The 141,888-nt window shown below is 45.1% G+C and overlaps 4 protein-coding genes across 7 annotated transcripts; 1 reads left to right on the top strand and 3 right to left on the bottom strand.

Annotated features, from left to right (window-relative positions):
* Positions 1-24,731: 24,731 nt before the first annotated feature.
* Positions 24,732-70,121, bottom strand: CLASRP (CLK4 associating serine/arginine rich protein). Of its 3 annotated transcripts, none has more exons than XM_066581109.1 (21): positions 70,063-70,121; positions 64,266-64,393; positions 63,737-63,834; positions 63,551-63,652; positions 62,765-62,844; positions 62,169-62,253; positions 61,452-61,588; positions 61,018-61,114; positions 60,570-60,648; positions 60,282-60,355; positions 58,825-58,866; positions 56,731-56,937; positions 53,400-53,660; positions 37,140-37,298; positions 35,985-36,024; positions 35,476-35,536; positions 34,096-34,154; positions 33,359-33,405; positions 32,400-32,479; positions 32,260-32,284; positions 24,732-27,609 (listed from the first exon to the last, which is right to left on the bottom strand). In XM_066581109.1, exons 2-21 carry the CDS (start codon positions 64,380-64,382, stop codon positions 27,567-27,569), a joined length of 1,893 nt encoding a protein of 630 aa, XP_066437206.1. In that variant the 5' UTR covers positions 64,383-64,393; positions 70,063-70,121; the 3' UTR covers positions 24,732-27,566. The 3 variants fall into 3 exon arrangements, 2 of the variants coding, with proteins under 2 accessions (XP_066437206.1, XP_066437207.1); XM_066581110.1 differs by having other exon boundaries at positions 70,036-70,070; XR_010786961.1 differs by lacking the exons at positions 24,732-27,609; positions 32,260-32,284; positions 70,063-70,121 and having other exon boundaries at positions 35,981-36,024.
* A 3,511-nt stretch (positions 70,122-73,632) lies between these two features.
* Positions 73,633-85,185, bottom strand: LOC136580504 (trafficking protein particle complex subunit 6b-like). The gene is made up of 6 exons (XM_066581108.1): positions 84,817-85,185; positions 81,615-81,682; positions 79,755-79,872; positions 75,535-75,618; positions 75,351-75,444; positions 73,633-74,330 (listed from the first exon to the last, which is right to left on the bottom strand). The coding sequence occupies exons 1-6, from the start codon at positions 84,907-84,909 to the stop codon at positions 74,299-74,301; spliced, it is 489 nt and encodes a 162-aa protein (XP_066437205.1). The 5' UTR covers positions 84,910-85,185; the 3' UTR covers positions 73,633-74,298.
* Positions 85,186-85,271: 86 nt separating this feature from the next.
* Positions 85,272-91,095, top strand: BLOC1S3 (biogenesis of lysosomal organelles complex 1 subunit 3). 2 transcript variants are annotated; one of them, XM_066581106.1, is made up of 2 exons: positions 85,272-85,332; positions 89,515-91,095. In XM_066581106.1, exon 2 carries the CDS (start codon positions 89,534-89,536, stop codon positions 90,086-90,088), a length of 555 nt encoding a protein of 184 aa, XP_066437203.1. In that variant the 5' UTR covers positions 85,272-85,332; positions 89,515-89,533; the 3' UTR covers positions 90,089-91,095. The 2 variants fall into 2 exon arrangements, with proteins under 2 accessions (XP_066437203.1, XP_066437202.1); XM_066581105.1 differs by lacking the exon at positions 85,272-85,332 and adding an exon at positions 85,508-85,545.
* Positions 91,096-102,708: 11,613 nt separating this feature from the next.
* On the bottom strand, positions 102,709-119,576 carry LOC136579761 (NTPase KAP family P-loop domain-containing protein 1-like). The gene is made up of 4 exons (XM_066579825.1): positions 119,564-119,576; positions 112,977-113,108; positions 106,180-107,948; positions 102,709-103,198 (listed from the first exon to the last, which is right to left on the bottom strand). Exons 1-4 carry the CDS (start codon positions 119,574-119,576, stop codon positions 102,887-102,889), a joined length of 2,226 nt encoding a protein of 741 aa, XP_066435922.1. The 3' UTR covers positions 102,709-102,886.
* Between the last annotated feature and the right edge of the window lie 22,312 nt (positions 119,577-141,888).

The raw sequence follows: 141,888 nt of genomic DNA, 5'->3' as shown, positions 1-141,888 counted from the left end.
AAGCATTGAGGAGGCTGACTCCCACTACGCCGCCCATGTTGGAGTTGGTATTCCACTATAGCTCTACGCTGCCCATAGAGCCTGGCCAACATGTGGAGCGTAGAGTTCCACCGTGTGGGCACGTCGCACAGCAGTCGGTGCACTGGCAGATTAAACCGATGTTGCAGGGTGCGCAGGGTGGCAGCGTCCGTGTTGGACTTGCGGAAATGTGCGCTGAGCCGGCGCACCTTTCCGAGCAGGTCTGACAAGCATGGGTAGCTTTTCAGAAAGCGCTGAACCACCAAATTAAAGACGTGGGCCTGGCATGGCATGTGCATTAGGCTGCCGAGCTGCAGAGCCGCCACTAGGTTACGGCCGTTGTCACACACGACCATGCCCGGTTGGAGGCTCAGCGGCGAAAGCCAGCGGTCGGTCTGCTCTGTCAGACCCTGCAGCAGTTCGTGGGCCGTGTGCCTCTTCTCTCCTAAGCTGAGTAGTTTCAGCACGGCCTGCTGACGCTTGGCCACCGCTGTGCTGCCATGCCGCGCGACACTGACTGCTGGCGACGTGCTGCTGCTGACATCTTGATTGCGAGACAGAGGTTGCGTAGGAGGAGGGTGGTTTAGTGGAGGACGCATACACCACCGCAGATACCAGCACCGAGCTGGGGCCCCCAATTCTGGGGGTGGGTAGGACGTTAACGGTCCCAGGCTCTGACTCAGTCCCAGCCTCCACTAAATTCACCCAATGTGCCGTCAGGGAGATTTAGTGGCCCTGCCTGCCTGTGCTTGTCCACGTGTACGTTGTTAAGTGGACCTTGCCAGTACCCGCGTTGGTGAGGGCGCGTACAATGTTGCGGGAGACGTGGTTGTACAGGGCTGGGATGGCACATCGGGAAAAGTAGTGGCGACTGGGAACCGAATAGCGCGGGACGCCGCCATCATGTTTTTGAAAGCCTCCGTTTCCACAAGCCTATACGGCAGCATCTCCAGGCTGATCAATTTGGCTATGTGCACGTTTAACGCTTGAGCGTGCGGGTGCGTGGCAGCGTACTTGCGCTCAAACACTTGCGCTAGCGACGGCTGGACGGTGCGCTGAGAGACATTGATGGATGGGGCCGAGGACAGGGGAGGTGAGGGTGTGGGTGCAGGCCGGGAGACGGTTGTGCCTGTGTCCTGAGAGGGGAGTTGGATCTCAGTGGCAGGTTGGGGCACAGGGGGAGAGGCAGTGGTGCAAACCGGAGGCGGTGAACAGCCTTCGTCCCACCTTGTGGCGTGCTTGGCCATCATATGCCTGCGCATGCTGGTGGTGGTGAGGCTGGTGGTGGTGGCTCCCCGGCTGATTTGGCGCGACAAAGGTTGCACACCACTGTTCGTCGGTCGTCTGCACTCTCAGTGAAAAACTGCCAGACCTTTGAGCACCTCGGCCTCTGCAGGGTGGCATGGCGCGTAGGGGTCGCTTTGGGAAACAGTTGGTGGATTATTCGGTCTGGCCCTGCCTCTACCCCTGGCCACCGCACTGCCTCTTCCAACCTGCCCTGCTGCTGCACTTGCCTCCCCCTCTGAAGACCTGTCCTCAGTAGGCTTAGCAAACCAGGTGGGGTCAATCACCTCATCGTCCTGCTGCTCTTCCTTCGAATCCTCTGTGCGCTTCTCCCTCAGACTTACTGCAATTACTACTACCTGAGTGATAGACAACTGTGTCTCATCGTCTTCGTCGTCCTCCTCCCCCACTGAAAGCTCTTGAGACAGTTGCCGGAAGTCCCCAGCCTCATCCCCCACACTCCGGGAACTTTCCAAAGGTTGGGCATCGGTCACGACAAACTCCTCCGGTGGGAGAGGAACCATTGCTGCCCATTCTGGGCAGGGGCCCGAGAACAGTTCCTGGGAGTCTGCCTGCTCCTCAGAATGTGTCATTGTAATGGAGTGAGGAGGCTGGGAGGAAGGAGGAGCAGCAGCCAGAGGATTCAGAGTTGCAGCAGTGGACGGCGTAGAAGTCTGGGTGGTCGATAGATTGCTGGATGCACTTTCTGCCATCCACGACAGGACCTGCTCACACTGCTCATTTTCTAATAAAGGTCTACCGCGTGGACCCATTAATTGTGAGATGAATCTGGGGACTCCAGAAACGTGCCTCTCTCCTAATCCCGCAGCAGTTGGCTACGATACACCTGGATCAGGAGCTCGGCCTGTGCCCACACCCTGACTTGGGCCTCCGCGTCCTCGCCCGCGTCCACGTCCTCTAGGCCTACCCCTACCCCTCAGCATGGTGTATTACCAGTAGTGCAGAAACAGAACGCTGTAATTAAATGTGCCGCTTATTGGCCTGTGGTTGGAGGCTGACTTCGCTTAAAGAACGCACAGCATTTTGCGCAAGCCTGTAGTGAGACGTAGGTGCGTATGACTGAGTTATTGGAATTCACAGCGCTGAAGCAGTCAAGTGTCCAAAGGCCACTAGTAGGCCTTAAGTATTTTGCTTCTATTTTTTGAAAGGCTGAGCTGAGACAGCAGACAGATACTGTAGGCAGCGTTTATATGTATACTGTTTCCCTCTGGACGGGATGACGGCGGTGATGTAACGGGCAACGCAGAGCCAGGAAACAATTTAGCGCATGCCTGTAGTGAGATGTAGGTGCGTATGACTCAGCTAGTGGAATTCACAGCGCTGAAGCAGTCAAGTGGCCGAACGCCACTAGTAGGCCTTAATGGGTTTGTCTAGCGGCAAATTTCAAAATTTTACATTAGCCCATTCCCCCTGTCACCCCCCTGGCATAAAATAGCATTTTAAAGCAGTTTTTAAACCGCTTGCTACTCACCTATGTGATGAAAGATGAACTTATAAAATTCTTCTCCCAAGATGGCCGCCGGTCCTTTCCCAGGGATGCACTGCGGTTTTCTCCCTTGGTGCACCACGGGTCTTCTCCCATGGTGCACCATGGGCTCTGTGTGTTCCATTGCCGATTACAGCCTCCTGTTTGGCTGGAATCGGCACACGTGACAGGGCGGAGCTACGCGATGACACGTAGAAGGGGGCGGGGCCAGAACGCCGCTCGTGCCCAGACCGACCAGAAGGAGAAGACCCCTCTGTGCAAGCGTGTCTAAAAAAGCAAGAAGACACCGAAATTAGATGGAGCCATGGAGACGGGGACCGGGGACGCCAGCAACGGAGCAGGTAAGTGAATAACTTCTGTATGGCTCATATTTAATGCACGATATATATTACAAAGTGCATTAATATGGCCATACAGAAGTGTATAACCCCACTTGCTTTCGTGAGACAACCCCTTTAAGTATTTTGCTTCTATTTTTTGAAAGGCTGAGCTGAGACAGCAGACAGAAACTGTAGGCAGCGTATATATGTATACTGTTTCCCTCTGGACGGGATGACAGCGGTGATGTAACGGGCAACGCAGAGCCAGGAAACAATTTTGCACAAGCCTGCTGTAACACTTAGCTGCGTATTAATTAGGACTACTACCCCCAGCAGACACGCAGTACACTCAAGACTGTCACAGGCAGCCCAAAGATAGTATTTTTCCCAAATTTGTTTGAAAAAGCCCACTGCCTATATAGACAGTATCTCTCTTTCACCTTTCCCACTGTCCCTGCCTCACCAGTACTGGCCCTATACGATGTACAATGACTGCAGACTGAAGACGCAATGCTCTGCACGCCCGATATACAAAAAAAAAAAAATTATGCAACACTGCAAGAAGCAGCCTCAACAGTACTGCACACGGTCAGATGTGGCCCTAAGAAGGACCGTTGGGATTCTTCAAGCCTAAAATAACTCCTAACGCTCTCCCTATAGCAGCAGCAGCACTGTCCCTGATCTCTGTCAGAATGCATCTGTGGCGAGCCACGGGCGGGGCAGATTTAAATACTCGGATGACACCTGATCTCCCCAGCCACTCACTGCAGGGGGTGGTATAGGGCTGGAACATCACATAAGGAAGTTGTAAAGTCTTCCATGTCTTTCTATTGGCCAGAAAAGCGCGCAAATGTTTCAGAGATTAAAGTAACTCGAACATTGCGTGGTGCTCGTCTCGAGTAACGAGCATCTCGAACACCCTAATACTCGAACGAGCATCAAGCTCGGACGAGTACGTTCGCTCATCTCTAGTCCTAACTCGATTATTTAATTTTAAGTGCAAAAGAATTAGCGTCCATTATTTATGTACGCTATCTAATTTTCTCACTTGAAATTTGGCACAAGCATTAATTATATTATTAATAGGAAAAGTTAATGGGTCCCAACTCGATTATTCAATTCTAATCGCAAAAGAATTAGCGTCCGAATTTTACGTACAGAATCTAATTCTCTCACATCCCACTGTCATAGAAACTCGAAATTTGACACGGGCATTGATTGTGTCATAAATAGGAAAAGTTATTGGGTCCTATCTCGATTATTCAATTCTATGCGCAAAAGAATTAACGTCCAAATTTTACGTACGCAATCTAATTCTCTCACTTGAAATTTGGCACGAGCATTGATTATTATGTCATACATAGGAAAAGTTAATGGGTTTCAACTCGATTATTCAATTCTAAGCGCAAGAGAATTAGCGTCAAAATTTTACATACGGGATCTAATTCTCTTACTTCCCGGGGTTATAGAAACGTGAAATTTTGCACGGGCATTGATTATATCATAAATAGGAAAAGCTAATGGGTCCCAACTCGATTAAAATCAAAGCACAAAAGAATTTGCGTCCAAATGTTACGTACGGAATGTAATTCTCTCACTTTCCCGTGTCATAGAAACGTGAAATTTGGAACGGGCATTCAATATGTCATAAATAGGATAAGCTAATGGGTTCCAACTCGATAGTTGAATTTTAAGTGCAAAAGAATTAGCGTCAAAATTTTACGTATGGAATCTAATTCTCTCACTTCTTGGTGTAATAGAAACTTGAGATTTCGCACGGGCATTGATTAAGTCATAAATTGGAAAAGGTTATGGGTCCCAAATCGATTATTCAATTCTAAGTGCAAAAGAATTAGCGTCCACATTTTAGGTACGAAATCTAATTCTCTCACTTCTTGGTGTAATAGAAACTTGAGATTTGGCACGGGCATTGATCGTGTCATTAATATTAAAAGCTAATGGGTCCCAACTCGATTATTCAATTCTAAGTGCAAAAGAATTAACGTCCAAATTTTACGTACGGAATCTAATTCTTTCACTTCCCGGTGTTATAGAAACTTGAAATTTTGCACGGGCATTGATTATATCATAAATAGGACAAGTTAATGGGTCCCAACTCAATTGTTCAATTCTAAGCGCAAAAGAATTAGCGTCCACATTTTATATGCGAGTATATATCTCACAATCAATGCCCGTGAGATTTGGCACGGGCATTGATTGTGTCATAAATATGAAAAGTTAATGGGTCCCAAGTTGATTATTCAATTCTTAGTGCAAGAGAATTAGCGTCAAAATTTTACGTATGGGATCTAATTCTCTTACTTCCTGGTGTCATAGAAAGTTGAAATTTTGCACGGGCATTGATTATGTCATAAATTGGAAAAGTTAATGGGTCCCAACTCGATTATTCAATTTTAAGCGCAAAATTTTATGTACGGAATCTAATTCTCTCACTTCCTGATGTCATTTTTAATAAAGGAAACGTTGCATGGTTGCCTCCACATCGTGTTTCCTGAGTAACGCAAACAACCATGCAAAATGGTGAACATATTTTTTGCCCGGTATCTCTAAAGTAACCACAACTTCATAAGATTTTCTGTGTGAACACCAGATAAACACCAGTACCCAATTAACTCGGGCGAAGCCGGGTACATCAGCTAGTCTATATATATAGAGAGACGAAAGCCCTCACTGACTGAATGACTCACCACTAATTATCCGACATCCCGATGCCGTGGAAACATGAAATTTGTCACACGCATAGATTACGTCCAACATAAAAAAATTAAATTGGTCCAAACTCGATTATTCAATTCTAGCGAAAAAGAAATAGTGTTCCAAATTTTATATACGGAATCTAATTCTCTCAATTCCCGATGTCGTAGAAACATGAAATTTTACACGATCATTGATTATGTCATACATAGAAAAAGTTAGTGGGTCCTAACTCGATTATTTAATTCTAAGTGCAAAAGAATTAGCGTCCATTTTTTATGTACGCTATCTAATTTTCTCACTTGAACTTTGGCAAAAGCATTAATTATATGATTAATAGGAAAAGTTAATGGGTCCCAACTCAATTATTCAATTCTAATCGCAAAAGAATTAACGTCCGAATTTTACGTACGGAATCTAATTCTCTCACTTTTTGATGTCATAGAAATGTGAAATTTTGCGCGGGCATTGATTATGTCATAAATTGGAAAAAAGTTAATGGGTCCCAACTCAATTATTCAATTCTAAGCGCAAAAAAATTAGCGTCCAAATTTTATGTACAGAATTAGAGATGAGCGAGCACCAAAATGTTCGGGTGCTCGTTACTCGAAACGAACTTTTCGCGATGCTCGAGGGTTCGTTTCGAATAACGAACCCCATTGAAGTCAATGGGCGACCCAAGCATTTTTGTATATCGCCGATGCTCGCTAAGGTTTTCGTTTGTGAAAATCTGGGCAATTCAAGAAAGTGATGGGAACGACACAGCAACGGATAGGGCAGGCGAGGGGCTACATGTTGGGCTGCATCTCAAGTTCACAGGTCCCACTATTAAGCCACAATAGCGGCAAGAGTCCCCCCCCCCCCCCTCCCAACAACTTTTACTTCTGAAAAGCCCTCATTAGCAATGCATAACTTTGCTAAGCACCACACTACCTCCAACAAAGCACAATCACTGCCTGCATGACACTCCGCTGCCACTTCTCCTGGGTAACATGCTGCCCAAGCCCCCCCCCCCCCGCCCCCCCACGACCCAGTGTCCACAGCGCACACCAAACTGTCCCTGCCCAGCTTTCAGTTGCCCTCATGCCACGCCACCCTCATGTCTATTTATAAATGCGTCTGCCAGAGGAACCGCAGGCACACACTGCAGAGGGTTGGCACGGCTAGGCAGCGACCCTCTTTAAAAGGGGCGGGGCGATAGTCCACAATGCTGTACAGAAGCAATGAGAAATCCAATCCTGTGCCACCTCCATCTGGAGCTGCACACGTGGGGATAGCAATGGGGAACCTATGTGCCACACACTATTCATTCTGTCAAGGTGTCTGCATGCCCCAGTCAGACCGCGTTTTTTTATAAATAGTCACAGGCAGATACAACTCGGCAATGGGAATTCCGTGTGCACCCACAGCATGGGTGGCTCCCTGGAACCCACCGGCGGTACATAAATGTATCCCATTGCATTGCCCATCACAGCTGAGGTAATGTCGTGCTTAATGCAGGTGGGCTTCGGCCCACACTGCATGCCCCAGTCAGACTGGGGTTCTTTAGAAGTGGACACATGCAGTTACAACTCCGTGTGGACCGACAGCATGGGTGGGTGCCAGGAAGCCACCGGCGGTACATTAATATATCCCATTGCATTGCCCATCACAGCTGAGGTAATGTCATGTTTAATGCAGGTGGGCTTCGGCCCACACTGCATGCCCCAGTCAGACCGGTCTTTAGAAGTGGACACATGCAGTTACAACTCCCTGTGGACCCACGGCATGGGTGGCTCCCTGGAACCCACCGGCGGTACATAAATATATCCCATTGCATTGCCCATCACAGCTGATGTAATGTCGTGCTTAATGCAGGTGGGCTTCGGCCCACACTGCATGCCCCAGTCAGACCGGGGTTCTTTAGAAGTGGACACATGCAGTTACAACTCCCTGTGGACCCACAGCATGGGTGGGTGCCAGGAAGCCACCGGCGGTACATTAATATATCCCATTGCAGTGCCCAACACAGCTGATGTTACGTCAGCTGTAATGCAGGTGGGCTAAAAATTAATTTGATTACACTGTAGGCGAGGGCCCCCAAAAATTGGTGTACCAACAGTACTAATGTACCTGAGAAAAATTGCCCATGCCCAACCAAGAGGGCAGGTGAAACCCATTAATCGCTTTGGTTAATGTGGCTTAATTGGTAACTAGGCCTGGAGGCAGCCCAGTAAAAATAAAAATTGGTTGAGGTGAAAGTTTCAACGCTTTAATGAGCATTGAAACGTATAAAAATTGTTTAGAAAAATTATATGACTGAGCCTTGTGGGCCTAAGAAAAATTGCCCGTTCGGCGTGATTATGTGAGGTTTCAGGAGGAGGAGCAGGCGAAGGAGGAGGAATATTATACACAGATAGATGAAGCAAAAAGGTCCCCGTTTTGCATGGTGATAGAGAACGATGCTTCCATCCGCTGGTGCAGCCTACGTATTGTTTAGGTATCACTGCTGTCCGCTGGTGGAGAAGAGAAGTCTGGGGAAATCCAGGCTTTGTTCATCTTGATGAGTGTAAGCCTGTCGGCACTGTCGGTTGACAGGTGGGTACGCTTATCCGTGATGATTCCCCCAGCCACACTAAACACACTCTCTGACAAGACGCTAGCCGCAGGACAAGCAAGCACCTCCAGGGCATACAGTGCGAGTTCAGGCCACGTGTCCAGCTTCGACACCCAGTAGTTGTAGGGGGCAGAGGCGTCACCGAGGACGGTCGTGCGATCGGCTTCGTACTCCCTCACCATCCTTTCACAGTGCTCCCGCCAACTCAGCCTTGACTGGGGACCGGTGACACAGTCTTGCTGGGGAGCCATAAAGCTGGCAAAGGCCTTGGATAATGTTCCCCTGTCTGCGCTGTACATGCTGCCTGATCTCTGCACCTCCCCTGCTACCTGGGCCGCGGAAATGCGCCTCCGGCCACTAGCGCTGTCGGATGGGAAGTTTACCATCAGTTTGTCCACCAGCGCCCTATGGTATAGCATCATTCTCGAACCCCTTTCCTCTTCGGGAATGAGAGTGGAAAGGCTCTCCTTATACCGTGGGTCGAGCAGTGTGTACACCCAGTAATCCGTAGTGGCCAGAATGCGTGTAACGCGAGGGTCACGAGAAAGGCATCCTAACATGAAGTCAGCCATGTGTGCCAGGGTACCTGTACGCAACACATGGCTGTCCTCACTCGGAAGATCACTTTCAGGATCCTCCTCATCCTCCTCCTCCTCCGGCCATACACGCTGAAAGGATGACAGGCAAGCTGCATCTGTACCCTCAGCAGTGGGCCAAGCTGTCTCTTCCCCCTCCTCCTCATGCTCCTCATGCTCCTCATGCTCCTCCTCCTCCTCCTCTGGCCATACACGCTGAAAGGATAACAGGCAAGCAGCATCTGTCCCCTCAGCAGTGGGCCAAGCTGTCTCTTCCCCCTCCTCCTCATGCTCCTCCCCCTCCTCCTCAACGCGCTGAGATATAGACATGAGGGTGCTCTGACTATCCAGCGACATACTGTCTTCCCCCACCTCCGTTTCCGATTCCAAAGCATCTGCCTTTATGCTTTGCAGGGAACTTCTCAAGAGGCATAGCAGAGGACTGGTGATGCTAATGATTGCAGCATCCCTGCTCAGCATCTGGGTAGACTCCTCAAAGTTTCCAAGGACCTGGCAGATGGCTGCCAACCAGGCCCACTCTTCTGTAAATAATTGAGGAGGCTGACTCCCACTACGCCGCCCATGTTGGAGTTGGTATTCCGCAATAGCTCTACGCTGCTCATAGAGCCTGGCCCACATGTGGAGCGTAGAGTTCCACTGTGTGGGCACGTCACACAGCAGTCGGTGCACTGGCAGATTAAACCGATGTTGCAGTGTCCGCAGGGTGGCAGCGTGCGTGTGGGACTTGCGGAAATGTGCGCAGAGCTGGCGCACCTTTCCGAGCAGGTATGACAAGTGTGGGTAGCTTTTCAGAAAGCGCTGAACCACCAAATTAAACACATGGGCCAGGCATGGCACGTGCGTGAGGCTGCCGAGCTGCAGAGCCGCCACCAGGTTACGGCCCTTGTCACACACGACCATGCCCGGTTGGAGGCTTGCCAGCGGTCGGTCTGCTCTGTCAGACCCTGCAGCAGTTCGTGGGCCGTGTGCCTCTTATCTCCTAAGCTGAGTAGTTTCAGCACGGCCTGCTGACGCTTGCCCACCGCTGAGCTGCCATGCCGCGCGACAACGACTGGTGGCGACGTGCTGCTGCTGACACATCTTGATTGCGAGACAGAGGTTGCGTAGGAGGAGGAGGAGGAGGAGGAGGAGGAGGAGGAGGAGGGTGGTTTAGTGGAGGAAGCATACACCGCCGCAGATACCACCACCGAGCTGGGGTACGCAATTCGGGGGGTGGGTAGGACGTGAGCGGTCCCAGGCTCTGACTCTGTCCCAGCCTCCACTAAATTCACCCAATGTGCCGTCAGGGAGATATAGTGGCCCTGCCCGCCTGTGCTTGTCCACGTGTCTGTAGTTAAGTGGACCTTGGCAGTAACCGCGTTGGTGAGGGCGCGTACAATGTTGCGGGAGACGTGGTCGTGCAGGCCTGGGACGGCACATTGGGAAAAGTAGTGGCGACTAGGAACTGAGTAGCGCGGGGCCGCCGCCGCCGCCATCATGCTTTTGAAAGCCTCCGTTTCCACAAGCCTATAAGGCAGCATCTCCAGGCTGATCAATTTGGCAATGTGCACGTTTAATGCTTGAGCGTGCGGGTGCGTGGCGGCGTACTTGCGCTCGCGCTCAAACAGTGGCGCTAGCGACGTCTGGACGCTGCGCTGAGAGACATTGCTGGATGAGGCCGAGGACAGCGGAGGTGAGGGTGTGGGAGCAGGCCAGGAGACGGTAGTGCCTGTGCCCTGAGAGGGGTGTTGGATCTCATTGGCAGGTTGGGGCACAGGGGGAAAGGCAGTGGTGCAAAGCGGAGGCGGTGAACGTCCTTCGTCCCACTTTGTGGGGTGCTTGGCCATCATATGCCTGCGCATGCTGGTGGTGGTGCCTCCCCAGCTGATCTTGGCGCGACAAAGGTTGCACACCACTGTTCGTCGGTCGCCAGGCGTCTCTGTGAAAAACTGCCACACTGTAGAGCACCTTGACCTCTGCAGGGTGGCATGGCGCGAGGGGGCGCTTTGGGAAACAGTTGGTGGATTATTCGGTCTGGCCCTGCCTCTACCCCTGGCCACCGCACTGGCTCGGCCTGTGCCCACACCCTGACATGGGCCTCCGCGTCCTCGGCCGCGTCCACGTCTTCTAGGCCTACCCCTACCCCTCAGCATGCTGTATTACCAGTAATGCAGAAACAGAATGCTGTAATTAAATGTGCCGCTTATTGGCCTGTGGTTAGAGGCTGACTTTGCTTACGGAACACCAGGAAATAATTTGGCGCAAGCCTGCTGTAACACTTAGCTGGCTGCGTATGATTTTGTAGAACTACTACACCCAGCACAGACAGACCCAGAACACTGAGCACAGTCACAGGCAGGCCAAATAGATTTTTTGCCCCAAATTTTTTAGCAAAGGCCCACTGCCTATATTCAATCAATAATATGTATTCTGTCCCTGTCTAAGCACTTCTGGCCCTGGAGTATTACTGCAGGGCGCAATGCTCTGCACGGCCGATATACCAAAAAAAAAATGTGCAACACTGCAAAAAGCAGCCTCCACAGTACTGCACACAGTTAGATGTGGCCCTAAGAAGGACCGTTGGGGTTCTTGAAGCCTAAAATACTCCTAACGCTCTCCCTATAGCAGCTCCAACAAGATAGCACTGTCCCTGATCTCTGTCAGAATGCATCTGTGGCGAGCCGCGGGAGGGGCCGATTTTTATACTCGGGTGACACCTGATCTCGCCAGCCACTCACTGCAGGGGGGTGGTATAGGGCTTGAACGTCGCAGGGGGAAGTTGTAATGCCTTCCCTGTCTTTCAATTGGCCAGAAAAGCGCGCTAACGTCTCAGAGATGAAAGTGAAAGTAACCCGAACATCGCGTGGTACTCGTTACGAGTAACGAACATCTCGAACACGCTAATACTCGAACGAGTATCAAGCTCGGACGAGTACGTTCGCTCATCTCTATACAGAATCTAATTCTCTCCCTTCCTGATGTCATAGAAACGTGAAATTTTGCACGGGCATTGATTATATCATAAATAGGAAAAGCGAATGGGTCCCAACTCGATTATTCAATTCTAAGCACAAAACAATTAGCGTCCAAATTTTATGTACGAAATCTAATTCTCTCACTTCCTGATGTCATTTTATATAAAGGAAACGTCACATGGTTGCCTCCACATCGTGTTTCCTGGGTAACGCAAAGAACCATGCAACATGGTGAACATATTTTTTGCCCAGTATCTCTAAAGTAAACACGACTTCATAAGATTTTCCATGTGAACACCAGATAAACACTAGTACCCAATTAACTCGGGCGAAGCCGGGGATATCAGCTAGTCTATATATCGAGAGAGACGAAAGCGCTCACTGACTGAATGACTCACCACTAATTCTCCGACTTCCCGATGTCGTGGAAACATGAAATTTGGCACAAGCATAGATTACGTCCAACATAGAAAAATTAAATTGGTCCAAACTCGATTATTCAATTCTAGCAAAAAAGAAATAGTGTTCCAAATTTTATATACGGAATCTAATTCTCTCACTTCCCGATGTCGTAGAAACATGAAATTTGGCATGATCATTGATTATATCATTAATAGGAAAAGTTAGTGGGTCCCAACTCGATTATTCAATTCTAAATCGCAAAAGAATTAGCGTCCGAATTTTACGTACGGAATCTAATTCTCTCACTTCTCGGTGTCATAGAAACTCGAAATTTGACACGGGCATTGATTGTGTCATAAATAGAAAAAGTTATTGGGTCCTAACTCGATTATTTAATTCTATGCGCAAAAGAATTAGCGTCCAAATTTTACGCACGTAATCTAATTCTCTCACTTTCCGATGTCATAGAAACTCGAAATTTGGCAAGGGCATTGATTGTGTCATAAATAGGAAAAGTTATTGGGTCCTAACTTGATTATTCAATTATATGCGCAAAAAAATAAAACATCCAAATTCTGCGTACGAAATCTAATTCTCTCACTTGCAATTTGGCACGAGCATTGATTATTATGTCACACATAGGAAAAGTTAATGGGTCCCAACTCGATTATTGAATTCTATGTGCAAAAGAATTAGCTGTAACTTTCCTGTAGTAAAGGTATAGGCAGACCCCAGTAACATTTCTGTAGCAGAAGTATAGGCAGACCTCTGTAACATTCCTGTAGCAAAGGTATAGGCAGACTCCTGTAATATTTCTGTAGCAGAAGTATAGGCAGACCCCAGTAACATTTCTGTCGTAAAAGTATAGGCAGACCCCAGTAACATTTCTGTCGTAAAAGTATAGGCAGACCCCAGTAACATTTCTGTCGTAAAAGTATAGGCAGACTCCTGTAGCAGAAGTATAGGCAGACCCCAGTAACATTTCTGTAGTAAAAGCATAGGCAGACCCCTGTAACATTCCTGTAGCAAAGGTATAGGCAGACCCCTGTATCATCTCTGTAGCAGAAGTATAGGCAGACCCCAGTAACAATCCTGCAGCAAAGTTATAGGCAGATCCCTGTAACATTTCTGTAGCAGAAGTATAGGCAGACCCCAGTAACATTTCTGTAGTAAAAGTATAGGCGGACCCCAGTAACATTTCTGTAGTAAAAGTATTTGTAGACCCCTGTAACATTCCTTTAGCAAAGGTATAGACAGACCCCTGTAACATTTCTGTAGCAGAAGTATAGGCAGACACCAGTAACATTTCTGTAGCAAAGGTATAGGCAGACCCCTGTAACATTCCTGTAGCAAAGGTATAGGCAGACCCCAGTAACATTTCTGTAGCATAAGTATAGGCAGACCCCAGTAACATTTCTGTCGTAAAAGTATAGGCAGACCCCAGTAACAATCCTGTAGCAAAGGTATAGGCAGACCCCTGTAACATTTTTGTAGCAGAAGTATAGGCAGACCCCAGTAACATTTCTGTCGTAAAAGTATAGGCAGACCCCAGTAACATTCCTGTAGCAAAGGTATAGGCAGACCCCTGTAACATTTTTGTAGCAGAAGTATAGGCAGACCCCAGTAACATTTCTGTTGTAAAAGTATAGGCAGACCCCTGTAAAATTCCTGTAGCAAAGGTATAGGCAGACCCCTGTAACATTTCTGTAGCAGAAGTATAGGCAGACCCCAGTAACATTTCTGTAGTAAAATTACAGACGGACCCTAGTAACATTTCTGTAGCAGAAGTATAGGCAGACCACGGTAACATTTCTGTAGCAGAAGTATAAACAGACCCCAGTAACATTTCTGTAGTAAAATTATAGACGGACCCCAGTATCATTTCTGTAGCAAAAGTATAGGCGGACCCCAGTAACATTTCTGTAATAAAAGTATAGGCAGACCCCAGTAACATTTCTGTAGTAAAAGTATCGGCAGACCCCTGTAACATTCCTTTAGCAAAGGTATAGACAGACCCCTGTAACATTTCTGTAGCAGAAGTATAGGCAGACTCCAGTAACATTTCTGTAGCAGAAATATAGGCAGACCTTTATAACATTCCTGCAGCAAAGGTATAGGCAGACCCCTGTAACATTTCTGTAGCAGAAGTATAGGCAGACCCCTGTAACATTTCTGTAGTAAACGTATAGGCAGACCCCAGTAACATTTCTGTAGCAGCAGTATAGGCATAGCCCAGTAACATTTCTGTAGTAAACGTATTGGTAGATCCCTGTAACATTCCTTTAGCAAAGGTATAGACAGACCCCTGTAACATTTCTGTAGAAAAGCTATAGGCAGACCCCTGTAATATTTCTGTAGCAGAAGTATAGGCAGACCCCAGTAACATTTCTGTAGCAAAAGTATAGGCGGACCCCAGTAACATTTCTGTAATAAAAGTATAGGCAGACCCCAGTAACATTTCTGTAGTAAAAGTATCGGCAGACCCCTGTAACATTCCTTTAGCAAAGGTATAGACAGACCCCTGTAACATTCCTTTAGCAAAGGTATAGATAGACCCCTGTAACATTTCTGTAGCAAAGGTATAGGCAGACCCCTGTAATATTTCTGTAGCAGAAGTATAGGCAGACCCCAGTAACATTTCTGTAGCAAAAGTATAGGCGGACCCCAGTAACATTTCTGTAGTAAAAGTATAGGCAGACCCCTGTAACATTTCTGTAGTAAAAGTATAGGCAGACCCCTGTAACATTCCTGTAGCAAAGGTATAGGCAGACCCCTGTAACATTTCTGTAGCAGAAGTATAGGCAGACCCCAGTAACATTTCTGTCGTAAAAGTATAGGCTGACCCCTGTAACATTTCTGTAGCAGAAGTATAGGCAGACCCCAGTAACATTTCTGTAGTAAAATTATAGACGGACCCCAGTGTCATTTCTGTAGCAAAAGTATAGGCAGACCCCTGTAACATTTCTGTAGCAGAAGTATAGGCAGACCCCAGTAACATTTCTGTAGTAAAATTATAGACGGACCCTAGTAAAATTCCTGTAGCAAAGGTATAGGCAGACCCCTGTAACATTTCTGTAGCAGAAGTATAGGCAGACCCCAGTAACATTTCTGTAGTAAAATTACAGACGGACCCTAGTAACATTTCTGTAGCAGAAGTATGGGCAGACCACGGTAACATTTCTGTAGCAGAAGTATAGGCAGACCCCAGTAACATTTCTGTAGTAAAATTATAGACGGACCCCAGTATCATTTCTGTAGCAAAAGTATAGGCAGACCCCTGTAACATTTCTGTAGCAGAAGTATAGGCAGACTCCAGTAACATTTCTGTAGCAGAAATATAGGCAGACCTTTATAACATTCCTGCAGCAAAGGTATAGGCAGACCCCTGTAACATTTCTGTAGCAGAAGTATAGGCAGACCCCAGTAACATTTCTGTAGTAAAAGTATAGGCAGACCCCAGTAACATTTCTGTAGCAGCAGTATAGGCAGAGCCCAGTAACATTTCTGTAGTAAACGTATTGGTAGATCCCTGTAACATTCCTTTAGCAAAGGTATAGACAGACCCCTGTAACATTTCTGTAGAAAAGCTATAGGCAGACCCCTGTAATATTTCTGTAGCAGAAGTATAGGCAGACCCCAGTAACATTTCTGTAGCAAAAGTATAGGCGGACCCCAGTAACATTTCTGTAGTAAAAGTATCGGCAGACCCCTGTAACATTCCTTTAGCAAAGGTATAGACAGACCCCTGTAACATTTCTGTAGCAAAGGTATAGGCAGACCCCTGTAATATTTCTGTAGCAGAAGTATAGGCAGACCCCAGTAACATTTCTGTAGCAAAAGTATAGGCAGACCCCAGTAACATTTCTGTAGTAAAAGTATCGGCAGACCCCTGTAACATTCCTTTAGCAAAGGTATAGACAGACCCCTGTAACATTTCTGTAGCAAAGGTATAGGCAGACCCCTGTAATATTTCTGTAGCAGAAGTATAGGCAGACCCCAGTAACATTTCTGTAGCAAAAGTATAGGCGGACCCCAGTAACATTTCTGTAGTAAAAGTATAGGCAGACCCCTGTAACATTTCTGTAGTAAAAGTATAGGCAGACCCCTGTAACATTCCTGTAGCAAAGGTATAGGCAGACCCCTGTAACATTTCTGTAGCTTAAGTATAGGCAGACCCCAGTAACATTTCTGTCGTAAAAGTATAGGCTGACCCCTGTAACATTTCTGTAGCAGAAGTATAGGCAGACCCCAGTAACATTTCTGTAGTAAAATTATAGACGGACCCCAGTGTCATTTCTGTAGCAAAAGTATAGGCAGACCCCTGTAACATTTCTGTAGCAGAAGTATAGGCAGACCCCAGTAACATTTCTGTAGTAAAATTATAGACGGACCCTAGTAACATTTCTGTAGCAGAAGTATAGGCAGACCCCAGTAACATTTCTGTAGCAGAAGTATAGGCAGACCCCAGTAACATTTCTGTAGTAAAATTATAGACGGACCCTAGTAACATTTCTGTAGCAGAAGTATAGGCAGACCAGTGTAACATTTCTGTAGCAGAAGTATAGGCAGACCCCAGTAACATTTCTGTAGTAAAATTATAGACGGACCCCAGTGTCATTTCTGTAGCAAAAGTATAGACGGACCCTAGTAACATTTCTGTAGCAGAAGTATAGGCAGACCCCAGTAACATTTCTGTAGCAAAAGTATAGGCAGATCCCTGTAACATTTCTGTAGCAGAAGTACAGGCAGACCTCTGTAACATTTCTGTAGCACGAGTATAGGCGAACCCCTGAAACAGTGGTGTACCATGAGTGTAGGCGAAGGCCGGAAAAATTTGTTAGATAACAGTATAGACGAGGGCCAGAAAAATTGGTGTAGCAAGAGTACAAGTGTACCCCTGAAAAATTGCTCAACCGCAAGGGCAGGTGAAACCCAGAAACATTTTTTAAAGATACAGCTCGCTGTTACTTAATTTGTAACAGAGCCTGGAGGCAGCCCTGTGAAGAAAATTGGTTTCTGTTAAAATATCAATACTTTTGAAAGTTCAGCGTGATGACATGCTGTTTCAGGAGGAAGAGTAGTAGTAGGAGGAGTAATAATATCCGAGAGTGATTGACAAAGCTAATTCCCCCTCCTTTTCTGGTGATAGAGAAAGCTTTTTTCTCTGGTTGCAGCGAAACAAATCTTTAGGTTCCGCTGCTCTCCGCCGGTGGAGAAAAGAAGTCTGGGGAAATCCAGCCTTTGTTCATCTTTATGAGTGTAAGCATGTCGGCGCTAGCAGTTGACAGGCGGGTAGGCTTATCCGTGATGATTCCCCCAGCTGCACTAAACACCCTCTCTGACAAGACGCTAGCGGCAGGGCAGACCAGCACCTCCAGGGCGTACAGCGCAAGTTCGTGCCACGTGTCCAGCTTTGACACCCAGTAGTTGTACAGAGCAGAGGTGTCACGGAGAACGGTGGTACGATCGGCTATGTACTCCCTCACCATCTTTTTACAGTGCTCCATCCAACTCAGCCTTGACTGGGGAGTGGTAACGCAGTCTTGCTGGGGAGCCATAAAGCTGGCAAAGGCCTTGGAGAGTGCTCCCCTGCCTGCGCTGGAAATGCTGCCTGATCCCCAGGCCTCCCCTGCTAGTTGGCCCTCGGAACTGCGTTTTCTGCCACTAGCGCTGTCAGATGGGAACTTTAGCATCACTTTTTCCACCAGGGCCCTGTGGTATAGCATCACTCTCATACCCCTTTCCTCTTCGGGAAAGAGAGTGGAAAGGTTCTCCTTATACCATGGGTCGAGAAGGGTGTACACCCAGTAATCCGTGTTGGCCAGAATGCGTAAAATGCGAGGGTCACGAGAAAGGCAGCCTAACATAAAGTCAGCCATGTGTGCCAGGGTCCAAGTACGCAACACATCGCTGTCCCCACTAGGAATATGACGCTGCGCTGAGAGACATTGCTGAATGGGGTTGAGGACAGTGGAGGTGAGGGTGTGGGTGCAGGCCAGAAGGCGCTCATGCCTGTGTCCTGAGAGGGGGGTTGGATCTGAGTGGCAGGTTGGAGCACAGGGGAAGAGGCAGTGGTGCAACCCGGAGGCGGTGAATGGCCTTCTTCCCTCCTTGTGGGGTGCTTGGCCATCATATGCCTGCACATGCTGGTGGTGATGAGGCTGGTAGTGGTGGCTCCCCAGCTGATCTTGGTGCGACACAGGTTGCACACCACTGTTCGTCGGTTGTCCGCGCTCTAACTGAAAAACATCCACACCTTTGAACACCTAGGCCTCTGCACAGAGGCTTGGTGCGAGGGTGTGCTTTGGGAAACAGTTGGGGGATTCTTTGCTCTGGTCCTGCCTCTCCCCCTGGCCCTGCCTCTACCCCTGGCCACCCACTGCCTCTTCCAACCTGTCCTGCTGCTGCTCTTGCCTCCCCCTCTGAAGACCGGTCCTCCGTAGGCTTAGCAAACCAGGTGGGGTCAGTCACCTCATCGTCCCGCTGCTCTTCCTCCGAATTCTCTGTCCGCTTTAAATACTCTGTGGTCACTTGATCTCGCCAGCCACTCACTGCAGGGGGGTGGGATAGGGGTGGCACGTCACAGCTGGAAGTGGTAATGCCTTCCCTGCATGTCTATTGGCTAGAAAATGGCGCTAAACATGCAGGGAAGGAAATGGAATTGACTCGAGTACCGCGTGGTGCTCGTCTCGAGTAACGAGCATCTCAAGCACCCTAATGCTCGAACGAGCATCAAGCTCGGACGAGTGTGCTCGCTCTTCTCTAGTAAACATTCTATAGCATCTTTGACTTTTCTTTTGACATATCCCCAAAATCCTTTTTATTGCTTATAGCCTCTGTTGCAAGCCTCAATTTATTATTAGCTTTGAGAGATTCCCAACAAATGTCTGGATAGTTAAAATCTCCCATGAACGCTGTGTCATGTTTTTTAGAGAGCTTGGCCATCTGATGTAAAAAAAGAGTTCATCCATAACTTCTGCTTGTTCTGGATGCCTATAGTAAATACTTACAATGGTGTCCTTTCTGTTGTTCTCTCTTTGTATTCTTACCCAAACAGTTTCTGCAGAACTACCATGCTCTGAAGCTTGAATCTCTGTGGAGATGTATCTGTTACGTCCGCTTGACTCACTAAAGCGCCACTCGTCAGAACGGATGCAAGATAGTGTCCTATTTAAAACCACAAACACCATATAGTATTTGCACTACAAACTACACCTCTCCAAGTGAGCTGGTTAGACCCCTTTCCCTTACAAACCAGGGAAAGTGGGTAACCCATGCCAAAAAGCGGGGTGCTTGTCCCAATAAGGTCGCCCCCTCTCCTAGGACCTATCCCTGTTTAGGGACCTGGAGAGATGCACCTAAAGCACACAGGGCACAACTCTGTTCACACACACTAAGCCCAGAACAGGACAGTTCACACCTCATGTCTAGCCCCCAGCACAGACATACAGAACATGTCGCTGTTGACACCAACATACAACAGGTAAAGCACACCTCATAGAACAGGACTGTTCACACCTTATGTCTAGCCACCAGCACAGACATACAACACAAGTCACTCTTCACACCAACAAACAACAGGTAGTGCATATGACATACAAAAGGAACCCCACCCAGAGCTCACATGCATAAAGATGGTAAATCATAGCTAGTCCAAGTGTCCTCACTACATGGGGAATAGAGAGTCAGCTACTGTGCTTACAAAACCAGGAATAGTGTCAAGCATCACCCACCTAAACACACACATAGCACATAAGACGTCTGGAGGCCGCACCTGCTAAGGGAAAGGGAGAATCCTGTGGGCGCATGCACCTACTCAGTCACTGTAACACACACTACTCAATGCACACACCCCAGAATGCAAGGAGGGGAGGGACAGCAGGTGTCAAAAGCAGTCTTTAGGTAAGGAGACAGACACTTTGGACAAATTATGCACACACCAGCTCTGAGTGGGCTCAACATAGAGTAAAGCACTAAAATGACCAGCAATCTCTCACAAGAGTTTGCTGTTATTTATCTGCAGCAGACAAGGGGGATTGCCTGGTGGAGAATACCACACAGAGCCAGCTCAATTAACCCCTACCTGTGAAGGTGTGCTCCTTGAACCCATGCCATGCTTGCATATTTGACTCACACCTGTAGGTGTTTAATTGGGAGTGCTGCTGTGTTTTTTTTATTGGTGGATCCACCTCACCTTGTGTCACACGGTTGTGCATGGTATGCGTAATACGCGCCGAGGTCACAGATGTGTGAATGAGCTTTTAGCTGATAAGTTACATAAAACTAAACTATAAAAGTAAACAAACAAAAAAATCAAAAGAGAACAAAGAATGCAAGGCATAGGGGACATGTTAGAGACAGGGGAGGAGGCTATACAACGTTTCTTCCATCCATCAATAACCCCAGCTATTCTATGTCAATGGCAGGACCAGGCGGAGGTTACTTTTAGGCCTGACCCTGATTGATGGGAGCCATAACCCTTAGGCACCTAGAGGCATAGAAGTGCTTTTATGCTGAAGTGCTTGCAGAAGGACTGTTGCATAGCCCACATCAAAATGTCAGATCATTATTGGGTGGCCACCCTCCTTGAGAGATCTCAAAATGTGGCACAGTCATAACAGATTCCTAAGTAGTTTAAACAGAGCATTTCCCTTGGCTTGTGGGATGCATCTGCAATGGATCACAGCTCTGCGTTTCAAGCGGACAAGCGGGAAGCCATCGCAGTACCACCATGAGTGGCAGGGGGAAGTCTGAAACAGGTGTGGCAAAGTATTTTCAGCCCCTCACAGAACTGAAACAAAAGCACACAGTAGTCACAGCCAGCACTTATCTATGATGGTCCAAGAGTATGTCAGTTCGCACGATGATGTACTTAGATATCACGTTGGCCCTTTTGACTTCTGGGTGGCCCAACTGGATGAGTGGCCAGAGCTTACACAACATGCTTTAAAGATGCTTGCCTGCCCCGCTGCCAGTGTGCTTCTAGAAAGGGTGTTCAGCACAGCTCGGAGTGTGATAACAGTCATCCGTCTGGCCACAGACAATGTGGATCACCTGATGTTTATAAAACTGAACCAGGCATGAATTTCACCTGACTTCTGCTTCTGTTTCTGATTAGTTTGCACGCTGGTTATTTTTACTCAAATATGACTGCATAGATTTATATCAAAGACTACGCTGTGCCTTCAAGGTGATGTTGCTGCTGGTACTGCTCTCCTTTGCTTCTGCTATGTTTCCTCCTACTTCCCTTTAAATGAAAAATATGTCAATATTGAAATACTGAGCTACAGCCTTTAGGTTTCCTAGAAGAGGAGATAAAAAGTTATGGTGGTCAGAGGATGGAGACAGAAAATAATTTTTTTATTTTAATTTTTAAAAGCACAGGAAAAAAAAATCCCTAAGGGCTCATGCCCATTGGCGTGACGGACTCCTCTTGCGGAATATCGCAGCAATGTCAGTCACAGCGCCCCCACAAGGACCCCATACTCACATCCCGGATCTGCTGTGCGCATCCTGCTTGACGCGCATGCGCAGTACAGCGCATGACGTGGGCAGCGATGTCGCGTATACTGACAGCAGAAGTATAACATGACGGCCGGCTTCCATTGCCTACAATGGAAGCCAGCCGCACGTATTCCCACGGCAAATAGAACATGTCGCGGTTTATTCCACAGCGTGAACATTGAGCTATTAAGTTCAGTAAAACTTAATAGCTGCAGTGTAACGCTGCAGATTTCTGCCATATTACACGCAGCGGAAATCCAGCCATGGGCATTAGCCCTAAAATTTGGTATTGTCGTAATCATCCTGACCCATGAAATAGTTATTATGCAATTTTTGCCACAATATATATGCTTTAACCCCCTAACCCTTTCAAGATGGCAGAATTGCAAGTTTTTTTTTCACTTCCCTTCGAGGATTTGTAAATGTGCTACAAAATCGCTACAAAACGCATGTATGTGAAGCTAAGCCTTAGCCCAATTACTCCCATTTTTCTTGCCCAGATGTAGCACTTCACATTTCTCCTTGTTAAATACCAGTTAGTTGCCGCCTACTGTTCAAGCTTTTCTAGATCTTTTTGAATCCTCTCCCTCTCCTCTTCTATAGTGTTAGCTATCCCCCCTAGCTTTGTGTTGTCAGCAAATGTGATCAGTTTCCACTGAATTCCCTCCTCCAGATCATTTATAAAAATGTTGAACACCACTGGGCAGAGCCTTGTGATACCCCACTTGATACATTCTTCCAATTTGATGTGCAGCCATTTATGACCACTCTTTGAGTACAATCACTCAGCCAGTTGTGAATCCACCTAACAGTTGCTTTGTCAATACCATATTTGGTCATTTTTTCAATGTATGGCATGAGATACTTTTTAATAAGTATGTTATGAGATATTTTCCTGATCAACCCAATCGGTGATTCTGTCATAGAAGGAAATTAGATTTGTCTGGCATAACTTGTTTATTACAAATCCATGCTGGTTTTGGTTGATTACTCCCTTCTCTTCCAAGTACTTGCACACGTGAGGTTTAATAATTTGTTCAAAGATTTTTCCTGGTATAGAAGTCAAGCTCACAGGCCTGTACTTTCCTGGATCCACCTTCTGCACTTCTTTGAAGATAGGGACATTTGCCCTTTTCCAGTCTTCAGGGACTTCTCCGGTTTTCCAAGAATTTTCAAAGATTACAACGATTGGTTCAGCAAGTACCTCTGCTGCTTCCTTCAGTACCCTTGGATGTAATTCATCTGGACCTGGAGACTTGAATTCATTTAAGTGTTCCCTCACCATCTCTCTGCTTATAGATAGCCTACATTCTTTTATTACCGCAATATCACAGGGAAGATCAGTTGAGGTTACATCTACTTTCTGAGAGAAAACAGATATGAAATGGGAATTCAAAAGTCTGGCCTTCTCAACATCATTTCCTTCCCCAACTATCAATATAATTAGGTTTGTGTGATCTGTGGAGGTTGAGAAATCCAGACGTTCGATAGTATTTTTGTTATTCCAGTTTACATAATACACTTTCTAGAATAGATCTTAAAATAGGTATTCCATCTATGCTTTATGTTCGTAGAGTGAAATAGCTACCATGAACTATGTCTGATCACTCTCCACTCTATCAATTATAAATTGTGAATTTGGTTTGGATTGAGTTTGGAGGCCAAATCCCTTTTTGGTTGAACCTGCTTGATAGTAATGCTAGAACAGAGGAGGCTCTGTTGGAATGTTTTCAGATTAATATTGGCTCTTCCTCAGTGTCTGTGGTATAGGATACTATGAAGGCATTTAAATGTGGTCATTATATACAGAAGATTAACTTAGAGAAGTCTAAATCTCTGTATGTCATTAGGCCCTTTCAAGGACAAACTTTAGATGCAGAGCAAGCATATGTATATTCTCCCACTAAATCAGGCGTAAATTAATTGGGAAGAGGCACAGTCTCAACTTGCGTATTATCTAAGAGGTTTTGCGAAAAATTAGCATCTTTTTATAAAGTTTGAGGAATGGGAAGCAGGGGGTCTTTTTTGGCTGCTAAAATTAGAGGTACAGGAATCATCATCATCTTATATGGCAGCTTTGAGAAAACCTGATAATTCTTTGGTTATAAAAAGGATGAGAAAATTTGAGACATTTTTGCTCTATTTTAAAAATCTGTATGTTTATAAGTTAAATATGGACTGTGAAGATCTTCATGAATATTTGGCTCAGGTACAGTTGCCAACTTTGTTTGATGATCAGAGTGATGTTGGAGGATTCTTTGACACCTAGTTAAGGGATGCAGTAGCAGCCCTATTCTGATGAGAAGTCGCCTGGGTTGGATGGTCTTCCAAATTAATTTTTTAATATACTTCTGCCACATTTATTGACAGTGTTTAGTGAAACATTGCATGAAGGCATACTGCCACCATCAATGAGAAATGCTATGATTGTCTTAATTCCTAAACCAGGAAAGGAATTCTCTCTTCCCGACTCCTATCGTACAAGATCTCTGTTGACCACTAAATAGCTTGGCGAAGTTACTTGCAAATAGATTATTCTTAATAATTGCTTATTTAATACATTAGGATCAGTCCGGCTTCATGCCACACAAAATTAACAGCTATAAATTTAAAGGAGGTTATTTCTGTATCTTCAGACAGATCATCAAGTTTGTGGGAGTGAGGGCAAGTGGTCGCATTTCTGGACTAATTGTGTTTGAATGGGGAACAAGCCAGGGGTGCTCCCTGTCCCCTCTTCTCTTTGCCTTGGCAAGCGAGATCCTGGCTGGTTGACAACCACTGCTTTAAGGTATACAGTCTATAAAAAGGTCAATGAAACACATAGGACATAGCACATTGGAAAGCAAAAATTCATTTATTTACACAAACAGTAAAATAAAGGGAATTCATGTAATATTGTACAATATGCAAATGTGGAAAACGTGTTGATAAATAACACATCACTCACATTACTCACAACACCACAGCATTCTAGTGATTAAATTGGTATTTCTGAAAAGTAACTGCAGATAGACTACATGAATTAATAGTGGGATCAGTTCATAAAATGATCAATTAAGCTGAAAAAAAAAAAAAATCAACCTATAACAGACCAGAGGACCAGAAAAATAAAAATAATACAGTGGCAGCTATCTTACAATTATTTCATACCAGTTCATTTAAGAGACGCTGCTAAGAACAAAAAATACCTGCAAACGAGAAAAAAACAACTAAAAATGACCCTCTGGTACTGTACAAAGATGGCAACACCCCTTCACTGACTACCAGAAAGACTATGTATGCATATCAAGTCATTATATCATGCATCCTTAGGCTACCTAGACACGGGCAAGCGTGATATCGCTGCGAGAAACTCTGCCAGATACCGTGCACGACAGCATACGTTTTCACGCTGATTTGAAGCGATTTTCTGGCAAAACCACCTCCCATCATTTTTGTGAAGTATCGGGACTACATCGCTCATGCATGTGTTCATATTCGCACGAGATGCAAGTCACGCAATGCATAAATTTTGTGTGAGTTTTTCACCCATGTGAAACCGTCCTTATTCTAAGGGCCATTTTACATGGAATCCAGCAGGAATATTAACAATTATCGTTTAGTCGGTGCATGCATTTACACTGAACGCCGAACAAAATTTTTTCCTTCTCGCTAGTCGTTCAGTTTCTGAATGCAGAAAATTTAACAACAGATTGGCCCGTGAAAACAGGCAATCATTCATCTATCAATGACTGCCTGTTTACTGTGAATAAAGGCAGGGGAGCCGGAACTATCCCCTCCATTCACGTTCGTTCCTGCGTAAAATCACAGGGACTTATTACTATGATGACCGGCCAGGTGTCTCTCCCAACAGGTCGTCTTGTGTAAAAGGGCCATACGCATTGCTTTGATTGGCCAGTGCTGCGCACATGTGCCGCACTGTATAGTCAGAGCAGCATATAGTATCTTAGACTACCAATGCATACTAATGCACATCAAGTAGTCAGAGAAGAGGTTTAGCCATCTTTGTCTGTCCAGGACCGAAGAGTCGCTTTAAAGCACTGGAAGACTCTACTGGCCCAAGGCCAATAATGTGGGAGCTTGTCATTTTTAAAAAACACACTTACCATCTGCATACAGAGAAGAGAAGCTGTTTAAGAACCTATTTATAACCTTGGATTTCTAGCGCAGAATCAATTCATCTTGCTCACATGTATGACTTTGCGGTGTCCAGCTAGTTCTTTTTTCCTGACACAGATATAAAAATTGTTCACGATGTCCGTTGTCCATTGTGCACATCTGGCGTGTATAGCCAGACAGGAGAATCGCTGTATGAAATGACTCTCTGGCTGGCTCAAGGAAGCATCGAATGCTGCTAGGAACAAAACTGTCACCATTGAAATCTTTAGGATCGGTTTTGTAATCAGTAGTACAAAAAGCCCAGGAAGGGAGAGGTTAAAAAAAAGAAAAAAAAAATTTTTTATTCTGTAGAGCCAGATAGATGTAAGCAGCTTTAAGGTCCCCAATCACATCTGTGCCCAGCCTTTGGTATCATTTCAGTCGTTTGGCTCCATTCTCAGAACCAAGCACCAAAAGTAGAACTGCCGGGTCTAGTGCATTCCCAACATGGATGGTGCCAGATGAACTATTGACTATAATGGGATCTGTCCAGCTTCTGGCATAGCAGCTGAAATCTTTTCAAACAAAGTAGCACAACATGATCTGCTATTTTGTCTGGGTTTTTGTGATGTAGGCTTCAAAATGACGATGTGAAAAAGGGTCCAAGAGGATACTTGCTGCAGTAAAAGAAAAAGAAGGGAGGAAAAAAAAAAGTCGTATGCAGCACCGGATTATCTTAGCTTGGGGTCTTGGCAACACTAGACTATTGTCCGTGTTCTGTTCGATGCACGTTACACCGGGGCCTCTTGGGCACAACTCACTGCTAGTGTAGCAGAGACCTTACCACAATCTTTACTCTTCTGGATCCTAGCGAAATGTTAAAGGGAACCTGTTCTGATACAAGACTTACAGCATCTTGTAGGTGCTCTTGTGACTATATTGTCCCAAATTGTTCCCTTATTAGGACTGAAAATTGCACTTCCTGCAAAATATTTGGTGCATTATTAAGACTCTGAGGCTGGAAACACCCATGCAGTTTTTGAAGCAGTTTGAGGTACAGTTTTTTAACCAAAGTCAGAAGTGTATAAGTAGAAGTCCTTCCTTCCCATTTTCTGTAAATCCACTCCTGGCTTTGGCTGGAGAAAACACCTCAAAATCTGCATGACTGATCCCAACCTGAATCAGTAGCGCCAAGTCAGTCAAATAAGTGTTACTGATTCATCAAAACTTCACATGGCACCAATTTACCTACAAGTCAGATTATAATTCATCATAGTAAAAAAATAAAATAAATCCCATATACTACATTCTGACGGTTATTTGGAAGCAATTAATGGCCCCGTGAAGAATAAAAGACATCTACAAGATGTAGTTTACCATCAATGGCAGGTCCTCTATAAACTACATGGCAATATTCAGCCAGAGGAGTCTTTAGTATGTGGAGGTGACAAGTGTCCCTTATAAAACGTCCATATAGTCCAATATATGGAATGTACACAGTGACTTGAGTGAAAGTTATTTAAAATGTATGACATATAATACAAGGACAAAGTCACCAAGAACCCTGCAGGGTCAGTGCCGATGATGGGGGCTCCTGGATCTTGAGCGTGATCTCCTATTAACAAAAAGGCAAAAAGAAACACTTCCAGTTAACAGAAGTTAGCAAACAAGCAAATGCTCTTATAATAATGTGAACCAACAAGAGATGCAGTAAAGCGGGGAATGTGGCTATATTCTTACTATTGACAACCACATCATAATCCAAAAGCCACAGTCATGAGGAGTGGATTTTTACAGGTTGATGGTAGATGAATGGGCTGGCTGCTCATTTTGGCTGCTTCAGTGGAAATGTAGTGTTACATGGTGGTCCACGCAACACATGGACAAGCTCGTGTCTGTCAGTGTGAGCCATTGCTGGTTAGCGGATCTCCACAAAATCATAGAGAGGTAAGCCAATCGTTTGCTCTACAGTAAGACGACTATACGGCCAGGAGTTGTTCTTTAAAGGACAATCCTTTTTGAAGCACAGATACATTAATATTAAGACATATAAAATCTCAATATAGATAAAATGGGACCCATAAATGAGAAAGTGATCAAAAAAATTAAAAGGGGTTAACCCACCAAAATCATTTACCATGAACACACAGGATAGTTGATGTCTCATCACTGATGGTCAGACTACTGGAACCCCCAGGGATCACGAGTATGGTGCACCCAGAGTTCCCCTCACTAAAAAAAAAGCAATATTGCACATATGGGTCTACTGCCCCACTTACTTCTATGGAACTGGCAGAAATACGAGTTATAGTGGATAAAGAAGTGGTCACGTACATGCTTCACATCTTTATTCACCAAGGGGCAGTCTGGGTGCACCATTCTCATGATCTCTAGAGTCCTCATGGTGAGACCCGCCCCCCAATAAAACATTTATCACCCATCCTGTAGATAGGCAATAACCCCTTTAACATAGCACCCTAACACAGTACAGATTGCACTTCTTACCCTTGTTTATCTAAAGTAACAAACATCTTATTTTTTTCGGCCATAACATTGGGGGACACAGCAAAGACCTTGGATGTATGTCCTAAAGCAGTCTCTAGGGAAGGTTTAGCAATGCGTTCAGAGAACAGTCGTCTGCAGGATTCTGCCGCCGAGAGCAGTGTTAGAGGATGCAAAGGTCTGCACGCTTTAGAACCGTGAGAATATGAAGGGAAGACCACATAGCGGCCAGTCACCCAGACCAGTGATTCAGGGACAAGCTGATTACTTAAGAGTTCTAACATGTTGATGGGCTAGGCTGAATCCCAGACAAGCCAGAGGCCCTCAATTGTTAGGCAGCGGAACACCCCCCTTCCCGATTGAAAGACTGGCATTTATTGTCACCACCTTCCAACTCACGGGAAGAAAGGAAGAGCCCTGTAGAAGGTTCAGGGAAGAATGTCATAATTGCAGGGCAACGGGGAAGGGAAGAAGGATTTGATAATCCAGAAAGTCCTGTGACTTGTTCCACTCCAAGAGAATGGTGTATTGTAGTGAGTGGCTGAGGAACCAACTGTACAGAACTGCCTCAAAAGAGGAAGCCATGCGGTCCAGGACTCGCATGCAGTGACAAATTGATACCAGCTGGTACATCTGGAAAGAGTGGATGTGTTGTTGAGGGGTCCAAAGCTTGTCTGCTGGAAGTCTCAATGTTGCCCGAGAAGTGTTAAAAGGACAGGCCCAGAAAGCTCAGCTGCTGGGAGAGGACCAGCATGGATTTAGGATGGCTGATGACTCAAACAAAGTGGGTGAGCGTGTCCAGAGTGACGCCAAGGCTCTCCAACTTGGCCTTCAAAGACGACACCTTGATCAGGGTAACGTTCAGATATGGGATGGCCACCATGCCCCTGGCATGAAGGAGTTCCATTAAGGCTGCCAAGACCTTTGTAAAGACATGGGGAGCCGTGGCCAACCTGAAGAGGAGGGCCACAAATTGGAAATGACCTGAGTGCATCGTGAACCACAGGAAACTTTAATGGCCTAGTGAATTGGAATGTGGAGGAGCGAAGCCTGGACGTCTATGGACAAGAGGAAATAGCCCGATCCCACTGAATGAGGATAGCATGGAAAGACTCCATCCAGAAGTGGCACACCCTGACAAAGCAATTCAGGCCATGGAGATCCAGGACCGGACAGAATGATCTATCCTTTTTCGGAACAAAGATTGGAGGAGGGGGGACAATGATGCCTCAGTGGAGGAGTTATTAAAGTCCCAAGAAAAACAAGGAAGCCCTAGAAAGGTCGGATGGGGGATGGGAAGGAAAGTGGAGGTTAGGGAAAAGAGAAACAAAATCAATGACATAGCCTGAAGAGACTGGACAAGTGAGCCAAAAGTCCTGAAAAAGCAACACATGTCCCCTCACCCTGGAGCCATAGATGGGGTGGGGAGAGTGTGTCCACCCCTTCATGCCAAAGATAATTTCGAGGAGCGCTTGAAGGGCGGAGGACAGGGGCATCAAGACGGACTGAGACTGAGCTTAAATGAGGGCTTCTTCCTCTGGTCCTGTAACGACTGGCGCTTTTCTGGAGAGCGCAGGTTGGAGCGACAAGCTGCCATCTTTTTCTTGGAGAACGACTGACAAGACGCCCTGTTCTGAAAGAGTTGAGAACTTTTTCTGCTTATCAGAGGATACTATCTCATTGAGGCGACTACAGAAGAGGTGGGAGCCCAGAAAAGGAAGACTCGTCAGACTTGTTTGAAGTGGCATTAGCCGAGCTAGACAGCCGAAGCACAAGCCAAGTCTGGCAGAATCGAGTGAAGCGTCACAAACATTTTACGGCTTGGGAAAGTTGGTGAGCAATATTAGTCAGCTGTTCCTAAAGGGACTTCGAGACAATACTGCGGCGCAGCTGTCTGACCCATTTTAAGAAAGCCGTACTGAACCAAGGAGGTATGGAGGGGAAGAATTCTCACCTTGAGATGTGACGCAGCAGACTCCAGGAGTTAGTCCTTTTCAACATCTCCCTCCGCTTGGTAAAGGAGGAAGGCTCTGTGCCCATAGATATCACCAGCACTGGTGTGTCATCAGGAGTTTAAAAACCTTCAGGGACCCCTTGACTTCGGGAGGCAGGGAGACCAGCAGAGAGGTTAGGGCCTCTCTCCGATGCCCTTCCTCAGTGGTGTAACAGGGGGTCAGGCCACCCGGTATTCCTTGTTTAATGGGGAAAAGCCAGACCATAGGAAGACCTTAGAGCAGGAAGGTCTTTCTCCTATGGATACTAAGCTAAAACTGCTTAAGCTTATTGGCTGCAGGAGGGGTATACCTGATAGGTGGAGCTAAGACTTTCTGCTTAGTGTCCACCTCCTAGTGGCAGCAGCTATACCAAACATCTTTTGCTGTGTCCCTCAATGACACAGACGAGATACTAGCTATCAAAGTTGCAAATACGTATTTGCCATATACTGGCCACCTTTTATGCCAAAGACAGAAAACATGTCAAAAATTCCCCTTAAAGTGTGGAAATGTGACAACAACACAAAAGTCAATTTTGGAATAATGTTTTTTATTACCTATCCTATGGATAGATGATAAAAGTCTAATTAGTGGGAGTCTCACTGCAGAGACTCCTGTCGATCCAAAGAACAGGGGTCCCGAGTCCCCTTCTTGTCACAGAGTTTGCTGCACTCCCCACAATGAGGAGGAAACTGAATAGAGAGGCGGTCACAAGTGTGACGCCACTCCATATATTTCAGCGGGGCTGACGGAAATACTCAAGTATGAGTGCACAGCTATCTCTGGTAGTCCCATTAAAAATGAGTGGAGCAGCGCCACATGTGCAACTGCTGCTTCATTCAATCTCTTCCCGATTGTGAGGGGTGCAGTAAGCATGCAGTGAGGAGGAGGGGACACAGAACTCCTATTCTCAGCAGTGAGACCCTCACTGATCAGACGTATCTATCCTATGGATAGTCAATGATTAAATTTGGGGAATACCCCTTTTTAACTCTGCACAAGATCTGTGGAAACATGATGGGAATTTTCCTTGAAGAGGCAACATCCTTATAACATTAACAATTAATACAAGAGAATTTACACTTTAAAGCCATGTTCACAAGTAGCCAATTGAATGTGGATTTTGGTGCATATCTACAGCATATTTCCCCCCTTCAATTTGAATTAAATTGAAAGGGTGAAATCTACTGCAGATCTGCACCAAAATTTGCTATGCATGAGCGCACTCTTATTGTTGTTTCGCAGATTTTGTTGGCAGTTTTTGAGCCAAAGCCAGAAGAGGATCCAGCAGGAGGGAGAAACAGAAGTCCTTCCTTTATATTTCCTATTCTTTTGAATCTACTTCTGACTTTGGCTCAAAAAACTGCATCAGAAACCAGCGTGAAAAATCAATATAAGCCTTCAAATTATTTTTGCTCCCTCAATTATAATAGTTTATTGTCTGTTCACTGTGGAAGACAAAGGAAAAGAGTTGCCTTTATAGTGCTCTACAGGCATTGTACTGGCAATGCAGCGACGTGTCAAAAACCAAAGTATTACTGTATAATCACATTGTTAACAACCCAAGAGGAACCACAATTGGTTAATTTTCCTAAATTCTAGTGAGGTGGGTTTCCTTCCCTGCTGAAATAAAGGGAAGGACTGGAACATTTGGGCTCCTATAATAGTCTTTATACATTGACTAGTTAATTAGTAGACTTTCTGAATGTGCTGGAAGGCGCACACACATGATTTATATTAGGAGTCTAAAACACTCAGCATAGTATTACCTTTTCGAAGAACTGTAATCCCGACCTGCAATAAGAAAAAAAATCAGGCTAATGTGAAATGGTTTATGGTAAGTAGAGAAGATTTTGATCCTTCCCATCAGTGTGTGACAGAATATTGCAGAACCCAGTAGGACGCTTACTGTGCCTCGGTGAAGGAGATCGGCTTCTCGTGTAATGCCTCTCCCATTCATCACGCTCTCTCTCACGTCGCTCTCGTTCTCTGAAAAGGAGCAGCAACTTATCAGACATTTTTGAGGAACACTAAACATGAAGTGTAAAAGTTAAATGGAGATTAACTTTTCACACAACTTATGATCATCTAACAGCCTGTATGTATAATTATATATAGCTCATCGATCTTGTAATATACTTGCATTAGCTTTTTTTTTGGTACGCTCAAAAGATCATGTTTGAAGTGGCTGCCATTATGGGTCTTTCTTCCAGCACCTTTGCAATTCACAGCCTGTTACGCATTTGTCTCCTCTAGTAACAGGGACATGGGGACACTGTTAGTTGCTATAGGCAAAATAGCTGCTTAAGATACCCCACACCTGTAAGTGGATTGCAAACAGCAAGGCAGCAGAAAAGTCTACATGTAAACTAAACTGATAAAGCTGAAACTGGGTGCATGCAGCAGCAAAGCAGTGGCTAATGAGGACCAAAGCTGCTTTTTAAACTTTTTTGAAAACTCAGGTATGCTTTAAAGGGAGCCTGTCACTTCCGATCAGTACCATAAAAGTAAGTTACAGTGCTGCTTGGGGACGGACGGACACATTCACACACATACTTCCTTGCTCTCCCATTCCTGACTCTCTTCATACTGCCCCTACAGAAGTCTATGGGAGTGTGCACACACACATATAACGATCTGAAAATTTAGATTTTTCTGCCGTGTACAACTTCACCAGTGGACAACGTAGGACCGTGGGAGAGTCTAAAAAAAAATTATATATATACTCCCCAGCTCCCCATCACCTCCCGGAACAACAGCATAATTTAGTTTATGGTGCCGTTTGGAGTGATAGGTTGCCTTTAAACTAGAATTATGGTGTTAAGGCTGCAAGATGAATGATAAAGTTACATTATATGTTTCACCCACTTCATACGAATCTTCCGTGCCATAGCCCTGAGCTCATCTTCACGTTCCTAAGGAAGAGATTAGATTAAATCAAAAATAAGTAACATATTTAGAGGGTGTTGACAAAAATGCCTATTGAGGGGTAAAAGATCTTTCCAGCATTGCACAAGGGTATTTGTGTGGAGCTGCTTGTTCCTGCACTAAAATAACTGAAAGGAATCATCAAGGAATCAGAGCATCGCTCTTCTCAAGTAACTGCGTACTGGTCCGAGCGTGCTCCAGGGGGTGGCGTGGGTGAGCGGCAGGGGTTAGCGGGGGGGAGAGTGGGAGAGATCGAGTAACTGCTTTATCCGAGAGTACTCGCTCATCTCTAAATAGAGCGCCATTGTGCCGGCACCAAACCCACGGATGCTGTGCCAATAGAAAGCCATTCGTTCACCATGCTATTGACAAAGAACCCCTACAGTTTATCCATTTTCACTGATTGCATTAATTTATGGCATTTTTTTTAACTGCCACCAATAGATAAATGCAGTGTTATGCTAATTTGTACTAAAACAATTCCCTTTGGTTATTTTAGTGCTGGAACAAGCAGCTTCACATATCCCCTGGTGCAATGCTGGAAAGATCTTTTACCACTGCATAGGCATATTTCTGCGGACACCCAATATATAAACCTATAACCAGACTAATATAGTACCACAGACAAAACATATCCCTTCAAGATCAGACTAATCCGGACAGTATGCAGCTCTTACCTGCCGCTCATGCTCCTGCTGTATAATCTTCTCTTGTGCTGCCTTTTTATCCGCCTTGTCTAAAACATAAAGCAGAACATATTATAGCTCTTACCTAGTAGTAAAATGTCAGCATGTCAGACACCTGTGCATTCAATCTAACAAACCTAGAAACCTAGGGGGGGGGGGAAGCACTCGGCGTCCCACATACAAACCTGCTCGAGTCTCCCATTGTAGTCAATGGGGTTCGTTACTCGAGTAGAGCTCTCAAATTTTACGAAAAGCTCGACTCAAATAAGGCGGACTCGAGCATTTGGGTGCTCGCTCATCTCTAGCCATAACTCAACAAGATGGGAATATCCCATATGAAATGGAAAACCGTGGTAAAAAGAAAATGAGCGCTACACGTCAGTGGTTGACACGGGAGAAGAAAAAATTCTAGCAAAATTAATAGGTTGCTTGTGCAGCGAAAGATGAGCAGCACCTGTGTAGCATCACTCACACCTGTTTTTAATATTAGAATGTCATAAAAATATACATCGAATGGCCACTTTACTAGAGCCCCCATCTAGTAGTGCATCAGACCGCCTTTCTTTGGCCTTCAGAACAGCAGCAATTGTGACATAGATTCTACTAGTTGCTGAAATCGTTCGTCAGGAATATTGTCCCATGTGGACAGGAAGCTTCTTGTAGTTGCCTCAGATCAGAGCTACTGACAGGTTCTGATCAGCTGACAGGAAGGGTTCATCTATTCATGCTGCTTGCATCAAATTCTGCCTCTGCCATCAGCATGGTGCAACAGAAATCTGGATTCATCTGACCAGGTGAGGTTTTCTGCCGCTCAGTGATCCAACTTCGCATTCTTTTGCCTTCTGGAGTCTCACCTTTTAGTTTCTTTTAGACACAATTGCGCTGGATCTGGTCATCTGCTGTTATAGCACATCAGTGCTAAGGAACTGTAAGCTGTCCCTTCAGACACGGTGGTTAGCTGGAAGTCTGGCGTTGTATGCAGGTGCAATCTCCTTGACTGTGCACCTTCTGTTTGTCAAGACTGACATCCTCCTCTGACCGCTTTTGATGAGTAGTTTCTGTCCACAAGATCCTCTTCCACTGGATGTCTTTCCTTGATCACACAATTCGCATTAAACCCCACACGGTTGGCAGCGAAATCCTGGCCCACCTACTCAAGCACAGATGGAAGTCGCTCAGATTGCTGAATTTGCATTGAAGCCATTCCGCAGAAAACTTGTGTGATTTTATGCCGCGCTCTGTGGTCACGGCTCTAATTTCCATAGAGGGAAGCCATGATCATTAGGGGGCTAAGGGCCCTAATAACGTGGCCTGTGTACATTTTCTATACGTGCTGTATTATAACCTTACTGCCACTATTCTACTACTTACACTGCTTGTTTAAGGCCTTCTGCATACGAAGTTTGAGCTTCTCCTGGGGAGTTAACTTGGCCTAAAAATATCGAGAAGCAATTTGAAGCATTAGTAAAAGGAAACCAGGCAGTTATTCCAGGGAGAGGATAGACATCACACACAGGTTAATTTCTGCTTTTAAAAAGAGAAAAAGGTTAACAAGAACGTCAGAGAATAAACACATTACGAAAAATTAATTTAGACCACCTTCACAGAAGATTACTTATGCTCCAATAGGATCTTTCATAGTTCTAGTCCATTAGAACCACTTATGACTCATTTTATTCAGTATGGACGTTTTTTTTTTAGGTAAAACGATCTACTTTATAAACAATATTAAATTCTATCAGCCGCGATGCAAGTCTTATTACAACACGCTGTACAATATAATGATGTATATACACGCCATGCTCTGTGCAATACACATGCTTGCTAACCACAACACCGCATCCCGCGTCAATCAACAAAGCGGTAGAATTCTTACTGACTTTGGCTGCTCCACTCTCTCTGGAAACGGAAAGCTCAGGCCTGTAAAGACAGAGATAAAACATTCAGCACAGAGATATTTTGCACATCTATACACACAAACACACTTACTTTTACAGATTTTCTTAAAAATTAATGCCCAATCAGGACAGTCCTGATCACATGGCCTATTAGATGCTGTTCTCTCTGCCTCAGGACCTAACATGCTTGCTGTGGAGCACTTTGGCCATGTATTAAAGGAGTTTGCCAGGACTTGTATTATGAACGGTTGATCAGCGTGGGTCCGCCACCTGGAACCCCCAGTGATCAGCAGACCGTGTGGATGGAGCCGAAAGCTGACTGCATTGCAGCTGCCCGGGTAGGTATTGCATCGAATTCAATATGAGCTGTGCTTGCAATAAGCAAAACGGAATGCTGTCATCTTTTGTCTCTGTCTGCACCAACAGCGAGCCTAACATCAGCAGACTGCCATAGTCCTGGCCATGGACCTCTGCCAATCAATTATTGATAAACTACTCTTAGGATAAGTCATTAATAGTGAAGCCCAGGAAACCCCTTTAAAGCAACCTTCCATCCCCAGGATCAAATTTGTCCCAGGACTGCAGGTCAGGAATATTACCTGGTGTCCTTCTCTATGCATACTGCCATGAATCCACAAGTTCCTGGGACAACCCTGTCGCCTTCCATGATGGCCGCAGCGTTCCTCTAACAAGCCAATGCACACTGTACACCGTTAGTCAAACACATCATGCTGCACTCGGACTGTGCTGCACTGCTCACATGAGCACCTTGGGCCTATCAGAGCAGTCTGTAGTTCCTTAGACTACCATCACACAATGCAGTGTGCATCAGGTAATCAAAGACGCAACACAGCGATCACGGAAGACCACAGCAAAACTACACAAACCAATTATTCTGTGGCTGTGACAGAGGAGGGCACCAAGCATTATTACTCCCTCTTCCAGTCACCAGACAAATTTTGTTCCTAGGACGAAGGGCTGCTTTCCAAGTATATTGCGACTTATTTAGATGGCCGTCATGTAATACATTTCCCCATCAGCGGCAATGAGGGTAGATATACACACAGTTCTCATTATCTAAGACAAGCCCTTTTAATCTATTTTCTGAATTAGTACATGTGACAGATGATTTCTTACCTTTTCAATCGCTCTCCCACTGCTGGAGATACCGTCCTTCTAGCCCCTCTTTCTCGATTTGGAGAAGGACTCCTAGAAATACTACTTATACTACTGCCTTGAGGACGCCCACTAGTCTTTCCACCACGCCCATATCGGTCAAGTGACCGTGAATGACTTCTATGAAGAAGGAAAAAAAGAAAGCAAAAACACATTCAGATGTCAGAAAATTCACATCAGGGGGTGCCCAGCAGCCAAAAGTCCTACAAAGTCTAAGTTGTCCTCGTCCTGATCCTCAACGAAGACGCAGTCACCACTGAAGTGAATGGAGAATACAAAATCCTCAGCATTTCGGTAACCTCAATGAACGTAAGACACACTCTGTCACCTTCTTTTAGCGCTAGAATCTAAGCTTATGGGCTAAAATGAGGTAACCCAATTAGTCTGGGAATGCAAGTGTTATACTTACCTCCCCTGTCGTTCCCCTGGTATGAGCGCTGAAAGCCACCGCTCAATCCTAGTAAGACTAAGTAGTCCCATTATAAAATTGAAACGTTAAGTAAGGCCACCTTCGTACTCCACTCGCACGAGGCTTGCTTTTAAAATCAGTGGAGTATGTAGCTGCTTGAACCCATCAACTTATAAAATCTCAAACATGGTATGGAAGCCTTTTATAGGACATCCTCTATTTTACCAAAAACAGCTCGAACAGGTTTCATATTAAAGAGGTTGTCCAAGACTTTGGACGTTTTTTTTTCTATTAGTGACTAAAGATGAGCGAGCACCAAAATGCTCGGGTGCTCGTTGCGCGAGTCGAACTTTCCGTGATGCTCGAGAGTTCGTTTCGAGTAACGAACCCCATTGAAGTCAAGACTCGAGCATTTTTGTATATCACCCATGCTCCGCTAAGGTTTTCATTTGTGAAAATCTGGAAAACCACAGAAAGTGATGGAAACGACACAGATACGGATAGGGCAGGCGAGGGGCTACATGTTGGGCTGCATCTCAGGTTCCCAGGTCTCACTATTAAGCCACAATAGCGGCAAGAGTGCCCCCCCCTAACAATTTTTACTTCTGACAAACCCTCATTAGCAATGCATACCTTAGCTTAGCACCACACTACCTCCAACTAAGCACAATCACTGCCTGCGGGACACACCGCTGCCTCTTCTCCTGAGTTACATGCTGCCCAACCCCCCCACACGACCCTGCGTCCGCAGCGCACACAAAAGTGTCCCTGCGCAGCCTTCAGCTGCCCCCATGCCACACGCTGGCTGCATAGCCACACCACCCTCATGTCTATTTATAAGTGCGTCTGCCATGAGGAGGAGCCGGAGGCACACATCGCAGAGGGTTGGCAGGGCCAGGAAGCGACCCTCTTTAAAAGGGGCGGGGCGATAGCCCACAATGCTGTACAGAAGCAATGAGAAATCCAATCCTGTGCCATCTCCGTCAGGAGCTGCAAACGTGGGCATAGCAATGGGGAATCCATGTGCCATACAGTATTCATTCTGTCAAGGTGTCGCATAGCTCAATCGACACCGCAAGGGGAAAGCCATCTGCACTCTGCCCCCTACCCAAGTCAGTCAGTGTCTTTGTGCCAGACAGGTCAAACACCGCGTTGGAAACTAAGTGGGCACCAACAGCATAGGTGGGTCCTAGGCAACCCAAGACATGAACAATTAATAAATCTGAGCGGCCAAACATGGCAAACTTGCACCACGCCCACAACATTTTATCTCGGCCCACAGCTTCAGCAATCGTAGGCAGGAAGCGGACTTTCACTGCACCCAGGACATCGGCCTCTGCACAAACCCTCAGCAATCATGGGCCTACAGCAGACTCCAATGCTAGCGTAGCTGTGAACGTCTCATTAGCGCTGTATTGCTCCTGTAGTTTGTCCCAATGCAGTGCCCCGGATAGTAGAGCTACCCTGTTTCCCCGAAAATAAGACGCGTCTTATATAAATTTTTGCTCCCAAATATGCGCTACGTCTTATTCTCAGGGGGTGTCTTATTTCGCCGTGGCAAATTCGCTAATCCCTGAATTGGCCAGCTTTGTGGACGAAATTTCTCAGAAATCTCGTCCACATGGGACAACAAATCTGTCACAGCAAAGCTGGGAGAAGCCGGTGTTGTGGTGCGGATTCACCGGCCACAGAAACGGAAAAGCGTGCAGCCAGGTCGCTTCAAAACAAGCGGCGGAGTGCCGTGGGTTTTGAAGCAGCGCTTTCCCGGCGGAAATCTCGCTGTTTATCGCTGTGGCCAAACTGCGAGATTTCCGCTGGAAATACGCTCTGTAAGAACCCAGCCTTAAGAATCACACACAGGTTGCCTGACACACACAGAGCCATAAAAAATATAAGGGCTGTAAAGTAACGTACCTGTCTGCAGACAGAAGCTCCTGTACCACTTGTAAGCAGGGATGGTATTGCAGCTTCCGGCCACCAGGGGGAGCTCATCACAGCAGACATGTACAGCACAGCAGGGACAGGATAACAGCAGACTGTCTGCAGATCTACCTATACATCTGGAGGTAGGAGACAACGGGGATGGCAGCAGGGGACAGGCCTCTTGTCTTGCCTGCACACTTTACTATGCCTTACAATCGGGGGGGGGGGGGGGGGTGCCTTATATTTGGGACTTCTGCTAATTTCAGGGGGTGCCTTATTTTCGGGGAAACACGGTAGCGTCAGATTAAATACAGGTGGGCTTCGGCCCAAACTGCATGCCCCAGTCAGACTGGGTTTTTTTTTATAAATAGTCACAGGCAGGTACAACTCCGCAATGGGAATTCCATGTGCACCCACAGCACGGGTGGCTCCCTGGAACCCACCAGCGGTACATGAATAAATCCCATTTCAGTGCCCTGGACAGCAGAGCTAACGTCAGATTAAATACAGGTGGGCTTCGGCCCACACTGCATGCCCCAGTCAGACTGGGTTTTTTTATAAAAAGACACAGGCCAGTACAACTCTCCTATGGGAAGTCTGTGTGGAGTGGACGCACAGCATGGGTGGGTCCCAGGAAGCCACTGGCGGTACATAAATAAATCCCATTGCAGTGCCCTGGACAGCAGAGCTAACGTCAGATAAAATACAGGTGGGCTTCGGCCCACACTGCATGCCCAAGTCAGACTGGGGTTTTTTATAAAGAGACACAGGCCGGTACAACTCCCCTTTGTGAATTCCATGTGCACCCGCAGCATGGGTGGCTCCCTGGAACCCACTGGCGTTACATAAATAAATCCCATTGCAGTGCCCTGCACAGCTAAGCTAACATCAGATTAAATACAGGTGGGCTTCGGCCCACACTGCATGCCCCAGTCAGACAGGGTTTTTTTTTTTTATAAATACACACAGGCAGGTACAACTCCGCAATGGGAATTCTGTGTGCACCCGCAGCATAGGTGGCTCCCTGGAACCCACCGACGGAACATAAATTAATCCCATTGCAGTGTCTCCCTTAAAGCTGAGGTAACGCGTGAAGAAATTCAGGTTGGCTTCGGCCCACACTGTATGCTCCAGTCAGTCTGGGTAATTTACATAGTCACAGGTCAGTACAACTCCACTATGGGAAGTCTGTGTGCACCCACAGCAGGGAGCAGAGGTGGGTCCCAGGAAGCCACTGACGGTACATAAAAATATCCCATTGCAGTGCCGCCCTTAAAGCTGAGGTAACGTGAGAAAAAATGCAGGTTGGCTTTGGCCCGCACTGCATGCTCCAGTCAGTATGTGTAATTTACATTGTGACAGGTACGTAGAACTCCGCTATGGGAAGTCTGTGTGCACCCACAGTATGGGTGGCTCCCTGGAACCCACCGACGGGGTGGGTTGAGTGAGTGACAGCATATAAGCCTGCCATGGACAAGTTTGTCCTCCACAGCATTGTCTGGCTGCCGACATATTTGTAGTGCTTATAGCGGTTGCGCCTGTCCTACTACGATTTCGCCGATGGCAATTGTGCCTGCCTTGTGGCGATACTGACTATGGTGACCGTGTCTGCTTTGAAGAGTAAGGGGGGGTTGGATTTTAGTTTTTTTCTGTGAATTATTCATAACATTGCAGTGCGCCGAATAGCAAAGGTAACGTGAGATAAAATGAAGGTAGGCTTCAGCCCACACTGCATGCCCTAGTCAGTCTGGGTAATTTTTGGGGAGGCCATGTACGTTGAACACCATGATGGGAACACTTAGTGCACCCATAGTATTCACAGACCCCTGTAATACTCCTGTAGCAAAGGTATAAGCTGACCCCACTAACAGTTATGTTGCAGAAGTCGAGAGAGACCCCATTAACACTTCTGTAGTAACAGTATAGACGGACCCCAGTAACATTTCAGTAGCTGCAATATAGGCAGAGCCCAGTATCAGTTACATTTCAGTAGTAACAGTATCGACAAACCCCTGTAACATTTCCGTAACCGCAGTATAGGCAGAGCCTAGTATTCGTGGGATTTCAGTAGTAACGGTATAGACAGACAATACATATGTGGAAAAGCTAGTATTTTCTGAGACAAGAGAGGGGCATTTGATTGCAATGAAAAGGATATTCAAGGTACTGAAAGCCTGCACTCCTCATCTCATGCTGAAATATGGAAAGGCTTCATTCATATGGTTTCTGTTGTCCATTTCAAAGTTTTAGCAAATAGCAATCCAAGTTTCCGGCTACTACCACGCATCTTTCTTAGGAATTACCAAAGATGATCACAAGTAAAGGCCTCATCATCGGTTAGTCCAAAATCATTCAGGGAGTATGTGGTTCTCAGCTGGCTTGCTTCCATTAAGGATCGGTACCTGCTGCAACTCTGTCCCCTGCCCTGCAGGGATGCTGTGTTTTATAGTCACCTGTATTCCAACCTCAGCTGTATGCTTATCTTTGGACTTAGCAATACCAACAAGTTGGAAGCCACCATTGCTCTACCAGTCGGCTGAAAGCTTCAGCTAGGGATAAAGTACTACTACGGCGGTTTTATTTAGTTGGTTTTCGGAATGTGGCCAGGATTAAGTGGGCCGTGGCGGGGGGGGGGGGGGGGGCTTTCTTATTGTGTCGTTTAAGGTGAAATTCTTGGACTGCCGCCAGAGGGACCACTGCGAAAGCATTTGCCAAGCATATCTTTATTGTTTGAGGAGGAGGGGGATGTTTTTGAGGCAGTACGTGTCCTGTTCACGTGTCCGTGGCTATATGCACCTTCCCAGTAACCGCGTTGCTGAAAAAGTGTCGCGCCTGGGGACCTAGTAGCGCGGCCTCGCCACCATCATGTCTTTGGGAAGCCTCAGTTTCAACAACCCTGTAACATAGCAGTAGTATAGGCAGAGCCCAGAATTAGTAACATTTCAGTGGTAAGAGTATGGACAGACCCCAGTAACATTTCATTGGCAGCAGTAGGGACAGACCACAGGAACATTTCATTTGCAGCAGTATAGACAGACCCCAGTAACATTTCAGTAGTATAAGTATAAACAGAACCCACTAACAGTTCAGTAGTAACAGTAGGGAAAGACCCCAGTAACATTTCAGTAGTATCAGTTGCGACATGCCCCAGTAAGATTTCAGTTCCAGCAGTGCAGACAGACCCCAGTAACATTTCATTGGCAGCAGTAGGAACAGACCCCAGTAACATTTCAGTAGTATCAGTAAGGGCAGGCCCCAGTAACATTTCAGTAGTATCAGTTGCAACAGGCCCCAGTAACATTTCAGATCCAGCAGTGCAGACAGACCCCAGTAACATTTCATTTGCAGCAGTATAGACAGACCCCAGTAACAGTTCAGTAGTAACAGTAGGGACAGACCCCAGTAACATTTCAGTAGTATCAGTAGGGACAGACCCCAGTAACATTTCAGTAGTATCAGTAGGGACAGGTCCCAGTAACATTTCAGTTCCAGCAGTGCAGACAGACCCCAGTAACATTTCATTGGCAGCAGTAGGGACAGACCCCAGTAACATTTCAGTAGTATCAGTTTCCACTGACCCCAGTAACATTTCAGTTCCAGCAGAGCAGACAGACCCCAGTAACATTTCATTGGCAGCAGCAGGAACAGACCCCAGTAACATTTCATTGGCAGCAGTAGGCACAGACCCCAGTAACATTTCAGTAGTATCAGTAGGGACAGGCCCCAGTAACATTTCAGTTCCAGCAGTGCAGCCAGACCCCAGTAACATTTCATTGGCAGCAGTAGGACAGACCCCAGTAACATTTCAGTAGTATCAGTTTCTACTGACCCCAGTAACATTTCAGTTCCAGCAGAGCAGACAGACCCCAGTAACATTTCATTGGCAACAGTTGGCACAGACCCCAGTAACATTTCAGTAGTATCAGTTTCCACTGACCCCAGTAACATTTCAGTTCCAGCAGAGCAGACAGACCCCAGTAACATTTCATTGGCAACAGTAGGCACAGACCCCAGTAACATTTCAGTAGTATCAGTTTCCACTGACCCCAGTAACATTTCAGTTCCAGCAGAGCAGACAGACCCCAGTAACATTTCATTGGCAACAGTTGGCACAGACCCCAGTAACATTTCAGTAGTATCAGTTTCCACTGACCCCAGTAACATTTCAGTTCCAGCAGAGCAGACAGACCCCAGTAACATTTCATTGGCAACAGTAGGCACAGACCCCAGTAACATTTCAGTAGTATCAGTTTCCACTGACCCCAGTAACATTTCAGTTCCAGCAGAGCAGACAGACCCCAGTAACATTTCATTGGCAACAGTAGGCACAGACCCCAGTAACATTTCAGTAGTATCAGTTTCCACTGACCCCAGTAACATTTCAGTTCCAGCAGAGCAGACAGACCCCAGTAACATTTCATTGGCAACAGTAGGCACAGACCCCAGTAACATTTCAGTAATAGCAGTTTCCACTGACCCCAGTAAAATTTCAGTTCCAGCAGTGCAGACAGGCCCCAGTAACATTTCATTGGCAGCAGTAGGCACAGACCCCAGTAACATTTCAGTAGTATCAGTAGGGACAGGCCCCAGTAACATTTCAGTTCCAGCAGAGCAGACAGACCCCGGTAACATTTCATTGGCAACAGTAGGCACAGACCCCAGTAACATTTCAGTAGTAGCAGTTTCCACTGACCCCAGTAACATTTCAGTTCCAGCAGTGCAGACAGGCCCCAGTAATATTTCATTGGCAGCAGTAGGAACAGACCCCAGTAACATTTCATTGGCAGCAGTGCAGACAGACCCCAGTAACATTTCATTGGCAGCAGTGCAGACATACCCCAGTAACATTTCATTGGCAGCAGTGCAGACATACCCCAGTAACATTTCATTGGCAGCAGTGCAGACATACCCCAGTAACATTTCATTGGCAGCAGTGCAGACAGACCCCAGTAACATTTCATTGGCAGCAGTAGGAACAGACCCCAGTAACATTTCAGTGGTATCAGTAGGGACAGGCACCAGTAACATTTCAGTTCCAGCAGTGCAGACAGACCCCAGTAACATTTCATTGGCAGCAGTAGGAACAGACCCCAGTAACATTTCAGTAGGGACAGACACCAGTAACATTTCAGTTCCAGCAGTGCAGACAGACCCCAGTAACATTTCATTGGCAGCAGTAGGGACAGGCCCCAGTAACATTTCAGTAGTATCAGTAGGGACAGGCCCCAGTAACATTTCAGTTCCAGCAGTGCAGATAGACCCCAGTAACATTTCATTGGCCGCAGTAGGCACAGACCCCAGTAACATTTCATTGGCAGCAGTAGGGACAGACCCCAGTAACATTTCAGTAGTATCAGTTGCGACAGGCCCCAGTAACATTTCAGTTCCAGCAGTGCAGACAGACCCCAGTAACATTTCAGTTCCAGCAGTGCAGACAGACCCCAGTAACATTTCATTGGCAGCAGTGCAGACAGATCCCAGTAACATTTCATTGGCAGCAGTGCAGACAGATCCCAGTAACATTTCATTGGCAGCAGTGCAGACAGACCCCAGTAACATTTCATTGGCAGCAGTGCAGACAGACCCCAGTAACATTTCATTGGCAGCAGTGCAGACAGACCCCAGTAACATTTCATTGGCACCAGTGCAGACAGACCCCAGTAACATTTTATTGGCAGCAGTGCAGACATACCCCAGTAACATTTCATTGGCAGCAGTGCAGACAGACCCCAGTAACATTTTATTGGCAGCAGTGCAGACAGACCCCAGTAACATTTCATTGGCAGCAGTAGGAACAGACCCCAGTAACATTTCAGTGGTATCAGTAGGGACAGGCACCAGTAACATTTCAGTTCCAGCAGTGCAGACAGACCCCAGTAACATTTCATTCGCAGCAGTAGGGACAGACCCCAGTAACATTTCAGTAGTAGCAGTTTCCACTGACCCCAGTAAAATTTCAGTTCCAGCAGAGCAGACAGGCCCCAGTAACATTTCATTGGCAGCAGTAGGGACAGACCCCAGTAAATTTTTTTGATTCGGCATCTAAAAATCAGCGAGAACTTTGTAAATATTGGTTCTAAAGCTTCGAGCATTAAGAGTTTTCCTCAGAACTCTTGAGGTGCTACCCATAACTCTTATAAAATCGCAGGATTTCCCCAAAAATTATTTACACATAATAACTGAAATTTTTTTGATCCGGCATTTGAAAATCAGCGAGAACTTTGTAAATATTGGTTCTAGAGCTTCGAGCATTAAGAGTTTTCTTCAGAACTCGAGGTGCTACCCAGAACTCTTATAAAATCGTGGGATTTCAAAAAATTATTTACACATAACGTTGACATTTTTCGATCTGGCATTTGAATATCAGCGAGAACTTTGTAAATATTGGTTCTAAAGCTTCGAGCATTAAGAGTTTTCTTCAGAACTCTGGAGGTGCTACCCAGAACTCTTATAAAATCGTGGGATTTCAAAAAATTATTTACACATAACGTTGACATTTTTCGATCTGGCATTTGAATATCAGCGAGAACTTTGTAAATATTGGTTCTAAAGCTTCGAGCATTAAGAGTTTTCTTCAGAACTCTGGAGGTGCTACCCAGAACTCTTATAAAATCGTGGGATTTCCCAAAAAATGATTTACACATAAAACTGAAATTTTTGGATTCGGCATGTAAAAATCAGCGAGAACTTTGTAAATATTGGTTCTAGAGCTTCGAGCATTAAGAGTTTTCTTCAGAACTCTTGAGGTGCTACCGAGAACTCTTATAAATTCGCGGGATTTGAACAAATAATATCGACTTTATCAGATGTTGGTTGAGGAGGACACGCGCAATTGCGGTAAAGACATAGAAAGGAATTGGGAGCGAGAAGTAGGTGGCGCCCCCAGAAGAGTCTTGCAAAAAAAAAAAATCATACATCCTGTCACATAAAATGTCGGGTTTCCGAGGCAAATCCGCCCCGTGTGAACCCAGCCTTAGAAAACTGATTATATCAAGCAAATATGGAGTGGGAATAGAAGTGAAATAAGATGAGAGAGAAGGAGAAAAGGAAAGAAATGAAATGAAACCATGTGGTTAGGTCCAAAGAAAATCGAAACTGGTTCCAGATCATCCAGATAGAGGCACATTTCTCATGTCCTAGTTCGTCTCTGGCACGGAGTTCTTCCATAGCTGTCAGGTGATCTAAAGCTTCCAACCACATTATTCTAGAGTGAGGTGTCGTAGATTCCCATATTCTGGGGATTATCTGTCGCATGGCCAGTATAAAAAATCTGAGTAGGGAGCTTTTGAAATGTGCCACTGATCCTGGGAACATAGACAGTAACACTATTTCTGGCGTAAACTGGATCTGAGTTCTGCATACCGTGGAGTAAAGAGTGTTGATCTCCTGCCAGAGGGGGCGCATCAGAGGACATGACCACCAGAGTTGAACAAATGACCCTCTTTCCGATTGGCATCTCCAACAGGTATCCGGATACTGGGGGAATATCCTGGCTAGTTTCACTGGGGTCTGGTACCATCTTGTTAGTATTTTGTAGTTTAAAGGGGTTGTCCCGCGCCGAAACGGGTTTTTTTTTTTTTCAACCCCCCCCCCCCCCCCCCGTTCGGCGCGAGACAACCCCGATGCAGGGACGTACAGAAAGCTTACCGGAGCGCTTACCTTAATCCCCGCGCTCCGGTGACTTCTATACTTACCGGTGAAGATGGCCGCCGGAATCCTCTTCCTCCGTGGACCGCAGCTCTTCTGTGCGGTCCATTGCCGATTCCAGCCTCCTGATTGGCTGGAATCGGCACGTGACGGGGCGGAGCTACACGGAGCCTGCATTCTGCACGAGCGGCTCCATTGAAGAGAGCAGAAGACCAGGACTGCGCAAGCGCGGCTAATTTGGCCATCGGAGGGCGAAAATTAGTCGGCACCATGGAGACGAGGACGCCAGCAACGGAGCAGGTAAGTAAAAAACTTTTTATAACTTCTGTATGGCTCATAATTAATGCACAATGTATATTACAAAGTGCATTATTATGGCCATACAGAAGTGTATAGACCCACTTGCTGCCGCGGGACAACCCCTTTAACTCCTGCAACTTGCTAGAAACCGACATTTTATGTGACAGGATGTATGATTTTTTTCCCAAGACTCCTCTGGGGGCGCCACCTAGTTCTCGCTCCCAATTCCTTTCTATGTCTTTCCCACAATTGTGCGTGTCCTCCTCAACCAACATCTCATATAAAGTCGATATTGTTTGTTGTTTAAATCCCGCGATTTTATAAGAGTTCTGGGGAGCACCTCAAGAGTTCTGAAGAAAACTCTTAATGCTCGAAGCTCTAGAGCCAATATTTACAATGTTCTCGCTGATTTTTAGATGCCGGATCCAAAGATTTCAGTTATTATGTGTAAATTATTTTTGGGGAAATCCTGAGATTTTATACGAGTTCTGGGTAGCACCTCAAGAGTTCTGAAGAAAACTCTTATTGCTCAAAGCTCTAAAACCCATATTTACAAAGTTCTCGCTGATTTAGTAATATCATTTTTGGAATTTAGCACAGCAGAGATACATTTGTTGATTTTTTTGCCTAATTCACTAGAACTATTTTTAAAATTAATTGGGAACTCTAGAACTCTTTGGGGTGCATCCAGAACTTATAAAAAAATTAACTTTTTTGAAAAATGGGGTGCTGACTTCACAGAGGTGAGAATAATGCTTGCATCCGCGGTTGCAGCGCAAAAAAATATTTAGGTACCGCTGCTGTCCGCTGGTGGATAAGAGAAGTCTGGGGAAATCCAGGCTTTGTTCATCTTTATGAGTGTAAGCCAGTCGGCACTGTCAGTTGACGGGCTGGTATGCTTATCCGTGATGATTCCCCCAGCTGCACTAAACACCCTCTCTGACAAGACGCTAGCCGCACAGCAAGCCAACACCTCCAGGGCATACAGCGCAAGTTCGTGCCACGTGTCCAGCTTTGACACCCAGTAGTTGTACGGAGAACGGTGGTACGATCGGCTATGTACTCCCTCACCATCTTTTTACAGTGCTCCCTCCGACTCAGCCTTGACTGGGGAGTGGTGACACAGTCTTGCTGGGGAGCGGTGACACAGTCTTGCTGGGGAGCCATAAAGCTGGCAAAGGCGTTGGAGAGTGTTCCCCTGCCTGCGCTGAACATGCTACCTGATCTCCGCGCCTCCCCTTCTACTTGGCCCTCGGAACTGCGCCTTCTGCCACTTGCGCTGTCGGATGGGAAGTTTACCATCAGTTTGTCCACCAGGGCCCTGTGGTATTGCATCACTCTCGAACCCCTTACCTCTTCGGGAATGAGAGTGGAAAGGTTCTCCTTATACCGTGGGTCAAGCAGTGTGTACACCCAGTAATTCGTAGTAGCGAGAATGCGTCTAACGCAAGGGTCACGAGAAAGGCATCCTAACATGAAGTCAGCCATGTGTGCCACGGTACCTGTACGCAACACATCGCTGTCCTCACTAGGAAGATCACTTTCAGGATCCTCTCCTCCTCCTCCTCCACAGGCCATACACACTGAATGGATGAGAGGCAAGCAGCATGGGTACCCTTTGCAGTGGGCCCAGCTGTCTTTTCCCCCTCCTCCTCAGGCTCCTCCCCCTCCTCCTTCTCCTCCTCCTCCTCAACGCGCTGAGATATAGACATGAGGGTGCTCTGACTATCCAGCAACATACTGTCTTCCCCCGCCTCCGTTTCCGAGCGCAAAGCTACAGCCTTTATGCTTTGCAGGGAACTTCTCAACAGGCATAGCAGGGGAATTGAGATGCTAATGATTGCAGCATCGCCGCTCACCATCTGGGTAGACTCCTCAAAGTTTCCAAGGACCTGGCGGATATCTGCCATCCAGGCCCACACCTTTGTAAAGAATTGAGGCGGCTGACTCCCACTGCGCCGCCCATGTTGGAGTTGGTATTCCACTATAGCTCTACACTGCTCATACAGCCTGGCCAACATGTGGAGCGTAGAGTTCCACCGTGTGGGCACGTCGCACAATAGTCAGTGCACTGGCAGATGAAACCGATGTTGCAGGGTCCGCAGGGTGGCAGCGTCTGTGTTAGACTTGCGGAAACGTGCACTGACCCGGCGCACCTTGCCGAGGAGGTCTGACAAGTGTGGGTAGCCTTACAGAAACCGCTGAACCACCAAATTAAAGACGTGGGCCAGGCATGGCACATGCGTGAGACTGCCGAGCTGCAGAGTCGCCACTAGGTTACGGCCATTGTCGCAGCGGTTGGAGGCTCAGCGGCGAAAGCCAGCGGTCGGTCTGCTCTGTCAGACCATGCAACAGTTCGTGGGCCGTGTACCTCTTCTCTCCTAAGCTGAGTAGTTTCAACACGGCCTGCTGACGCTTGCCCACCGCTGTGCTGCCGCGCCACACCGACTGCTGGCGACGTGCTGCTGCTGACACGTCTTGATTGCGAGGTAGAGGTTGCGTTGGAGAAGGAGGAAGGTTTAGTGGAGGTGGCATACACCGCCGAAGATACCAGCACTGACCTGGGGCCCGCAATTCTGGTGGTGGGTAGGACGTGAGCGGTCCCAGGCTCTGACTCGGTCCCAGCCTCCACTAAATTCACCCAATGTGCCGTCAGGGAGATATAGTGGCCCTGCCCGCCTATGCTTGTTCACGTGTCCGTTGTTAAGTGGAGCTTGCCAGTAACCGAGTTGGTTAGGGCGCGTACAATGTTGCGGGAGACGTAGTCGTGCAGGGCTGGGACGGCACACCGGGTAAAATAGTGGCGACTAGGGACAGAGTAGCGCGGGGCCGCCGCCGCCATCATGCTTTGGAAAGCTTTACTTTCCACAAGCCTGTACGGGAGCAACTCCAGGCTGATCAATTTGGCTATATGGATATTTAAAGCTTGAGCGTGCGGGTGCGTGGCAGCTGATTTGCGCTTTCGCTCCAACAATTCTCTTAGCGACAACTGGACGCTGCGCTGAGAGACATTGCTTGATGGGGCAGAGGACAGTGGAGGTGAGGGTGTGGGTCCAGGCCGGGAGAGGCTGGTGCCTGTGTCGCGAGAGGTGGGTTGGATCTCAGTGGCAGGTTGGGGCACAGGGGGAGAGGCAGTGGCGCAACCCGGAGGCAATGAACGTCCTTCATCCCACCTAGTGGGGTGCTTGGCCATCATATGCCTGCGCATGCTGGTGGTGGTGAGGCTGGTGGTGGTGGCTCCCCGGCTGATCTTGGCGCAACCATGGTTGCACACCACTGTTCGTCGGTCGTCCGCGGTCTCAGTGAAAAACTGCCACACCTTTGAGCACCTTGGCCTCTGCACGGTGGCTTGGCGCGAGGGTGTGCTTTGGGAAACAGCTGGTGGATTATTCACTCTTGCCCTGCCTCTAACCCTGGCCACCCCACTGCCTCTTCCAACCTGTCCTGCGGCTGCAATTGCCTCCCCTTCTGAAGACCTGTCCTCAATTGGCTTATCACACCAGGTGGGGTCAGTCACCTCATCATCCAGCGGCTCTTCCTCCGAACCCTCTGTGCGCTCCTTACTCGGACTTGCTGCTCTTACTACTGCCTCAGTGATAGACAACTGTGTCTCATCGTCATCGTCCTCCTCACCCACTGAAAGCTCTTGAGACAGTTGCCGGAAGTCCCCAGCCTCTTCCCCCGGACCCCGGGAACTTTCCAAAGGTTGGGCATCGGTCACGACAAACTCCTCCGGTGGGAGAGGAACCATTGCTGCCCAATCTGGGCAGGGGCCTGAGAACAGTTCCTGGGAGTCTGCCTGCTCCTCAGAATGTGTCATTGTAATGGAGTGAGGAGGCTGGGAGGAAGGAGGAGCAGCAGCCAGAGGATTCAGAGTTGCAGCAGTGGACGGCGTAGACGACTGGGTGGTCGATAGATTGCTGGATGCACTTTCTGCCATCCACGACAGGACCTGCTCACACTGCTCGTTTTTTAATAAAGGTCTACCACGTGTACCCAAATATTGTGATATGAAGCTGGGGACCCCAGAAACATGCCTCTCTCCTAATCCCGCAGCAGCCGGCTGCGATTCTCCTGGACCAGGAACTGGGCCTATGCCCACACCCTCACGTGGAACTCCGCGTCCTTGCCCGCGACCGCGTCCACGTCCTCTGCCCCTACCCCTACCCCTCAGCATGGTGGATTAAGAATCGAGCAGAGACAGAGCGGTGTAAAAATTTTTGTGAATTATTGCCAAGCAGTTGGTGGCTGCCAGCGGTAATATAACGCAAAATGAAGCCAGAGATAAATTATAAGGAAGGATGCAAGTAGGACTAGCTGTGCAATATGCAATTGTGATGCACCTGAAGTTCCACAGGCCACGCAGTGATATGCACTGGGTTACAGGCAGCCGTAAAAAGGATTTCTTTTTTAAAACGTTTTTTTTTCAATGCAATGCTGGCTATGGAGTGTGTATTGGACTTTCCCTCTATGGGTGTCTGCCACCATACACTGTGCAGGCAGCTGACGGCTAACACAGAGCGGTGAAAAAAATTAGTGCTTTCTTGGCGTGCACTTGGAGGCAGATAGCGCTTACGTTACGCTAACTGCACCCAGCAAAACATTTTACTGAAGGCTGAACGTAGGCCTTGCTCTGCACTATGCAGTTTAGATGCACCTCAAGTCCCACAGGCCACGCAATGAAAGGCACTGGGTGACAGGCAGCCGTAAAAAGGACTTTTTTAAAAAAAAATTTCAATGCATTGCAGGCTATGGAGCGTGTATTGGACTTTCCCTCTATGGGTGTCTGCCACCATACACTGTGCAGGCAGCTGACAGCTAACACAAAGTGTTGAAAAAAAATTGTGGTTTCTTGGCGTGCACTTGGAGGCAGACAGCGCTTACATTACGCTAACTGCAACCAAAAAAATGTAACTGAAAGCTGAACGTAGGCCTTGCTGTGCAATGCTGACGTACTACAACTCCCAGCAACCATGAAGTTAAATGCACAGGTAGCCGTAAGAAGGACCGTTGGGATTGCTGTAGACAGGATTCCACACTACCACTGTCCCTGCTTCACCGATACTTCCGCTATACTACGTAGTACAGACTGCAGCCTGAGAACGCTATAGCTGTAATGGGGCTGCACGCCCGATATACAAAAAAAAAAAAAAAAAAGTGCAAAACTGCTCCAAGCAGCCACAACAGTAGCGCCCTAGGTGAGCTGTGGCCCTAAGGAGGACCATTGGGGTTCTTGCAGACGATAACACTCTCCCTATAGCAGCAGCAGCACTGTCCCTAATCTCTGCCAGCGTGTGTCTGTGGCGAGCAGCGGGTGGGGCTGCCTTATATACTTGGCAGTCACTTGATCTCACCAGCCACTCACTGCAGGGGGTTGGGATAGGGCTGGAACGTCACAGGAGGAAGTTGTAATGCCATCCCTGCATTTCTATTGGCCAGAAAATGGTGCAAATTTTTCAGGGAAGGAAATGGAATTGACTCGAACACCGTGTGGTGCTCGCCTCGGGTAACGAGCATCTCGAACACCCTAATACTCGAACGAGCATCAAGCTCGGACGAGTATGCTCGCTCATCTCTATTAGTGACCTATCCCATGGACGGTTTATCAAGAGATGATTGGTAGGTGTCCACCTCTCAGGATCCCTACTGATCAGCTGATTCCTAGTGCTGCTGTCAATGTGGTCACTGTAGGAAGACGACTTTGCTGTCCGTAGTGCAGTGGCCCGAGTTGGTATTGCATTGAACTCAATGGGATCTGTCACTGCAGTACCAAACCAGGCTCTTGCTGTGCTGACAGCGCTATCTGCTTCCAGCACTGACCACATTGACTGCAGCATGGGGAGCTGATCTACACGAATCTCATCTATTGAAAAAATATGCAAAGTCCCGTGCAACCCCTTTAAGGAGTAAATAAAACAAATCATCAAAATTTTGGAACTCACCGAGATCTTCGCCTTCCTCCATAATATCGATCGCGGTCAGGTGACCTTGACCTGGAATACTTTCTGCTGTCTCTCATCCCTCCTCCACCAGAATATCTTCTTACAGGGCTGCGAGAATATCTACGAGAGCGAGAACGGGATTCTGATCTACGCCTGCGGTTATCTCTCCTTGATCTGGAGCTAGATCTAGATCTGGAAGATGTTCTGGAGCTGGACGATGTAGAGGATGACGAAGAAGATGATGAAGAGGAAGACCTTCGCCTAAAGATAGAAGTTAGAAAAACAAGATGTCAAATTGGAAAGCAGTTATAAGACAGTCTGAGCATACTGCACTACTACTGTCAGGATACGTGTAATATTGGAAAATACTTCATTGTATAGTAATATTAAAGTAATCCTCCAGTTTTGGCACAAAATTCTATTCCAAGTCCAAAGGGGGTAATATTACCTGCACATATTCTTCTGTTGTCCCTTCGCTCCGCTGGTTTCAGGCTCCATTTTTGGCCACCCAAGAACTATCTAATGCACTGCTCTGATTGGCCAGTACTGATCACATGAGCAGTTCTAGCCAATCAAATCAAAGCAGGTATAGTGCATTGGTAATCTGAAAATTAAGTCGGCATGTTGGATGGCCAAATTACAGGACTCAGAATTGGCATTTCGGAGGGATAGCAGAGATGAACTGCAGGCAATATAACTCCCTCCGGTCCAAGGACAGAATTTTGTACGGAAATCACAAGGTCGCTTTGATATATTTTGGCTACTCTTTTCTTGCAAGCAGAAAACACAGTACTTATACACTCGTTGGCAAATTAGCAAATTAGTAACAATCCCACTTACCATATCACAGCAAACACAAGGAATGCGCTGTTGAAGTAAAATGCCAAAAATAAAAAGTACTGCTTTTCCTAAGATTCTCCTTTTTTTATTACTTGCCAGTGAACTTAAAAGCTGATGCAAACTCCTCTTAACACAAAGCACTGCAGAAATAAATTCCCTGGCGGCAACCAGTGTCAGACAGCAGGGGACTTCTATAACTAAGGAATTAAAAGGGGTTGTCTGGTTGCCAGACGCTTTTGTAACTATAGGTGCAAATGTGTTAAAACAACAAAAGCAGGGGTACTTACCCATCCTCTGCACCGGTGATCCAGTGCTGCAGTTCAGTGGTCTTTGTTGTGGAACGGATACCACCTGACTGTTGCAGCGGTTTGGTGCCATTTTCCTCAGATACTGGGAGCCATGATGCCAGAAGAACGGCACCTGAGCACTGTGGCCTCCGATTGGCTGCAGTAGTCAGGAGGTATTCCACAAAGACTGGGAGGACTGCGGTGCTGGAGCAGAGGACAGACAAGTACCCCTGCCTTTGTTATTTCAACACATTTAAACCTACAGCTAAATTAAATGAGCACTTTAGGCAAAACCAACACTGCTATACCTAGCGCAACCAGTCTCATGCACAGTGTGCTCTCCTTAGGCTCTAAGCAGGAGAGGACACGGTGCATGTAGTGTCACACATCACTTTTGCCTGTAGTGTTTAAAGGGTTTTCTGAGACAGGAAAAAAAAAAAAAAAAAAAAAACTGTTGATCTGTTAAACGGCCCCATGGTCCAGTGCAGCCCTCATGGCAGCTCCCGAGTTGGCATGTGACGTACATTGGGCCACATTACCACTGCAACCAATCATTGGCTTCATTGTCAAAACTACCACCAAAAGCACATGACCCTGAAGTGGTTATGGACCAATCAACAGCACATGCAGAAGCTTCCAGGACCAGAATGGCAGCTGTTGGGGTTTCTTCACCCAATCAAGGGGTTTGAAGTGTAATTTACCAAGTGATTACTGTTTCTTTGAGCTACTTCCTATTCGTACATTTTTTGGGACTTTGTCTCTTTTTTGTCTCAAATTCCCTTTTATGGAAAAATGTTTGCTTTACACTTAGAGACAGTTGGGCTCAGAAGTATTTAGACAGTGACAACATTTTCATCATTAGCCTCTACACCTCAACATGGATTGAAAACAAAACCATCAATATGTGATTGACATAAACTTTCAGCTTTAATTCAAGGGACAAAACTATTTGTTGAAGCTGCACAGTAGATGAAGCCGCAGTGAATTTACATGGAGGGGACTTATGGAGAGAACAGAATGGGATTTTGGAGAACATAGCGTTGATGTCAAACAGCAAGGGGGAGATCAATCATAGAAGATTCTGCAACACTTCGTTACCTTGATATAAAAGTTCTCCCACTACAACAACGCCAACCTGATGGTTTTAACAAGCGCATGTAAAAAATATCTGCAGTTCCTAAATGGTTAAAAGGTTTGTCCCAGGAAAACAAGTTATCCTCTATTCACAGGATAGGAGATAACTTGCTGATCGGCGGATTTCCATCTGCTGGGACCCCACCGATACAGAGAACGGGGGGGGGGGGGGGGGGTGACGCAGTGTTCCACAATGAACGCAGTGTTTGAACTCTGCTATTTCATTGAAATGAAGAGCGGCAGCGTGCATGTACAAGCAGCACCATTCTAAGTTGAACCCCAAATGATCAGTAAGTAATTCCCTAGCCATAAAACTGGTTTTCGTAAAACAACCTCATTAATGCAATATTTTAGTTAACCCTTTCCAATCCACTGTCGGACGTCTTCCACTGAAGCCCGTACAGCTCAGATCTTGGAAGAAGTCAGACTGTGTATATTTACACTATTCTGTCGGCTGTTTCATTGCTTCGACAAATCCCATGATGTATTTACTGACTTTAGCCAGCAGATGGCGCCGTTGTATAATGTCAGTAACAGCAAGCCCCCAAGGAAACCCTCAATCCAAAAATGGATTGAAAAGGTAAAACTCCTTGAATTAAAGTTGAAACGCTACACGTCAATCATTGACGACTTTGTTTCACGTCCTTTGTGGAGATGTATAGAGGCAAAATTTTGAAAAAATTGTGTTACTGTCTAAATGCATCTTAACCCAACCGCACATGATGATGTATATGCTCTAAATTAAAGACAAATACTCTGCTTGAATAGTAAAATGAATAATGAGACTTAATACAGTTTCTGCCGTCTACAGTTCTTGCATCTGTTTAGTACCGTTTATAACCATTGTGCCGGTCTAGTTACGGCTCTTTCATAACAAGTTACGTTAGAGCATTTAAATCCAAATGATGATTGAAATAACAGGGCCATGTAGAAAAAGCATTACTGCCCCATTCCAATTACCGGTTGGGGAGTTCCGGCCCTTCTAATGCAGAAGACTCTGGGCCTCCCGCCCTCCCCCGTAAAGTCCGACCCATACGACATACGGCTGGGGAGAATCGAAAGTTACCGACCGGGAGGCCTCTTTACGACCTGATGAAGTCCCAGAGGCCTGTGAATGTGGGGCCCTTTTGTTGCCACTGCTTGCAGGAATTTGAGCTGCAGGGCCAGAAGCTGATTCATCATCACTGCCCCCAAAGCTGGTTATAAAAGTAATAGCTTCCTCACGCCCTGGGCTTGGAGAGCGGGAACGTGAAGCAGATGAAGTCTCCGATTGCGATCTGCGGAAAAAACAGAAGACAGATTTTAGAGTTGACCAATATGATCTCTCGAATGGACACAAATAAAAAAGACAAGGTATCAGCAGAAAAGGACATTTAATTGGGAAGTTTAATAAACACTTTTTATATGCATTATTTTAAAGAAAGAAGAAAAAAAAACCTCAGACTTTTCTGCAGCCCACATTACAGCGGTGCACAATGGGACAAGGTTAACAGAATCATCTCATCCATAGAAGGCGGGGAATTTAATAACCGATTCAGGATGCACTCACACGTATAGGGGCTGCATATTCTTCACATGCGTAGTATGCGCTCCTAAAAGCTCATTGATTTACACTGGGCCATTCAGACATACATTTTTTTTCAACCTTGACAGGTCCTATTTGGGTCCATAATACGCCCATTATAGGGGGTTTAAAATACATCATGAATACAGGTAGTGTGTGTATAACTATGTACTGCATATATACAGCCCCATATGCCCATGTGACTGGGCCCTGAGGGTACATTCACACGCCAATGGTGCAGATTTTGACGCAGTATTTGCTGTGGATTTTGGTGCTGATATTCTGCACCATTGATGTGGACTTTGCCACCGATCTACAGCAGACTTCACCCCTCTAATTTGATGCAGATTTTAACACTGTTTTTGACGTAGATCACTACATGTGAACGTACCCTAAACCTCTATTACACTACTTGAAGGCTAGACAATAGGGGACATACTAGACATAAGGCTCTGCATGTAAGTCTCTATTCCCCCCTGGTCTCTGGAGAAAGGGACTGTGCTTCATTTCTTCCTAGTGACTATTTGTCTATTGACACTATTCTGACCATTAAATGGGTATTCCAAAAATGTACTGTCCGTAGGGTAGGTGATAAAAGTCTGATCAATAGGGCTCTCGGCACTGAGAGCCCAACTGATTCAGATAACGGAGGTCCCATGTTTCCCTCTCAGTGAGGAGATTAAATGGGGTGACGGTTGCTCATGCATGGTGGGAATGATGGAGATAGCTGATCACTTCTATTCCACCATTTCCATCAGTCCCATTGAAGATGAAAGGAGTGGCACCACTCATGCATGCCAGTCAATTCCATCTTCATATCACTGTGGGGGGTTGTAATGTGCCTAAAGTGAGGAGGAGAGGGGAACAAGAAATGCCATTTCTCAGGATCAGTGGGAGTCTCAATCATTATACTTTTCTATCCTATGGATAAATGATAAAAGAACACCCCTTTAACTCCTGTTTATTGCTGGTGCCATTAAAAGGCATAATCCAGGGTGGGGAAATGCTTATCTGATCCAGTCGAGATCCAGCTATGCCGACACCTCCCTTTCTAGCCCAGTTCTGACACTGGGTCCTGTGACGTAGAGTCTCTGTCCCTTTTCCGGTTGCCAATGACATTATCACTAGGTGCTGGCTGTAAGTCTCATTTTAAAAGCTAAGCCAGACCCCTTCTCTGTAATTGCAGAGGAGGCGGCTGGTTTAGCTATTGAAGTGATCCAAACAGCCAGCCCCCTGCGACGATGTTAATGACTACGAAAAGGGGGAAAGGACTAAGCTGGGAAGTAAGGTGCCAGCACAGCTGAACGGTGTATACAGACAACACAGGAAGAAAGCGAGTCTCCAATATGGCCGCCTCCCGGAATCTTTTTTTTTCATTAAATAGCTGAATTTAGTAGCTCAGTGCAGGTGAGTACTGCATGCATAGGAGGAGCTTTTCTTTGTTTCTCAGTGTCACGCCCCCTAGTGGCATCAACCTATACCCATGGTTCCCGTGTTCCCCCCCAAAAAAATGACAAGAAATATTACATTCTCTTCCACAGGGATATCTAATTAGGGAGGCTACAAGTATAGGGTTCATTCTGTAACTAATTCTTCTTACCTTCTGTAAGGATCATATGTTGGACTGTCTCGCCGGGCATAGCTGTGCAAAGAAAATAAATGGCAATAATTTACTTTGTTTTGCAAGTTTGCAGGAGTGATAATTAGTCCTCATTTAAATCAGCTGATTTACTGCCCACCAATAAATGCTCTTTAAGGGAGCCTAATAGACCTGTGCTGCCCTAACTATAGACAGCATGAAATATACTGACCATCTCCCACATTACAAAGATCTAGGTTTTACTATGAAACACTATGACATGACAGGGAAAGCAGCTTTAGAAAGAGCTAGGCAAGGGAAGAAGTGTCAACTGGGCAGCTCCTATTAAACCTTCTCCCTGCCCAGTCTGGTTTGACTTCCCATTTAACAAGCATGCAAGAAACTGCCCGGGAGACACTAAATCTAACAGGTTCCCTTTAAAGGGCTTTTCCCACTACCTAAAATTGCCTCACAATCACTCTGTCCTTCCTGGTTGCTGCTGGCCAGGACATGTGACTGCTGCAGCCAATCACTGGCTATAGAAGGTCACGGCTGTGGACAGTGATTGGCTGCAGCAGTCACATGTCCTGGTCTGCAGCAACCAGGAAGAACAAAGTGCTTGTGAAGCAATTTTAGGTAGTGGGAAACCTCTTTAAAGTGTAACTGCACTTTCTAAAAATATTTGACACGTCAGAGGGACATGTCAAAAGTTTTGATCCCTGGGGGTCGTTACTGAAACCCCCAACGATTGCCAGAATGAGCCAGCAAAGAACTCGTCTGAGGGCTGTCACTTCTCCGGAGCTGAAGATGAACCCATAGACTTATGGAGCCGATCTTCACAGCTAGCAAGCAGTGCCAACTCTTTGACGTGCGCTGCAGCTGGCTTTCTCTATTGATCAGTGGTGGTCTCGGCACCCGGACCTCAAGCGATCAAAACTTTTGACATCCACTTGTGACATGTCAAAAGTTTTTAGAAGGCGCAGTTAGACTTTAAGGCTGGGCTCACATGATCGTATGCGTAAATCCCTGCGTGAGTCATTAAGGGTTTTACCGCTTTGGAGTCAGCCTATTGCTAAATATGCAGGGATACTGTACTGAGCATGATAGCGTATCTCACGCACGATGTCATGCACAGTCTTCCTGTTTTGCTTTTTTTATTAAAATTTCCCATGCTGTCGTTTCGCAACTGTGCGTATATATATCGCCCATACGCAATTACTGTACATTGTGTATGGGCGGTGTTGATTATGCGCCTATAGAGAACAATGGGCTCTCTTAAGAGTAATACTCCACAAAACAGAACATGCTGCGTTCTTCTTTGCACTTGCGTATTACATAATGCATACGCACAAAATGTGAGCGAAACAGCGTAAGGCAATGTATTTGATTGCCCAATTACCGCGTAATACGCGGTAAACTTACGCTCGTGTGAGCTCGGCCTGATGCTCCTTTTTCTCACTTGAAGCAGTTTCTTTTACCTTGGTGGACTGATCTTTCTTCCTTTAAGTCTCTTTTCTCTAAACTCTCTTCTCTGCCGTCGGGAACGTCGTCCCTGGAATTACATGGAGACAAGTTGACCATATACTGATTTTATAGGGACCAAGTCTTTGAATAGAGTAATAGGATTTGAGGGCATAAACTGGCAAATGTACTAAAGGATAACGCCAATTTATAGAGGGTGTTGTGGGCAAGTTACTGTCTGAAGAGGTCAGGCCTGTTGCAATGAACCATGTCACGTCCAGCTGTCTTTTGGTACAGAGCCTTACAGAATACATGGCCTTCTCCTCTTCTAAAGCTTTAGCGTGTTTTATTGCTTCAGACTCTTCTTTATCTTTGCGTAGCATCCTACAAAGACACAAGGACACCCCCAGCGTCAATTATTTGGACCATTAAATTGTACATCCATTTAAAAGAAAGTTACGTAACAAACTTTGTGCTTCCTATTGCACTAACTATCGCTGCTCCGCTGTGGACACCTGAGCATGGTGGTCATCATAAGTTCATCCACTATGTCCCCAAGGTTGTAAAGAATACATTGTACTACAATCATGTCCACTGTCACAAATTAGACTAAGTGCTTAGGGTAATTACCAGTGTCCAGAGTTTATGGCATCAAGTAGAGCAGGAATAGTAAGGCAGGAAGCCACAGAAAGTTGCTAGGCCTACAAGTAGTAACCCCTTGATTTGTACCCCGAGACATCCTTGTTCACGTACCTGACAAAGTCTCCCTCAGCCATCCCATAACTGGTTGCCTGCTTGTTCAGATCTGCAACTTGTTCTTCTGTTATCTCGTCAACATCCACTTCCACATCTGCAACGAACAAGTTAAAAGGTTCTAAGATTAGTTCAAGTAAAATCCAGGCTCATCACAAAGCCAAATGGAAATCGTTCTCTCTCATGGCATACATAGTACCAATCTACCCTGTAGGCCATTGAGGGCACTGCAAACATTCGCCCTGCCTACAAATGGACAGGCTAAATTTAACACTGGTCTATCTTTGCAGGAAACTTGCTATCCTGGGCACATAGTGAGCATATAGGCTGCATTCAGATTTTGCACAGCTAGTCAGACCCCAGTGCTTCAAGGCTCTTAAACAAGTACAGAAGTCATAGGCGAATAATTATTGCAGAAATAAATAAAAAAATACCTATATCTGGGATGACCTCATCTTCATCAGATTTGCTCTCATCATCAGAATCTTCATCCTCTTTGTCAGAGCTTCCTAAATCAGCCACTGTGCTGTCCTCATAGGTGTACCCAATCGAGGCCTTCTTTTCTGCCAACCTGTGTTAAAAGGAGGAATAGACACATCTAGATTACAAGATAAATAAAGACTATAATCAATGGTGTTAAAAGAGCTCTTGAACATTTTAAAGACTTAGATGCCAGAGCAGCATGTCAAAGGTTTTGACCAGTGGGGGTCCAGGTGCTGAGACCCCAACGGATCACTGAAAGAAGGTGCAGTGCTCACCCAAGAGCTCTACACTTTCAGCGGTCATTGCTACTTGTCAACTCATGACGTTGGGTGCATAGATGTCTATAGGAATTCATGCGTGCATCTTCAGCTGCCGAAAGGAAGTGACAGGCAATGACAACAGCCAAAGAGTAACAGCACTCACGTGTGCACTGCAGCCCCTTCATTTCAGGAATCAGATCTCAACATCTGGAGCCTTAATTTTCTTCTTTAGTACAGTTACTCCAACTTTTTTTTTTCCACACAAATAGCCAGCATTTTAAGATTTGCAGATATGCATTACGCAGCCCACCCCAAAAAAAAAAAAAAGTTAACACATTTTTGGATACTAAAATGCAAGTGTTAACATAGGATCAATCATGAAGCTTCCGGCACCACAATAAAATTTACCTCTTCTTTTCATCATCCCCTGGCCTTTGTAGGCCACCATAGAGTTCATCTATGTAAATCTGGTACAGACACTGCTCTTCAGAAACTATGTAACAGAAGTAAACGCAGTAATATAAAAACACACAATATTTATTCATGAACAAGCACATACTACAAATAAAACAAAATCTCAAGCCTTGGTATCATTTCTCTTAAGGCTGGGTACACAGGAATTGCTGCGGAATTTCCATGCGGAATGTGTGACCAAAGCCTAAAAGGTTTCATTTTAGGGAGTCATTTCTTTACGTTTCTGCCCAGAAATAACTATCTACAGAACCATCTGAATGATTAACTTCAGAGGTTCCTGTAAGAGCTACCAAGTGATATGAGGACTCAAAGAAGAAGAATCTGGTTGCAATCAAGAACGGTCAGAGATAGGATACAGACCACATCAAGGTCTCATACTGAAGAAAGGTTACCTGTCTGCAATCTCAGTGCTCTATTCACATATAGGGACACTGGGGATTTGTTTCTACGATGTTTCAATATCACAGAATCACATTCACTTGCATAAAAATCTAAACTTACAAAACGTAAGAAAAAAACATATTACATACTTCCAGCAAAGTCATTCTGAACCAACCCGCGGTAGCGTTCATAATTACACTTTCGGTCATCTGCTTCCTGTTCTGGTGATCTGGGGAAAAAAAAGAAAAGAACTTTCAAAGTGATATTTCATGTGAGAATTAAAGTTTATGAAGACAATGAATCCCCAAGCTATTTCCAGAGACATCTGGACAAAGAGATCGATATCCATTAAAAGGATATTCCTATTGCAGGCGCTCACACCGTCCCACCACTTTCTTTTTAGTTTCTGCTGCATCCATACAGCCTTAAATGGCTGGGTTTATCAGAAACAGTTGAGCTAGCTGCTCCAAGCCATTAGCTCCTTAACCCCTGTAGAAATTAACGGGGGTTATGTAAATAGCATAACACAGCGAGTTACGCCATTTCCATAACTTCTGATATGCAGAAACCGCGAAGTTCACTGTGGGATGTCACTTCCATCATGCCTATTCACTTCTATAGAACTAAAGCAATTAGCATAGAATGGTTAGCTTTAGCAACATCAGGCCGGGACATACAGACAGATATTCCCATCACAGCCCTGATTCTCTGACAAGGGAATACACCTTTGATGAATATGGGTGGATCCCACCACTGCGAACCTTGTCGAGTGGGAAAACATGTATCCGACTTGTAGCAGCCACTTAGATGTATAAAGATTAGGTACACAGTTTAGCAAGAAAACCACTAGTCAAATCCTGTGGATATACTATAAACGTCATTGGTCAGAAAAAACATTTTTTTAAAATGGAGAAGTAGAAGTGAGGATTGCTCACATCGTAGTAAGGAGAGGAGGTTTATATTCTGGAATATAGTCAAGATGAGCTCGGACATCGAAGCGATCAATCATGTTGTTGGGGTCTCCCTGCCATGGCATCCTACACACAACATATAAAAAAAAAAGTTCAGAAAACATTTTAGTGGCATCCTGAAAACATGTCTGTCCATGCCAGGATACTCACATGTTAACAGGACTCTCAGCAGCAAGCGCCACAGCCGAATCCAAGTGAATCTTACAGGACCGTCCATGTACCTGAAGGAACTGAGCCGGGTCTTTTTTCTATAGGGACAAAAATATTTCATCGGCAACAAATTTTTGAAAAGAAAAAAAAAAAATCACCGAGACCACGTATAAATGCCAATCAATTTATTCAACACAAAGTACAAAACTAATTAAAAAATGCTCAAAAAGTCAGTCAAAGCCCATTTCAGAACAAATCTGTTTCTGGGAAATCTGGATCACGACCAACATGGCGGCCATTAGCCCAGGGTAGAATTTCTTCTCAAGTTATCCGGACTCAAAATAGTTTATCAGCATATTAAAGATGGCCTGCTGATCACTGCGGTCTGGCATCATAGACCTCTGGACATCAACTCCCCACATTCTCCCATGGTTTGCAGCCGTTCCTGCTCTAATATGCCATATCAGGTCACACGGACCGCAATTCTGGACTAGAACAACAAAAGTAAAAAAAATTCGACATCACTTACAATCTTCTCATAGTATTCTCGCCGGCGCTCAGCCCGCTTTTTATAATCCACCATCATCCCCCGAAGCTTCCGCTCGTGCTTACGAGCTTCATGCCACATCCTAGAACCAGTCTTCATCCGACAACTTACTGAGGAGAGAGAATAGACTCCATATATTTTGTGCACAATTCTATACGCTGCTTATATAAGGTGAACCCAAACTTCACTAAATAGACGGATACAAGCCAACTTATATACAGAAAGGCAGTAAATCTGTTGTGGATTTCTGCGGCTCTGAAACTAAATCCACAATAAGATCCGGGTGTAACGTGTGGCTTTTGATGCGGTTTTCAATGAAGTGATGAAACCCCCCACTGTACAAGACCAAAAACTATCCTTATATATAAGATGCAAGGCAAATCGGCGACAACTCACTTCTTAACATTGTTTGCAGTGGATTCTGCAAGAAGTGCAGCATTCACTTATAATGAAATCTGCGCTGTCGTCTATACATTTTTCTAAGCTCGTATTTTTCCCACAATCGGCTTTGTTGCTGGTAGTAGGAATATAAAAAATAAACCCTTTCAACTGAAACTTTTGCTGCAGAACCCACCAGGAAAGTCTATACCAACTGCACCATATGTGAAAGCAGCGCCTGCACGGCTGGCAGTGATGCGAAGACGCCTGGGATGAAACCCAACAAGTCTTGCACACCACAGACCAGACCTGATAAACAGCAACTTCATGGCAACTTTCCATCTGAAGTCTGTGAAGGTTCTTGTTGAGAACATTAACCCCTTAACGACCAACCATACGTCTTCACAGCGGTCGTTAAGGGGCTTTACTCTGCAGCACCGCCAAAAGACGGCGCTGCATTGGAAGCCCAGTGTTGGTCCCCTTCGCCAGAGGGAGTGGGTACTCGGCTACCAGAGGACAGCTGGGCACTTGCTCTTATAGTGGGGGCCAAAAAGACCTTCGATTCACGCTATTTAACCCATTATACGCTGCAGTCAGTGCAACTGTGGCATGTAAATGGCAGACAGGGAGTAGAAAAATCTCTAGAGCAGAGGAGGTCCCAAAGAATATTAACGTAGTAGCTTGGTAGGATACCTTAAAACGTAACCTTTATTGTTAAAAATTATTAAAATATGCTTTTGTATAAACAAAAGACAAAAAAATTATATTGAGATGATGGAACGGTCAAAGGAAAGGGGAGATCGGCAGAGGTCTAAGAGATGGCATAGGACTTTACCCGTCTCGAGTGGTCACTCCAGACGGATAAAGTTCTATACCATCCCTTAAGCCTCTGCGCCGAGCTCCCGTGTAGTGGGCGGCGCTTGTCACTGCAGGCACGGCACTCATTGATTTCAATGATAGTCACGCCTGCAGTTACCAGCGCCAGCCAATATATGGATGTCGGCGCAGAGGCTTCTACTCCGACCTCTGTTATTGCGGCACTGACAGCATGTGCACAGCTGATCGGTCAGAGTCCTGAGGATAGGTCATCAATAGTATTTATGCCTGGAACGCCCCCTTAAATTAAATGCCTGTATTTTGTGCCAACAATCACTTTTGCAACAGGATTTAATTAAAAATGTTGCACCGTTTGTCTTCTGCAGCTTCTACATACCGCTGCATGTGAATACTGCAGGTTATGTGCCCTTGAGTGAATCCCCAAATGTTTACTTGAACCACGTTGCAAAAATGATTTGTCAAACCAAAATGCAGGCATCTGAGAATAAAAAAATAAAAATAAAAAAACTTTCCCCAAAAGGTGTTTATAGCCTATAAAGGGGTCGCCTAGGGTTTTACTATTGATGACCCCTCATGAATTGTTGATTGGCAGGTATCGCTGCACCCCCATATGTGACAGTTAAGATGAGGTGCAACCTTATAATATGCCACCCCCTGCATCCTGATTAAGGGGTGCACACCCGTGATGAGATATACTACACCTCCTGTACATAAAACATGTTATGGATGAGCCATTCTGTTTCTACATCCCAGATGTTTTGAACATGGCACAAGGAAGCAGAATTGGAGCCGAGGGCAAAGTTGACACTTGCTGCCTGTGGATGGTATTAGAGGGGTGTTGCTAGCATATAACATAATATGAAGGGTTCAACCACCGGGGTCTTAAAGCAAAGAGCCTCATTCACGTAAATGGAACTGTGAATGATCTGCCATCACCTTCCATGGTACTATGTGCCAATACGCATGCAGATCTACCTCCTTCACTGCACAAGTGCGTTGCACTGAAGCGTGCAAAATTGCGCATATGGTCGTCTGAATAAGTGTAAGGTTGGGGATCCAGGGTGAACTTTGGTAACCTGCCACAGTCCCCGCTGCAGTCCAGAGGAGTAGTTCTTGCATGTAACTTGGTGGCCTCTTGTAGACCGCAGTGGTCACTGGCACTCAAGTCTAAAAATGGCATATAGCTTCAGCTTTTGGGAAGGAGGTGGGGGGCAATTTTTTTTCCACTGAAATGCATGTATTTGGGGTTCACATTGCTTTTTGCAATAGAGTTTAATTACAAGTTTTGCACCGTTTGTCTTCTGCACATCACTGTATATAGACACTGCAGTCTAAGGGCGTTTTAACACGGGTGATCAAATCACGCGATGCGAGAGGGAGTGAAAACGTAGAGTTATGAAACCAATGTTTTCAATGGTTTCATTCCCATTTGCGATGTTTTTCACTCATGCGAGGCGGCGTAAAAAAAAAATCGTGGCATGCCCCATTTTTCATCATTTTGCGATTTTTTTTTTGCCTAGCCCATGTTTTCCTATGGAGCCCTCTTTTTATTGCATTGCACGAACTTGCGATTTTCATGCGATGTGATATTTTTAAAATTAGAAACTACAATTGACTTTTGTGCAAGAAAATTGTGGCGGCAGCAATGCGCACTTTTTCACAAGAAAAGGCATTGCTGGCGTTCAAAAAAAAAATCACCTGAACAAAGCTACGATTCTGCCACGGCGATATCGCGATAGGCCATGTGAAACTGGCCCAAGTCTCAGTACGAGATCGGCCAGTGTCGTGGATTGACTGCTTAGGGTCCTTTTACTGGGGATGACTGTCCAGCGCCCGATCGTCGCCCCAAAGATCATTGTTCCTGCGCCTTCACACAAGAGTGTAAACAGACTTAGTTTGAAAGTAAATGACTTGCTCGCTTGTTCCAATGACCAACGGTTCCGTGTAAAAGGACCTCGTCCATTGGCTGATCGCTCACTTTCTGCAAACATAAAAACGCTGGCGGATGAGTTCTACGTGTCCCCATATGAACGGGGAAATGGACAGCCTATGGGATGGAAATGTTAGAATTGTTCCTCCCGTGTGAAAGAAAATAAGAGGAGTCCCGACCGGCGCTTGTTAAATACCTAGAGAAGTCATCCCACGTAACAAAACCCTAAAGGCTCATTTACACAAATCGATTGTCACTCAAAATTTGTTCAAACAATGGTATATAAGCGACAATCGTTGCGTGTAAACGCGGCCATCGTTAACTCTTGTCTGAACAATGAATTTAAGGTGAGCTTAAAGTCCATCGCTCACCTGGAGAGAGATAACAGGGATCACACGCTGTGTTCTGCACGGGAGTCTGGAGATTGCATTGTATTCTGTTGACAGCCCATGCAAGAACAATGGAGCTGTGTGCAGAGCTCAGACCACATGCTGGGCTCTGCAAACACCTTCCAAAGGCCCTTTTACACATAAATGAAGATTATAAAGTGTTAACGGACATTAGTGTCCATTAACACTTTATGCAAGACAATCGCTAAAACTGTCAAGCTTTCAATCGTTTCAAAGATTGTCTTTGCATATAAATGGGCCTTAAGACTGCAGTTGTATTAGTGTATCTTGACGCCACCAGGACAAAACAGACTGCCTAGTAACGCCCCCAGAAGCTAATTGGCTGAAGAGAAGGTTCGGCATCAGGTCCTGGCAGCTAAGTTACATTATCCTGTCCCCTGTGAATACTGCTGTATGCTCCTACTTTGCTATCGGCGGCCCTCAAATCGCCACTGCAAGTGTCCCCTCCCAGATCCACGGGTGTTAATTGTGCTCCTATCCCATCCCAACGCTGCTGTTCTCCCCTGCTGCCTCCCCAGGTGTTAATACTGGTCTCTGCACCCGACTCCCCTGCTGTGAATAGTGGTCCCCACGGCCGGTTCCCTGCCTGTTAATATAGCTCCACCACGAGGCATCTGGTGTCCCGGCTCCTAAAACAGCTCCCCGCACCTGGACTTTGGTGGCCGCCCCTGTAATCCCCGATCCTGCAGTTTGCTGTCCGCCGCCAACCTCCCACATGCTGCTCTTTACTCCCTGAGCCTGCGCTCCCCGCTGCTGCAGCTACAGTCACCGGCTGGTCCAGGCTGCGGTTCCATCTCACAGCCAACTTGACAGCTCCCGTGCCGCCTCCTCTCCGCGGATCCCTAGACCTCCATTATGTCCTGCACGCCGCTGGCTGGATATCCACGGCAGTGCTAGATGTATTGCAGATCTGTGTGTATTGATTGCTGCCTGCCGTGGCCGGTTAGGGCTGATGTTCTTTTTAGACTTACATTATTAGTTGTTAATATTTCCATCTTTTAACATGCAATTATTTACAATAAATAACGTAAGGCTAAAAGGAACATCATCCCTAACCCTAACCGCCGACGGCAGGCGACAAGCAATACACACTGTGCTGCTAGGACCTTTCTGATGTCACCCAATCGGGAGCTAGGGGTGTGAGAGGGGCGTTCCTCCTGTCAAACCCCTAGCTGCCTGGTGGTGTCAAGATACACTAATACCGACTGCAGTGTCTACATACAGTGATAAGCAGAAGCTGCAGAAGACATACAGTGCAACAGTTTTTATTAAACCCTATTGTAAAAATAAAAGAAAAAAAAAATCATTAAAAATACATGCATTTAGGTTAAAAAAAAATGCCCTACAAAAAGGTGTCCACGGCATTTAAAGGGGTTTTCCAGGAGTAAAACTGCAAACGACCATTCCTGAGGCTAGGTCACCAATGACAGATCAACAGTGGTCCATCGGCAATCAGCTGATGGCCTCCTGTTACAGGCCGCAGGAACTGTCAAAACGCCATCCGCAGCGGCTCGGCTTGATATCGCAGCTCTCTTCCATGGAACAAAGCTGCAATTTCAAGTTGGCCGGCCGCGCTGCGGAAGGCGTATTCAGTGCCGGCCGGCCGCGCTGCGGAAGGCGTATTCAGTGCCGGCCGGCCGCGCTGCGGAAGGCGTATTCAGTGCCGGCCGGCCGCGCTGCGGAAGGCGTATTCAGTGCCGGCCGGCCGCGCTGCGGAAGGCGTATTCAGTGCCGGCCGTCTGCAGCTGATCTGCTCCTGTTAAAAACCTCTACCATAGCAGGAAACCATCTGTTCACATCTACGTTCCTCATAGAAGCAAAATAACGTAAGCACAAGATGCAGCGCGACCACTAACCACGCCGGCCCTCCGCCCATCCGTTCCCAGACAGACTAGCACAGCATGCCGCAGTATCCTGCCCGCTGTATACACGCCCGCATAGAACGTACGACTGATAGACCGTGCAGATTTTATTTTGCAGGAGCACCAGAACCACATGTAGCAGCTGCAGCCACCCACCATACAGGCACAGCCCTGTGCACCCATGGCTGCCACCTGCAGAGCATATGCTGCCATGCTGCACTGCCCCTTGTGCTATAACCCCCCTGCTGTGTTATGTCGTCAGCCCCAGCACTACAGCACACATCCCCCCAGGTACACCGCTAGCAGCACACGGCAGAGCCGCCTACAACACGCACCCCACTGCCTGCTCAACCCTCTCTCACCAGGTTCCTTCTCCCACACACCGGAAATGACGCAACTGCAGCAAATCCCCAGCCGGATACACTGAGGGAGAACATGGGCGGGGTTTGTGCCCACAGCGTGACGTCACCGGCCTCGTTCCCATTCACTGACTCACATATCACTGTAGCAGCTCTGTGTGGTTGTGTGAGCGCAGTAACATCACCCACCACTATGGGGCGCACGGCGGCTGCTTTGAGCGTCTCGGTCTTGTCTCTCCGCGCTGGGCATATTTGGAATTTCAGCCGCAGTTCAGTAGCAGTGAGCGATTCCAGCGACCTGATTGGTTGTTGGGGACACCCCCTCCCTATGGAGATGTGCACGAGTGGCCGGCCCGTTAAATAAGCAGCAGCACGGCCGTAGGAGGGTCGGCAACGCAGCTCAAGCCTAAACCCTCAACCAAAACCCTAAACCTAACCCCCCGCTGGGTCTCGTGAAGTAGCACTCGTGCACATCTCCAAAGGGGGGTGTGTCCCCAACAACCAATCAGGTCGCTGGAATCGCTCACTGCTACTGAAGTGCGGCTGGTTGCAGAACCAGGCACGCCTTATCTGGCACAGCGCCTGCTTTCGCTTCCAATATGCCCGCTGTATGAGGATGAGGCGGCCATTTTTTTGGAGACCAGTACTGCAGTTCTATTGAATGCAATGTGTTGGGTTTATATGGATTAAACAGGTGGCAGACACCGGCTAACTTGCTGCTAAAACCCTCCTTCGCTGAGACTGTGCTGAGACAACCTTGGCCATGTAATAGTCGTGTTAAAGGGTGTCCATATGCTGTCCAATGTGGATTGCGCCCAGTCATGCACATAACTGCATAATATAACAAAATTGTGCGATAAATGCCAAAACATGGTTCTCCATAGCTCCCATTCACTTCTATAGGGGTTACAATGGACCCGGCCTAGAGCAACCAGTTTGGCAATGTCTGTAATCCCGACTCTCGATGGTCAATAGTCCAATGTTCTGGTAAATAAGAAAGGGTCCCAGGAGTAGGACGTGGATCTATCGGATATTTATGGCCATGTTCAAGATTCCAAGATCGCTGTAAATGGAATCTGTAATGAGGTTTTTCCTATACAATCTAAGCTACGCCTGTCAGTGTTGATCATGAGATTGCTAGATCACTATATACTCACTAAAATTAGGCAAAAAGAATCAGATTTCCTCCGGATATCGATGGCAGGTATAATATCCCCCCCCCCCCCCCCCCGGTTTTGATGGGACAGGAATATTAATTTTCTATCCGCTGTGTCAAAGGATGCCCAAGCTCATGTACTAACATGTAGAGGGATCAGCCCTATTCTCATTTGCACAAGGAAAGACTAGAAGCAATGGGATGAAACTTAAAGGGAGGAGACACAAATTAGATATTAGAAAAGGCTTTCTGACGGTGAGGGTGATCAATGAGTGGAACAGGTTACCATGGGAGGTGGTGAGTTCTCCTTCAATGGAAGTCTTCAGAGGCTGGACAGACATCTGTCTGGGATGATTCAGTGAATCCTGTATTGAACAGGGAGTTGGACCCGATGACCCTGGAGGTCCTTTCCAACTCTACCACTCTATTCTGTAACACTTGTGGAATATTCCATCCCGTGTTAAAGATCCCTGAAGCAGCTAGGGAAATGTCAACCAAGTTCAAAGGGCCGTTTTGGAGACTCGGCTGCATTGCTTTTCAGGATAGCTGCTCCACTCTCCAACAGACATTAAACAGTCTACACTATTTTATACAAGGTATTTCACTCAAAGGCCGAATGCAGGCGGCCAGGTCGGATTCCAACTGCGGGATGCGCCCCTGCAGTGAGCTCCGGCTTACCTGTGCGGCGTCTTTACTCTGCTCTGCGGATGTGCCAGCTGGCGCACAGCCACACATGTGCAGTACAGAGCTGGCATGTCTGCACGGCTCGCACTGAAATAGGACATGCCGCGATTTCCACCTTGCGAGCGGACTATCGCAGTTGATTTCGGCTCGTGGCCATGGAAATGTATTTTTTAATGCATGTCCTATGGGGCTGTCTTTGCTGCGGGATCCAGACTCCGGATCCCACAGTGCAAATACGCCCATGTGCATTAGGCCAAAGTGCAACACGGCAATTTTGCAATATTTGCGTTGAAGGCAACAATATCTCCCAAGAGTGAATACGGACACCTACCTTGATTCTCGGTGAGCTCAGGGTACTCATAGAAGATGTTGGAAGTGGTCGCCGCCAACCTCCCCTCCAAGCACTTCTGTAGCGGCACTCCATGTTATCGAAAGTGCGCTGCAATATGCCTGCATTTATGTGGCGGTTTCACATCAAGCTTCTTCACAAAGGTGTAGGTGAACTGTTTACCCTTTAAGTGGCCCCACAAGACAAAATCTGCCGGTTATTTTGATGGCCACCGACTCTTCAAGATTATCCCTTCCCCAATGAAAGAACTAATTGTCACCATGCTGTGGTTGGATGTGTGACAAACTGCTGTCTTGCTAGAAAGTCACCGTTCTGCGGCTGGTTTACGAATCCTGTGAATATTGCTGGTAACGTTTGGTGATGGAGTCATTGAAGAACAACATGGGGCTGATGATGCGGCGGTGGGGCGATGTACAACATACACCAACGTTTTGGGGATGCAGTGTTTTTTTTTTTTTCTTTCAGTGGGTTAGTTGTGGCCCAAATCCATGTTTTTGCTATCGACGTGACCACAGATGGAACCACACTTTGTGAACCATATGATGTGTAACAGTTTCGGATATTGGCCTGAATTTCGCTGAACCGCTCCCCGTTCTCCACAATCTTTACATCAGGTGGTTGCAGTTCTTGAACAACCGTGAAGAGGTAGAGTTTCAACTTTGCTTGCTTAGCGGCTCTCTGACACGTTGCCAAGGACTTACCATCTCATGGTGATGAACAAAGAACTTCTACGGGGAATTTATGAACAATACACCCGTGTCGGGCAGCAGGACATGAGTCATTGATAAACACTAGACTCCTGAAAATAAGTACAGCGCTGCACAAATTACCAGCTGAAATAAGGGTTGTGCTTGGAGTGAAATACCCTGTACAAAATGCAGCAAAGTAATGTTCATAAGGGATCTTTAGTAACCCTTTCCAATCCACTGTCTGACATCTTCCTACATTCTGATTGAAGCTTGTACAGATCCAATGTCAGAAGACGTCCGACAGGGTATTCTTACCGTCTATTGCCAGCCACTCCGTTGTCGGAGCCTCTCTGGTGCATACACACTGGCTTTAGCCAGCAGATGGCAGAGTTGTATAATAGCAAAAAGAGAAAGCCTTTTAGGAAACCCTGAATCCAAAATTGGATTAGAAAGGGTTAACCTATTCTAGGCCAGTAGAATGCCATGATGGGGGTTTACAAGTCCAAAAACCTATGTGTCAGATCCTCTTTAAATTGCGTGCACTGGAGTTCACTTATAAGGTTGGTTTCCATTCGCTCTCTGTCCCGCTTTTCTAAAACGACACTCATGCAAAAGATGACCATAGTTTCTAATAATCTAGAAAGGATCTCAGATATCAGTAAGCGCCAATTACCGATAAATCGACTGCTAAACGATTTGTATTAAATTAAACTTTATTAGCAAACCAAAAATTCAGAAAGACATTTTACAAAACAGTGCAGACTCGTAAAACTAACATCACCGGAATCACAGTTTATAGTAGGTACAGTAGTATGTGGCAAGCCAAGTAAACTTCTAACATCTATACCAGCAGCTGTTGTGCAACTACATCTCCCAGCAAACCCTGATGTCTAGCAAGGCATGCTGGGGATTGTAGTTTCCCAACAGCTGGCAGACGCCTGATCCATACAATAAACTTCTGTAGTCAACAGTAAACACGGCAGTCTTCTGAGTGCACGTACCGTAATGAAGAAAGACTGCGGGCATTAAAGATATTCCAGTGGATTCTCTGTGGCGGCTGTCGTTATGTGACTTGGCAGTGAAGAAGAGGTAAAGTGGGGACTTGCCAGAGTTTAAGTAGCATTATTTCACAGAATCGGTGTTGGGCAACAAGAACATTAACCGTGGACTAATGAAACTAAAATGGGCAACAAAGTGCAATTCTAAGATCTACCGTGTGGTAAGAAAAGGCTACATGTTGTAACAGCATATTTGGATTTCGTGAAACGCGTTGCATAGCTAATATTGCTGGTATCTTTGCCAGTTTGTGTTTAGCATTAAACACGGTTCCTGATTTTATAAGGATTCTGCATCTTATTTCTCTAGTTCTTAGATACGACGACTTGGAATTTACCTAAAAAAAATGAAGAATGGGAGATCATTGTTCTTGCATGCACAATACGACAGGTAACACAAAAGATATACCATCATGTCTAAGGGTAAGGGTACATTCACATTTTGTTCAAGGCCCCCACGCCCGTCTAGGGGGTCCCGTTTTACAAGTTGAAAACGGCATTCAGACGGAACCATGGACAACTTCTGTGCTGCACCCAGTAGTACAGGGACCCACTAAAAAGAGGTGGCCGTCAAGTGGCTAGTGGGCTCATACAATTTAATCAAAATGTAACAAAGACCCTCATGTTTAAAAATAATTGCTGAGAAGCAAGAGGTCAATGTATAATATGTGGAGGTGCAGCCGTGTCTGTTTTCTACAACTTGGTTGTACTCCACTTAGGAATCTTTTAAAGCTTTTGAGTACATTACATAGTACATTAAATGGTACGATTGAAAAATAGAAGTCATCATCTTTAAAGTCTTCAAGCAGATAAGTCAACGGGGGAAAAAAAAAAAGGTATGATTTTTTGAAAGTTGGGAGGAGAACACAAAAATGCAAAAACAAAAATTGGCTATGTACTCAAAGGAGTGTTCTGAGACTTGGATTTATTTTTTTGCTGTTGATAATCAACAATCGCTGAGGAGCTGGATCCCCACCAATCATATGATTGCTGGTGTGGCTGTCACTGTGATCAGGAAGCAGATAGCGCAGCAGCCCAGATTGATACTGCAGGCGCAGCTCCCAATAAATTCAACGAGAGCTGCGCCTGCAATAACCGGGGTCGCTACACTACGGTCAATGCTTCTGCTTCCTGAACTGATCGCACTGACAACGGCACTGGGAATCAGCTGATTGGTGGGGATCTGAGCATCGGGTGCCTGTAGGTTATCAACAGATAAAATAAAGTACTGGAATACCCCTTGAAGGGGTTAAACTGATCAGCAAAGAATTTCGAAGCTATTTAAATTAAACCTAAATGGAAGAAAATAGGTGCATTTCAAAGGGTTTCTTCACCAGAAGTGAGCAGTAACAACTTACATGTAGGCATCACTGGGACCTCAGCAGAGACGGTACAACTGATTCCTAAATTGGAGAGCGCACCCTTGATGAGTCCACAGGTGTAAGCCAGAAACTGAAAGACAGCGTGTGATACAATGAGGCTACAACAAGCTCTCGCCCCATAATGATACGGAATAGATGGCCGCCTGTTGATAAACTGTACCTTTGGTGCTTCCTCTAAATATTGTTTACTGCAGGAGATCTGAGTCAGCAGCAGAAATCTGTTGTCTTGTAAGACGTAAGTACCCTACAGAGAGAAAGAGATAAATACCGCACAGATATCCCCCATAGCCTGCATTACTATGCTGAACACCTCCACAAATCTCATTATGACGCATTATTGTGCCGGACAGGATGGGGTAAGATCTATGACCAACAGGACATTTTATATGAAGGGGTTATTACACGGATAATGCTGATTACAGATCACGGGGCGGCAGAAGGTGGAATCATTCAGCGTGTATCAAGAGGGTTTTGTACAAGATGGAAAGGGATAAGGACTGAGGGTGAAGGTCTTGTACAAGCAGAAGCAAAAGCATCGCACCTGGGAATTGTTTCATAGAAGCAGTTGTTAAAGGGAAACTCTAGTAGAGCGCACGCTCAGCGGTCTCAAGTGTCAGATTTTCAGCCCACATGTGGACTTCCCCCGTTTCTGTGCTGTCCACCGGTGAGCAGGTGAGTATAACGAGTATATCTGCCGGCTCCCGTCACATCCCCTAACAGCACCAGAACCTAGTTTATGATGCTGGTCCGAGGTGACAGGTTCCCTTCAAAGGGGTTCTCCAGGGAGGCCAAATACTTACTTAGTTATTAAGAGGAGCCAAACAGCCAGCCCCCTCTTATGATGCGATGGACACAGAGAGAGGGACCATACCACGTGACCGGAAGCACAGGTTTCAATATTTCGGACAACCCCTTTTTAAAGGGAACCTACCAGTTCTAAAAGGACATTACACCACTGGCAGCTATAGAACCAAAAAGTAGAGCTAATTCCAAAGGTCGTCGTGTTATAGTGGTTAAAGGCAGCCCACCTTGTAAAATATGGTAATACTCTCGAAAGAGTCTGCAGCGCAGTCCTGGACTATGTCTCTTGCCTGAAGTTTGCTCCATGACCTTGACCCTATCTCGCTGAGTAGTGTGGATGATATCTCCTACATCATTCATGAGATGGTCCAATTCTCACACACCACGCAGGCATGGATAGGCCCATGCACAGATCTGTAAGAGCCATACAGCCCTCCTCTCTTACCAAATCACAGTGGCTCCTAGACACACTAAATTCCACCCCTCGTCAGGAAGAATCAGAGGGGAACTAAGATAGAGCTTACCTACGACAAAGGCCAGAGTTCTGTGCTAAAAGCACATTAGCAAGGTTTTTTGTAGTAATGGTCACTATTAGAGATGAGCGAACGTACTCGGATAAGCACTAATCGTCCGAGTAATGTGCTTTATCCGAGTACCTCTCCGCTCGTCCTGAAAGATTCGGGACGCGCTGCGGAGCGGGGAGCTGCAGGGGAGAGCGGGGAGGAACGGAGGGGAGATCTTTCTCTCCTTCTCTCCCGCCCGCTCTGCCCCGCTCCAACTCACCTGTCAGCAGCGGAGCGCCCCGAATCTTTCAGGACGAGCGGAGAGATACTCGGATAAAGCACATTACTCGGACGATTAGTGCTTATCCGAGTACGTTCGCTCATCTTTAGTCACTATGTTTCAGTCATGAAATAAACTTGGATTTTTAAAAAACATTTCTGAGTTTCCGGATGAGCAGGAATTTTGTACAAGGACTATTATAGTGTGCTATAGGTGCTATATGCAGGGAGAGAGCTGCAAGTGAGTGCCAAAGCCTCCAGAGAGCGTGCCTGGAATATAGTGGGCACTGCACCGAGAGAAGGGAGCTGGCTGCTGCCCGGAGACGGAGTCATGGATAAAGACTAAAAAGAACACTGAGACGTTTGTTGGCATCAGATTGTAAGTGAGGCTGGCCTCATATTAAAAAAAAACAACAAAAAAAAAAAAAACACTAGGTGTGCGTACCACTGCAAATGCAAATAGTTAGCCTGCTGTTCACCAGTACAGAGATACTAGTGAATATTCTTAAGCCGATCACAAGTTTCTGGACTCGAACACCCGGGAGTGAGCCAGAGATAACTATACTGCCAAACGTTGGGACTGCCATCTCAGAGACACTAATACCGGGGTTCGTTTCAATTGCATTCTTTTTTGTAATTCCATCTGCAGCCTCGTGTCCTGAATCTGCATCACGACACCATTTACCTGCAGATCATTAAGCTCTACTGCTGGCAAATTCAACGGACTCGTTTGCACAAGCGCCGTTGCGTGTTGCACTGCGTATTCGCGACAATTACACTGTCCCGTGGATGATGTAGGAAGCATTATCCACATCACTCAGGAAAATAGGGATATAGTTATAGATCAAACTGCAGGCAAGAGATAGTCCATGACCACTCACCAGAATGTTCATTAGCTATTACCATACAGTGTAGTATCTATATTACAAATTATGCTGCCTTCAGCCACTATTACAAGACAACCTCTGGATTAGCTCCGCTTCTTGGTACCAGCGGCTTAACGTCCTCAGAACTGACGACAAGTTCCCTTTAAAGTTTTCAGAGGGTGGAGCATAAGTTACTACAAGTCACAGTATGCATGCACTGTTCACCATTTCAGACCTCCTAATGGCAAGTAGTGGGCAGCAATCAGCCAGCTTTCCATCTCTCACTTTGTGGCATCAGCAGCAGTTCAATGGTTGCTGCTGGCAGGTGGATCTGTGAGCAAGCAATGCAAGTATCTACTGTCAAACAGGGACAATGAGGTCAGGTGGCTAGAATATAGAGGTATTGTATATAAGAATATAGCACAACATGCAAACGTTGGCCAAAAGTGAGGCTAGACTACATTTTTGACATATTAAATAAAGGTTGTATTAGGTGTAGCAAGTGGTGGTATATCACTGGAATATGCAAGCACTTGCTGCTTGTGAGGTCTGACCACAGAGACTGCTAGGAATGATCAGAAGGATGGGGTCTCTGTCCGGCACTACTCATCACTATGCAGAGAACTGCAGTACCAGCCCAAGGCCTGGACGGCCGGGGCACTGTGCAGAGAACTGCAGTACCAGCCCAAGGCCTGGACGGCCGGGGCACTGTGCAGAGAACTGCAGTACCAGCCCAAGGCCTGGACGGCCGGGGCACTGTGCAGAGAACTGCAGTACCAGCCCAAGGCCTGGACGGCCGGGGCACTGTGCAGAGAACAGCAGTACCAGCCCAAGGCCTGGACGGCCGGGGCACTGTGCAGAGAACAGCAGTACCAGCCCAAGGCCTGGACGGCCGGGGCACTGTGCAGAGAACAGCAGTACCAGCCCAAGGCCTGGACGGCCGGGGCACTGTGCAGAGAACAGCAGTACCAGCCCAAGGCCTGGACGGCCGGGGCACTGTGCAGAGAACAGCAGTACCAGCCCAAGGCCTGGACGGCCGGGGCACTGTGCAGAGAACAGCAGTACCAGCCCAAGGCCTGGACGGCCGGGGCACTGTGCAGAGAACAGCAGTACCAGCCCAAGGCCTGGACGGCCGGGGCACTGTGCAGAGAACAGCAGTACCAGCCCAAGGCCTGGACGGCCGGGGCACTGTGCAGAGAACAGCAGTACCAGCCCAAGGCCTGGACGGCCGGGGCACTGTGCAGAGAACAGCAGTACCAGCCCAAGGCCTGGACGGCCGGGGCACTGTGCAGAGAACTGCAGTACCAGCCCAAGGCCTGGACGGCCGGGGCACTGTGCAGAGAACTGCAGTACCAGCCCAAGGCCTGGACGGCCGGGGCACTGTGCAGAGAACAGCAGTACCAGCCCAAGGCCTGGACGGCCGGGGCACTGTGCAGAGAACAGCAGTACCAGCCCAAGGCCTGGACGGCCGGGGCACTGTGCAGAGAACAGCAGTACCAGCCCAAGGCCTGGACGGCCGGGGCACTGTGCAGAGAACAGCAGTACCAGCCCAAGGCCTGGACGGCCGGGGCACTGTGCAGAGAACAGCAGTACCAGCCCAAGGCCTGGACGGCCGGGGCACTGTGCAGAGAACAGCAGTACCAGCCCAAGGCCTGGACGGCCGGGGCACTGTGCAGAGAACTGCAATACCAGCACAAAGCCTGGACGGCCGGGCACTGTGTAGACCTTCACAATGCAACAATCAGTGGGGGGGCAGTAGTCAGACCCCCATTGTCACAGCATGTGCACTGCATGTTAATCCATTTTAACTTTCCCCAAAAGGTAACCAGTATTAGGAAATTATGGATCTATAAGAAAGGTCTAATATTTTTTTGGATCAAGAACCTCTTTATCCGGTCATCCCCAGTGAAGAATATCCGGCCCGGTTATACCTGATGGTTTGTTCTCAGATTATCAATCTGCTTCTTGAAAATGATGGTCCAAAAATCTTTGCAAATAAATTTGACAGTATCCAGGTCATCCCTGAAAGACGGACTGTCCTTAGTCAGCCTAGGAGCAAGCAAGAGGGCAGAGTTACTGGGCTGCCACATTGTGCTTCACTATAAACTGAAGTAAGCTTTTTGCTCCAATGTAATAAAGAGCGACTAAACTTTTTTCATAAACTACACACAAATATAAGAAAGTTTGTAATGTATCTTATACAAGAAAAACACCTCCTTCTCCGATTATCTCTTACTTCTGCTGCTCCCTCCTGCACTGATCACTCACTCTGCATGTACTGATGAGGTCTGTATAGAGACAGATCAGGTCACAGCGGCAGAAGTCTATGGGAGGGGAGAGAGAAGGAAGTCTGCTGTCTTCTATCTGCCGTTATCTGATCTGTCTGTGACCAATACAGGACGGAGGGGAGGAGAAGTGGCTGATAAGTGATAAGTGAAGAAAGATGTGTAAGTGAAATTGAGAACAGGCACTACACATGAAGATTGCCGTTAGATAGGTAATACAGTGATGAGTTATATCATAGTAGTTGTGAATACATTATTATAGGCTTAATCAACAATCCTCGGACAGCAGAGATGCCAGGCGCCAGATGAAGGGATTGCAATCAGATTCTACACCAGTACAACCTGGTGCAGGTCCTAATAGAAGCCGCTGTTAACTGCCTGTCACTTAGATAACCTTTATGGATTACAGCGCTTCCACTATGTGGTATGGATTTGAAACTCGTAGCGGAAGCTCAGTAATCACTAACGGTTATCTAACAGAAAAGCCGATTATGACGACTTCTAGTAAGACCGCCGCCAGATCGGCATTTTATTTATTTAACACATTTATATAATGCCCATTTCACATCTGCGTCGGAACGTCCGGCTGGAAGTTCTGTCGAAGATCCGGCCCAAAATACCGGAAGAAAAAGCGCTACATGTAGCTATTTCCTTCTATCCAAAAATTGGGCGGAAAGTGGGCGGACCCCATTATAATCATTGGGGTTCGTCTGACACTGTTCAGTTCCATCAAGAGATTGAGACGTTCAGCTGTGGGGATTCACCTTTCCCCCGCCTAGAATGGAGAAGCAAAACGGAACCCCGAGCCCAAATGTGAAAGCAGCCCAACTCAATTGTTGCACAGCGCTGTACATCACTTGATGTCCCACCGGGGCTCACAATCGGAGCCCACCTATAAGAATGTTTTCTGTAATAAGATGTATTACAAAGTATCTTGTATTTGCCTGGACTATTAGTTTATGAACTGTTTTTATTTTATTTATGCTATGTACAGTTTAAATAAGCAGCGAAAATATACTTTTTTAGCTGTTAGTGTTGGACCCAAATGTATTACCCACCACATCCTACTGATTATTCAGTGTATGTAAAACGCGGGATAGCGATGATAGTATTCTCTCAGCTGCTATCCCGCTCAGAGTTCTCAGCGGGATACCGCTGACAGCTCCCAGAACAAAGCAGCTGAATGGAGATAACAGACCTCAAGTTGTTATCTGCATACAGCAGGAGCCTTCATTTACACGCCAATGAACTCTTAAGTAGCTAATTTGCTACTTAAGAGTTTATGCAAATTGATAGCTCAAAACTGTCACTCAAACTGCCGTTTGAGCAAATTTTGAGCGATCATCTTTCAGTGTAAATGGGCCTTTAGGGTGTTGTCCACTGTTATTGGACTATTGTACACTTTCCAATACAGGATATTCTAGTTGTGAACAGCATTGTACTGGGCTTGCATCAGTAACTATATCATTAGGTACCTGAAAATGACAGCAGAACACCCATACTTGCCTTTCAATCAGTCCCTGACCCACACGGAATCCCATCCCTTCTAAGATCCGGATGTGTTTCCCTTGATCCTAGAAAAAAAAAATATGAAAACTAATGTACATAAATAAAATATTTGTGGAATTCCACCTAAACCTGCAGAAAACTTTCCTGGTGGATTCAGAGAATCCTAACAAAAATCTACTAAAAACCCAATCTATGTAAGGTCCTACCTCGGAGTAACAAGGATTTAACAGCTTGGATTTCAGTCCTTCCAATACTATAAGGGTATGTTCACACATTTTAGATTTATGTGGCTCTTCCACAGCAACAGATCAGCAATATGGCAAATCCACATCAAATGGATTTGGTGTGGATTTTAATGCAGATTTGGTGTGGATTTCACTTAAAAGAGTGGAAACCACTGTGAAAATCCTCCCCATAAATTGACATGCTGCTGTGAAAGCATTAAGAGTATCCGTATTACACTGCTTTTTCAATGGTTAGTATAGCTCAGTAGCTGGAGAGTTTGTGTGTTTCCTGGACACCATATTTAGTCATTGTATCCGCATTCTTTCAGTCTCGTCAGTGTAAGATAATGTAAGCAGCACGTCACATTAAGCATCCATTCGTCAGTGGTAAACTTTATAATGATGTGTTCTTTTACTACTGTAACTTAAGGCCCATTTACACACAACGGTTGTCGCAAAAAAAAAAAAGAAAAAAAAAAAAAAAAAAAAAAAATCGCTCAAAAGCCATCTTTTGAGCAATAATAGCCGTGTCTAAACTCCTGCCCATCGTGCACTATTTGTTCATCTCTGACATCAAGCCAGGTTGAAGTCAGCGATGAGCCTCGTCAGCACCGTATGCTGAGTTCTCAGCGGGATAGCGCTGCTAGTATTCTCTCAGCTGCTATCCTGCTCAGTTCTCAGCGGGATACCGCTTAGACCTCCCAGAACAAAGCAGCTGAATGCAGATAACAGACCTCCAGCTGTTATCTGCATACATCAGGAGCCTTCATTTACACGCTAATGAACTCTTAAGCAGCTAATTAGCTACTTAAGAGTTTATGCAAATTGATAGCTGAAAACTGTCACTCAAACTGCCGTTAGCACAAATTTTGAGCGATCATCTTTCAGTGTAAATGGGCCTCTAGGGTGTTGTCCACTGTTATTGGACTATTGGACACTTCTTTGTTCTACATTTTGCAAGAAAAAAACTCTTGTGAGTAGGCCACTTCCCTCAGAAAGGCTTTGGATCAAGACCTAATTGCTCCATATTGTGTTCTTCTCCAATGCACCGTACAGATAATAAGGCACGCCTGGTTGATGAGGCTTCAAAACCCCTTAAGTATCACCTAAATGAAAGGATTACTTCAACATTTCGAAAGTAAAATCTGCAGCGCGGGTCGATTTAGACTGCGGATCATCTCTGCGGTGTGTAGATGAGACTTGTAAAATCCCATCCACAATGCTGTGTAAACTCTGCAGCATTTCTGACCCACGGGAACATGTGAGGCGCCATATATTTTCATATAACATTATTCTACTTACCCATATTGACAGATATGCAGACACAGCTGAGCTGACTAGATGTGTTTATAAGAGAATGGAAGGAAGCTGTAAAATATCATTTAACCAAGAGCATTGCTTGTCTACAACCTGATTAATACAGAGCCTCGCAGGGTATATACACATGGTGGAATCCAGTGCGGACTCCATCTCTAAAAACCGTGGCAGAAACGCACGCCTAAGCAGCACATTTCGGCCGCACCTATACACATGTATACCGACGGACATGGCCCTCTTCAACAGACCAATCATAGTGCAGAAACCAATGCGGATACGGTACAGAAGTGACATGTCACAGCTTTTCTTTTCACAGGCGGATCTGAAATAAACTATGGCGCGGATACCACTGAATGTAACGGGATGCAGATTTGCTGTGGAAGTCCTGAGGATTCTGCAGCAGAATCCAGCCATGTGAGCAAAACTGCTTCACGCTCCCAAAAACACATTCACAACTCTACTTTAAAGCTTGGGCTACCCGAAGATTGTGGCCCCAATGCAGGCCACGAAACCAGTCCTGCATCCCAGCAATCAACGTGGTCGTGTGGCCTCTTGCAAGTTGTTGCAACCTACAGATGACAAGAAATCCATGTTTTTGGATTTGCAATCTACAGCTTGCAGCAACTTGTGAGCTGCGACACGACCGCACGGACTTACATTGTGGCGGTGCAGGGCTACACTGCAATCTTGTGTCGCGGCTAAAGTCGCCATCTACCCGTGGCCTAAAGCGTACCTACAAGCTGGACAGCACAGCCTCCATGACAACTGGGCTACGCCAGGAGAATATCATGCACAGGTCTAATTATGTGGACTTCTTAGGGTTGCCACCAAAATATCGGCCAAGGTAAAAGGGGGTTGGACTTATCACAACATAGCCCCAACTAGTAACGGTCTTACCCTCAGTAGCCCCCTTAGTGGACCCGGTAATAGTGTTCTCCTTAGTCTGCTCAGTAGTAATAGTGCCCCCGCCCCCCCTTTGGCCATTCTCACGGAGTTGTGATGGCAGCGTTTTGCCATGATTTTACCACCATTTTCGGACAGGCAGCATTTTTTAAGGCACCCCATCATCGTGATGGGTGATGAGGTGTGTTAAAGTGCAAAAAAGCAAAATAGAGCAGATAGCGGACGAAAATCGGGGCGTTAGAAAGCGCCGCATTTGGGCGCATGTCTGCGAGGCACCATTATAATCAATAGCAACGTTATACCACGAGTACTGCAGCGTTCAAAACGCCACAATATTCGCGGTAAAAGGAGCATGTGTGAGAGTAGCCTTAGGCTCCTCAGTAGTAATAGTGACCCCCTTAATGGTCCCAGTACTGCGTCCCCCTTAGTAATAATGCCCCCTCCTTGTGCCCGCCTCACCCTTAACCTCCGGCCAAGCAGCAACCTCGCACCATCAAGGTGCTCACAGGTGACAATTAGTTTTTACCGGCCTTCATACTTAATTATCGGCTTGTGTAGTGAATTACCAGCCGGGTGGCAACCCTAGCACGGGTGAATGATCCTTTCTGAGCATTGTATGGTTGCCACGGCGACTACAACAACCAGGGTACAGCAAGCTCACACCATCACCCAGAACACAAGTGCAACGATACTTTACATATAAAGTGTGGGGGACTAAAGGGTTAATGCTTGCACATGATATTCCGCTGCCTTACCTCATCATTCTCGCCAGCGCTCTTATGAGCGTGAGAGATCATCTCCATATGTAACAGCGCAAATAATGTCTCGTCCGCCATCGTCAGCCGCATGCACAGGTAGCTCCGGTCACCAATAAGCCAACGTTCTATCTCATCACTCTGTGTCCCGGGCAACGTAACCACATTATCATAACATATGGCAGGTAGGTGGCACTCTCTTTTGGGTTTTCTTCAGAGAAACGGCCCATTAACTATTAGCACTCCCAGGACTCTGGAGCAGGCTATATGCACATAACCATTTATGAGGAGCCCGATGACAAGATAGCCAAGGAGTCACACTAAACCCTATCTTCCGGGTTACATAATTCCACTTCCGGTGCTGTCATAACGTCTTCGCTGTCTAATTCCCCACTTCCGGCGGATAATCCCCCATTTCCGATTCAGTAAGGTACCTAATTCCCCACTTCCGGTGTATGAGTGTCACCTGATGCCCCACTTCCGGCAAAGCTCGTAGTTTTCCAGTGAAAGACCTTGGTAAGGTTTACGCTCGTACATTGCATTCTCTAATTAGTAGGCAGGTTTAAGAACCTCGTCCTTAGCGGCACATTTGCCGAGTGAAAGCTAGGAGGTAACACCCGTATCCAGTGTGCGGGCGCTTGTGGGGAGCAGTTCTTGCCCCACTTCCGGTAACGTGACACTTCTCATTGCGGCTTCCTCCTTAATGTTGTAGTGCTCAGGACCTGGGAGGTGAGAGATTACCCCCCTGCACGTCCTTCCAGTGCAGGGCTTTCCATGCTATTCTGTGTTTATAGCTTTGCACTGAAGGCGTCTCTGCTGCCCCTATGATATTTGTGTATGACTGAATGGTTTTGCTTTTTATATATACACAAGTGCAGCTCTGCAACTCTAAAACTACAACTCCCAGCATGCTGCAGTTTGTATGTGTTGCCAGTCATTACAGAGCAGCCATTCCACTGACTAACTGCCCTTATAAACTCCTGGATGAGAGTAAGAGGCACCCTTAGGCCAGATTCACACGAGCGGACATGTATTTGCGCACACATTGTGCCACATTTTTGCACAATGGACGTTGCGTATTTACACATGCAACTGCTTTTTTTACTGTACTTTTTGCGCACACATTAAACCCCCAAGCCACAGTCCTGTGCATTGAAATATCTAATTACTTTCATGGGTTCTATTTCCCTGCGCAAATGTGCAGGAACATAGAACATGCTGGGTTTTTTTATATATATAATTTTTTTTTTTCACTGCGGAATTAAGTATGTAAAATACACACTTGCGCACGTAGCCATTGAAATCCATGTGTTTTATTCACTGTGTATTGTGTCCGGCCTTGGAGGGTGACTCTCCGTTCTGGCACATAGTAGAGGAGGACACATGGACATGGGTTGTCTTTCTGAGAGAACCCTTTGAAAACCGATGATTGGACAGGGGCCAGAAGCCTTTTCCTCCCAGTATCACACTGCCTCCTACAGAAGGGTCCCCTCTGATGTTCAGGTGCGCTCGTGTCACCTAGGGGCTGTTCACATAAGGATTTTCATGCATGTTTAACATAAATTTATATGAAAAAATGCTCCCTCTGTGATGTCATCGGACTCCTGAAATGTAATCGCGGAGGACCGACGGGTTGCTATGGCAACAGGACGCCAGATACTGGCGTCCTGCTTTGCCATGGCCTATGATCGCTAATACAAGCGATAAGGCATTGCAGGACAGAAGTCCTGCAATGCTTTATCACAGCAGCTATGGTACAAATCCCCAACAGGAATATAAAAAGGGCAAAAAGAAGATAAAAATAGTGTTTTTTAAAAAAAAAACAAAAAAACTTTTTTTTTGTGCTTCTTACCCTATTAGTATAAAAAAAAATTTAATCCGACATATTTGGTATCGTCCTATCCGTAATGACTCGTACAACAAATTGAACACACTTTTTATCATGCATGGCATAAAGCATTAAAAAACCCCTCTAAAAACAGGCAAAATGCTTATTTTTTTTCATTTTGTCTCCCAAAAAGCGCAATAAAAGTGATCAACAAAGACATGTGTACCCCAAAATGGTACCCTTAAAAACTATAGCTCGTCACGCAAAAAAAAAAAAACACTCTCACATAGCTCCGTCCATGGAAAAATCAAGAAGTTATAGGACTTTGAATGCAGTGATATAGAAAAAAAATTATAATTTACAAAAAAAGGGCTTTTATTGTAAAAAAAACCTTTAAAAAAAATGTTGGTGTTGTCGCAATCGTACCGACCCGCAGAAAAATTGTATTGTGTCATTTATGCTGCATGATTAATTCTGTAACCCCCCCCCCCAAAAAAAACAAACAAACAAACAACCAAACTGATGCGTTTTCTCTCCCTGCTATCATAAAACATTTATTACATTTTACAATATAGTCTATGCACCCAAAATGGCACAGATAAAACTACAGTTTGCCACGCAAAAAGCAAGCCCTCATACGGCCGCATCAACGGAAAAATAAAAAAGTTATGGCTTTTGCAAAGTGAAGATGAAAATCCCCCAAAAATCGTTGCCTCTTCATGGACAAAAATGCCGTGTCCTTAAAGGAGATGTCCCGAGGCAGCAAGTGGGTCTATACACTTCTGTATGGCCATAATAATGCACTTTGTAATGTACATTGTGCATTAATTATGAGCCATACAGAAGTTATAAAAAGTTTTATACTTACCTGCTCCGTTGCTAGCGTCCTCGTCTCCATGGTGCCGACTAATTTTCGCCCTCCGATGGCCAAATTAGCCGCGCTTGCGCAGTCCGGGTCTTCTCCTCTTCTCTATGGGGCTCCGTGTAGCTCCGCCCCGTCACGTGCCGATTCCAGCCAATCAGGAGGCTGGAATCGGCAATGGACCGCACAGAAGCCCTGCGGTCCATGGAGACAGAGGATCCCGGCGGCCATCTTCAGCAGGTGAGTATGAAGACGCCGGACCGCCGGGATTCAGGTAAGCGCTGTGCGGGTGGTTTTTTTAACCCCTGCATCGGGGTTGTCTCGCGCCGAACGGGGGGGGGGTTTAAAAAAAAAAAAACCCGTTTCGGCGCGGGACATCTCCTTTAAGGGGTTAAAGCCTTAGCAGTCCCAGGTGAATGCGGGACCTGACAGGGTGCTGAGCAGCTAATCCCCAATTAGTTGCAAGTCACTTCGTTACAGCTCACTGACATGAAGCGACCAGTGAATGACTTCTTGCTCAGTGTAAACAGGCAGTCGCTCATCTTTGAACGACTGCCTATTCACAGTGAATGGAGACGGGCGACCGGAAGAGATCTCTGGCGTACTTCGCCTCCATTCGCCTCCTGTTGGAAAGCGTAGTCCTGGGGGGACTGTCGGTGCTGATGTGCCCAACAGTCGCCCCATGTAAGGCCATTAGAAGGACAGTTTCACACATTCTTTTGAAAAACTATCACTGCAGTTTCTTGAGCCAGAGACTGAGGTGGATCCAGCAGGAAGGAGACGTAAACGCCCTTCCTTTATTTTTTTCCATTCCTTTAGAATCCAATTTTGGGTTTGGTGTGCAAAGCTGCTACCAAAACTGCTACGTTTTTCTTCAAAACGCTGTGCCTCAAACCACCCTTACTGTCAAAAATAGAAGGTATTAGGAGCAAATTAAAGGAAGTCCGTCCCCCAAATCTAGCACATGAAGTTAACCCCATTATAGAATGTGCCAATGACGGATACAAGTAACTACCTCTTCTTTTTTTTTTTTTTTTCTTTACATTGTTTTAAACAATAAATATCCACTCTCTCCTCTTCCAACGTGGAATGTAAACCAGTATCGAACTGTGTGGTTGGCCAAGGCATACAGATTATTTTCTCCTCCATGCTTGTAAACCCGTTCCTTTACCCTATGGGCGGCTAGAGGAGCGAATCTGCCGCGCGGATTCTATAAATAAACTCTGCCCGTGGACATTGGGCTTTAGGCCTCTTTCATACGGTCTCCGAAATCTCGCTACAAAACACATGTATGTGAAGCCCATGGTTTCCAATGGGTTCTTTCAGGCTACAAAACATCTCTCATGTGAAAGAACCCATTGGAAACCATGGGCTTCACATACATGTGTTTTTGTAGCGATGATTTTGTAGCCCTTGTGAACGAGGCCTTATACATTGGTGTCTCCAGCTCATGGTGAAGACGCCATGCATCTGTGCTGGCTCTGTACTTCCAGCTTCGGCACATGCACAATGACATCCATAGCCGCAATGACAACTCACATGTACTGAAGCTGGAAGTGCAGTGCGAGTGCTGGAGATGTCGGTCATCAGGGTGAGGGGGTATCTTTACAAGCATGGAGGGGAAAGAGAACCTGGATGACTTTGGCATTAGAACTGCCCATTGGGGGGGTTATAGACATACCAATAGAGAAAGGGGGGGGGGAAGGTACAGTTACTTGTATCTGTTATTGGCACATTCTATATTGGGCTTAGCTTCATTTGCTAAATCTGGCTGACATTTCCTTTAATACCTGTGTTCTCTGTATGGTGTCTATAAGACTCCTTGTTAGGAACAGTAGAAAATTTGTAGCAGAGGTTCTAAGGATATGCAGATGTTTCATCCAGTATTGGTTGCAACATCGGCCGTCTCAGGCTGCTTTAAGGTATCTGTTGTGGTCAGTTTTTTTGTATCTGTAAAGCATTCAATGCCTATGTATAAGTAAACCGTCTTTGTTCTTCATGTTCTCAGCTAGTTGGATAACCTAGAAATGTCTTCTCAAGGATTCCAAACGGTCATAAAGGGGGAAGCTTCGGAGACTGATGATGAAGAGGAGATGTATGTGACTTCTGTCCCAACTAGGTCATTCTCTGGTACATGTGGTGTAAAAATCCAAGGAGAAGCCTCAGAGACTGATGAAGAAGATGTTGAGGGTGGTAAGAAACATAAGATTCCTTCCAAGAGTTTAGAGAAGGACCTTCCTCCTCTAGTAGTCATCAGGAATGAAGGAGAAAGTTCTCCAGTTGGTATTGAAGAAAAGCCTATGGTCAACATACAGCAGCCAGGACGTTACAGCACATTGCTACAGCAAAAACTCTTGGAAAGCAATGCCCGTCTCTACCACGATGTCAACAACACTATCCGACAAGTCTACCATACGACTACTCATGAGATCCGGACACTAACCAACCAACTGAGCAACTCCCAGAATGGCATTATTAATGCTTCCCACAATATCCGACTTGCCCTTGAGGACTTGAAAGGGGTGTCTGAGAAGATTGACATAATAACCAGCTGTAACTTACTTCCCGATATAAGGATCTAAATATGAAAGCCCTCTGCAATGGATCTCCTTATCATTGTGCTTATACTTTAAGGGGATCTGTATATACACACTCCATGCTGATGGCTACCACCCCAGCATTTCTTTGAATGTAACACTTAAGACTAACTGCATACGTCAACATCTGTGTGCAAAGCTTATAGCACCTATAGTGGACTTTATGAAGGAAAATATAAAGCTGTGGTTCTGACAGCTTTCCCTTTTTTTTAAAGGGGTTATACAGAGTGGGAAATACCTGATCCAGTTTGGGTCCAAGAGTGGTAGCATCTCCACTTGAAGCCCCGTTGCGACATCGGGTTACACGGTATGAAGTCTTCGGGCCATTTTTCTTGTTGGTAATATCATTGCAGAGGGTGGCTGTTTACTGATTTCACTAACCAAGTCGGCACCCTTGTCTGAATTGGTCAATATTGAAATGAGCGAACAGCCGACTGCTTGTGATAACATCCCCAATGATGAGAGAGGAAAGAAAGACTCCACACGGGATTGGTGTTGGAACAGGGATGGAAGTGGAGGTACTGGATCAGGCACTTCCCCACCAGAATCAACCCTTCCAGGGAAACTTTTTTTTTTTTTTTTTTTTTACACTTTAGGTGCCTTTTTCAGACTGTTCCTTAAACTAATAGATCCAGATTATCAAATTTGTTTCCCAAATGGACAACCTCCTTCAAGCAATCCTGCTGATCAGCTGCTGTCTCACAGGGAAGTTGTAGGTTTCCACTCATGTACTATTACATGGTGCCTATTCATGGCACTCTGTGCAGTGGATCAAATCTTGGCATAGTTGAAGGGGTTGCCCACATGCCCTATTGGGGCATCCATATGATAAGGGAGGACCTGTTGCAACTTTTAAAACCTTCCAAGACAGGACTTCCTCACGGGACCTTGTATTATTATAAACATTGATTCTAAAGCTCTTATAAGCGCCGTCTTATATGTTAATTGTTACTTTGCCTCTTCTTATCAATAAATCTTGACTTCTTTGGTTAGTGTCTTGTCTTATTTCCTTTTGCAGGTGAATGATGAATTTATTGCACATGTGAGTAGTGATGATGCTTGGCATGGCTCAGCCTGACCTATCCAGGGAATGTACAGGATATGGAGAGGTGAACAATCTGCAATGATCTGTCCCTTACTCCATGCTGCTTGTGTCAGCAGGACAACAATAGTTTCTGGAGAGTCCATGCATGCTGACTGTATCCAGATGGATACTAAGTTTTTAGTTACTATACATATATAATAAAAGTTGCACCATTTTTTTGTTTGGGTATCCATTACTTCTCCACTCAGATTTTGAGTACTGGTTTTGTATGTTCAACAGTTAACAGAATGTAGATTGTAGAAACAATTATTGGTTCGTTTTTCAATTAAGCCCATCTTACAATGTTGGGTATATTCAATTGTTTACTTTTTATCTCACTATAAAAGCACCTGCATTTCTGCTGCATCCAAAATCTAGTTTTATGGTGAAGTCTTGCGCAGTATGTACATTAAAGGGGTTGTCCTCAGTAGTTGATCGGCGGAGGTCTGCTGCTTGGGATCTCTGCCAATCAGTTGATCTCCGAGCCTTTTGTAAGAACTCACGTGTGTACGTTGCTGCATATTGCATGCTTATTTTTTACGCGTGTATTACGCGGTCCATTGATCTATATTGGGCCGTTTCCTCCTGCATTTTTCTCAAATGTGTTTAAAAAAAAAAAAGCACTTATTTTGGTGCTTATTACGAGCATTCTAGGCCGCAACGGAAAAAAAGAAAAAATAGACATGCTGCGGCCGGCAGCTTTGCCGCGACGGATTGTCCGTTCGCTGTGGACGAGATTTTTGACAAATTTGGTCTAGATACATGGCTAACCACGGGATTAGCAGCCGCAGGCTGATTTGCCGCAGTGAAATTCTGGACAGAATTTCCACAGCAAATCCGCCCTATGTGAACCCAGCCTAAGTATTGCACTCTCCCATATGAATAAGGTCTTTAGCCCCTTCCCGCTCCAGGGTGTACATTTACATCCTGTATGTTTATTACAGCTGAGACCCGCAGCTAATGGCTACAATCGGCTGATCGTGGCTATTAATCTTTTAAATGCCGCCGTCATTTCTGACAGTGGCATTTAAATCCCCCGAACAATATTTGAGTGTCCCGTATGGTACGCCCCCCCCCCCCCCCCTGCAGTGAGATCGAAGGGGGCTGTCCAGGTGTCATGGCTGCCGGGGGCCTTCTGAAAGGCCCCAGGGCTGTCTTGAGAGACTGCCTATCAAGCCATCCCCTTGCGGTGGCTTGATAGGCTGCTTGTCAGAGTGCAGTATGACGTAATGCTATAGCATTACGTCATACTGCAGGAGTGATCAAAGCACTTACTTAAAAGGAAAGTAAAAAAAAAAGACCAATAAAGTTTTATTAATTGTAAAAAAAAAAGTAATAAAAGTTTAAATCTCCCCCCTCTTGCCATATCTATAATAAAATCTAAATCATTAAAAAAAAAATACATATTTGGTATCACCACGTCCGTAAAAGTCCGATCTATGAAAGTAGCTCATTATTTACCCCACACGGTGAACGTTGTCCGGGAAAAAAAAAGAAAGAACGCCAGAAATGCACTTTTTCAGTTACCCTGTCTCCCAGAACAAACGCAATAAAAAGCGATCAAAAAGTCATATGGGGGGGCGGAGCTAGCCACCGATGGAGTAGGTTGTGTGTGAGCTCAGCTCCCGCCCGAACCGCCGCCTGTAGAGACGAGCCAGCCGCCGCAAACTGCAAATAACATCGGAGATGGGAAGGAGAAAAGGGGCAGACAGCCAGGAGCAGCGGAAAAACCCACCATCGGCAGCAATGGAGCATTTCCTCCGCTCTCTGGGAGGGCAGCAGCCGCTGCGAAGCTCAGCCAAGATGGCGCCGCACACTGTAGCGCACGTGGAGGAGGGGAGACCGGCAACAGCAGAGCGCAGGGGGAGAGACAGCCCGGACACTCACCGCAGCGAAGCGCTGGCAGACTGTGAGGCCGACAGACGGGAGAGGCATGAGGGTGATCAGGAAACCCTTCAGGTACAGGGGGGAAGCGGTGGAAGCAGCCGCACGCCAGACAGAGAGCGGCCCCCCCGCCCCCACCCCAGACCACAGACCTAATAGTAAACAGCAACCCGGAGGCACGGGGTAACACAGGGGAGAAGATAACCCCAGAGTCCCACACAGAAACCCCCAAAGGCTGCAGTAAAGCCAAAACAAGGGACTCACATCCCCCCCACTCTACATGGGGAAGCATAGAAGAGGGGCAGATGAACCCTGCGACAGGGGCAAGACAGAAAACCAGAGCTGCCCCTGAAGCCCCCCCCCCTCCCACAGAGACAGACACGAGCCCAGCAGGAATACCCCCATATAGAAGAAGCTGTGCGTCCCAAAAGCACTACTACCCCCAGCAAAACCAGCACTCCTACGAGAAACGAAGACAAGGCGCAAGAAATGGCCCAGGGGGAAACAGCCACCTCAAAACGGCAGCAAGTCACACGCACCAGTTCCTCAGACAGCGAGGGGGGTAAGACTGTAGAGGAAGATTGGGACTGGAAGGCCCACCTAAAGGCGATCCCCACAAAATCAGAAATGAACTCGCTTCTACAGAAACTAGATGCAGCTCACAAACAAGATATCGCAGCACTACAGGAAGATATCAAACACGTAGGACAAAGAGTGGAAGAAATTGAAGAGAATCAAGACACGATCCAGAACACTATAAAAGAACATGCGCAACTGATAGAAATGCAGGCGCACCAGATCGCGGACTTAACCAGCCATATCGACGACATTGAAAATCGCCACAGGTGGAATAACCTCCGCATAAGAGGACTTTCGGAAGAGATTGACAATAGCCAGCTGGAAGATTGGGTCATTGAATTCTTCAACCATATCCTAGACAGACCCATAGAGAATCACCTGGAACTAGATAGAGTTCATCGCGCTCTTGGCCCGAAACCCACAGACCCCTCCAGACCTAGAGATGTCATCTGCCGGGTACACTTTTTTAAGGAAAAGGATCAGATACTTCAAAGAACGCGAATAGCTGAAAACCTAACGTTCAGAGGCCATTCAGTCGAGGTGTTCCCAGATCTATCAAGACGCACATTACAGCTACGACGGGCCCTGAAACCCTTGCTCAATGCTATGCGGGAAAGAAACATCCCCTATAGATGGGGATTTCCGCTTCAACTACAAGCAAGAAAAGGAGGGAAGACGGCGACCTTTAAGAATCTGGGTGACCTATCAGGGTTCCTAGGGACACTGGAACTACCACACATCGCAATCCCAGATTGGCCCTCCTTTAAAGGGCCCCCAGTGCCCCCACCAAGGCCAGAATGGCATAAGGCAGGAAAAGGTGGACGCAAAACAAGAAACATGGAGGCCAAAGAACAAGACGGCAATGGGACTTAAAGTACCACCCCTGCCAGAAGGCCCAGATTCAATGGACACTTGAAGCTCTGGGGGTGCAAAGAACCCCCTCCTTCCACATTCCTCACCGACCGAATACGGTCTCACTCTAGACCCCCGATAACGGGGTGGCCCTGCGGCAGGCTGGACATCCGTCTTCAGTAGCAAATTTTTTTTTCTTTTTTTTTTTTTCTTCTCTCTCTCTCTCTCCCCTTCTCTTTCTTTTTTCTCTTCTCTTCTCCCTTTTCTTTCTCCGCTTCCCCCCCCCCTTTTTTTTTTCCATTAATCCCATTCCTCCTTTATCCCACTTTTTCTCAAATTCCCCACTTACCTCTAATTCCCCCGTCCTATCCCAATCCCCCCTCTCCTCCCCCCCCCCACCCGCATGTTACCCCATCATTTTTTCTAAACTCTCTTTTCTCTCACACCTGTTCTCCGTGGTACTCTACCACTCACACAGCCCTCGCTCTCTCCCAAGGAGCGAATCACGGCGATGGTGAAGGCGGGAGGGGACCTCTGTTTTTGGCCTCTCCGCCTCCCACATAGGATACGCAGCCTTGAGCTGCATTAAAAGGCAATGTTTCCCCCGAAATTTATGGGGGTGGGCAGATATGCCCTGCTCACTATGGTTTGCATTTGTTTCTATTTTTTTCCCCCCATGTTGTGGGGATTCCCTGTGTTCCCCTTTGTTTTTGTTTCCCCCCCCCCTCCCTCCTTTTAGTATGTTATGTGCTTCTTTTTCTTTCTTTATATGCAGGTGGTGTTTTTTATGTTACAAGAAACAAAAAAAAAAATGGCATGCGCTGGCATCCCCCCACCCCACTCCCCACCCTTATTCCCTCTGTCTCCCCTAACCCTTTGCCCCCTACCCCCTTGCGCTTCACTAGTCAGAAGTATGGGAATGCAGGACAACGTCAACCTATAAAACGCCATGGCTAGCTTAAAAATATGTACTTACAACGCCAAGGGGCTGAACGTACCATCCAAAAGAGGCCAAATTTTATTCCACATGCAGAGGAAGGGGATAAAAGTCCTCCTGCTTTAGGAGACACACTTCAAGGCGGGTGAGATCCCGACATGCTCCACTAAAAGGTTCCCTGTATGGTACCATAGTCCCGATCCAAACCGCAAGGCAGGGGGCGTCGCTATCGCCTTCCATAACACGTTACAAGTTCAGCCCCTTGACGTACTACGCGACCCAGAGGGACGCTTCCTGTTTATTAAAGCAGAAGTGTTAGGTAAAAGAATAACATTTGCCAATGCTTATTTCCCAAACCAGGGACAGACATCCTTCGGATTGACCGTGTTGGAGAAGCTAGCAAGGTTTGCAGAGGGCTCAACCATTATACTGGGGGGAGACTTCAACATCGCACTCAACCCGGAACATGATACTTCATCAGGTAAGTCCTCTGTCTTGCGGGCCGCCACACGCGCCCTTCTCAAGGAATTGGGGAGGATGCGTCTGGTTGACTTATGGAGGGTCATGCATCCGGATGGCAGGGATTACACATACCACTCATCTGCACATAATAGCTACAGCAGAATAGACTACGTGTGGGTCTCTCACTCGTTATTGGACGCCCAGCCGACTAGCTCAATAGGACCCCTGATATGGTCAGACCACGCGCCAGTATATGCAGAATTCGCAGACACACAGGGAGACACCAGACAAAAGAACTGGAGATTAAATGACAACCTCCTAAAGGACCCCCTGTGCCTACATGACGTTAAAGTCACTATAGCAAACTACATAATAGACCATAAAGATGATGAAACCCGGGCCCCGCTAAAATGGGAAGCGCTTAAATGCGTAGTGAAAGGTATACTAATTTCGCACGGGGCAAGGCTTAAAAAAGAGAGAGCACGTGAACTGGGGGAACTGCTGGCGAATCTCCAGGAACAGGAGTTAGCAAATAAAAGAGCGCCAAATATTGGGCTACAGGCAGAGATATCAACCTTACGGCAACGGATTAAGGCAATCCTAGACCAGAAAACCTTAGCATTCAGAGACAGGATGCGAGGAATTGACTTTGAATCTGGGGACAAATGCGGTAGAAGACTAGCACAATCCCTACACCCACGAATGCCCCAGACGTTCGTTGCAAAATTACACAAATCTAGGGGGGACTTAGCTTTCTCAACACGAGATATACTAGACGAATTTCACAGCTATTACGACGGACTATATAACATAGCAAAAGATCAGGAACTTAACGGGACCGACAGTAAAGAAGAAGAGGAGTACCTAAAAGAATTCGGCCCAGGCCCAATAGAGCAGGAAATTGCAGAAAACCTAGATCAAGACTTCTCCCATGAAGAAGTCCTAGAATGTATTGGTGAATTAAAATTAGGCAAAAGCCCAGGCCCGGGCGGTTACACGGCGCGTTTCTACAAGCAGTTCAAAGACGAACTAGCCCCCCTCATAGCGCAAACATTTAACGAGGTGTCCAGGGAAAATCCTTTCCCTTCCCAAGCCCTCCAAGCCCACATAGCAGTAGTCCCAAAACCGGGAAAAGATCCAACACATTGTTCCAATTTCAGGCCAATATCACTGATAAACATTGGCGTCAAAATGTTTGCCAAGATGATTGCTAATAGGCTTAGCAAGCATATCCCAGGCCTGATCCATAAGGAGCAAGTGGGCTTTGTCCCTGGAAGAGAAGCCAGGGACAACACCATTAAAGCTATATCCTTGATCAACCTAGCTAGAACCCAAAACAAGCCACTGTGTCTACTTTCAGTAGATGCAGAAAAGGCTTTCGACAGGGTCAGTTGGAGATACCTGGAGGGGACCCTAAGACAAATAGGCCTTGGACGGAGGACAAGGGAGCGAATTATGGCCCTATACAACGGCCCCTCAGCCAAGATTAAAATAAATGGAGCCCTTTCAGAACCCATAATGATCCGTAACGGGACCAGACAGGGCTGCCCATTGTCGCCCCTGCTATATATCCTGTCAATGGAATCCCTAGCCAATGCCATCCGGAGTAACATATCAATTAGAGGCACCCATGATGGTATTCGGGAACATAAAATGGCATTGTTCGCGGATGACCTTCTTCTGTTTGTATCAAATCCCAGGATAGGACTACCAATATTGATGAAAGAATTCGCAAGGTATGGGAGGGTGAGCAATTTCAAAGTAAATCTACAAAAATCTGAGATTTTAAACATAACGATCCCCCAGAGAGAAGCGCTGGACCTAGAAGAAGCTTTCCCGTTTAAATGGAAGCCCACATCAATAAAATATCTAGGAGTTCAACTACCTGCAAACCCTGCCCAGACCTTCGACCTAAACTTTCAACCCTTCCTTGCCAAACTTAAAGAGGACTTAGAAAAGTGGAGCCCATTGTATATATCTTGGACAGGCAGAATAAACGCTGTAAAAATGGATACTTTGCCGAAATTTTTGTACCTGTGCCAGACACTACCTGCCCACCTCAACAGGCGATTCCTGCTTAATATACGTTCGCTAATAAATAACTTTGTATGGAGGGGTCGTAGACCCCGACTCAGACACACGCTCCTCACACGCCCCAAGGAACAGGGAGGATTGGGACTCCCAGATTTCACCCTGTATTACAGGGCGAGTCTGGGCAATTTTATGCTATCCCTCCTAAGAGATAAGAACACGAAGTTATGGGTAGAATTAAAGCACAATATCGCATCTATAGCGGTCCAGGGGGTCCCGTGGATCCCGAGTCAATATGTGAAAGAGATAAACTCCATCTCGCCGCAATTAGGGGAAGTGCTCAGAACATGGGGCGCATTTGCCCAGAAAATGGGTTTGATCTCAGTCCCGGGACCATTGACCCCACTGATAGCCAACCCTCAGTTTCAGGCCTGTGAGAGAGGGAACCAGGTCTTATCACTACCTAACACTCCAGTCCCACGAGTGAGAGATGTAACCACACAGGCGGGAGTGAGACCCCTGAGAGAGTTTTATGAAGGAACCAGACCCCCGCCAGGGGCTTGGTTAAAATATTTTCAGGTGAGAGGGTATGTGGAGTCCCTGACACCCAGGGGATGTGGCAACTTGCCGCTGACCCAGTTTGAAACCGCATGCATGACAGCATCCCCAGTGACACATGGAATCTCGCTGACATACAGTTTGCTGGTGGCCCGCGAGATGGAGGACGACCCTCCCAGTTATGTGGCACAGTGGGAAAGGGAAATGGGAGAAACACTCACCAGTACGGACTGGAAGAGGGCTTTCCTTATGTGCCACAAAAGTACCAAATTTAGCAGAATACAAAAACAAAATTTTAAAATCTTGTCACGATGGTACAGGACACCGATGAGACTGCACCAAATGGACGCACAAGTCTCCGATATATGTTGGAGATGCCAGAGTAGCATAGGAACAATGCTACATATCTGGTGGGAATGCCCACTAATAGCCGAATTATGGAAAAGTGTGGAAATCCTCTACAATGGCATGGCCAGATCAACGGTGTCCTTTACAGCAAAAATGGCCCTACTATTAATGCTCCCGGGATCCATGGCAAAGATCAAGGCTGACCTCCTGAGATTGGTCATCCTCGCAGTCAGGATGTCTGTCCCGGGTTTATGGCGCTCCACGGCCCCTCCCACAAGGGTTATATGGACAGAAAAACTCAATACTCTTATGAGATACGAAATAGAGGGAGCAGAGGAAGATAAAGACCGCGAAAAGTCCTATAATCTCTGGAGACCGTGGATCGCCATGAGAGCGTCTAAACCCTTTGAAAATTGGTTGAATACGGGTACTATGGACCCTTAGGGCCCTCGGATATCCAAAAAAGTCATAAGCAAGGTTTCCATCCCCTCCCTAATCCCGTATCCCAACATCTACCCTTACCTTCCACCACCCCAGCCAGATACATGCCTTTATTCATTAATGCACCATAAAGTTGTATTTATCCCCTTTTTTTGTTTTTTTGTTGTTTTACTTTCTTTTAATATTTTTTTTTTTATTTTTTGTATTTACTGTTTTAAGAAATAAATGTATTCTGCAGGAAAAGACCGTGATACACGATTTAAGAGAAATCAGCGTGGCTACGCTTAAGTAGAATGGTAACTGCAGATCAACATAATGTAACACTGTTTAATGTTTACTGAAAATGTACAATAAAAATGATTGAAACTAAAAAGTCATATGTATTTCAAATTGGTACTAACACAAATTACAGGACATCCCGCAAAAAATGTGAGCCCTCGCTCAACCACATTGACGAAAAATTAAAATTGTTATTACGCGCAGAATATGGCGGCAGAGAATAATTGAAAAAAATTAAATGTCTTTGAAAAAAAAAAGAGTAGAACAGTAAAAAAAAAACCTATACAAGTTTGGTATCGTAGCAATCGTACCGACCCATAGAATAAAGTTATCATGTCGTTTTTGTTGCAGTTAGAAACAAGACGCACTGAAAGATGGCGGAATGTCTTTTTTTTTTTTTTTCATTTTACTCCACTTATAAATTTTTTAAAGTTTTTCAGTACATTATATGGTACATTAAATAGTACCAGTGAAAAATGCAACTCGTCCCGCAAAAAATAAGCCCTCATACAGTGACGTTGATGGATAAATGAAGGAAACGATTTATTTTTAAAGGGGGGAGGAAAAAAACTAAAATTGAAAAGAAAAGGGGGGCCGCGTCATTAAGGGGCTAAATGTCCCCATATTACATCTGCCTGAACCTGGGCTTATCGGCACATGCAAACTGGGTGAACATTACTGTGTTAAAACTGAAGAAACTGAGAAATGCTTAGTTCTATCAATGTGTATTAGGTTGCGTTCACACTACCATGCTATATTTTCATTCGTAGAATCTGCACATTTTTATGTCCTTATTTATTTTTGTAGTTTACAAGGAAAAAAGTTTTCTTTCCGCGCTCCTGTTATGGGTCTTCTTGTTCAGAGCAAGCAAACTGTCAGATAGGACAGTCTTTCTTTAAATAAATTTATTCCAAAACACAAAATGTACAACGAGATTGCATGCAAGGAAAAAACTCTTGAAGCAGTAGTAGTTATTTTTGTAACTATTCAAGGTTGTCCATCTTTGAACTATTGATGATCTAGAATAGGTTATCAATTGTTGATTGGAAGGTCTGCCTGGGGCTCTTTCCCAGTCACAGGTAAAGTACCTTTGGTGCAAGCATCAAGCCATGACTGACTCGTAGGGTGATGTCACATCGTGACATTTTCTTTGCAGACTGTTTTTGTGGGGCGGGGGGGGGGGTATGCTTTCCCCAGTCATCCTTTACCTCCCCCCCCCCCCCCAAAAGCAAGCTGGGTACTCATTTTGCTGATTTTGGAAGGATGGAAGACTGAATCAACCTTGAGCTGGCTTCCTGAACCAAGCGGATGTTGAGCCTGCAACCTGCAGGGCGTGAGCAAGAGCTTGGGACTGCCTTTCTGCTCCCCTAACGCTCTGCCGCACACAAGAGGATAGCTGTCAAAGTTGTGGAGCTGAAAGTAGACAGCTCCATTCACTGTGCAGCGTCCCAGGTTAGTATTGCTGCCACTGTTCCCATCTATACAGGTTCGGGATGGCAGATGTCCCCGTACCACCTCTGCTCAACTTTTGATGACCTGAGAATAGTTTGCCTTGTTGCCCTACAGAGTCTTAAGCATCTATGTAGAGTATAAGTTGTGTCTTATATTGCCTGATAGTTACCAATGAGTAGGTTGTGTGCAATGTTGGGTCTTATCTCACATATTTGATGAGTGGCAGCCGCTTTGGTGTTGCTGGGGGGTGTGGACTGTGTTGGAGTACATGTTGTGCTCAGTTTGCTTCTGAGCTGTGGCGGGGTGTTTATCACTTATAATTGCACTCAAGGCACATTTGGATTAAAAAAAATGACAATGAAGAAATGATCATTCATTTTATTAAAAACATGTATTCCTCTTTTCCCTGAAAAAGAGATCATTGATAGTACTGGTCCTTACAAAGTCCATAGGAGATCATGATTATCATCTCACTTAACTCTTTCCAATCCACTGTCTGACGTCTAAAGACATTCTGATTGAAGGCAGTACAGCTCTGATGTCAGAAGACGTCCAGCAGGGTATTGTTACTGTAGATTATTGGCCGCTCTGTTGTCAGGGGCCTCTCTAGCATGTATTATACCGCAGTACTGGCTCTAACCAGCAGATGTCGCCATCGTATAATGGCAGAAAGAGAAAGCCCCCTAGGAAACCCTAAATCCAAAATTGGATTGCAAAGGGTTAAAGGGGTTGTCCAGGACATCAAATGGCAGCTGTCTGTGTACAACTATCGTAGGATGGGTTGAATGCATCTCTAGACTGGAGGGTGAAGGGAGGCGGAGCTTAAGGGTGCACCATTTTTTACAAGGGTTACCATTCTGCCCAAAAGGACAGAATGTGTGTTGTAAGACTGTGGTCTTGCTCTCTTTCCCCTTCGGTTCAGAGGTGCATTCAAATTGTCCTAGGACAGTTTTTCACAGACAGCATGAATGGTGGCCATTTTTTTGATTTCCTAGACAATCCATTTAAGGGCATTTCTACCCAAAAATTAAAAATAAATATGCATTACGTTATATATGATTTATACTTTGGCACAATGGCTAGAGTTAGGTAGTTTTATTTTACATTGTATTGGCCAGTTTTTTTCAAAAGTGAGCCAGGATCCACCGACGTATCGGCTGTCTTTAGAATTGACATCCTTAGAATTGATGACAAAGTGTCACAGTTCATAATTATGCATGATGAAGTAACAGGTTGGTCGTCAGTTCAAAAGATACAAACAATATGGCAGCTGTTCATGTTCTCACTTATACAAAAATTACTGCAACAACATAATAGATTATTGTTAGTATGCCTGTAAGGTCAGCTTCACACGGGCATAAGCACAATTGCGCTTTTTTGCACTATGACCTTTTGCATGTATGTCAGCTTATGTTTTCTTCAGGTGGGACACAAACATGCACTACTTGAAAATGCTTAATTAGTCTGAGTTCCAGACGTGTTCTCTGTTTCCAGCAAAATGGCGCAGTGTTACACGCATCTCCTAGTGTAATGTGTGCACACCCTCCATTGACTTCTATGGGGACCTTTGGTGTGTAAATATGCAGAAAGATAGAACAAGCTCTTTTTTTAATTTTTTATTTTTTTTTGTGCGGCCAAAATGCGTGCATGTGACCAAGCCCATTTAAATCAATCGGTTCTAGTCTCTGCGTATTGCGCGTGCAAAGACATCCGTGTGAAGCCGGCCTACATAACAGGAACTATAATACTGCTGTTCTAAGGATGTTCAAAGGCTGTAATATTGCGCCCCTCGGTTCTCCTAGTCTGAGCTTAGATGACCGAAGAGTGGGAATTCTATGAAGGGATGAAATGTTTGGAGAGTCCTTTCCACTTAACTTTAGGAGCTATTATCTTCTGATATGTATAGAGACAATCTACTTGGTTTTAGGACATTCTCTCTGGATCCAGCATTGACTTTTGGAGCTTCTTGCTTGCCAATAACTGGAGCAGTCGCAGAGGCAGTTGGAGATGGAGGAAGAACCCCTAAGAAGTACACACTGAAAAGTGTCCAGTCTCCGAGGCCCATACCCAACACTTCTCTTATCTCATTATTATTGCTGTAGACAAGCGCTCTACCATTTAGGTTGTGGTCCTTAATCTTCTGCGTATACAGTTGGAGGCGCTCTTCCCGAAAACCAAGTTTATTCATCTAAAAAGAAGAAAATATAGACTTGAAGCACAGAGAAGCATTACACTGGACTACTAGTGCTCATAAATGATGGATCATAATGGTTATGTGGATGATATATCATTTCAGATTTGGCATGGAAAATACAACACAAGCGACAATGTGGGGTATCAGAATTGTAGATGGCAATAATCTAGCTCTTTGGTTTGAAATGTTCTTCAACAATGTTATAGTGGATAATAAATATGGAAAAGTATAGAGAGATAAAATACAATTGGAGAAACTACCTTTAGGCCTCATGTCCACGGGGAAAATCAGGCCTGCCGCGGATTCTCCATGCAGAACCCCGCAGCGGGTCTCTCCTTTCCCGCGGACATGAGGCTAAAAAAAAGAATAAACTTGAAAGAGTCTGGCATTGACTTGAAGGAATTCTGTCTTCCAATAGATGGTGCTGCAGAGGTATTGTTCCATCTTCCCTGTTTGACAGTGGTCACATACTGTACATTGTACAAAAACCCTATGTGATGTACCAAAGATTTAAAATTTTGATTCATTAGTCTATAAGACCTTCTTCCAGTTTTCAGAAGTCCACTGGAGGTGTTGCTTGGCTCAGGCAAGTCTGTTTTTGCAATCTTAACAGTGTCTTTCTTACTGATACTCTACTCATCAACCCTGTAGATAGAAGTCTTTTCTTTACAGTTGAAATAGAAACTTGTGTATTTTTTGCTGCATTAAAGGAGCTCTGTTATTAGAAAAAAAACTATACTTAACTATTCCTCCCCAAGCAGTCTTCTTACCGTATCTTCTCTCCACAATCTTCTCCTGTCTCCTGCAGTCCCCCGGGTCACCTCACCTCCAGCCGGCCGATTCTTCCTTCGGTGACTAAGTGTACATTGCCGGCAGTCTCCTTCCTGCAGGGCAATGTACGCTAACAGGGAGTGCCGAACTATTGCCGAGACTGCGCATACGCGCTTGTCTCTCTGCAATAGTATATGAACACTCGCGGTGAGACAGTGTGCATTCGCAGTCTCGGCAATAGATCGGCTTACCTTACTAGGCAGTGAATGTTACGTCACTAGTGACATAACGTACACTGACCTACAGAAAGAAGAATACCGAGAAAGGACGCTCCATGACAAAAAGAAGAGGATCCGGCTGTCTTGCGGTGACCCGACGGACTGGAAAAAATGCGGTAAGAAGACTGCCTGGGAGGGAATAAGTATTGATTTCTTTTTTTTTCAAATGACAAAACCTCTTTAAGTTGTGCTTGAAGATTTTTTACTGTGAGGCACTGATCACGCAAACTGTTGACTCTCAAAAACTTGTCATCTGATTTTGTAGCGATCTTTGGTTTGCCAGACCTCTTCCTATCCATTTCCTCCAGTTTCCAAATGTCTTTTGATGGTAGAGATAACTGTACTGACTGCCATCTTGGCTTTCTTGACAATTTCAGTGTAGGGCAAACCTACACTTCTAAGGGTTATATTTGTATGTCTGTCTTCTTTGGTTATTTGCCTTTTTCTCACCACTATGATAGCAATGTGTTGTGTCCTGAAGAGCAGAATTGTCAAAATCCTACCCTAGAGGATGTTGTAATGTAGTCTGTTCCAACACTGGTTATATAGAATCAAAGGGTTTGAAAGTAATCTACAAAAGTTGAGACACCTGTAGGAATAGTTTGCATCCAATTTCAAACCAAAATTAGCTTTCTGTGCTGCAGAGCTGCTGCCCTTAAGGTGTTCCCTGAAAAAAGCACTTTTGTTAACATCATTTTAGGTTAACATTTTATAATATTATATGTTTTTAACTTACTTTTAAACATTTGAACCATTTTGCATTACTTGCTGGACTTGAACTGTCTTAATGTCAAAAATAACTGGAAACATTAAGGTGTTCTAAAACTTTTGACTGATAATATGCAAGAAATGATGTGAATAGAGCCTTACACCAGACTGATGTTCCTCTGAACTTAGTCAGTGTTCTGCTATAATACTACAGCAGCAAGAGCTGTCATTTTTACAACAGACATAACCCTTATACAGGCTGAAGTCAGTCCTATCTTGACGCAGTCTCCTATTCTGTGCCTGAATAAGGCCGTCTGCACACAAACGGGTCGGATTCCGCATGTGGGAGCCTGCAGCAGAATCTGATCCTGTGACCGGACAGCTTCCGTGCGTACCTGTATTTCTCTCTATTGTGGATGGTCCGGACAGCTTGCCATCGGACATGCGCAGTACAGTTTTTTAAATATATGCTTTTTCCGCGTCATCGCTAGGCGATGACATGGAATCCGCAAACTTTCTGCAATGTCAATTGCGGAAAAGCCGCTGGTCGGAAGCAGTCCTTGCGGAATCCGCACTAAAAGAGAACATGCTGTGATTTTTCCTCCACTCGCAAAAACCACAATTGGTTTCCGCGAGTGTGCAGGAAGAAGCGTTTTTACATAGCATGTAACGAACAGTATTTGCTGCGGATCTGCAGTGCAGATGCCGACCGCAGATTCTGCAATGCAAATTTGTGAGCAAGCAGCCTAATTGCTGCTCTTTATCTCCTGCTGTAGCAATGGTGTCGCCAACAAAGAAACTTATAACTGCTGCAGCCAATCACTTCAGCGAGTGATTAGCTGTAGTGGTCACATGTCCCACTGTCGTCACACGATCAGAATCAGAGTGATGAGATCAGATGAGTTGACCTTTTTTTTATTTTGTCAGCACTCTGAGCTTCTTTCAAAAAATCTTTTAATGACACTTGGCAAAAGTTTTTTGAGATAGACATGAGAGTAGGAGTACTCAGAAAATATTTTGAAGGGTTCCATTATGGTGCAAGGGTTTGTAAGCGCTGCGTGAGTACACAATGTAGTAATGTAGGGGCATGACACACACGCGCATATGAATGATTTTCATATCCTTTACTATTTATTTGCTACATCATTCTTTGACATATCTGTTGTTGTAATGTTAGAGAATCAGCATCAGCATATCATAGTAGATAAGTAAACTTACTTCTTTGCACACTTCGTCCACACTCAGGTTCAACAAATTCAGCGTGGACAGTCGATTGCTCTTCTTCGATTCAAACATGTTATTACTGCCTCTTAGAAGTTCCATATGTCTCTTAATAGAAGCATCTAAATTAACAGTAAACGGCAGAAAAAAGTTGGCATCCTCCACCGTAAAGCTCTCACATAATAACTGGTGGAAGAGCTCTGGATCTCCGTCCAACTCTAGTAGATGTTTTAGGCTTATCTTTAAGGCATCCAACTCCTCCAAAGACTTCTCAAAAACATCCCAAAGAAAAGTTTTAGAATATTCCCCATTTGTTTCTTGTTCATTGGGACACATCTTTTGTTGCTCATCTTCAACACACTGCATGATCCAGCTGAGGCGACATGGCCACTGGGTAGCCAGAATCACCCATTCTGCAACTTTGGAAGGATTTATTTGGCTTTTTGGTACTTCCCTGATCATCAGTCTGATGGTTATAGTGATAGTATTTACCATCCTTCTAATGTGAACAACGTTATCGGTGATATAATCCTTCATGTTCTCATCAAAAAGATATCTGAAGGCTTCATCTATTAAGGTTTTCGTCTTTGGTCCTTTATCTAGGAAACCGCTCTCGCTCTCCATTAATTCATTTGAGCTTCTTACTGCCAATGGCATATCATTGATATTAACGTCAAGGTTAGGGGTAATTCGTTGGCGTAATAGCTGGTCTTTCTCACTTAGAATGTCAATATCTACTGCTGTATCTTCATCATCCTCTCTAATCAGCTCACCTTTGCCTTCGATAATATTTCTAAGTATGCATAATTTAGTTTCGCAGTTCATTCTCGGGATGCTAAAAGGTAATGTTATTATACGGTTTAAAAACTCATAGCCATTGTCGGCCATACCTTTTAATAGCAGAGAGCTTTCAACACAATCTACAATGATATGTGGATCTACAGCCAAAATGGAAATAAATGGGGCATTTGGGTCAGAGAGGAGAATATTCATGGCATTTAGAACCCCGACCACTTTGTCTGGCATGCATTGGTCCAAGTTGGTGATCTCAAGGATAACTCTAATTTTTTGCCTTTGAAATACTTCCATAACTTGGAGGTAACGGGTGATTATTTTAACCTCGGCCTTGACATTACTCATAAAACCCAATTGGGAGCTCATATCTGATCGATTCATTTGCTGTTCCACCTTACCTTTCTGAGTAACAACGGCATTTCTGATCACCACAATAGCTATTCTGATTGCTCCTGCTGCAGATATGCCAACTACAGTTGCCCCAACACCTTCAGCGGCACCCAACAAATCTCCTGAGAAATTGCCAAAGGGAAAGCCAAATATCATGATCAAGGCACCCACAGTAATTCCAATGGTGATCATCAGCAAAGTAGCAACCCAAAGTGGGATACATAGGAATTTCTTAGTAACCCATTCCTGCTTGAGTGGAGCATCTATTATTTTAGTTTTTCTGGCTACTGCTCTATAGACACTAATAGGTGCCAGTCCAAAAAAGCTTTCAATACCATCACAGAGTGTGGTAACCATTCCAGCCCAAAGTTGGTCACTGCCAGCATATTCCCATGCACTAAAGCGGATGAAACAATAACGTATATTCTCTCGCTGTTTGTGCTTTTCCGTGATCACTGGATGGTGAAATATCATAAGAAAGATAAGTTTGATAAGATCTTTTCCTGTTGTTTTTCTTGTCCGCTGTCCAGTCCTCTCTATTTCTTCTTGCTCCTTCTTTCTTGCTTCAAGACAGAGGTATGCTGCAATGACAGTGTAAAATTAAGTTCTGTATATCAATCACTTTGTGACATTTGTTATTTGTTCTTAGTTTTAAGTGACAACACCCAATGACGGACTGCCTTATCTAGGGCCCACCAGTAATATTCATTCTAGGGGCCCACTATACAATTACATGTAAATATTACCAGATCCCCATTTGCAAATTCTTGGCTGTTGTGTTCTGCATATGATAGTCCGGCTACCCATGTCTGCTGTCCTCTTAACCTTCCTCAGTGCTCTCAGCCCAGCTGTAGGGTAGATGGCTATTACCTGCCTATTTAGCTGAGCTGGTGATCCCTCCCTCTTTGCCTGAGCAGTGTTGTGTGTTTGTCTCAGCCACCTGTGCTCTGATGTCCACCCCTGATGATCACATGACAATGACGTCATAACAGGTCCTTCACTTTGCAGAGCTGTGCATGCAACAGAGGGAGGAGCAGAGCCATGTGTGCAACAGACTGAGAAGCAGAATCGTGCATGTGTGAGTTGGAGCCGTGCACTGGACAGACGGAGCAGCAGAACCATGCACCCAACAGACAGAGCCACAGAGCCGTGCGTGCGACAGATGGAGCAGCAGAGTCGTGCACATGACAGATGGAGCCGCAGAGCCGTGTGCACGCCAGACGGAGGAGCAGATCTGTACGTCTGTGACACGGAGGAGCAGAGCCGTCATCACAGGTCCTAAACCAGCAGCCGCGTGCTTACAACTCCAATCCCTTTGACTACATTATATCAGTCAGTGGCGCATTGCGCCACCAGAAGCACTGATACTATAATTTTCTAATTACTAGTATAAATTGATAAACCAGACAGTATATTATATGGCAGCTGAGATGCTGCCTATCTGTATATACTGCACGAGGATACTTGCGTTATGCACCACTTGTGCAGAGGCTGTGGGGCTGGGGGCTCAATCCTGACTCAGGGTCGACTGAGGTATTCACCTGTTCCCCTGTGAGCCAGTCCGAGCCTGCTGTACATTCACTTGAGTAGCCGTGTACATTAGATAGCTATCACCTAAATGAGTATTTGGCCAATAACTATCTTGCCCAGCACCCCCACCCACATGCGTACTCGCCTCAACAAAGTGTGCATATGTTCTAAATATAGAGAGGGAAGAAAAGCCTCTGGCAAGGCCTTATCTCCCTAAGAACAAAAAGGATCGAGCAGATGAAATCCAACTGCCCAGTTATTATTTCCTCTGATATCTACCATCAGTGGTAAATTGGGAGTTCACTATACACATTAAGGTTATCGTCCAAACATGTAGATATTGGCAGACACATATCTCACCTGTGTTGCCAGCCTTGAACTTTGCCAACATCTAATTATAGGCAATAGAACAGCCTCAGACTACTCCTTACACCATATTGCAACTGTGCTGACATCAGCCTAAGTGACTGACCCGTTGATGACCCATTTTTACAGGACTGTCTCTAGAGGCAGAAGTGCTCATAAACAATGGCATCCCCTCAAGAAAACTCAAGGAATAATACCTTTTCCCAGCAGCAGCCACTGCAAGGGATGTGTATGGCCAGATGTCAGCTCCTATTTAAAAAAGGGTTGTCTTCAGTTTAAAGGGATTGTTCAGTTAAAAAAAAATATGGCAGCTTTCTTCCAAAAACCCTATCATACGGTCCACTGACTCTGTCTGTTATTACAGCTCAGCCCCATTCACTTCAATACTGCTGAGCTGCAATACTAAATACAAAATATGGACAAGTATATTGCTATTTTTGGAAGAAAGCAGCCAGAATTTCAAAGTACCCTCAACATAGTGTACTGGTCTTGGGGCAAACAACATGCAAGAGGAAATAGAGGTACATCCGAGAGCAAGGGGTAGTGTCACAGACTACAGAACCACACTGCACATAGAGTCTGAGAATATGGTGGGCGTTTTACATACATGAAGAGGGCATGAGAGAAATCATGGTAGCGTCATTGAAAAGGAGGGTATTGGGTATGTTAACTATACATTCTGTGATTGTTCTGAGCAAGAAAAACCAAGTAATCTTGCAGATATGATACCTTTTAATGGCTAACATAAAACAGGATTTTATAGCAAGCTTTCAAATCTACTTAGGGTCCTTCCTCAGGCTGAAAGAAATACATCCGAAGACATATATATTATATATATATAGGCACAGACATGGTGTGATTAATTTGCGCTTAAAACAACACCAGAACAGGATGAGCAGAGGAGTAAATACTTAATTAGTCCACTGATAAAGGATGTGAAAGTTTTATGGTCCTTAAATTGGTGTTAGGGGGTCACCAGGCCTGTGTGTTATCTGTGCTGTAGATTTCTCATAATCACCAGTCACGCATGAACCCTCTTGAGGAATTTAAGCCTGTGTTGAAAGTGTCAAAAATGGTTATAAACTTGTACCCCCAAATTCTTCTATGACGTAGAGATTTTATTATAGTAACTTGCATATGTTCTATGTTGTGGCCGTGGCTATTTTTTTGGTTAGCCATTAAAGGTATCATATGTATCTACAAGATTACTTGGCTTCTCTTATTGAGAACAATCACGTTTTGCTCTACTGGCTAACACCGTACCAAACTTTTTTCTTTTTAACTATACATTCTGCATGTGTAGTGAAGTTTTTACTGTGAACCTTAAAGTCACTTTAATGTTTAGATTTTCCTGTAAAGATACTATGGCATTTGAAGTACAATTATGTATGCCGATAATGTATCTGTAGTCATCACCACCAGACTGTGACTAGATTACAAGTGGTCTTATCTGCTTTAAAAGTTCATTAATACAAATCCACAATATATTATAAAAGAGTTCATTTAGACATCTTCTAGTGCAGGGGTACCCAACCACCGGTCCGCGGACCGGGGCTGGGCCATTAGGTGTTTAGCGCCGGTCTGCGGTGCCGCCGGGAATTTTTGTTCTAAACACAAGGCCCGCTGCCTCATATTATGTGGCCTGCGGCGTGCCAACGCCGCTCACCACTGAAGCTATTACCAGCGGGGGCGCCGCAGCTCCCCGCTGGTAATCGCGCTGATCCCGGCGCACACTGACATCAGTGTGCAGCCAGGATCCTCCTCCTCCTCATTAGTTCCGCAGGAGAGGACTCGGGGAGGAAGCGTGCCAGGCTGCACACTGACATCAGGGCAAGCAGAGAGAGAGCGACGCTGACAGCAGGGAGGAGGTAAGTATATGGGTTGGGGGGGTGTTTATTACTAGGGGGGCTGTTTATTTCTGGGGGGGGCTGCTAATTACTGAGGGGTGGGGGCTGCTTATTACTGGGGGGGTGCTTATTACTGGGGAGGTGCTGCTTATTGCTGAGGGGGCTGCTTATTACTGGGGGGGCTGCTTACTACTGGGGGGGTGGTTATTACTGAGGGGGGGGCTGCCTATTACTGTGGGGGGCTGCCTATTACTGGGGGAGGGGCTGCTTATTACTGGGGGTGGGGCTGCTTATTACTGGGGGTGTTCCTATTTTTTACTTGTGGGGGGGCTGCTTACTACTGGGGGGGCTGCTAATTACTGGGGGGGGGCTGGTTATTACTGCGGTGGGGACTGCCTATTACGGGGGGCTGCTTATTACTGGGGGGGCTGCTTATTACTAGGGGGGGCTGCTTATTACAGGGGGGGCTGCTTATTACTGGGGGGGCTGGTTATTACTGGGGGGCTGGTTATTACTGGGGGGAGGCTGCTTATTACTGGGGGGGCTGCTTATTACTGGGGGGGAGATAAATTATATGCTGCCCTATGTGTGTGCTTGGGGGGGGATACATTATATGCTGCCCTATGTGTGTGCTGGGGGGGAGATAAATTATATGCTGCCCTATGTGTGTGCTGGGGGGGGGGAGATAAATTATATGCTGCCCTATGTGTGTGCTGGGGGGGGAGATAAATTATATGCTGCCCTATGTGTGTGCTTGGGGGGGGATAAATTATATGCTGCCCTGTGTGTGTGCTGGGGGGGGATAAATTATATGCTGCCCTATGTGTGTGCTGGGGGGGGAGATAAATTATATGCAGCCCTATGTGTGTGCTGGGGGGGAGATAAATTATATGCAGCCCTATGTGTGTGCTGGGGGGGGAGATAAATTATATGCTGCCCTATGTGTGTGCTAGGCGGGGAAATAGATTATATACTGCCCTATGTGTGTGCTGCCAGATGGGGGGGGGGAGATATTATACTGCCCTATGTGTGTACTGCCAGGACATTCTAAATGTCATAATTAAATAAGTATGCACTAAACTCCAACCCCCTTCATAACCCTGCCCCATATAACCAAAGCCCCGCCCATGTCCCACCCAACCCTGTCGGGCCTTGTAAAAATGATCTTGCTTGAAGCCGGTCCCTGGTGCCAAAAAGGTTGGGGACCACTGTTCTAATGGACAGCAGCTTTAGGCCCCCTGTCCACGGGCAAGCCAGAATATTGCTAGTGATATTCCGCCGCGGGGGAGCAGGGGAGAGAACTGACGGTTCGCTGCGGGGAGCGTATTTGACAGATAGGCTCTCCGCTCGTGGACAGGGGGCTGCGCTTTCTGTAGCAATGCTATGGAAAGCATGCACTGCATTACTCGCAGCCAGATTATTGCCACGAGTAACGCAATGCACTATCAGGAGCTCTTAGGGAGGTCAGCTGGACAAAGATCTTATGCAAATGTTTATCAGCAATGAGCAGAGAAATTTTTTGACAAATGTATTCAAATATGCAGACCTCAACTGTGGCGCACCTTTATTTGTGCAGCCGAAATGCAAATCTATCGGTCCGTTTACGTAACAGATTTTCTCTTCAGTGTGTTGATGAGTTTTCTAGAAATGTCATCCACTTGGTCTGTACTATAATACACTCTATATTTTCTGCACACAAATCTACAGTAGAAAATATACAGCATTTTCGCCACATGTGCACCTACGTGCTAAGGTGCTATGTGGCGTAGGCTTCTGTGTGTCATTTTTATAAGTGCTGACAGGGTTTTTCCTAGTTATTAGAGCCCACCAAGGACACTGAATTGGCCAAGAAAGTTGTATACTCACATTCAATCCTATTGAGGAGGACATCTTTGCGTCTACCCCATGGTGCATAAAACCCAACTGTCACTGGAGACACAACATAATACAAAGCCTTCGCCAGAGAGTAGCAGTAGACGTCATCCTTTGTCTGAAAACCTTAAGGAAGAGAGGAAGAAAAGTATAACTTGGGGTCCATAGACATGCCATTGCCAGGGAAACAGAACACAATACAGATCTGTAATATAGCAGTGTACATGAGGCCTAAAAGTCAAAATACATGCCTGGCCATTTAGTGTATTGTCAGTTACAATGGGAGCTGCCTCTATGTAACGGCTTCTCACACTGACTCATTGAGGGGGCTCCTAACTAGAGACTCCCTCTGTGTGTTGTATTAGGACATAAGATACAACCCCTTTCAAACTACTAACGACCACTTGTCTGTGAGTATGTATGTATGTATGTATGTGTGTGTGTGATTCTTATGCTCCACCCCTGGTGATGTCATTGCAGGTTCTACTACATATATAAAACACAGAGTCTGATCGACAGAAGAACAACACAGTTAGGGCTCTTGAAAAGGGGAGAACAAAAATAATAACATGAGAATACAACTAAACCACTATTATGTCAGACACAACTCAGCAGTCCTGACAGAACATACTGACCTACCACCACCACAGAGATCCGGTGGGCTGAAGGGCCTGTGGTGATGTCACTACTGTGGGACGAGCCAAGCTGTGTTTGTCTTGTGTGGTAATCAAGCTACTGTGTGTGTGATGTGCCACCAGAAACACTGGCACTATAATGTCCTAATGATCACTAGTAACTCCTTAATGACCAGGGTGCTTTGGTCCTGAATACACTAGACACTTTTTAGGGATTATACCCATGTGGTGGTTTTAGTGCCCTATTTTCTTTTCGTCTATTTTTACTGTGTTTTTTTTTCTGTGGGGCTATTATATCTATTATATCTTTTTTTCGCTGACTTTTTTCTGTTTTTTAGTTTTATTGGGGATAAATAGCTAAAAAAAATATATCTTTAAAATTTATCATTGTTTATTTTTAAAATTAGTATATTTATGTTAAAATAAAGTATGGGAATGGGTTCCCTATTTTGTTTCAGTTGTTTTGATATATAATATGTATAGTTATGGATTACAGGGCGCATAGAGTTACAGTTTTGGTTGGTAGTTGGTCATTTTCTTTGTTTTATGTATATATTTTTATTTTATTCTTATTTTTACAATAATTTTGTTTACCATCTAGGTTCCCCATGACATCATAAAAGACCTCTGGGGGTCATTCATTCTTTTTTTTTTTTACTTCAGATTTTTCCACTGTAGTTGGGGCATCCATAGGAGCCCCAGCTACAGGAAAAAACATCCCCCTGTAGTAACAATATTCACTAACAAAGCTGATCAGGGTCTGAAAGGACCCTGCAGCTCTGCTGTAACAGGGGGCACGCAGCGGTCATGTGATTGGCAGGTTGCATAATGGAAGTAATACTTCCACTTTCATTCTTTAGTACACTATGTGGACAAAAGTATTTGGACACTGCACGGTTTTCAGAAAAAGTGCTTTATTATTTAGTAACGTGTAGGTCCTCCTTTTGCTTGTATTACAGCGGTTACATGTTGATGCATACTTTCCACAAGTTCTCTGTAAGTCTGAGCAAGATTAGCTCTCCATTCAATGTGCAAGGCTATGAGAAGAGATTGTTGTGAAGATGGGCGTGGGTGGCGGTGTCGTACCCATCGCTCTAGTTCGTCCCACAAGTGCTTGATCAGATGAATGAATAGTTATTACAAAATGAGTAGCTTTTTATTTTACCCATGCTCTTCCCAGTATACCGTTCAGCAAACTCAGTATTTCCTGATTTTCTGCAGTGTCCAAATACTTTTATCCATATAGTGTACATAACGCTCATTGAGTGCTATGTAACCAGGAATAGAGAAGACAGAACTGGTAAAAACTGCTTCTCCATTCTCCTCTGGGTCCTCAGCTGTGTCTGACAGCTGAGGACCCGACCTGCTCCTGCTTAATTGCAGGAGGAGAGGCTTTAATCTTGTGCCGTACTTCTGCTATCGGCCGGGATTAAAGCCCAGGACCAAGTGCTGTATATTTTCGGTGTTTGGTCCTTAAGTGGTTAAGTGTAGAGGTTTGCCACCAATCTCAGGAATGGGGGTTCTGAAGGTCCCTGTATAAATTAAGCAGTGTTCACGCAAATGCATGGCGGCTCCATTCATTTCGATTACAAAATCAGAGATGGCCCTAGCGGTCATACTAAGCAATTTCCAGCTCACCTATTGAAATGCATGGAGCTGGAGGTGCCCAAGATTGGTAGGGGTCCCTATTGTCTGACCCCCACGGATTATAAAGTTATCCTCCTATGCTGTGTACATCACTTTATAACTTGGCACAACCCCTTTCAGGGATTAGCCCATGAAAAACACCCATCATCTAAGCACGTGTCAAACACAAGGCCCGCGGGCCGATTCCGGCCCGCTGCCTCATGTTATGTGGCCCGCGGCGTGCCGATGGCCGCTCACCACTGAAGCGATTATCAGCTGGGGTGCTGCAGCTCCCCGCTGGTAATCACTGTTAGCGCTGATCCCGGCGCACACTCTGACGTCAGTGTGCAGCCAGGATCCTCCTCCCCTGAGTCCTCTGCTCTTCAGTTCCTCAGGAGAGGACTCAGGGAGGAAGCGTGCTGGGCGCATATTAACGTTTTCCACAACACTTCTGCGCTATTCAGCAGTTCCAGGAATCTAATTGGTTGTTTGGTGAATCAGCCAACCCCCAAAAAACAATCAGGTTGCTGGAATTGCTGAATAGTGCAGAAGTGTTGTGGAAAAAGTTAATATGCGTGATGTCAGCGTGCACCCAGGGATCAGCACAAGCAGAGGCGGAGTGGCCCTGACAGCAAGAAGGAGGTAAGTATATGGGGGGGGGGGGAATTATTATTACTGAAAGGGGGGGTTAATATGAAGTGGGGAGGTTAATATTACTGATGGGGATAATATTATTACTGAGGGGGGTTAATATTACTATGGGGGGGTTAATATTGCTGAGGGGGATAATATTGCGGAGGGGATAATTTTACTGTGGGGTTATTACTACTGAGGGGGTTAATATTATTACTGTGGGGGTCGCTATTACTACTGGGGCCACTGTGGGGGTCGCTATTACTATTGGGGCCACTGTGGGCGTCGCTATTACTAATTTGGCCACTGTGGGGTCGCTATTTCTAATTTGGCCACTGTGGGGGTTGCTATTACTAATTTGGCCACTATCAGAGTCACTATTTTTATTGCAGCCACTATTACTACTGCGACCACTATAGGGGTCACTATTACTACTGTGACCACTATAGGGGGCGCTATTACTACTGCGACCACTATAGGGGTCGCTATTACTATTGGGGCCACTGTGGGCGTCGCTATTACTAATTTGGCCACTGTGGGGTCGCTATTTCTAATTTGGCCACTGTGGGGGTCACTATTACTAATTTGGCCACAGTGGGGGTCCCTATTACTAATTTGGCCACTGTGGGGGTTGCTATTACTAATTTGGCCACTATCAGAGTCACTATTTTTATTGCAGCCACTATTACTACTGCGACCACTATAGGGGTCACTATTACTACTGTGACCACTATAGGGGTCGCTATTACTACTCCGACCACTATAGGGGTCACTATTACTACTGCGACCACTATAGGGGTCACTATTAGGGCTTGTTCACACGGATGTAATCGTATTTTGGTCACACAAATACACTGCGTATTTGCGCAATCGAAAAATCGCTTATGCCTGCATATTTGGGCACGCAAAAAAGAACGCAGATGGGTCCACTGAGATGGTGCGCAAATATGCAGTGAATACACAGGTTTCCTGCGCATTCACCACGTACTTGCGCGGCCCATTTACTTCAATGGCCTATCGGGGTGCGTAGTACGCAACAAAATACAGTAGATCATGCTGTGTGAAAATATACATCATGTGAATGAACTCATTGATTCATATGCTTTCTTTTGGCCCCATAGGCATTGAATGGCATGAAAGTACATAAATGTTACCCACTCTTCCAGTCAAACTCCTCCTTGTTGCGGTCACGCAATGAAAAGGTAACAGGAATGTCATTCTAGTGATTGGTGGGGTGCCCAGCGACCATACATTTATCACTTATTTTGTCGATAGATAATAAATGTTTTGAAGGGATAACCTCAATAAATATTACACAGATCCCATGGAAATCAATTGGCTGTCCGTGTAAGGGTGTCTCCCCATGTAACAAAAAACACTTCTGGCTGAGATGCCACCCAGCTGTGGCTACCTATAGACGGTGCCTCACAGCATCATAAAAAAGCAAAGACTTTTATTGTTTCATCTTAAAAATGGCAAGACAACATTTCGACCATTCAAGGTCTTTTTCAAGCCTATAAATGCCAGACAATACAAAATAATACATAATTAAAACAAGATTATAACACACTGGAAGAGCCAGGAGCAGGAACTGAGCTCCCGCCCCCTCTCCACCCTTTGGCACTATTTGCAATGGGAGGAGCGGCACGGGGCGGAGCTAAGGGGCCCCACTTAGTCCGGCCCCCGTTCCGCCCCCTCCTATTGCAAATAGTGTCAAGGGGTGGAGAGGGGGCGGGAGCTCAGTTCCTGCTCCTGGCTCTTCCATTCCCCCCCCACTGTATATTGGCTGGGCATGAAAACCCAGCCGATATACGGTCGTCTGAATGCACCCTGAGGCTGCATTCACACAAGCGTATATCGGCTCGGTTTTCACGCCGAGCCGATATACGTCGTCCTCATCTGCAGGGGGGGAGGATGGAAGAGCCAGGAGCAGGAACTGAGCTCCCGCCCCCTCTCTGCCTCCTCTCCACCCCTCTGCACTATTTGCAATTGACAGGGGCAGGGCTAAGTTCCGCGAATTAGCTCTGCCCTCGTCCCACCTCTCTCCATTGCAAATAGTGCAGAGGGGCGGAGAGGAGGCAGAGAGGGGGCGGGAGCTCAGTTCCTGCTCCTGGCTCTTCCATCCTCCCTCCCCCCTGCACATGAGGGCGACGTATATCGGCTCGGCGTGAAAACTGAGCCGATATACGTTCGTCTGAATGCAGCCCCACCCTACCATTGGGACTTCTGCCACATTACATATGCAAAGTAATATGCAAAGTTTACTTTGCATATGTAATGTGGCGGAGGTCCCAATGGTAGGGTAAGTCTTACAACATGTGACTGCGGGCCTCCTGACGCTATTGGGCATTGGTGATCTTAGGGGGGGTGTCTAATCAGCATTAATTGATTGCAACCCTTATTTAAACACCAGTCATTGCTGATTATGGACAACCTGGAGCATGGACTGTATGTCCAGTTTCACCTTTCATGCAGTATGTATTAACTCCATTCTAAACACAGCTTTGATTATGTTGCTGACAATTATGTGTTCATGTACAGTTTGCTGCTGTGTGTTATACTCTTGTTTTAATTATGTATTATTTTGTATTGTCTGGCATTTATAGGCTTGAAAAAGACCTTGAACGGTCGAAACGTTGTCTTGCCATTTTTAAGATGAAACAATAAAAGTCTTTGCTTTTTTATGATGCTGTGAAGCACCGTCTATATGCTGCTGCCTCCTCTCTCTATATAACCAGTTATTCTCTGGCTGAAGATCCAAAGCCTATTTGGTGGCTCTGCATTTTTTTGTGCCTTTTTGAACGCAACATTTGCTCCCTCCTCAGCTTGGCTAGTCCAACTGGGGTTATTTGAGTGCTGCTGGCTCATTTTCTTGTTCACCAGCTCTGGCTACCAATGCAAGTACGGTATGAAAGAGTCAAGAAAAATGGATGTTGGGACAGTTATTGAAGATGTATGAGGATAGGTTATAACTTTATAATCAGTGAGAGTATCACCGCTAAGACCCCCATCAATCCTGAGAACTGGGGTCCTGTGACTTCCTTCCTACTGTAAGCTCACCGCATCCCTAGAGAGTGAGAAGCAGACTGAATGAGTGGTGGTCGAGTATGTGCAGTGCTGCTCCATTTACTTTCCATGTGGCTGCCCAGCAATTTCCATCAGCCCCACTGAAATGAATAAAATGGTGGCCAGCGCTCCATTCAGTCTAATGTCACTGCAGGTGGGAGAAGCGAATCCGCAGGGACAAGAAGAAAGGTAAACAGGACCAATGTGGGTATCTCAACAGTAAGACCCCCATTGATCATAAAATTATCCCCTATCGTGTAAATAACTTTAGATTTTGGAATAACCCCTTTAAGAAGTTTTGTGTATTTGGTCCTAAACCAAACTTTTAATAAACTTAGAAAACTAATGGGATAATCCATGGATTCACGTGGGAAACCAAATGTGTGTACTTCTGCATGAGTCATACCTCTTTACCCTGTATATTAAGACTGAGGAAGTAGAGATAAGGAGAGGGGTAATATACCGCAGATAAGAGAATACCGCTGGAGAATATTAACATGCACCAGGATTATGTAGAAATTAATAAAGGGGGGACATGTGGTGCATGGGGGGGATCAGAATAATCAAAGGAAGTGTACAATAGAAGAAAAAGAGTATTAAAGGAAGCAATGATATCCTTACCAGGACACACCATGTCATCACTTTATATAGAGTGACTTCTTCAAAGATCCTTATTCCTGTAGAGAACATAGGAAATACTTATGAAAGTGAATGCTCAGTCATATCAGGACCAAAGTCCTTGGAAACCACATCCTTCTCTTCGTGCTCCTCCCTTGTATGATTCTGCCTTGTACAAGCATAATGCAGTAATATATGATACCATACGTGTATATAGGGAGGTGTATGTAAAATAAATCCAGCACCTAGAAGGAGTTGTCATTTTGCTGCAAAATGATTAGCGTTGGGGTGTGATTAGATAACAGTCTTGTCACCTGAGGCCCTAAAAGTGGTTCTGCACTTAGCCTATAAAAAGACTCTTATTGGTTACTTGCATGTAGTGGACCTCTTTTTTTTTCCATTGTTGACCACTAGACGGTTCCACAACACAATCAAAGAGATTTTGCCCATTTTACAGAGTGTGGCACATTACTGGAATGTAAGAAGATGGATGGTCATATCAGTGAATTGCTGCCATTTGGGTCGTTCTAACCAAATTATTAGGAGGTGCCGGGACCAGTGCATGCATGAGGGAACACGCAAGACGACCGGGCTCAGGACGCCCTCGACAGTAGAGATGATCGTCTGATCGTCAGACAAGCACGAGCAGCTCCAACTGTTTTGTTCTCCACCATCCGGAGACAATCATTACACCCGTGTCTGTCGGAGACATTGCATGTCATGGCAATCCATTACATATACTACCTTTGACATGCACCCATCATTGCCTTCGTTTACAGTGGTTTCGTGAATTAGGAAACTGGACTGCTACAGAGTAGAACTAGGCTATTTTCAGCAATGGATACAGGTTTAGTTTGGCTGTGTTAATGTCTGGAGACCTCAGGGTGAGCACCTCAATCTTGCCTTTGCTGTGGAGCAGTACACTGCCCCCTGCTGGTGTGATAGTTTGGGGCCATCACATGCGACAATCGGTCATCCCTAGTAGTGGTACGAGGGATAATGACAGCTCAGCGATATGTTCAGGACATCCTGCAGCCACGTGTTCTTCTCATGGCAGCTTCCAAGAGGCATTTTCCAGCAGAATAATGCTCAGCTGCGCAAACAAGGGGGTCACAGGGATGTCCCCACAACATTGTCACACTTCTATGCCTGCCCGGTCTCCAGAGTTATCACCAACAGAACATGTATGGGACCATCTGGGATGCCAACTTTGACAGCCTATGAGTTTGGACGATCCAAATACTCAGTTACAGCAAATGTAGAGCAATATGCTGCAGGATACCATACAGAACCTGTATACCTTAATGCTTGACCGTATCACGTCTTGTATCCAAGCTAGAGATGCCTAACAGGGTACTAAAGCCTCCATGCCCACTCGTATTACATCTTGTATCCAAGCTAGAGGCAGTACAACAGGGTACTAGAGCCTCCATGCCGCTAATATTGGGGTTGAGACCCCTCCAGGGAGCGAGTAGGATGAAAGTTGTAGAAATAGCAGTCGGAGAGCCATGGACATATGAGTCAGGGCAGACCCCACAGAATTATGAAGAAAGACAGTCCTAGGCATCGTGAGTGTAAATGATCCCAGCTATGTCAGAAGTCAGCGTATCTTAGAGAGAGAGATCGATCATTGGCTGCCCTTCACATCTCCACAAGTATCTACCCAGCGCTACCCCCAGATAACTGAGACTGGCGGACTCTTCTTCCCCATGAGAGAGAGGGAGTTAAAGAATCAACCTTTTTGTCACCCTTGCTGTCAGGAAATCTGCTAAAGTTGCTGTTGTTTGAGAATCTGCAAAGTGTGAACGTTTAAAGTACTGAGTAAACTGTGTACCTTTGGTTTACTCTAAACTACGTGGACTGGTCTCAATTATTTCATCACTGCAAACACAGGTCCACCCACATTAGGTACTGGTGTCACTTAGAACTTTTTCTATTGTGTGAACCGTCTGCTGTGCGGGCCTTTGTTCTGGGCAGAGTAGCCACCACCATGACTAGGTCTGAGCTTGAACAAACTGCTCAAGTTACATCTGCTGACTCCAGCTCGCTACAATAGTCGGCAGATGTAACTCCATTCTGACAACTCCTTCTAGGGGAGGGATTGCTTTTACAATTAGTGTATTACATAAATTAATAATAAAATACTGCAGCGATATCAGTAGCTTATAAGCACTTTGTTAAAAGAGAAATGATACTTAAGAAGGACCTGCCAGTTCTCATCTGTCTTCTGTAGCAAACATTTGTGTTCTCCATAAAATAACATTTCTGTAGTATCCTTTCTTTGGCCGAACTGCTGGAAATATATGATGAAATTGACAGCTACGCATTAGTGTCCCATCCTGACCATCTACGGGTTTATGATGCAGTGAGTACAGTGACCCTTGTCCGTAATATGAGTGCAAAAATGTGTGCTCATGTGCAGGTCGCCAATCACTATCCAATCAATGCTGACAACATTAGGCTGTGTATTACACATGCAATTAACAAGGGCAAACCGCGGTAGGTGCAAGGGCTCACTGAGTCATGTTAAAGGGGTATTTCGGGATTTATTAAATTTTTTCTATCGATGACTAATAGGTCATCAATAGATGATTGGAGGGGGACTGCCTCTCGGATTCCCACCAATCAGCTGATTCCCAGGGCTGCTGTCACTGCAGTCAGCGCAAGAAGCAGAAAGCACTAACCGTAGTGCAGTGGTCCAGGTTGGTATTGCAGGTGCAGCTTCTGCTGAATTCAATGGGAACTGCACTGCAGTACTAGCCTTAGCCATTGCGCTATGGTCAGTGCATTCTGCTTCCTATGCTGACCACAGTGACAGCTGTTGCAGGAATCAGCTGATAGGCGGGAATCCGAGTGGCGGGTCCCTACCAATCATCTATTGATGACCTGATAGTCATCACTAGCAAAAATAAATAGTCCTGGAATACCCCTTTAAACACACAGATACAATTGACTATGACAGTGGCACTGTAGGAAGCCGAGCACTTCCTGCTTCACTATCCAGCACCTTGTCTATCACACAGGCTGAGCAATAATGTCATTGTGCCACTAGCGTCATTCTGCACAATCCCGACCAGAAGAGGCCAAGATATAGGATGGAGAACGCTGCAGGAGAGTAGTAAAAATGAGTGAGTTTAGTATCTTATTGCCATGGCACAGTGGGGTCTAGAAATGACTCAGGGGGCACAATGCAGCCTTATTAATTAGTTAGGGGACACACTGTGACTCTGTCATCCAAAGGTCCACAAACCTGGAGTCAGCCCTGCACGAAGTTGTCAATCTTTTCATACATTTCCAGGAGGAATAACAGAGGACCAGCAAAGTACTAAGAAAAAGATGCTGCATCTTTGTTATTTCATGGGGAATACAAGTACTGTAGTTACATGCCAGGACACCGAATGTACCCACCAAACACAACATGGATGTAGCCTACCAGTCACAAGATGCATGTCGAATTAGAGGAAAATAACTGCAGTTTTCAGTTTTCAGTGGATATCAATGGAGATTTACTAAACTAAATGTGCCGGAATTCTCTCTGAATTTGCACAAAAAAATTGGCGTACATGCCTTGTAACAGATTTATTATGTATTTTGAATCAAATTCCTCTACAGAAAAATAACATAAGGACCAAAGAAAAACGATCATCATCCAAATATTCACTTGAGAAAAACATTTTTCAGTGATAGTTGTACTGTGGGAACATGGGCGCCAACAGGGCACTGAGCAATATTTGCATGCTAGTTGTTTTTTCGCAGCTTAACGTGTCGTTGGTTGATTAATTATTGTCTTGTGTAAACAGTATTTCAATGGCATAGCACCAAATAGTTGGAGGTGGCCATAGGGCTGTTATCAGGCCGGAACATTACCGGTCTGGACGGTATTTTCACTGGGAGGCTGTTGCCAGTAAAACTCTCTAGCGCATGTAGTGCAGATACTATATGGTTTATCTGCTGAGATATGTATATAGGATAGTTGTACTGGGGAACTATGTGCTTCTCTAGAGGATATAACTATTAAATGACACCCCCAAACCACACCCCTTTTTTTTACTTTGGCCAGTATTTTTTGGTGAGAAAGGTGGTAACTCTAGGCATGCGGTTGATCAGCGTGCACCTCCCACAAAACACTGATTGGCTTCCGATGTTTCTCCCCGCCCACTGAATCTTCCCAAAGCTTATATATGTGCAGGGAATCCTCGAATGATCACTAGCTAGCTTGTTCGCTGTTGCGGTCTTTTCAACATATCACTTTGTTCATAGACAAAACATCTGGATCACCATTTGTGTGAGATAATCAAAGGTCAAATATGTATATTATTGTGTTTTGCAATGCGAACTTTCACTTTTTTTTGGGGGGGGGGGGGTCAGGAAGTGTATCGTTTCTCATTAGGGAGAGCACCTAGCAGGTGTGAAGAGACTTATAAGGCCATCCATGCTCCTCTGGGAAATATGCAAATGTGAAAATGGCACAATACCTCTGCAGCGACACCTATCGGTATTAAACTGCATGCGTTTACAGCAACATTCTTCACTTTTCGATTGTTTAGTTCTTATTTTCAAACTTTCAGCATGGGCTCATGGTCCCAAACTACGGTTTGGAAACCCTTAGTGCTTGGTCGCTACTTGGTTACAAATGGACGAACCTTTGCCGTCGCTGTTATGCCACACTAGTGCCAGTCTTTTCTGCTGATCTTCTCCATCACAGGAACGTAGCCTTAGTTTGACAGTCCGATTTCTCTGTGATTTGTAATGTTTATTTTGTTAAGTGTATTTATGTAATGTAATGGCTATTGGCAGCAGTAATCATGCTGTAATACTAGCAAGCAGTCGCTCCAACGTGGGTTACGGCGCTGTTACTGATGCCAATAGGCATGCCATAAAATAAATACAATTAACAGAATAAACATCACCCAACAGAAGAACCGGGTTTCTAACCTTGTTGTATTCTTCAGTACATTTCACTTTCTTCAATTTAGGCTCTATTTAACTAATATATGATAGCCGGCAATAGTACGTTTTTTTTGAAGGGGGGTGGGGTTGTGATTCAGATGAGTGATTTTTGGCCACGTAAAAAAAAAATCGCACCGGGAATAATAGGACTTTGCCAACCGATTTTATACTGTGTGTGAAAAGATAAGTCTTGCCCTATTTTTTGACAAGATACGCTGGAGGTTCCCATAGGCTTTTATGGGAGCTGGGAAAAAAAAGGCGGGAGTTTACCAATGTCCAACGCTGGGAAAAGAAGCATTAAAGCATTAGAAGTCATTCCGAGGATTTCTGCTGACCGAGGGATCTCCGCACTGCAACCTATATATTCGCTAATACACTACAGCCGCCTGTGTGAATGGACACAAGAAACCGCTAATTAAAAACAGGACTCGATCACGGCTTTTTTCCTTTCATGTGATTTTTGGCTGCGATGCGATGAGTGTAAAAACGCTTACGGTCGTGTGAAAGAGGCCTAATTGTGCACAAATTTGGGCTCATAATATTGGTCAGAAGTGAACTAACCAAGAAGTGGCGTAAGGAAGCGATAAGTGCCCAATGTTTCTAGCAAAAAGTATTAAAATCTATCGCACAAGGTAAACCACTGTAATAAACTTGGCCAGTCATCCGCTGTCTGGTTTAGTTTTAGGCTACGGGTGGCTTCACACGGGCGTATTTGCACGTGCAATATGCAGAGAATAGAACTCATTGATTTCAATTGTTTTGTTCACATCTCTTTTTGTGTATGCGGAAAAAAACAGCATGCTCTACTTTTGTGAGCATTTGCGCACCAAAGGTCCCCATAGAAGTCTATGGGACATGCACAATATGCTACACAATTCCATGGAACAGGTCTGCAACAAATTTGGCTAAATAGCCATATAAAGCGGAGCATGGTTGTGTCCTGTGCGCACAGAACCATGCCTTGTGTGCTGAAAAAGTACAGTCAAATACGCTGATATGCGCACAAATACGTTGCGCTGAAGCATGTAAAATTGTGCATACGCCCGTGTGAAGGAGCTCTAAGTGGGAGATTTATTAATTCTGACGTTTCATACACCAGCCTTAAACTGAAGTTCGTTGGACTAAAATGTGTCAAATTCCTTAACAGGTGCACACATCGAAAGACATTTGGCACACTTTGATCTGTCTCATAGCCAGAAACTGAAATCTATACGCCTCCTAGGTGTAAGCATAAATTGGTGCTACTTTTTGCACCAGTCTCTAGCAATAAACCTAATAAATTGTTCCATTGTTGTTGGCCATGTACCCCCCCCCCCCCCCCCCCCTCCTACCTCCAGGGTAACTTTTTATATCTGTTGAGTGAATTAATCCATTTTAGCACAAGATTTGTAACTTTTTACGCCATAAAACTGGCATAAACCTGATAATATATTGCCTTTATGTTTAAGTCAGTGATAAGAAATCTTCCCCAATATCTACCAACTTCAGAACATATCCATAACACTAAATAACTGCATAGGAGCTTCCAGAGTGCGTACCGGTATACTAGGACAACAAATGCAAGACTCAGGCATCTTGCATATGGAGATATATGCTATGCAAATAATACCATTTAGAGGACAGCATGAAGATATAGTGTTAGGACACATTCACACGGGTGTATTGCCCATCCGCATGCTGTCTGTGTATTTCACAGACAGCACAAAGACCCATTAGGCTATTCACACAGGAGCAGTTGCACATGGCCTGATGGTCCGTGTGAAAAAAAGTTGCAAATGACCTATTCTGGTCTATATCACGGCCAGAATTGGACATGCAATGTACACTGTGTTAGAAACGTGCTATGCAGTTATAGGATGTCTCTGTATGACACTGTATTACAGACATACATATCCATCATAGACAGACGTATTACATAGATAGATGCATGGAGAGATATCATTAGAGAAATTAGAAATGAATAGTCTTATTATATAAATGTATGTAATATTATTATACATATATTTACAGGATTATTACAAATGATCTTCTTAATGTGAAACACTCATAATTCACACTTAATTAAAAAAAAAATATTGTTAATAAAATCATCATGACGGATTATTTTTATGTGTTTCTGTTGAGTAATTCCAAGGAATCTATGACGCACTTTCCCGCCCAAAATAAATAAGAGCTGAGGTGTGTGGCCGGGATATTGGATTGGAAAGGGTTAAGGAAAATGTAATAGAGACTCTGTATAACTCATTAACATGGAACGCTCATAAGTAATCCGAGGATTAAGTTGAACTGGGGATCTTCGAAAAAGAAAGCAAAAGAAACAGCTACCTTACTAGAGAGAATAAGACTTGAAAAAGTACGCAGGAACAAGGCTGATAAAACAGAAAAAGCTCTCTTTAATCCTAGACTTAGAGTTCCTTAATCTTAAAAACCAAAAATCTCTCTTCTTTACGAATAATAAAAAAGCCTAAAACCTTTATTTCAAAAATGAAAGCCAAAACTGATATTTTACATTATAAACAGGTAAGACAGCAGAAGGTTTTCGCGCCCGCTGTGTTATAACCTCAATAAACGGACATTAAATATTAGATGCAATTGGACTCCCTCAAACTTCCAAACCTTTTTTTTATGTCAATCAATCTCCTCTCCGGAAATACAAGATGCAAAAGGGTTTTCAAAGTTTTTAAAAAGTAGTAAAACATTAAAAACTTTATCTTTAAACAGAGTATCGGCACAATCAACTAAAGATAACATGATATCTTTATCGCACCGTGAACACTGCAAAAGCAGGACTACCTGAACAATTACATTTTTTTTCAATTTCACCCAACTTCAAAAAATTTATATATTTTTTCCAATACATTATATGATGCATTAAATTGTATCATTAAAAAGATACAACTCATTCCACACAAACAAGCCCTGAGACGGCTGTGTTGATGGAAGAATAAAAAAGTTATAGCTTTTTGAGGATGAAAAAAAAAATGTAAATAAAAACCTGAAATATGACTGGTATGTAAAGGGTTAAATACGTTTTTTTTGTTGTTTACTTTGTTTTGTTCTGTGGATCATGTCCGGGTCTCCCCTGCTATTTCTCTCTCGTATAGATTCCACGGTAGCAGTCACATTACCTGCCTGTAAGGATCTTGTCTTACACGTAAGGGAGCATTTAGACGTAACGATTATCGTTCAAAATATCATTCAAACAAGCGAAAGTGAACAATAATCGTTCGGTCTAAACGCGAGCCAACGACCGAACGATAAACGAGAATCGTTCAGTTTTCGAATGTCATTTTATGCAAGGCTAAAAACCATTGTTGGCTCGTTCACTGATCGTTCGGTCTAAACAGCGCCCGTTCAGTCGTTCTCATTTGCTTATATAGGGACGGAATGATTCTCGGTGGAATGAGCCAACAATGTGTCTCCCTGTCTAAACAAGCTGCACGAGAGCGAACGGGCTAGAAATGATGTCACTCACTTATTCGCTCTTTGAAACGAGAATCATCTAAAAAAGGCTGTATTTGACATAATATACAAATTGTGGTTCATCCGAGGAAAATAGTGGCGTCATCGCTGGACATTATAGTGATGTGATGTAAAAGGAAAATTGTGTAATGGGGGAAAAAGTTGTTGTAGCTCAGCATGTGCTGCACAGAAACTGGACACCAAAGTGAGAATGGGAATTACAACAGGCAAAAAGCATATATACCTTATATTATACAAATGATAGATAATTTGTTCTATACATGTGAGCCCCAGCAGCGGGGTTCTTGGGACCTGCTCAGGGATTACCACATTGAGTTGTATCTACGGTAATACGATGTTCTTCCCCTCCACCGGTGCTCTATGATGCTGCAGGTATCTGCAGTCTACAACCTCCCTATGTACTAGTACAACCAGAGGCTGGACAGACATCTGTCTAGGATGATTTAGTGATCCTGCACTGAGCAGGGTTTGGACCCGATGACCCTGGAGGTCCATTCCAACTCTACCAGTCTAGGATTCTAGTATATTTCGGAGCCCACGTAAAGCTTTTATATGTATAAATATACACAATCTTATTAGAGGAGAGCGGTTTACTCACCAGCCAGGCTGTCTTCATATATACGGCACTTCCCTCACTGTTCCAGAGTATGAGAAACTGACTCCACGCCTGTTTGGCATGGTATTATGGTATAATAGTTACAGCTTACACTAAAGTCAACATGGGCCTGGCTTGGACTTTAAACTTACAAATTACTTGATAAGGGGGCAATTGGAGTAATAGTACAGCTTTTTCAGCAATGGATCTCATGGTGAATGTCCAGTGATTCCACAGCAAAATCTACGCCAGTCACAAAATCCCTGCATGTATTCTACTTTAGATTGGTATGAATTTAAATGGCCACCGTGTAATGCTATTTGCCCTGCAGTGGCTATACTTTCCCAAGGCAAAATCAGTGGCTCCAATGAGACAACTATTTAAAGGGATTCTGGCTGAACCATGGGCAGCATGAGCCAAGACAGGGATGCCTGTTGCCCCTGTGGGTATTTTATTGTAAAACACTGCGGTGTTTTAGAATAAATGCACTTTGAAGTTTGACTTGGATCTGAGCTCCGAGTCACGAGGGTGGGCTGCACCACCCTCTCCCTGCCCACAGCATGCAGAATGACAGCTTTCTCCATATACACAAAAGGGGAGAGAGCTGTCAATCTATATGCAGAGGACGGGGACAGGTCAGCATGACCCGCCAATGTGGCTCTGAGTAAAACAACAAAGTTCATTTATTCTGTAGCGTTTCAGAATAAAATACCCACAGGGACAACAGGCATCCTTTTCCTTGGCTCATGCTGCCCGTGGTGTGTGTAGCATGAAGGTTACGGAGCTTTTTTGCTTTTTTCCATTTTCGTTTTTTCCTCCTCCCTTTTCAAAAAATCGTAACTGCTTTATTTATCCATCGACGTCGCTGTATGAGGGCTTGTTTTTTGCAGGAAGAGTTGTATTTTTCAATGGTACTATTTATTATACCATATAATGTACTGAAAAACGTTAAAAAATTCTAAGTGGAGAGAAATGAAAAAAAAAAACAACATTCCGCCATCTTTCGGTGCGTCCTGTTTCTACGGCGCACAAACTGCAACAAAAATGACCTGATATCTTTATTCTATTGGTCAGTACGATTACTATGATACCAAACTTGTATAGTTTTTTTTTTTTTAATGTAGTACTTGTATTTTTTTTTTAAAGATATTTAATTTTTTTAAATTATTTTTTGTGTACATTTTCTGCGCACAATAACTTTTTTTATTTTTCTGCCAACATAGTTGAGTGAGGGCTCATTTTGTGTGGTACATCCTGTTGTTTCCGTTGGTGCTATTGTTGCGTACAATTAACTTTTTGATCGCTTTTTATTACATTTTTTCTCGGAAATAGGGTGACCAAAAAGTGCATTTCTGGCGTTCTTTATTTTTTTTCGGACCACGTTCATCGTGCAGGTAAAATAATGCATTAATTCGATAGATCGGACTTTTACGGACGCAGCGATACCAGATACATATTTTTTGTTTAATATTTAAATTTTTTAATTGCAAATATGGCAAAAGGGTTTTTTTTTTACTTTTACTTTTTTTTTAATAATTAGTAAAACTTTTTTATTCTTATTTTAATACTTTCTTTTAGTCCTCCTAGAGGACCACAACCAGCGATACTTTGATTGCTCCTGCAGTATGACGTATAGCATTACGTCATACTGCTTTTTGACAGGCAGTCTATCAAGCCACCCCACAGCCCTTTTAGAGGGCCCCCAGCTGCCATGACACCTGCATGACTCCCCCGATCTCACCGCGGGGGGCCGTACAGAACCCCCGAACGTAAATGCTGCTGTCAGAATTGACAGCGCATTTAAAGGGTTAATAGTCGCGATCGGCCGCTCTCTGAGGAATTAGCTCTGAAGATTGTATCGACTATGGTCAATAATGGGACCTGGAATCGGCAGATTGGAGTGAGGCCCAGAAAAACAACAAAAGATAATATACTCCCCACCCCCTACGGTCACGGGACTGAATTTTGTCCCAAAATAGGAGGGGTTCTTTAAGTGTTAAGACTTGGGAGGACTTGCAATGGAATAACTTGTCTAAAAGCCATAAACGGGCCAATTTCATTGTAGAAACAAGGTTGCTAGAATAGAATGTATTATGCTTGGTTCACAGTGTGGTAACGTGCCCACTCAGACTTTCAGTCCCACAGTTCTGCCTGGATCACCGAAAAAGGCATTTGGATCGAACAATAGGCTTACTACAAGTTTTGGTCTCTATCTGAGCAAGTTCTTTTCCAGCATTTGTGCCAGACAGAATAACGCAGTCGACTTTGCCTTTTCATTGTCAATTCTTGGAAGGGATTTGAACAAATAGTCATTCTTGTGATCATTCATTCTCACCTGGGCTCTTAGAGTTGCATAGTTTGTCAGCAGCACGTCCTTTGTTTACACGAGGAGATAAGCCATCGATAAATGGTCAATTTTATGTACACGTAAAATACGTGATCAGCTGATAAACGAGCATTTGCTTGCTTGTGGGCTAATCAGATTGTCTATGGCTCCAGTCACAGTTACGACAAATAAAGCCTCTCAAGTGTCACAGACCCTACTCTTGGATGTGAAAAGTTCTATAAGCAAACTGGGACTCTTCAATGACCTATTGGCAAGTGGTTGATCAAAAAGGAGTGAAGCCAGTCATGTAAATCAAAGAAGGAACATTTTATTTAGAACCAGCAGATAAGATGTTCCGAGGTACATAGATGTCTTCATCAGATACACCCACAACAGTGTGACAGTCCTTTCCTCATGGTTGAATTCATATACAATCATGACCATTGGTGGCAAGCGGCAAACTATAGGCAGCCAAGGGCAGACATAATGTGGCGTTTTTAGTCTTCTATTCAGCTGTCTGATGAAGAGTTCTACATCCCTCAAAACATGTTATCTGCTTGTTTAAAATAAAGTGCTCCTCCTTTGATTTACATCATCGGCTTCACTCCTTTTTAATCACAAACCTGACTACAGGTCATGCCTGAGATCCATTTTACAACCTGTGACAGTTGAGAGACACTTCCTGTGAGGTTACGTACATTCACAGGCAGTCTCCTTCCTACCTGGTAATGTACGCTATGTCACTAGTTCACAACCTAGCAGGGAGTGCCGAGCTATTGCAGAGACTGCGCATGCCCACTGTCTCTGTAATAGATCAGCGTTCCTTCCTAGCCAGTGAACGCCATGTCACAGGGGCGTGACCTTCACTGATCTGCAGGAAGAAGAATGCAGGGAATGCCGGCTTCATAACAAGCTGGCCAGCTTGTGGTGAGCTGAGGCTTTTTAATGACAAAACCCCTTTAATCCCTTCCCACTATAGGATGTACAGTTACCTGCGAGGTCGGGGTATGTATGAAGAGAGATCGCAGGGTGACCTCTCTTCATACAGTGCGGGCGCCAGCTGTATATTACAGCTGACACCCGCAGGCAATAGCTGCAATCAGCCGCACGGCTGGTTGACACTATTAACCCTTTAAATGTTGCTGTCAATTCTGACAGTGGCATTTTAATCCCCCGAACAATGTTCAGGAGTCCCGTACGGTCCACCCACGATAAGATCGCAGGGAGTTGTGCGGGTGTCATGGCAGCCGGGAGCCTTCTGAAAGGCCCCAGAGCTGTCTTAGCAGACCCCATGGGGATGGCTTGATAGACTGTCTGTCAGATTGCAGTATAAGGTAATGTTATGGCATTACATCATACTGCAGGAGCGATCAAAGCATCGCTAGTTGTGGTCCCTTAGGAGGACTTAAAAAAGTAATAAAAGTTTAAATCACCTTCCTTTTGCCATATCTATAATAAAATAATCTAAATCATAAAACAAAAATACATAATTGTTATCGCCATGTTTGTAAAAGTCCGATCTATCAAAGTAATGCATTATTTACCCCACACGGTGAACGCTGTCTGAATAAAAAAATAAAGAATGCCAGAAATGCACTTTTTTGGTCACCCTGTCTCCCAGAAAAAATGCAATAAAAAGCGATCAAAAAGACATATGTATTCCAAAATGATACCAACGTAAACTACAGGACGTCTCGCAAAAAATGAGCCCCCCTACAACTATGTCGATAGAAAAATAAAAAAGCAATTGCGCGCAGAAGATGGCGGCAGAAAATAATTTAAAAAAATTAAATGTCTTTGAAAAAAAATAAAAGTAGTACAGAAAAAAAAACTATATATTTGGTATCATAGTAATCATGCTGACCCATGGAATAAAGTTATCATGTCATTTTTATTGCAGTTTGTGCGCCGTACAAAGAAGATGCACTGGAAGATGGCGGAATGTCTTTTTTTTTTCATTTAACTCCACTTAGAATTTGCTGAAAGGTTTTCAGTACATTATACGGTACATTAAATAGTATCAATTACAAATACAACTTGTTCCGCAAAAAACAAGCCCTCATAAAGCTACGTCGATAGATAAATAAAGGAGTTACGATTTTTTAAAAGGGGGGAGGAAAAAACATGTGTCACTCTCATGGTGCGGTCAGTGGTGGAGGATTTTGTGGGCGGGTGTAGGTCCGGTAAGGACACTGTTTCATAACAGGATCCATACGTACCATGTGATGTGCCTTTTGCCACATGTTCAGTCTCATTTGGTGCTGAACATTGGGGGAGCAACATTTCCCTTTGGATGCAGCACCAATAGGCCGACTGTGGGGATAACAGCACAGTGAGCCTATCTGTGTCATTGTTAGAGTATTTTACAATGTATGCCAGTTATACTACTTGAGTTGGCAGTGTTACAGGTTACTGGTACTGTTGTGTAATCATCGTATTATCAGTATGTGTGAGACTTTTTGAGTGGCATTAACTCTAGAGATGAGCTAACACACAAATGCTCGGGTCCTCGTTATTCGAGTTGAGCTTTTCGTAAAATTCGAGAGCTCTACTCGAGTAACGAACCCCATTGACTACAATTGGAGACTCGAGCATTTTGGTATGTTGGCCGCCGGGTGCCGAGCTTTTTTTTTTGGTTCGTGTGTTCTCTCTCTCTCTGTCTCACTCTCTCTGTTTCTCACTCTCACTCTCTCTCCCCATGCTAGCCAGCCAGCCAAAAAATTTGCCATTGACGTGCGCTGCGTTGCAGCGGGGAGGGGTCAAAACTTACACGTCACAGCAAGGAGGGGCCAAAAACTTGGGCGGGGTCGAACATGGCCTGATGCTCGCTCAAGTAGCGAGCACCATCGAGTATGCTAATACTCGAACGAGCATCAAGCTCGGAAGAGTTTGTTCGCTCAACTCTAATTAACTCTAATTTTGGTTCATTATTCGATCCTGCATATGTGTTATGCCTAGTCTCGCTTGTAGTTACTTTTGTTTTTTTCTTGCTCTCACTTCCCTTCCGTGTCCTTCTAGGACTATTCTGGGTGTTCCCCTGCTTCTTCTCTCCATCTAGGGTTTTTCTAGAGAAACCCCAAGTTGCTGTTGTGGGGTTTCCCTTGAGGGGGTGGGTGCTCTGCTTGATAGGCAGGCCCAACCTTCTTAAGATCATGTATAGGTCCGATACTTTCCTCGCCATTATCCTGATATGTATCCTTCCTCCTTGTCCTCAGCTGTCTTTTTATACTGGGTTTATTCGTCTGGTTTGTGTCATCCTATGTATACGTCGTTGGGTCTGTCATATTATATCCTGCCATCTCTTGCACTGACAGAGCTGAACTGTAGTGACAGTCACACTGTTTTATTAACTACTAGCTTACCTGTCGCGCGTTGCTGCGAAGACAGACATACATACATACATTCGTTTTTAAATATCTAGATAACAACCAATCACAGCGCAGCTTTCAAGTTACCTCAGCGGTATAATATATAACAACCAATCGCAGCGCAGCTTTCATGTAATCTCAGTAGTATAAGAAGTAGCAACCAATCACAGCACAGCTTTCATGTTGCCTCAGCAGTATAATATATAGCAACCAGTCACAGCACAGCTTTCATGTTTCCTCAGCAGTATAAGAAATAGCAACCAATCACAGCACACCTTTCATTTTACCTCAGCATTCTCAATATGCAGCAATTGTCAAGCGAAACGTTCGGCGGATGCTTCATTTTGTAGTTGAACACTCACCCCGTTGCTCGTAATGCCTTTTGCTTTCGTGCTTGAGATGGAAATCAAACGATCTTTGTCTGGGGGGCATAACTGTCGACGATGCTCGCACGCATCCCACCTATCGTAGGATAGTTGTGCTATGCCAGTAATCTTCCCAGAAGTGTACTCAACAACTTCCCAAAGTTTCATCGCGATTGAATGAATGATGTAGTAATGCATGAAGGACAGACAGACAGACAGACATACATTTATATAAATAGATAGATGACATCAGGAAGTGAGAGAATTAGATTCCGTACGTAAAATTTGGACGCTAATTCTTTGGCGCTTAGAATTGAATAATCGAGTTGGGACCTATTAACTTTTCCTATTTATGACATAAATCAATGCCCATGCCAAATTACATCGAGAAATGAGAGAATTAGATTCCGTACTACGTAACATTTGGACGCTAATTCTTTAGCGCTTAGAATTAAATAATCAAGTTGGGACCCATTAACTTTTCCTATTTATGACATAATCAATGCTAGTGCCAAATTTCAAGTTTCTATGATATTGGGAAGTGAGAGAATTAGATTCCGTACGTAAAATTTGGACGCTAATTCTTTTGCGCTTAGAATTGAATAATCGAGTTGGAACCCATTAACTTTTCCTATTTATGACATAATCAATGCTCGTGCCAAATTTCAAGTTACTATGACATTGGGAAGCGAGAAAATTGGATTCCGTACGTAAAATTTGGACGCTAATTCTTTGGCGCTTAGAATTGAATAATCGAGTCGGGATCCATTAACTTTTCCTATTTATGACATAATCAATGTCCATGCCAAATTACATCGTGAAGTGAGAGAATTAGATTCCGTACTACGTAAAATTTAGACGCTAATTCTTTAGCGCTTAGAATTAAATAATCGAGTTGGGACCCATTAAATTTTCCTATTTATGACATAATCAATGCTCCTGCCAAATTTCAAGTTTCTATGACATTGGGAAGTGATGGAATTAGATTCCGTACGTAAAATTTGGACGCTAATTTTTTTGCGCTTAGAATTAAATAATGGAGTTGGGACCCATTAACCTTTCCTATCTATAACATAATCATTGCTCGTGCCAAATTTCAAGTTTCTATGACAATGGGAAGTGAGAGAATTAGATTCCGTACATAAAATTTGGACGCTAATTCTTTGGTGCTTAGAATTGAATAATCGAGTTGGAACCCATTAACTTTTCCTATTTATGACATAATCAATGCTCATGCCAAATTTCAAGTTTCTATGACATTGGGAAGCGAGAAAATTAAATTCCGTACGTAAAATTTGAAAGCTAATTCTTTTGCGCTTAGAATTGAATAATTGAGTGGGGACCCATTAACTTTTCCTATTTATGACATAATCAATGCTTGTGCCAAATTTCAAGTTTCTATGACATTGGGAAGCGAGAAAATTAGATTCCGTACGTAAAATTTGGACGCTAATTTTTTTGCGCTTAGAATTAAATAATGGAGTTGGAACTCATTAACTTTTCCTATCTATAACATAATCATTGCTCGTGCCAAATTTCAAGTTTCTATGACAATGGGAAGTGAGAGAATTAGATTCCGTACATAAAATTTGGACGCTAATTTTTTGGCGCTTAGAATTAAATAATCGAGTTGGGACTCATTAACTTTTCCTATTTATGACATAATCAATGCTCGTGCCAAATTTCGAGTTTCTATGACATTGGGATGTGAGAAAATTAGATACCGTACGTAAAATTTGGACTCTAATTCTTTGGCGCTTAGAATTAAATAATCGAGTTGGGACCCATTAACTTTTCCTATTTATGACATAATCAATGCTCGTGCCAAATTTCAAGTTTCTATGACATTGGGAAATGATGGAATTAGATTCCGTACGTAAAATTTGGACGCTAATTCTTTGGCGCTTAGAATTGAATAATCGAGTTGGGACCCATTAACTTTTCCTATTTATGACATAATCAATGCTCATGACAAATTTCAAGTTTCTATGACATTGGGATGCGAGAAAATTAGATTCCGTACGTAAAATTTGGACGCTAATTCCTTGGCGCTTACAATTGAATAATCGAGTTGGGACCCATTAGATTTTCCTATTTATGACATAATCAATGCTCGTGCCAAATTTCATGTTTGTACGACATCGGGAAGTGAAGAGAATTAGTGGCAATGGTGAAAATCGAACGATTTACGTGGGGGGGGGGCGTAACTGTCGACGACGCTCGCACGTGCGCCATTTATCATAGCATAAATGTACTATGCCTACAATCTTCCCAGGAGTGTACTCAACAACTTCCCAAAGTTTCATGGCGATTGGATGAATGGTGTAGTAGCGCATAAAGGACAAACAGACAGACACACAGACAGACAGACATACATTCAATTTTATATATATAGACAAGAACCTACATCTGGTTGGGGAACTACCCTTAACTTAGCCGCAGATCCATGTAAGTAACATGGCATGTAGATGCTAGTTGAGGTCAAATACCTACATGTTCCCTATCAGCCATGGGGTCTGAAGCTGTTCCTCCCCAGTGCCATATTGCCTAGGGCACTGTCTAACTAAACCCCTGAGAGTGATTACACGTCACAATACCACAGGACTGGGACTCTGCCATAAAAAAATTGTGACAGGAATACACAAGTTAAAAACAGACGTCTTTCTCCAAACTCCTCCTGCAAAACAAAAGCAAGCACAAAACAAAGGATGGAAAAGCGTGGCGACAATGCTCAACTGCCCAAATCAATATTAGCAATTTAACTGGCACCCAACCGGAACACAACAAGTGCAGACCCGGTATTGGGGAATACGTTCTGTTCTTTGTGCACAGACTCCATTAATTATAACCGTGCAATCCCAGAGAAAGTAGTCTTGTGCGAATGATGGGTGTAGCAAATGTTCCAGTGTTGACTGCAAACAAGTATAGATTAGTAGACCAGTGTGCGTATATTTAGCACATGATGCAAGGTATGTACAATTCACAGTAAATAAGTGTGACGGAACTTCTCGGTTATCTCATAACTAGATCTAAATGCTAACATTGTCTAATCCTATGCTGGTTTCAGTCAGTTTTCACACCTGTATATACGAGTTAAAGCATTTTATAACATGCCATTCGGATATGCTGGGCCCATTCATTTAGCTCCGTACTTGTCAACTGCTCAAGTACCCACCAAACAGGTCATGTTTTCAGGATTTCCTTAGTATTGCACAGGTGATGTCATTATTATCAGAGCCTCAGACATTGCCACAGGTGTTTTCTCTGTCTTCTCAAGATATCCTGAAATCATGACCTGTTGGGGGGACTGAAGTTGAGGAACATTGGTTTGGATGCTGAGATAACCCCCAAAGATGTTAGGTTTTGAAGTGTTCAAAATCCCCTTTAACAACCGCCCATATGCCTTTTGACGGCAACCATTAATGGGCTTTATCCGTCTTTTGACGGTGCTGCATCAGAGGCCTGACAGAGATCGGGTGCTCAGCTGTCGGATGACAGCCTAACACCTGCTCTAACAGCGGGGATCAGAGAAACCACGCATCCCAGGTGTTTAACCATTTACATGCTGTGGTCAATGCAATCATGGCATGTAAAACACTGACAAAGTGAGGGGTCTCCCTTTCTCACCTATCAGAACTCTGCAATGTAATTGCAGGCTCACGATGTGTTGCTATGGCAGCCAGAGGCTTGAATATAGCTTCCGGGTCTGCCAGCTATGGTGACCTATGAGGCTCAGCATGTGGCTGAGCTTCATAGGCTTTCCAATACAATACTATACAGAAGTAAAGTAGTGTATTAGAAGAATGATAAAAGATGGTGAAATGTAAGTCCCCTAGTGGGAAAAAAATAAAAAGTTAAAAAGAATGTAAAAAAAATAAAATCACATGTGCTATCGCTGTGTTCGTAATGACCCAGAGAAAAAAATTTGTATGTTTAATCTGCACAGTGTACGTCACGAAAAAAAAAAATACAGAAAAAACAAATAGTTAATTTTGCCTCTCTTGCCTTATAAAAAACATAAGAGAAAGTGATCAAAACCTTGCATCGATCAACAAATGGTACCATTAAAAACCACAACTCATCCCACAAAAAAAAAAAACTTTCACAACACCATTGACAAAAAAGATAAATGTCAGGGGTCTTTCAGTGCAGTAATAAACAAAAAATACATTTAAAAAAAAGTGTGTAAAAGTTGCAAAAAAACTCCAACCATATAAATTTGGTATTGACATAATCGTACAAGCCTGCAGAATGAATTTAATTATTTATACTACTGAGTGAATGCCATTAAAAGTAAAAACAAAAAACATGCCAGAATTGCAGATTTCGTTAATCTTGCCTCTATAAAAAAAAGGAATGAAAAGCAATCAAAATGTTATATGTTCCCAAAAATTGTATTAAAAACAAGCCCTCATAGAGCTCCATCGATGGGAAAATAAAAATGCTATGGCTCTTGGAATGCAGCGACACAAAAGCAAATCTTTTTTTTTAAAAAGTGTTTTTAGTTTACAAAATATTTAAAAAAAACTGTACAAACTTGGTATCGTTGGAATTATGCTGACCCAAAGAATAATGTTATCACATGATTTATTGTGCACATTGAACACCATAAAAATGTTCTCCAGTCTACCATCAAGGCTGGAGACTATATTGCGTCCTTGTTTGTGATTTTTACATAGGGGATGGAGATCTTTGCCTAGCATTAGAGAGATTGTTCACCAGGATATCTAAAGACCTGAGCTAGGTTCAGCCTTTACCCCCCTCAGTCAGATGAGGAGGGATTAGTTAAGAAAGACTCAAATTATTATTATTAGTATTTCTGCCCCATCCTTTTCCTTGAGTAGTCTAATTTATTTTAGCTACTCCATGTCTCTTCTCTTCTTCTATGCATTTTTTGGAGGCTTACAGGTGTCTTTTTTATTCTAGACACTTAGTACTCCTCCGCCTTCACTCCAGTAAATTAATACGACATTAAAGGTACTACTAATATTTTTATTGGTTCCTGATGAGTCACCTCTGCGACGAAACACGTTAAACCGAGAACCATATTTTGGTTCACCTAATGTGAACCAAATCTGAACCTTTTTCCATTTTTTGGTTTACCTAATGTGAATGAACTTTCATCTGCTGCCCCCCGGGGCCCCCTTTTTTTTCTTAGGGATCTGTCTTCGAGTGACCTACAGTGTCGGTCACTACGCAATTCTGTGTATGCGTCATCTTGAACTGCTTACCCCAGACTAAGGGTTCCATTCCTTTGGCTTGGACAGTTCTACTTATGTTGATCCTCTATCTTTGTTGGTACACCCATCTTTGAACCAACCAAAAAGTAGGGAGGGCTATCCACTAGTCTACAAAAGCCCCCATTTAAGCACAAATATTACCCAGCACCTAATAGGGTTTCTGTAAATCTCATATATGATTGCGGAAGAAAATTTCTTTATATACCTAGCCTCCATAATTTGGCATGACATTTTATAGTCATGCATTTCTAGAGAGGTTAACGTATATACCCTCTCCATGAATTAATCTCTGATTACTACCACTCTCACAGTGCCGGATATGAGAATCCACTGGTGCCGTAGATATTATTAGGTGCTGGAGACAGTACTAAGCTATTGTAAACACCTCTATTTGTGGCTGATATAACAATTGCTCGCATTTGCCTCACCTTATATGTATTTGTTTGTTTGTCCATTGTCACTGGTCTAAAGAAATTATATTTTAAACGTCATTTAATAAATGTTATATTTTAAAGGGGTCCTCCTCAGTGACACTGCTTATAACCCATTGGGACTTCCTCCGCCCCTGTGACTCCCCAGTCATTAAGGCGCAAACAAGCTTCGTCATTATGGGGTTAAATTTCCTTGCCTAGAAAGCAGTTAAGCTGTAGACCACCAGTTTCAGCTCCATCTGTTTAATAGGAACAGAAAGGCAAAATTCTAGTGAGCAAAAGAGCACAAATATTGGCTTACTGAGCAGAGGAAAAACATCGCCTCATCAGATGAATCCAAACTTCTTGTAGCACCAAGCTGATGGGAGGTCAGAATTTCGCACAAGTAGCATGAGTCGATTACCCCTTCCTGTCAGCTTGTCAGAACATTCAGTACATCCATCTACATTGACGTGCCAAAAGTGATGGAATTGCAGTATACAAATGTATTATGACTAGGGATGAGCGAGTATACTCGCTAAGGCACTACTCGCTCGAGTAATGTGCCTTAGCCGAGTATCTCCCCACTCGTCCCGAAAGATTCGGGTGCCGCCGCGGGGCGAGGAGCTGCGGGGGAGAGCAGGGAGGAACGGAGGGGAGATCCCTCTCTCCCGCCCGCTCTCCCCTGCTCCCCGCCGCAACTCACCTGTCAGCTGCGGTGGCCTCCAAATCTTTAGGGACGAGCAGGGAGATACTCGGCTAAGGCACATTACTCGAGCGAGTAGTGCCTTAGCGAGTATACTCGCTCATCCCTAATTATGAAGTGTCGTTGCACGGGTGACGGTTTGAGAATGCCCACACTTGTATAAGTTGTGTGGCGTTATCTTGTGATGGTGAACACTGGCCAACATGCTGACGACAAGGCACCATGGATTATCATAGTTTGAACAAGGCACGATAGTGGATACCAGATGAATGGGACACTCGACTTCCGAAGTTGTACAGGTATTTAGCATTCCTCCATCCACAGTCTCATGTTTCCCAGGAATATATCTGTAAAAGAATTACCACACACAGTAGATAGCACAGTGGCCATCCACAGGTTTATAGTGATCGCGACTGGCGCCATCTGGTTAGAACTGTCAAGCAAACAGTCAAGCGCCTATGGCAGAAATCACATTTAATGCAAGAGGTCCCGCATGTGTGTACCAGAGATAAGTGGAGCGTTCTTTAGTTTCCATGGAAGATGAGAGCTGAAGACCCACCAGAGTGCCTTTGTTTACATCACGACACCGGACACAGTGCCTCCCCAGGGCTTGTGTGGTTGCTAATTGAACCCTAGAGGACTAGCAACATGTGATGTGGTCTGATGAGTCATGGTACCAATTATTTCAGAACGATGATAGGGTTCATTCGTGGTTCGGAACTCATAAAGCCATGGACGCCAGTTGTCAACAAGGCACTATGCAGGCTGGTGCTGGTGACATACTGGTGTGGGGGGGTGTTTTCATGGCATGAGTTGGATCCACTTGTCCACCTTACCACATCATTGACTGGTGCCTGCTACATTTCACTGGTTGGTGACCATTTC

The sequence above is a fragment of the Eleutherodactylus coqui genome, chromosome 10 (genome assembly GCF_035609145.1).
Source record: "Eleutherodactylus coqui strain aEleCoq1 chromosome 10, aEleCoq1.hap1, whole genome shotgun sequence".
NCBI lineage: Eukaryota > Metazoa > Chordata > Amphibia > Anura > Eleutherodactylidae > Eleutherodactylus > Eleutherodactylus coqui.
This window is presented reverse-complemented; position numbering and strand designations above follow the sequence as displayed.

What these genes read in the sequence shown, in the direction of transcription:
- CLASRP (XM_066581109.1), bottom strand. Translation starts at nt 64,382, where the DNA reads ATGAAGACTGGTTCTAGGATGTGGCATGAAGCTCGTAAGCACGAGCGG. An exon ending in ACATATGATCCTTACAGAAG is followed by an intron (nt 56,938 to 58,824) that starts GTAAGAAGAATT and finishes TTTTTTCCGCAG; the next exon opens with ATCGCAATCGGAGACTTCAT. An exon ending in GAAGGCCTTAAACAAGCAGT is followed by an intron (nt 34,155 to 35,475) that starts GTAAGTAGTAGA and finishes TTTATGTTTTAG; the next exon opens with ACAAGGCGGATAAAAAGGCA.
- LOC136579761 (XM_066579825.1), bottom strand. An exon ending in CCTCCTCAATAGGATTGAAT is followed by an intron (nt 107,949 to 112,976) that starts GTGAGTATACAA and finishes CTGTCATTGCAG; the next exon opens with CATACCTCTGTCTTGAAGCA. An exon ending in TGGACGAAGTGTGCAAAGAA is followed by an intron (nt 103,199 to 106,179) that starts GTAAGTTTACTT and finishes TCTTCTTTTTAG; the next exon opens with ATGAATAAACTTGGTTTTCG.
- BLOC1S3 (XM_066581106.1), top strand. Translation starts at nt 89,534, where the DNA reads ATGTCTTCTCAAGGATTCCAAACGGTCATAAAGGGGGAAGCTTCGGAG.
- LOC136580504 (XM_066581108.1), bottom strand. Translation starts at nt 84,909, where the DNA reads ATGCGGCTGACGATGGCGGACGAGACATTATTTGCGCTGTTACATATG. An exon ending in GGTCAGGGACTGATTGAAAG is followed by an intron (nt 79,873 to 81,614) that starts GCAAGTATGGGT and finishes GCTTGCTCCTAG; the next exon opens with GCTGACTAAGGACAGTCCGT. An exon ending in GGTCCCAGTGATGCCTACAT is followed by an intron (nt 74,331 to 75,350) that starts GTAAGTTGTTAC and finishes CATTTTTTTTAG; the next exon opens with GTAAATTCCAAGTCGTCGTA.